The following is a 125,203-nucleotide window of genomic DNA, read 5'->3' on the forward strand; positions in this document are numbered from 1 at the left end:
ATTCATAGGGTCAAAATCCTCCCAAAATCCTCCCCACGTCCCATCTGCCCGGTCCCCATCTCAAACAAGTCACTCTTCTTCTTCCTTCTTTATAAATACACCTTAAAATTTACGGCTAAAAAGCCCACTAAAAAATGCATCCATCCGTCACTTCATTCCGATCCATCACCTCGTTCTCGTCATTCCCATAAAACTGTGCAATTCCTCTTCAAACAAATTATCAAAAAATTCACTTCGGACACGCTATTTCGCCTCGCCAACATTTTTTTTCACCAAGTATTCGGTTTATCCCGGAGTTTTGGGAGTGTACCTCTGCAGTAGGGGAATCCGTCCCGTGCTGGCTGGTTGGTGCAGTGCAGTGCGAATATTGGGCCCACCCTACACTACCCGGGTATTCTGGTACACCACGGATGGAGGATTGTGAATATACTTGTGTGTGTTTTTGTGTGCAAAAACCTACACACATATACGACGACGGAACGAGCTTTCTCTTCAAGTTTGGGTATAAAGCGGGCCAGAGTTTGTCACTATGGCCCAGTCTGTGCCTGCCACGGCGTGACATGGCTGCGAAAACCCTGCCTCCGACGAGACCTATTTTCACCTCGCGGATTCATAAAACCTTACCCCCCACAACGTGCAAATTTTCCCGCAATTTAGACCTACATATTTCCATTTAAGCGCCCCCTTAAAAAATTATGGGGACAGAAAACTCGTCACATTTTTGACAATCTCCTCATCGCGAGACTAATCATTCCACTTGAGTGACGAGGGAACCATTGAGGAGTCAAGTGAAGGAGTCATCCCGTAATCAGAGCCAATCTAGTCAAGCCAGGTGAGTGAAAGACTCATTTCGCATATCACACTGTTCATCCATCTCATCGGTTTGCGAATAAGTGCAAATCTCGAGATCATTTCTCTTCTCATGTGTCACACGTTATTATTTGCTCACTCACTCACTCACTTACTTGTCTACGTGGTTCTCTTCTCACTTTCTCCAGAACTTTGACAGGTAGTACACTTTCTCACAAGTTTTATTGTGTTATGTGCTGTCATGTAAAAAGTAGGTGTCTTTGTTTTCGACGGGATTTTCGAGAAGATTTTGTGACACATATTTTTGCATAATGTACATGTATAAATTTAACGAGATGGTATCAATTTGGGCTAAACGGTGTTTCATTTTGTGTGGATTTGCTGTAGTTTTTGCAGTGCAGAGAAAGAAATGCAAATTGTAAGAAACTTCAAGAAAGTGAAAGAAATGTGTCAAAATAGCTGCAAAAAGACCACTTTCTCCCCATAATTTCTTGCACGTGGTTACTTTCACCCGAAACACTGGTACTAAAAATATTCACACATTTTCGAAACTGTCATGTAAAAAGTTTGCTCGTTTTTTTGACGAGATTTTCACCCAGATTTTTGTTTCACATATATTTAACATATATTTACATACATATTATGTAAATTCAATAAAATGGAACATATCAATATGGACCCAAAATAATCCAGATTTCCGAAATTAATGAGATTGCAGAGCCACTTTTTGATAGATTCAAAGTGAAAGTGACACCACGATCCAATTTTTTTGTCCACATGTCATCTCTTCTTTTTCTTCTTTCTAAAAAAGAATTTCTCTAATTAGATTACTTCCGGATTTTATGTTCCTTTCAAATCGGGCCTGAATGAAATGAGGTCGCGAAATAATCTCCTCTTTCATAGGATCACCACCTCGCCCTCAATACCACGTCAAAAGAGAGACGAGGTAGATACACATAAATAAATAAAATAAGTCGGGATTTAGTTTCCTATAGGTACATACGAGATACGACTTTCCGTCACTTTTCAGGATGATGAGATATTTTTAGCAGTGTTTCGGGTGAAAGTAACTATATCCAAGGAATTATGGGAACAAAGTCGTTTTTTGCAGGTGTTTATTTTGACCTGCAAGAAATGCAAGGCGCAAAAAATGTTATAAAAATGTTATATTAAATGTCCGAGGTTATAGTTTATATACGAAGCGTGGGTGGATGGCGCTTATTTCTTGCACTTTCTCCCAGTTTCTTGCACCTCGCATTTTCTGCGTTGTTTGCTTTCCAGTGCAAGAAATGTAGCAAACCTGCAAGAAGCGAAACACTGGGTATTTTCTTCCTTCTGGTGAAAAGTTAATGATGGTGAGAGAGGAAAATCAGGTATTTAACTGTGGTCACATTTACTCTTGACGCTATAAAATTGGCGCAAGGTTGCTAAAAAGTGAAGTATGATAAATAAAAGCTACTTTCACCTTAAATCTGACCCAAAATATTAAGTAAATCGTATTAATTTTCTGCACCTATTCATTAAAATTTGTGGGGAGCTACTTTCACCTGGGCATAATTATCTGTAAGTACTTATACAAATTCCATCTATTATTGGAATCTGCGACTTTCCCTCACTGTAATATGATGAAGTAGGTTGGAAAAAGTTAATCAGGGTAAAAACCACGGAAAACCGTGTATTTAAGTTTGATCATATTAGGCACGACGTATGTATTTCCACGTTAAATATGACTCAAAGAATTAAACAAATCCTATTCAAATTTCTGCATGTATATTCATTCAAATTTCGGAGAAAAGTTAATCAGGCTGAGAATTACGCTATAAAATCGGGTATTTAATTGTGGTCATGTTCATTCATTCTTTGCTCTGAAACATTTCACCTTAAATATGAGTCAAAGTATTAAGTAAATCCTATTAATTTTCTGTACCTATTCATTAAAGTTTGCGGGTAGTTACCTGGGCAGAATCGTTTGCAAATACTTATGTCAACAATTCAATCTAGCTATTATTGGAATTCGAAGACTTTCACCGCCCACTTTCCCCGCTATAATCTGCATAATGAGGCTTGTCCTCCTATTGGGAAAGCAAAATCAGGGTAAAAAACAGGGAAAATCATGTATTTATGTTTGATCATATCCACTCTTTACGCCATAACTTGTGAAATATGAAGACAAGTAGTTTCCCCTTAAATATGAGTATTAAAGTATTAAATAAATCCTATTAATTTTCTGTCTCTCTATTCATTCAAATTATTTAGAATGATGAGATATTACCGTTCCGCGGAAAAGTTAATCAGGGTGGGAACCTTAGAAAATCTGTGGTCATATTAATCCTTTGCGCCATAACATTTCAGCTTAAATATGAGTCAAAGTATTAAATAAATCTTATTAATTTCTCTGCCTATTCATTAAAATTAGTGGGTACCTATGTAAACCACGGACAAAATCGTGTACTTAACTCCTCGATGAAGACAAACAATTGGTAATAACGAGTCAAATATTAAGGCAACTTAAACATGAGTCAAAGCATTAAATAAATCCTACCAATTTTGTGTTCCTATTCATTAAAATGCTTTGAGCAGAAATGACGAAATTATGAATCTGGGCAGAAATGACGGAATTATGTGTGTCCCAAATCCGATCTATTGTCCGGATTCGGAAACTGATTCAATGTGACAACAACAATTCGAGGAAATCGTAATCTCATATTGATAGATGAGGTATTTGTGGCGTGCATTCAAATTTGATAAGCTCCTTTCGTCGGGTTGTCTTGATAATAAGATGGAAACTCGATTTACTTAATTTTTGTCGTCTTTCCTGGAGGAGGAGACTTGCAGATTGGTCTGGGAGAGAGAGATGCCAGGGCCACTTAAATAAAATATGGTGTGGGTGACATTCCGTCCGCGTGTGTCATGATTTGCGTCTGTTTTCTTCTCTCCCTGAATAGCGTGGTTATTTAGGCAGACATAGGTGGGCGAGGGAGGAGACTGTGAGATGAAATTGGATTTCGACAGACATTTTTTTACGTGTGGAAATAATCTAGGCCGAAAAATCGATTATGATTTCAAACTACTCGATCATTCGAATCTTATAAGTTTTTCATATTTACAAAAATTTTCATATTTTCCGATTTGCACGACTTCCGAGCTTCTTCAAATTTACGACGTGTGACTCATGATGAAGCGATTTTGATCTCCGGAAACCTTAGATTTTAAATCAACTCCAGGGAAACAATCAATTCTGACTTCGAACTTCTTCACCTTCCAATTTCCTTATTCCGCAACTTCTCCATGTCCCTAAAATTTTAACTTCCGACTTTCTCTAAATCGTCCTTTACCTTAATTCGGAATTATTAACTCCCAATTTCTCGCCACATGTCCATCCAAAATCTAGACTTCCTTCGTCCCTTTTTCGATCGACTGCACACCCATGGCCGCCGCCGCAGCATTATAGATTTACTCGAAATGATGATGATGAAAGGACAAATTTCTCGTGGCAACGAAACCACGGACCAACCAACCAAGCTGATCACCTTACTTCTTCTTCTCGACTCATCATTTTCTTTCTCCGTCTCTTTCACTCTCTTCGCTATAAATAAATAGTGAGCACACAAATTTGCGCAATGTACAATTTGCACGTATTCACAAAAATAAAATAAGCAACTGGCCAAAAATCCATCCAATTTGAACAACGACGACATTGTGACATCGCATTTCGACATCGAGATCCACACCGCATTGTTCGGTCTCCTCCCAAATTTCTCCTTCGATGAATAAGAATGGGGAAATTAGAGTTGCGCAAATTTTCGCAAACTTTTTTTTTCTACACAACAAATTACATTACTTAACTCGAAAGGCAAAGAGTAGGATTGCAAATTAGAAAGTAAGATATTTCGTAATCTCATTTTAATGAATATCGAACAAACGTGGGGTAATAAGTTAGTTAACTTATTAAAGGTTGCTCATGTAAATTGGATTTCTAATTAATGTGCGATATGCATCTATGTATCTCCCCGAAAACCGATTTCGGGGAAATTCCAAAAATAAATGTAATTTCTCAAGGTCGTTTTTCAGTTTAATGATTATTTGTAAAAAGTTAGAAATAAAAAGATCACAGACAATGATTGGCTTGTTTAGAATTAAAAGATAAAAAATTTCGCAATATTCTTTCCTTATAATAAACATGTACAGTTTTGCAGATAGATATTCATATCGACAAATCGCAATTTGCAGAAAAGTAGGAAACTTTTGAAAGTTTTTATGTCTAAATCCTATATTAAAATTTCTGTGAAGTTGTATAGATTGCAAAATCTAAGAATGTAAGTGTAATAATTTTTTAACATATGTTTATTTTATTTTAATGAACATTTTATACAAACTTAGTAATAAAAGATGTATATTTCCTTCCGAAGTCGAATAAATTGTCACCAAATTTTGCAATATTTCTAACTTTTAAAAAAATGGATATGTAAGATTTTGCAGTACACTGGCAAATCTTAATTTGCACATTAAAGGCTAATTGCAGACAACCTTTCCTTCATTACTACTTCGATTTTTGCTTATCTGAGTAACTTGAAAAATTCTCGAAATCAAGGAATCATTTCTTAGCAGGTAATAAAGTAGTGTTATTATTCAATGCCACTTTTTACTTTTTAACGATATTTCATGTAGAAAAAGTTAGTTAAGATTGACTGAATCCTTTGCAAGATGTGATTGCAATTAATTATACATTAGATAGATATTTATGTATTTTAGGCATTTTTGTGTACTTTCTCAATTCGGATAAATCACAAAAATTTCAAAATTTGTCAATATTTCTGCTACTGTTCTCAAAACTGTAACTGAAGTGTAATCTTGATCTGTATTTTGTGGAATTTTAAAAGAAAAATTTGCACTCTAAAAATTTGAAGAATTTCCTAACCGAGAAAAATTTTGCAATAATATTTCAAATCCACTCTTTACAAATATTTCAAAATTAATGCTATTTATTAACCTCGTTTTCAATTTTAAACTGTTAAATTAAACGTAGTTGTTCAACGTCATTTTTAATTTTAATGAATATTTCATAACCAAAAGTAATAAAAGATATCACCAAATCCATTTGCAAAGGTGGGAAAGGTATTTGTTTTACAAACTAAAAAGCAGAAATTTCATATTTTTGTTGTAAAATAATTGGTTACACTTACACTCCCAAAATTGAGTCTTCTCAATATGTTCTTATCTTCAATTATATTTTCGACATAACAATAATAAGTCTTTATTGTCAAAAGGTAACAACGTGATAACATGCTGATTTCCAACCATTGACATTTAACTAAATACTTAATTAGTAGTATATTTAATTTCAAGCTTAAGATTAACATCTCCTTTTTAAAATATACGCCGTCAACTTGAATTTGTAGACATCAAGATTTTTTTCATCTTTAATTTCATTTGGTAGTTCATTCCAAAATTTTATTAACCTATATTTAACACTTTTTTCAAAGAGCACAGTTTTGTGTGGTGGAATAACGAAACAATTTGTGGACCTTGTTTCATGAACCGATCCATGAATAGTAACAAAATTTTGAAGTAATTTAGGAATATATATTTTATAATCATTTGTAAAACTTTTAGCAAAAAGGGAAAGATAGTAGTTTGGGTATTCATCTAACTTAAGTAAACTAAACATTTCATATAATACATTTATGTTAATAATACGTGGAGAAACCCAAGATCTGAGACAGTTATTTACGACTTTTTGGACGCGTGTTAAAGTGGTACTGGAAGATCCAGCCCATATTTGAATACCATATTCAAGACAAGACATTACAATTGCGTTGAAGATTAGATGAAACTTATCGGTAGGAATTTTCCTTTTGAGTTTCAGCAGATAATGAATACGAGGTGTAATTTTGTTAATAATTTTATCTGCATGCACGTCGAACCTTAACTCCTCATCTAACCAGACCCCTAAATATTTAAATTCAGAGACCCTGGTTATTTCAAAATTTACCGTTTTTATTGAATCCAAATGGGGTATTTTTTTCGTGCGACTATTTCTACAAATCATAAAATGGGACTTAGTCCAGTTTATTTTCATGCAGTTTAAGTTACACCATGCATGCAGGATTTCAATCCTTTCAATTGCTATTTTTTGAAGTGTGTCAAAGTTTTTATGGGACACTAATGACGAAATATCATCAGCAAATACATCCTTGTGACCTTCAAGTTGGTCAACGCCGTCGTTTACATATAAATTAAATAGAATTGGTCCAATTTTTGACCCTTGGGGGACAGATGCATATATAGGGAAAGAGTCAGATATAAAGTTCCCTAGTTTAATTTTAATGTGTCTGTTTTTCAGGTAATCCGAAATTATGACTATAAGGTATTCTGGGAAATGATAAATGTGACGCAATTTATCAATTAAAAGCTTGTGGGATATCGAATCAAAAGCACGAACCAAGTCAAAATATAAAACTAGTGTGTAATTGCGTTTTTCAAGTGTGTCATAAATTTTTTGAGTCAAATGAGTTAGTGCATGGAACGTAGAGTGCTTACTTCTGAACCCAAATTGTGATTCTGAAATAAGTTTTTTTTTTCGTGCATATTGTTGTGATTCTAAATGTTAATATGTGTTCATAAACCTTACTGAAAAACGGTAGAACTGATATCGGACGGTAACAGTTCGGATCCGTTTTTGTGCCCCCAACTTTAAAGAGTGGAGTGACTAAAGCTGTTTTCCATTGAGATGGAAACCTCCCCATGTGTAAACTATTATTAAATAGAACTGAAAGTATGGGAGAAAATTCATCAGGGAATTCCTTTATAATGCGGGTGGGGATGTCAGATATGCCAGGGACTTTTTTGGTTTCATTTTACGAATGGTTTTGTTTACTTCAAGTGGAAAAATGGGAGTAATTTCCTCAGACGAAGGTAACTGAGGGATGTCAAGGTTGTCCAAAGTCTCCGGTTTAATAATTACAGATTCGGCAATGGCTTTACAGATTTTTTTAGGACAATTAGTTAGTTCGTCGTCCACTTGTAATTGGTCAATTTTTGTGGACTTATAGTTTGTACTTGTGAGTTGCTTGTATGCAAACCATAAGTCTTTGGATTCGTTAGATTTGTTGAAAAGGTCGTGAAAATGTCGTTGCTTATTTTTCCTACACGCAATGTTTATTGCATTTCTCAGTGCCTGGTACTTTTTGAAAAGTACTGGGCATTTAGATTGGTTAAATTGTCTCTTTAAATTATCACGAGCACGCATTTGCTTTTTAACGTCCTCACTTAACCAAGCCGAGCGTTTGGCTCGAATAGTTTTTGTAACCGAAGGTGCATGACAATTTAAAATGGAAGAAAGTGAGGATTCAACAAAGTTTACTTGATCGTCAATTGTCTTTAGGGGAAAAAAGTTATGCCAAGGAAAAGTTCGGATGTCCTTGGAGAATGCTTCCCCATCGAATTGTTTAAAATTTCGGCTACGAATTGTTTTTACATGGTAGAATTGTCGTTGCCTTTTTCTAACTAAATAAATAATATCATGATTAGAGATACCAGAAGTGAAAACTCAACTGAGTTAGAGTAAATGTGATCAATGAGTGTATGTGAATTTTTAGTGTGATGGGTAGGTTCAGTTATTAGTTGACAATACCCATACTCTTGTAATCCCCCAATCAATTTTTGTCCAATTGAAGATTTAACTAAGAGATCAATGTTAAAATCCCCAAATATGTACGATTCCTTATATATTGACGAGTAGTCAGAGATTTTGGACAAAAAGAGATTCAATTCTGGGAAAAAGCATGCCAGATTTTTACTGTCTGGTCGTCTATATATACATGAGATAAGAAATGGACTTGAGAAAGGGAGTTTTAGAACTAGGGCTAGAGATTCTGTTTCGTATGTAAATGGTGGAGTGTCAAGTACGGTTATGGAGAGCTGTTCTTTATAGAATACAAGCAATCCTCCCCAAAATCTTTCCCTGTCTTGTCTTACAAACCGATATCCAGGAATATCAAGACCAGGGTAATCTTCGTCCAAATTTAAATGTGTCTCTGCTATTAAACAAATATCAGCTCCTAAGTCATTAAGCAAATATTGAAGTTGGTCAATTTTACTGTAAAGACCATTTACATTTAAGTGAATAATTTTAAGACCTTTTGGTAAGCTGGGAATATTATAGGGAATGGATAAACTAATATGGTCAGACAAACTATTTCCAGTGTAAAAGTCGTCCGGGTCATTGTCTTCAATTTGACTAATCGGAAAAATGCAAGACATACACTGCCAGCTTCCCCTTTTAATTTCTTTGACAGTAGTCGTATGATTTATAATACAAGCACGGTGGTATTGCTTTCCACAAAATATGCACGTGATTATTATCTTAGTTTTATGAGTTTTCAGACATGCATTACAGTCGTTTGAGATATGAAAACCACGAGATGAATGCGTAAAATCTAAAAATTTAGATGAGCTTCATTTCAATTCATCCGAGTCGATAAGGAATGAATATTCACTATGATTAATATTAATACAGACCTTATGATAATATAATCCGCATGAGCTACAGAATAAGCCTAATTTTCTACGGTCTGACTTTAAGCAAACAACACATAAGCTTTTGGATTTTTTGTTACTAACTGATTTTTTACATATAGCTTTCTACTGACTTTTTTTAATGACGTTGGAGCCATTTAAAATTAATAAAAATTAATTCTAACTTAAGTCTAATTTAGAAACTTAAAACCTTAAAAACTAAACCTGGTGCTGGTCCTGAATCCAAAGTAGATGACGATGATGAGGTGAGATGATGTTTGACACAACTTGGAAGGCCTAGGTTAGTTGAGGTCAGGGGACAGTGGGGTCCTAGGGGGTAACAATGTCGGGGAATCACGACAAAGTCTACAGTTGGTTGTTACACAACGTGACTTTTCAAAGGTAGCCAGGAACCTTCTTCAAGCAATTTACAAGACCGGAGAGAAGAGCGAGGAGAGATGCTCTTCCTCCGGGTGCTCGGACATTTAACTATCACACTTTGAAATGTTATCAAATCTCAAATTTCCTCATTTTGAGTTATTTTGCCCTTTCAAAGAGAAAATTAATTAACTAATTAATGCACACAACAAGCTGTGTCAATATTTTATACGTTGAAAAATTGACACCTCGGTAAAAACCAAGCCTTATGAATCTAGAAGATGTGTATCTTTCCTCCACTTGAAAAATGAGAAATATTCATCAAAATTAATAACAGCTTTAAGCAATTGCAATTATTCAGAAAACGCTCTGATTTTCAAATCAATCTGCAAAAAAGATGCTAAAATCGCATGATATCATTTATTATCTAATGCAAGTATTTCTTATTTCTCCAAAATTAAACACCATAAGTGAGATAGCACAAAATGCATTTTCAACGACGAATATTTGCTACACAAAAATTTGAGAAATGATTTCTGAGCAAAGTAGTTTCGCAATATTTCTCTTCCAAGTATCAACTTTCAACAAAAATATGTTGACAGATCCGAATGTCTAAAAACATACGAGAAAATATGCTTTCTTTTCATGTCCCAATGTTACCTTTTCACTCACTTTTTCAAAATTTCAGAACTAACGGAAACCTGAAATTTGAGTTACATTTATTGTTAGCATCATAGAAATACGCAACGATCTGATGTTACTTTTGTTTAATTATAGATGTATAATTATGCATAATTATGTATGCATATTCATATTAAAAAGTACTCAAGTGTGAAGTGCTGTTTGCCTGTACGTGTAATTATTCAACGCCAGTTTTTATTTTTGCAAGTATTTAAGTTTAAAAATTTACTCAAAGATGCTTTTCATTGACTGTATGTATGTATAAACACCTCTATATTTACCAAATGATTTTTACACAGCATAGAAACATTTACTTCATACTGATTTTTTGCTCATGCATACGTACACATAAACTGCCACATTTGCCAAATAATTTAGCAAATGAGAATAATTTTTGCAAAACATAGAAACGATCGTACTGACTAGACTTTCTCTCTTGCCAAATTCTTACCTATGTAATAAGGTTACGTCACAAATAAGCCTCATATGAAAAGTAAATACCATATTTTATGTAGACTAAAATATATCGTGTATTTTTTAGATAAAAAATCCACATTGATATGCAAAATATTTTCAAGTTTGTTTCCTAAATGAGCAATCCTCCCCGTTGTACAGGTTCCAAGATAATTTCCAGCATGTCATCAATTTTTCATAATTCCCCAAAATATTTACTAACTCTTGATTTTCCAAATATTTAAATTAGCAAAGGAGCATAATTTTTGCAATGAACAAAAATATCTGAACATTATCGGGCCGACTTTCTCTCCTTCTTTCTCTTTCGGCAAATTCGTATAGGTTGGAATGGAGAAATCGGCCTTATGAAAAGTATCGATCCCTTGGTCGTCGTCGTGTCGTGTCGTAATAATAACCAGTCTCGTCTGCTACTTACTACCATAGTTTCCTGCATATTTTTATACACGTACGTACGCTGGCACTATTTGTAAATACATGGCGTATGTATGTCCGTTAAGATTAGCCGGTTCACTTTTAATGCTGCAGAAAGTAAGGTTGTGTTGATATTGGGATATGAAATATATGTAGGATTAAAAGGGCGGAAAAAACCTGACCAGACATGTGTATGTAGCCCGAGCCAGACGTGGGATTTGGCACCATTACTTGTTTTTATTCGTAAGTAAATTCTTATGAGGTGTGTGAGTTGTAAATTCACGTTGGTTAATTTATGAGTGTGTGTATGTTAAGTGTAGCGCAACTTGAAATTAATGTGCACCAATTTCTTGGCATAAAGGTCTATGGTATTGTAAATAATTCCGTAGTTAACTTCAATTGGTTAATTTTATATTAATACTAACTGATTTATTTATGTTTCAATTAATAAGTACATACAGACTGTGTATGATACTATTTAATTATTAGTTGATTTGGGGTAATGTGATACAACTAGTTCTGATAGATAACTTGATACAACTACTTTGGTGGGTAATTTGATACAAGTAATTTGCAATCTCAATTTCCCATTTGGGGCAATCTAAGATTTGCGATTCACTCTTGTGCAGAACAACCCTCTGTTACAAAAAGATTAAATGGGCGTTACGCGGGCTTTGGTCCGTGGCTAGCTTTATACTGCAGAGCGGACGGAAAAGCACCCGTGTATGCTAAATCTCACAGTTCATTCCAGCTAAAATAAGTCTATTTCCGCATTATATACATAAACACAATAGTTTGTTCATCATTGGAACAAATGCATGCATACATTACATACTACCATTTCTACCTGTTTAGCAAACTACAAAGCTGGACAACTCAGTCTGCATAAGATGAGTTTGCACTCTGCATGCCATCACTGCCAGTGTTCTGTGTTGCAAAACATTGATTTGCATGCTTCGGTTTGCTTCTACTGCAAAACCAATGTAAATTGCGTTCAATCTGCATCTTAAATGCAAACTGAACACAAAATGCAAACTACACATTACAACTCCAATTGCATTCATATTCCTACATATTAGGAATCTGAACATTACTTATAATTAACCAACGCTTTTGCTTATTTCTGCATATGCAAAATTTCAAGGGACTCGGACGAGGTGCAAAATCAGTGGTAGTTTTGGTCCTTTTTATTTGCCAAATTATGTAACGAACGCTTTGCACATTTATTTTCATTTTAAGCCACATTTCTGCATGTGCAAAATTTCGGGGGACTCCTACTTGCTGAGGATGAGTTGCGAAACGAGTGGGAGTTTTAATCCTTATGCACGACTTAAAATTGTCACACATTATTTTAATAATGCTTATTTTCCATCGATTTTACTTTCTTCCTGACATTTCTTGCAAGTGAGTACTTGCATGCCAAAAAATGGCAAAATGCAAAATTAGAACGAAATATTGTCACTTTAGCACTCAAATTCGACATTATTCTGCATCTAGAATCGAAACTTCCGAGACACTGACGGACAGACAATTCTACAGTTTGATAAGGCCAAGTTAGTCACACTCGAGGTTGGGACGACGTAAAGAACGTCGGTGGGTCTTACACAACAGCGAACAGGAAGAGGCGACATGCCACCGGTGGCTTTCACCTTTCACAGAGCTACCTACGTAGGAAACAAAGAGTGCGAATTAATAAATCATGCTCCTTCGATTACTTACTTAAGTACTTTTATCAATATGAACAAACACAAAACCCAATCGAACCAGATTTTCTATACGCATTTCCCACACGAGAAAGTTTCCAGGTTTGATTTTCCAAACTTTTACGGCATTTTAAAAAAAGACACAATTCTTTAAAACAGTTTCTTCGGAAATTGAATATGTCACTCAGAAACTTTAAGGTTTCAATTCATTTCTAATATATTCAAATTTGCTTCCCAACTTTCTCCACCGCGTTTGACCTCGGAAATAGACACAATTCTTTAAAAGGATGATCAAAATTTTCAGAAATCATGTTACTCAGAAACTTTCCTTTCCCCTTAAAATTTTCTGCCCAACTATCTCCGCTGCAATTAGCTTAAAAAAGACACAAAATCCTTTAAAAGGGTGGCTAGAATTTTCATAAATAATTTATCACTCCACGTGCAATTTCCCCAGTCTATTTTTTCTTCCCTTCGATTACAAAACTTCATGTCGAAGATAATGCAGCCTCGATAAGAGCAGACTGGGCGGTTTTCTATAAATTATGGATGGATGGACATTTGCATACATATAAAAGTAAATTCCCCATAATCATGTCAACCTGGATTATTGCTTGACAGTAATTAATTGGTTTGAGTGGACTTTGCAAAATGCCCATGCTACACCTGGCCCACTCCACTTTTCGAGTACGTACGTGGGCTGGTGAAAGTAACCACTTTCACCACTCACCGCCTGCCCCGTTGAATTTAGTTCGCTCCAGGTGCATGTGGTTTTTTGGCTTTTGGTTTGCTCTTTCCTCACCTTATGAATTTTATTTACGAGGCAAATTTCTTCATTACCAGGAGACAACTTTTGGTTTGGCCTACACATAACTCAACTTACGAAATTTTGTATGTAAAATTCACTCAATGAGACAATTGTTTTATGTAAAGTGCACTTTTACCTGGGCTGGATGGACAATTCGTGGGTAAAAGCGACCCACCACTTTCACCCGTTGAATTTACAGGTGTATGTGGTTTGCTCTTTGGAATTTTAAGGGTCAAAAAATTCCTCATTACGGAGAGACAATTGCTCCATGTTTGTCCTAAACATAGCTCTAGTTACGAATTTTGCGGCGTAAAATACACCACTTTTTCATTACGAGGAGTCAATTGTTTTATGTAAAGTGCACTTTTACCTGAGCGGGACCATTAGTATTTAGCGGAGTAAATGGGAGATGGATTTTGGGGAAAATTTCAAAGTTGAGCCAAACCAGACCACACCCTGGAAAGCTGCTAATCAAATTATTTACACGGTTTAGCCAGCCAACCATTACGAATAACCAACCGCACAGACAACCTTTTCGGCTGGACGCGTGTTATTAAGTGTCAGAGTGAAAAATAGTGGTCAAGATGCATAATAAAGCTTAAAAGGTATATTTTTGAGGCGTAGTAGAATTTCTAGTAGTACGAATTGTGAAGGAATTTGCACCTTGAAAAAATATGGTTGAAAACTTGTAGGAAAGTTCCAATGTTTTACTTTTTTATAGAAATGTTAAAAATTTTGAAGTGTCGCACTTTGTAGTATCGCTAAACAATCTAGTATTAGTCAGGTATGTCTCACGTGCAAATTTATATTGCTAATTTATTGTCAGTTATTCCCTTAAAGCATATGCAATATTATTTTTTACAATTCCTTCAATAATTTAACTGAAAATTAATCGTAAATACGAGCAATTCTTTAAAACAAAAATACTTCTCTAATTGGTCAAAAAATATCATGAAGCAATCCAATTCACAAAAAAAAACTTCTCCATTTTCCATATAATCACCATCACACATTTGCTCCCACTCCAATTACACACACATGTCAACGGTACCGTATTTGCTCCGATGACCCGTCGACTCGTCCGCTGGTAATTGTCAACTTTGTTCGCATCAAATTGACGTGACGTGCCATGGCAGTGGATAAATACGAATGTACGTGTCTCGTCCAGCTCGAGGAGACCGAGGGGAATCGGGTATATCGGTAATTATACCATTTCTGACATGACATGACATGACACTACACGATATGCGACACACTGACCAATTTCCATGTATTCTACTCTACAAAAAAATATGCATGCATGCAACCCGCTCGCTTTCACCATGCATTTTCTACACATGATTATCATTAGTTTTTCTGAGCGAGGCTAAAATATAAAATGTGCAATAACCTGGCTAGATTGCTTGTTTTTGCTTAATAAATAAATTTAGTTTCTTTTTACAATGGTGAAATTCAGAAATGTGGGGAAAATGAGAATTGTTTGAGTAACACGTCGTTAGTCAATTATTGGATAAAAATTTAAAAGAGCAAGTAATTAGATCGTATTTTTCCATTTTGCCAACATCAAGTTCTAAAAGTAACTAATAATCTATTGGTTGTTGATTTTGTAAAAAAAACTGTATACGTTGTACGTACGAGTCACTTTTTTGCGTCTCTTTAACAAAAAAAACTCTAGCAGTCATTTTTCAACTCGCATCCATAAATCTGATATGCCCAATTTTTCTAACTAAATATCTATCCAAAATTTGATACTACCTTTCAACTCGATGAGATAAATCAGCTTGAAGCGAATAATCACAAGTACAAAGAGATGAACAGTGCTCCCAGAATTATAAACTTCCCCTTTAAAAATCATCACTCAACAGAAAACAAACTTTCTCACGCTACCGTTCTTTTTTTCACTGTAAATTAAATCAAGTCAAAAAGAATGCTCTGACACGAAAACAAAACAACTTTACACAAACATGATGTCCTACACAGAGAAATCTCAAGGAGGGTCCTGCATGCAGAATGCCATCAAGTTTTTATGCGGTCAAGACATCCCACGTGTCATCTGTCTCATCAATACCACGTGGCATGGTTCATACCACGTGTCAAGGGTCAAACTTCCCCCCTCAAAAAATCTACCCCCATCTTTTCTGTACGGTCCGATCCATCACTTTGTCTCCACGTGAAGCAACTTTCTCTTTTTTTCCCTTGGACACAAAGAGAAAGCGTCATCCGTCGTTTTCGTCCGCCCGCCCGGGGATGATGTTTCCATCATTTATTTATTTATTTCTCCTCTCCATTTTTTTATTGTCGCCGTGTATGTTTTGTCTTCTTCTCCTTTGATAAATCTGGACAAACATGTTGTCAGCGGGTGAAAAAACAACTTGTTGATCACGATTGTGCAACCACTTGTCATGATGTTTTTCCTCTTTTTTTAAAATCCAGGCTTGATGGAGATACAAGTGAAAGTGAGACGTACGACGTGACGTAGCATAAAATGAGGCAGATGAGTGAGTGAAATCAACCGATTGCTAATTATTAATGGGAATGAAAGAGATACTTTTTTTCTCTCTTTGATTTTTGATATCGCCTTGTTTTCCGTTAATAATTGTTGTAGCGACGTAGAAGGAATGGAAAGTGGGATGGGTGAGATTTTGTGAGGAGGTGGATGAGCTGAGGGTATAAAATTGAGGAGGATGAGTGCGATCGGGGCCAGAGTGAAAGTAGGCGCAGAATTCGTGTCATCATCGTTGTAAAATATGTTCCCGTAATTTGGGGGATTTTGCGACTTGTAAACTTGAGGTGTGCGTAGGCTTTTGTATTCTGGGGTGGGAAGAGATTAGGGAGAAAGTTAAAGGAGAAAGATAAGTAAGGAGTGAAAGCACTACTGCTGGTAATTATTTACAATTTTTGGAGGAAATTTGGGAAATTGTGTATTTTGAATTATTACAAATATGTTCCCGTAATTTTAGGGTGTTTTCTTCTCCGATTTCGAGTAAACTTGTAGTAGTGTGCGTAGTATTTAGATAAATTCTGGGGTGAGAAGAGATTAGGTTAAAAAATTAAAGCAGAGAGTAAGCATTGCTCAAATTTGTTTATGAGAGTTAAAAAAACTTCATAGAAATTTTAAAGTTTCGAGAATTAAAAAGATAGAAAATTGATTCCGTGAGTTTTTCACTCTAATTTCAGTAATTGAAGTAGTTAAGTTATTAGTAAAATGCAATGCAAGGACATTATAAGAGCAAAACCTAATTTTATGATTTTAGCATTTAGAACAATGCACAATTTTTTCGTTAAGGTGTCAAAATTTGCCAAAAGTTTAAAAATTTAGCTTTTCTTATCCATAGCTAAAATTTTTCTAGTTTTAGGAGTAAAAATTGTAGTCGTAGTTTTTTTGAATTTTTTCAGTCTCAAAATTTGAGTCACTTATAGAACTATTTATCAAAGAATTCAACGTATCAGGTAATTGAACCCACTTCATCTCATTGTACGAGTTGTCACTTGAAAATAACACAAAATTTTATAAAGGTGTCAAAATTTGGTCAAATTTCTGATTCTGAATTAAAATTTGAATCCTAATTTTTATTAAGGTTTCAAAATTTGCGTTATTTCAATATAAATCAAAAGCCTTTTCATGATTTTGACATACTATATACCACAATCTTTTGTTAAGGTGTCCAAATTTGGGGAAAAGTGTGAAAAATAGGATATTCTTGAAATTTCCGATTTTGAACTAATCTTTGAACCCTAGTGTTCTTCAAATTTCAAAATTTGTCTCATTTAAATAACCTGCTGTATCAAAAACTACATCCCCTTTAACCTGATTTTGACATACTCCGTTCACACTTTTTTTGTCACGGTGTCAAAAAGTTGCAAAAAAACGATTCGTTTTCACTTGTCATTATTTCAACCAAGTTGAAAACCTGTCAGTTGCAGGAAGTCGAAATTCTAGTGGAAACATTCCCCTGACTTTTTTTGGCACCGTTTGAGCCATTTATTTGTAAATAGGATCAAAAAGTTGAGGTTGAGGGGGAGAGAGAAAGTCGGAAAATTAGAGAAATTTGTCTACGGGGAGAGCGTCGTAGAGAGAAAACTTGGATTGCATTTGTGAAGGGAACGAGCTTTCCGTAATTTGTGCGGTTCACTCACCTGGTTTAACGACCACATTGAAATTTATTGCTTTTTCCAACCACACAGCCCACTTTTCTTAAAGAGAAAGTTTTCCGGATTTCTGAAATCCAATTGTTTCCCGCTACTTGGTTCTTGGCTTGTGGTCAGAAAATTAGGGGAAAAAAGAAAACCAGATAATTGAAGAAAGTAGAGATAAGGATGAGAGATGAAAATAAAAGAGATAGGTTTTGCGTTGGATTGTAAACTTGGATAAATCGGTTTTTACCAACTACCGACAACTACATTCGGATCTAGATTTAGATACCACAAATATTTTTGTAGAAATTTTCCACTTGGCGTTTTAATCACACAATTTATATTTTTCATAATTATTTGTACATGGCACAATTCAGATATTTTGCTCCTTCAAAACTTCGCGTTTTTAACTTGTGTTTATAAAATTAATAAAAAACAACAGAAAACTAAATAGCTAGAGAAAGTAGAGATATGCGAATGAAATAAAAATAAAAATAGACAATTTTTTTCGGGTTGAAATCGGGTTTGTAAAAATCCGCTATAAATAAATTAAACCTGTAATAAAATTGGACATAAGTTTTTATAAAAATATTCTATTTGGCGTTTTAATCTCAAATCTTATAAATTTTCTTACAAAATAATTTGTTCACTTTCCCTCCACGAGAAATTAACACTTTTTCAAAATTGTACCCAGTGGACGCTCGTATCTAACATTAAAGTATATTAAATTTTACGCACAAATTTTGTATTTGGCATTTTACCTCCATATTTTACAAATTTTTCCCCTTATTAAAGATTTCTTCGGAAACTTACTCAATTTCAGATTTCCCATCATGGACCCCCACCACCCCGACGATGATGACGACCCACCCCGCCCCTCGTCCGGCTCATCGCAACATCAACCCCCCGAAGGTGGTGCCCCTGTCCGAAAAAAGTCGCCGCGCCGACCCCGCACGCGCTCCCCCGTGCCCGCCTGGTCATCCGCCAATCGGCGCAAGAAAACGTTGAGCGGCGGCGACGGGTCAGAGTCGAGTCGCGAACCGTCCCCACTTCCGGTCCCGTCGTCATCGTCGTCTTTTCTGGGGAGGAGGAGCGCAAGTCCGCCGCGCCGCGAGAGCGGGGGCGCGAGCGCGTCTGGTCCAAGCGGTCCGAGCGGCGGTGGAATCGGAGGAGACGTTGGTATCATGAGCCAGCCAAATTCGCCCAGTTTGGGAGGACGCTTGTTGGGCCGCATGGCGAGTAAATTTGTCTCCAAGTCGGACGCGCATCTTTTTCAGTCCATCAAGGTTGGTTTTTTGGTATGCGAAATTTTTTGCACTATTTTTTACTCACTAATCCATCATTATTCCTAATATGTTAATTAGCCCGAATATCTCATTTGCTAATCATCTCCTACTTATCTTGCACCTTACCTTATTGTTAATTTGCACATTTACCATATTTTTTGCATGAATTGATGAATGATGCACATATGTATAAATAAAAATCTGATCTGAAATGTGCCACTTTTTTGCATCTTAAATTCTAAATTATTTCGCAAAGAAGTCCTTTTTATATCAAAATTATTTCGAACTGGTGAGAAATTGCAAAAAATTGACACAATTTTTTGCACGTTGTTCACAAATGACGAATTAATGAATGAAATTAATTTTATTTAATGTTGTATGACACCCAAAATTTGTATTGCATCCTAAATTTTGAAATTATTTTAGAGAAGTCACTCATTTTAGACAAATTTATACTTATAAAAACAGGCTTCAAAAATTGTGTGCGAAAATCGACACAAAATTCTCATTGTTTTTATTTTTTAACTTGCATGATTATTTTTTGCACATTATTTCGCAACTTTACCATTTCTGCATTCATTTTTTTCCGTGCCGGGTTGACAGTTGGGTTTGATTGATAACTAACCCAGTCTGGGCATGATGTCAGTGAGCAGTAAATTTTAATGTGCAATATAAATGCCACGACCACCTGCACGTGCAAATGTACATACGTAAAAATACGCGCCTAGTAAGTTGGACGCATTTATGTGACCTCAATTTGCATATAATTTCATGTCCTGGAGTCAATAGCGTCATAAAATTGTGTGTCTTTGTGTCTGAATAATTTTTGTGCACATGTTCGTTCACCTCTCAATTTTATTTACGTAAAGTTTTACCTTTGTTTGTATATTTTGTTATCGTAAAATTTCTCGTTTTTTTGGTAGTTTTTGAAGTATTTTTTCATATAAGTTATTCCCCAAAAATCCATAATGAAACTTGTGTCTCAAAAAGAGATATATAATTTGCAGGGAAACTTGGTAAAAAATGAGACTGACGTGGTAATAAAATTGTCACCGAAGAAATTTCCCAGCCGGAAACGACTTGTTAATGATTTTAATGCATTCCGAAATTTTTGCAGATCTTGAAATTTTCTATTTAAATAAGTAATATTTTTTTTGAGTCAAGTATGATTTTCTTATCCTGGGAAAAATTATGTAACTATTCAACGTCATATTTAATTTTTAGAAATATTTCATATTGCAAAAGTAGTTTGAGATCTTTCATTATTTCAAAGACGGCTACTTAAAATAATCACATTTTATGTTGACAAAAATCCCACATTTTGACACGTTTTCTTAAATATTTCGTCAAAATTTTCCACATATTTGTAGAAGATTGCTACACAATTCCTGTTTGTTATTTATAAAATAAATAAAAAATAAATAAATGCAATACTTCAACGCCACTTTTTGTTCTAAAGAATATTTGTACCATAATTTTCATTTCAATAATTATTTAATAATAATTAATTATTATTTAAATAATTTAATAAGTATTTCAAAAACTTTTAATTTAAACCTACGCCGATAGAAATTTATTTATTTTCTATTTTCTTTTCATGATCAAACTTTTAGCAATAACTAAAATTTCGAAATATACTATTCTATTTTTTAATGATTTGGACGAAAGAAAATTTGCACACCAAAAAATCTTGATTTTTAAACTCCGAATAACTAAATGTAATTATTCAATGTCGTTTTGTGCTTGTACGAATTTGTCATTTTTAAAAGTTGAAGAACATTGATGATTAAAGACGTAGAATTGTAAAAAAGACAAAAAACTTCACACTTTACACGTTTTTTCATGAGTACGACCCAATCGGCATGGTCACAATCAAACCAATACGACTAATCGGTGACAATTTTATTACCCCGAAAATAAGTTATTTAACTTTAGCTTCGCCTCCACCAATTTTGTTACGCGCCAGACACATTTTGTTTTTGATTTTGCACACAGTCGCGGTTATCGCGGAAACGGTTTGCGGAACGAGGGGGGAAGACGGAGGAGGAGGGAGCGTCGTCGTCGTCGCCCATTCACACGCCGTCCTTCACGCGAACGCCCACCCCGACGCCGCCGCCGTCGCGCGCGGACGCTCACCGGCCGAGAACGTTCTCCTCCTGCTGTCGAACCGAGGTTTCATTTGACACGGATTTAGAGGGGGATTATGCCCCCGAGGGGGACGGAGGAGGAGGAGGAGGTGGACGCAGCTACTCCAAAAACTCTGCCACTCCACCCACAACCAGTATCGCCAATGCCAATTCGTCCGGGAGGAGTGGAGATGGGGGTAAGTGACCCCAATTTTGTGGAAGTTAAAGAATTTGGACACATTTTCAGGCAAAATTTATCTAATTAGAATAATAAGTAATTGGGGAATTTTACTTTACGAAATGACAAAATTCCTCATTCCTAATTTGACGGGATTGTGCGAAATTTTGAGAATGCATTTGACTTCAAGAAGATTAAGGAATCCGTGCAAATTTGTATGCAGAATTATAAACGAATGGAATATCTTAAGGTTCGAATTGTTCGCAAATTTTGTGAGGATTCAATTTTTTTCAGTAATTTATGACCTTATCTAGTTTAAAAATTAGTTTTTATTCTCAAAATTGACTTATTTTAAATTTATGTCTTGTACAATAATTTACCTAAAAAATTTAAAAATTGGTAGCTTTCTGATTTTGAAAATTCGTATTAGTTTGAATTTGCAAAGTCATTAATTTGGCTGGAAAACTCTCTGCTGCACCAGTGACTCTGAATTGACTCGACCCAAAGATACACACACACACGGGTGCCTAATTACTTTGGAAAGAAAGTGTTTTCTTTCTTCCTTGGTCTCTGTCTTGGCGACCTGGTGAAAGTGGTAATGGGAGCACCGTCGGATATTTACAGCCTCCCTCCCGTCATGCATATTGTATGCACTCCTCCTCAGCCCCTCATGCATATGGATGAGGAGATTAACTCGGAAACACACACAAGTGCTTTCAGCCCCACAAACTTTCCACCAAACAGTCCAAATAAAAGCCGTGAAATGAAAGGCCCCCAAAGTTGTTTTGCCGTAAATTTAAAGTAAGGAAGACTGTTTCTCTTTAAGCCCACGTTTCATTATTTCCTGAATTTTGGAAAGTTGTCAAAATTCGAAAATCCGTTTTAATTAAAGGCCAAACTTGGAACAATAAGATGTTCGGTTTTTTTTTAATTTTTTTAAAATTAAGCGTTTACTACACATTTAACACAAATATCCGCGAAAATTAACATATTGTGAAATTTGGACCTTTATTAAAATTGTCGAAAAATTTACGCATCATGCAGAAAATATTCATTGAAATTCCAAATTTCGTTAACTAACTGTACTTCGTTTAAAATTAGAGGCGATAAAAATTCATTATCTTTTATTTACTAGTTATATATGAAATATTTATGGAAATAGAAAATGGCGTCAAAAACTTACATCGATTTTTCCTAAGTTTCGAGAAATCTTACAGATTCAGCAATTTTATTTTGCCAGTTTCCATTTCCAAGTTAAGAAATCATTCTTGATTTTTTAAATTTATTCAAGTTAATGCAAATCGAAATAAATAGTTTTGGGTCAAAGTTTCCTAGTTTTCAACAAATTTGTATTTTCTAAAAAAAAATCGAAAAATCATATTCATTTTGTTAGAAAGTTGATCCATTAGTAAAAGAAATATCTCCCAATTAATTATAACTTACCTTTCATTCACAAGATTAAAAAATTAATACTTTGGTAAAGCTAAAAAAACTTCAAAAAAAGTAAGTTATTACGCGTGATGAAAAAATTACCTTTCGATAAGCAACTTATATAAAATAGTCATGAAAAATAAAAACGACGTTAAATAATTACACTTATTTTTTCCCCTGATAAGAAATTTTACTATTAAATTAGTTGGACACGATGGATTGTTTTTCAACAAATTGAAATTTGCTTAAATACGTATTTGCGAAATTTTAAATATTTTGACTTTTGTAAAATATTTAATCATACATTGCTGAAAAGAATAATTTCAAAAACGACACGCAACTATTTAAGCGTGCCAAATAGCTAATCTTTCACCCCGCTTTTTGTAACGACATAACTAAAAACGGCATAAATATTACACTGATTTTTCCTTGAGTAACAAATTTCAAAAATTTTGCGTCATCCAAAGTAGAAAATAGCCCACAAATACGTATCTAAGCATACGTACCTACCTATCACAGGAACTTAAAACTTATCAATGACACAATAAACCCTGAAAAATAAATGGGACATTATTTTGTTACCACGTCGCAATAAAAGCAGGACATGGTTTCATTTTAGAACAAAACATCGTCCCAGATTTCATCCCGTCCGAATAAAAATAGGTTTCATTCCATTAAAAAGATGGAGTGAAAGTTGGCTTATGTATGTTCGTATTACGAGTATTTTCCTGGCTGGCTGGGCAGGAAAGGTAGGAGGGAGGAAGGAAGGAAGGACGAGAAATTGGGATCGCAGAATTTATTTCGTCCCGGATTTGTCCTCAACAACTCGTTCTAATAAGTATCTAGGGATTTCTTTTCAACTTTCACCCAGTGTTTCGTCCCTTGCGGGTTTGCTGCATTGCTTGCACTGCAAAGAAATGCGAGGTACCCGAAACTGCAAGAAATATGTAGCATCCAATATAGCGCCCAATATAGCGGCGGGGCGTATATAGTATAGTTCCTTGCGCCTTGCATTTCTTGCAGGTGTTTCTTTTCTTGCGGATTTGCAACATTTTTTGCACTGCGATGCAAGCAATGCAAGAAATGCGAGATGCAAGAAATTGCAAAAAAAGTGCAAGAAATATGCGCCGTTCAGCCAAGCGCCGTATGAAGTACAGCAGCGGGCGTAGTTTCTAGCGCCGTGCATTCCTTTCAGGTCAAAATACCAGCAAAAAAAACATTTTCTTCCCGTCATTTCTTGCACATGACCACTTCTTGCACCCGAAACCCTACTTTCACCGATGGCCACTATACACTCTTCAGGGGAGCGGTAGACTCAGGGGGGTCAGGCCAAACCCGCTTTTTCATTCAAGAGGAAACAATGGATTTCATAACTTTGGTTGAGACTTGGCCAAGGTCCAGCCCTTCAAAATAGCAGCATTTTAGTCATTTTTCATTGGCTTGGTGTACATAAATACCCTAGGGATTTATTAAAACATTGGCCTTATGAGGATATAAATTAAAGTTCAGGGTAAATAAGTACCTCTGTAAATCTGCAGTTGTGCAATGTCAATATCATAAAAATAAAAATGCAGGGAATCAATGTGCATGAAAATAAATGCATAGCTTCTCGACCATTTTGGCATAAATTTCCTACCAACTTATCGTAATATTGGCCTTAGTTATCCGAGCATCAATTTAAATTCCGGGCATGCTTTAGTGGACATTTCCACTCGTGCATCTCTACTTGGCTCGCATCCACTTCATTTTTATGCTACTGGATAAAATACGCTTCAAGTCTGGTTTACGAACAGATGTAGTTGCACACTTTTTTTTAAATGGGATGGAAATCCGGACGGAAATTGTGGATGAAGAGAGAAAGAACGGGAAGGATTTAGCTTTCCCTGAGAGAAAAAGGGCTCAAAGGTAGGATTTCCATTTATCCACACTCTTAGAAATCTGGTAGAGAAGGGCAGGTGTAGTGATTTCTTGGTGTTGAAGTTGCTACCGTTTGGTGATAAAAGTACGTATAAAAAATTTGCCACCATATGGTAAAACTTTAATACAGAGCTATTATTAAACATACGGTATTAAATACAACTCTGGGAGAGTCATATGCAGCTTGGCATTACTTCAACACTGGATTTCTAAGAGTGCAGCCATCCAAACAGATGACAAGATTTAACATAAAGTATTCACTAATTTGGCCAGTCTTTTATTTTAGAGTGGAATTGAGGTGTATGCACCTACTTATCTACAAGAAAAATTTCGCGTTCGGTGGGGTTTACAAGAAGTTTTTGCACATTTAAAGGAAACAAGTCTCTTCACGTGGGACTCGATGATTAATCGCCAAAATCAGCACATTTTTAATCATTCCTCGCCCATTGGAATTTATTTTGAAATTCTGAACGAGTCAGCAAGTTGATTAATGGAAAGACTGAGTTTTTTTAGGCCAGTTTCGATAAGTTCCAATTTTTCTGAGGGCTTCTTAAACTTGAGATCTCCTCCTTCAAAAAGTGTCAAAATCTGGAAATTTCTCGCAAGATCTTCATTCTAAATATTTCATAAATTATATCTTTTTCATTTAACAACTTCCCTCAATGTCCCTCCTTAAGTTCACATTTATTTATATACCGACCTGTTCCAATCTTAGCTGTCAATATTATTTCTTAAGTACCTACGGTTTCCACATTGGCGTCAAATCTTGACAAAATTTCAGTTTAAGATTGCACCAAATTTTATCTTGTACTTTCTTTCACTTCATAACTATCTATCTTCCCCAACTTCCTACTTTCTCTTCACAAGTTTAGGACTTATGAATGGCCGTCATATAACTAAATGTGTTTAAAATACATTTATTTATATGACGACCATTTACCCGATCCAAGGTGAAAGTTTGAACTCGTATCTATCGCTTCGTGCAGGCCGGTGCCCGTAACTACACTTAAAAATCTGGTAGAGTTACATATATACTCGGCACTGGTATTGATTTGGTAGTAACTTCTTACCGAATTGGTAGTAGGTTCTTTCTGGGTGGTAAATTTTTCATTACTAAACGATAATGCCCGTTATTACCAGTGTCGGTAGTCATGTGCACGTACTCCAGTGAGTAAGGATTTAATACCAGTTTTATAAAGGTGTATTTACTTCCTTGAGTTAGACAACATTTTTACAAAGCTCTATGATTTGACTGCGATTTCTTCATCTGACCAACGTTGGAAAAACCATATCTGACTTATCAATATAACTTTATGTGTTATGAGTACCTAATATTTCCAGATCGGCGTCAAATCTTGACAAATTTCAGCCTCAACATTGCAAAAAATTTTATAATATACTTTTTTCACTTAACAACTTTCTATCTCCCCCAATTTCCTGCTTTCTCTCTTCAAGTTTACATTTATTTATATAACAACCACTTCCCCAATCCAAGGTGAAAGTTGGTTGGAATTCCTTTCTTTCTCTAGAGTATCTACGTGCCGTAGAAATTCTGCCCAAAAAAAAGAAACACTTGGTCCCTTCCTGCATAAAATTTGAGTAGATATCATCCTGCAGTCTACGACTTTCCCCCCAAAACACGTACCTAGATATCTCTACCCATCCATTCATTCCACGGGCCAAAATTGTGCACAAGTTCGCTCCGCAGAGAGAGCATATGCGCAAACTATGTAACTTTTCGCCTCGACCTTCTCTCGACTTACTTTGTTGGCTTGGCTTTCTTCTCGGCTCTTCCTGGCTGCACATTTAGTTGGCCAACTCCACTGGGTCAGTTCACTCCTCGTTTTTCGCCTTCCCAGCCAAGCCACCAAAACTGTGTCGGTTTTAAGAGTGGAAAAAGCCGTAAAAGAGGCGCAGAGAGGAAGGAAACAAGGTTTACAGACTTTCTTTTTGGCGAGAGAAAGTCCTCGTCATGTTCTTGCAAAAAAAGCCAGGACAACATCCGGACGAAAAAAGGAGGGATCAAGTCTTCTAAAAGAAAAGATTTTCACGCGACAACGCCACTAATAATTGACAACTTTCTCTCTTCTTATAGATGATGATCTTTAAAAAAGAAAGTGGAACAGTTTGACTTTTCCCCAAAAACGTGTCAAGAATTGGGAAACAGGGGAAAAAAGAAAACTTTGAGCCGTGAAAAACAGTGTGAAATCAGAAATACTTTTTTTATATATAGAAAGAGGAGAAAGTTTAAAAAACTTTGATAAGGACAAAAGAAAAAACTATACAGACAAGAAATTTTAGTTTTTATTTCGTGTGTGAGTTCCAAGTGCTGAAATACTTTTGGAGTTCGAGAGGAGGAGAAAGTGCAGTAAATATTTTTGGGACGAGGAGAATGAAAGTTGTTTAATCGAAGGAGAATCAGAGGGAAAAGGTCGAGTCTCAACTTTCTCCACTGCAAATACGAGACGGAGGAGATAGAAGGATGATGTACTTTCTCGAGTAAGTTGGGTGTTTACAGGGTTTCTCTAATGTCGTCTCGTGTCCTTTTTGTCGTGTCGTGTCGCTTAGTGTTGCTATTTTATGGCTAATTTTCGTGCGAATTGCATACACAGAAAGTTATCTGTTACGGTTAAAACGTTATCCAGGTTAAGGGGTGCTATGCAAAGTAAAAATAAAGAAATATTGAGTTTTTGAAACCCTAAAAACCTAAACAACAAAAGGCATTATATTCCAGATTTTCTCCACTTTTATGTGTCTACGTACTTATGTGTACCGCTCCTGCTGCTGTTCGTCGTTGTGTTATTGTTGTCATAATTTTGGCATCTTCTTCGTAATAAAAGTTTATCCGTCTTCTTCTTCTTGCGTAATGTCAGCCTCCTCGCGTTACGAATCCATCAAGGCTGCTTTTTATTCGGGCGGAAAGGAATATGTGACCTTGTAAAAATTACGAGCCTTTTCTTCTTAATGGTGAAAGTGGATGAGGAGGCAGACACGAAACTCGACCAAGAGGAAGATTACCTCGTTAGCTAATTTTATTATACAAATTGTCTCATTCGTGTTAATTACCTACATGGCGCATACATTTTCGCTACTGCAGTGCGGTAATAAAATTTGGAATAATTACTACGTAGCAATTCGGGTGGGGTTTCATATTTGGGGAAAAGGGATCAAAAGATAGAGCGTTAGTTGGTCCATGGGTTGGTACGTGTTTCCACTGCCATATCAATTACTGTGCAGAAATGGTAATAAAAATTTGCAATAATTAGATTATGTTATCGCATAATTTAGGGAGAGGTAGATTGAAATTTTTGGAAAAACGGGCTAAACCATGGTGAGTAAGTTGATCCCGGTATTTCCACTGTTGAGATAAATTCCTCTGCAGAGCGGATAATGCAGCCATTTTCTTGTTGGCTAGTAAGTAATTCGGGGAGGGGTTGATAGAATTTAGTGTACAAAGGAATGGTCCATCGGTTGGCTGGTCTGTTGCTAATTATTATTCTGCAAAGTAAATACTACAAGTACAAGTAGTGATGAAGGCAGGGCAGGGTTTCGCTTCCAGCGGGTTTGCCACATTTTTTGCACTGCAAAGCAACCCACGCAAGAAATGCGAGGTGCAAAAAACGGCAAGAAAGTGCAAAAAAATTTGCGACATCCATCCAAGCGTCGTGTGCTTCTTTCAAAATAGCTGGAAGGAACCACTTTCTTCCCGTCATTTCTTGCACGTGGCAACTTGCCCCCGAAACCCTGAGGATTTTATTGGGACGTGTTTGGTTTTGCCATGATTAACGCGGAACGTAAGGTAACGAGGCGAAAGTGTGACGTGACGGGACGCAATATGGTTTTATTTACACAGTTGAGCAAGTAAATGGTTGGTTGGTTGGTGCATCTTTTTTTGCTCTTGTTTCATTATTTGTTCTCACTAATTCTCTCTCTGCTCTTCATTTGTTTTACTTTACTTCACCTTAAATTTATTTGCTTTTGGGCACGCGTTCTCCGCAATGATTGAAGGGCAAGGAAGGTGGTGGAGCGGATCGGGTTATCAGTATGTGCACATTTTTTTTATTAGAAACGTCTGCATTTTATGGAGCAATTTATGTATGTAACATAACATGTGCAAAATTTTGTGCAAAATTATGTGCAAAACTTGAACGGTTGTGATTTATGTAAAAGTACAAAAATTGTAGAGTTTGGCGTCTTAATAAATAATTTTTAGATTTTTAACTTTTATGGAGATATGGAGATATGGAGATCAATTGAGTCGAATTTATTTCTGAAGATTTCACGCTACTTGTCTTTTTGTAAAATTCCATTCTTCACAAAACAAATGTTCGCAGTCCTATTTCGAATTCATTTTTTTTAACTTCGACACCTCAACAACATTTCTGTCTTCTTACTTTAAGTAAATAAGCTGTAAGTGGAGGCTGTATCTCTTCCCATTTTTTATGAAATCTAGTTATTTATACATATATTTCTCTTTCGTGCATAGGGAGACCACTTTCTTTTCTTCTCCTTGACACAAGTAAGCCGTGTCCTCCTCGTGTAGATAACCCTTAAGCAAACAAAGTGAAGAAAGTGGTCGTGGTTCGTGGTGGTGGTGTCGGTCGTGTCGTTATCTTAACGACCAGCAAAAAGTGTGGCGTATTTTTCCCTGATTTTTTTTCAGGTTTATGTGTCTGGATTTTATATGCAGAGTGGATGGATGGGGAAAGGGTGGCTTAAAAGGCTGCATGCATAGGTCCAATTTCTGCTTTGTTTGCTTTTCCTTAAACCACACGGCTTATTAGACATGTAGACCAGAGAGTTGAGAGTGGATCAGGTATCCGTGCTGTTTTCTGGCTAGGCACGTACCAAAGTGCGCCATATTTCCGCTAAAATAATAATGCTGACAACTTTGAGATCTTGTAATATTCAATCTGCCACCGACAACCCTGCCAAATGAGGAACACTGAAAGATACGCGGTAGCAAAATTGGTAGCACGATTTGTTTGGGGACGGGCTGTGTCTACAAAATTCCAAGTTTTCGTCCGTTTAGGTAAAAAAAATTATTTTACTCTTGCAAAATTCGCTACTGAAGTCCAAATTCTGTAACCAATTTTTTCCAAAATTCGAAATTTCTTATACAAACTTCCGGTTAAAGAGTACGGTGGCTCCAGCTTTATCACCGTATTCGATCAGAATTGTGCAAAAATCCTTTACTGAATGGCAAATTTTAAATTGTGTAATAACTTTCTCCCCAAAATTGACATTTCTGTAGCATAATTTATTGTTATCTAGATACTGCCCGGTATAAAAAACGGGCATTTGTTCCCCACATTATTTAGCGTGCTACTCAAGTATGTACATATTCCATGTAAGTAATCTGCCTCTTACACACACTCCAAAAGATGAAACGGACTGAATTCAGCTCAGTCTGTTACTTACTTGCAAAATCGTTTCGTCGTGTCACTCGAAATGTGACTCGGACTCGACGTCTTTATAATTAATGGAACCCTTGCTCTTACTTAATTTGGGGTGAAAGTCTTTTTTTCCCTCTTTCACTTGATCCCCGCTGAAAATTTACTTTACTTTCCTCCCAAAAAATAGAGTGGTAAAAGAAGGATTTCGAAATGGACTCGCTTATGTACACAAAATGTGAGTGAATGTGATCCAATGGGTGTTTTCTGTAAGTGAGTGACTGAGTGAGTGGATATTGGAATCGATACGGAATTATTTTCTGGTCGGAGAGAGAGAGAGAGATCTTGTTTCTTGACGTGCATGGTTTCCGAGACCTTGTAGGAAAATTCAGTTCAGTTGATTTCATCTCATTTCGATTCCATCAGAGAAAAACATCAACAGCAAACATGGCGGAATTTGGATGTGATCATGGCAATCGTGATGATGATGAGATCCACGATGATCATCATCGTGGTCATGTATTTCATGGCCATCACCAGTCTAAGAGATGTAGTCTTGTTGGATGGGATCAAGTGCGGGATGAAAAAAATATTTGCGGTGAAAGCAATGAGGATTCCACCATTGAGGGTAACGAAAGGCCGCATTTTTTTTATCTTGGTGCAGAATTTTTTGTATGCTAGAACATTTTATTGCGTCAATTTGATCGTCCTGGTTCACATTGTGTTTTGGACTGCGGGCAGAGGGCGGATATGTATTTGCGAAAAATAGGTGAAATAAAAATGTGTTATATCTTTGCGAAAAAGCAGCGACGAAATATTTATGAAATATGTGCGAAGAAAATAAGAATTTTCACAAAATTTTCATTTTTTATTAAATATTTTTGTGGTCGAATTTGTTTGAACAAAATAATTTGGTCTCATATGGCTGAAATATTTACAAAATTTATGTATTTTTGAAAATATATATAAAATATTTACATATTTTTAAAATAATGGCGGAAATCTTGACATTAAAAACCTGGGAATATTTAACAATATCGCAAAAAATATTTCTAAATTTTTGTGATCTATGCGAGTTATACATCAACAAAGTTTTAGCGTCAGTCGTCATCAAATGAAGAAAAAAGTTGAAAATAAATGCATATCCGGCCTCTGTCTGTTAGTGATCCGTGTGGGTGGGTGATTTAATTCGTTTCTGAGTGGGTGGGGCTTGTTTTTTGGAGGATCTCTCCTCCATGGTCGGAAAATTAGATGGATGGATAGAAATGCCTTCTTGGCCGGAAAATTGAGCCTTTAAGTGATCCATCTGGATTTGTAAGAAATTGGAGAAAGTTGAGGTGTAGGAGGACAGATTATCTCAATTTAATACGTTTTTTGTTTGTTTCTATTGTTGAGTGGGTGAAAGTTCAAGGGTCGCGTGTGCTATAAATGCAACAACTTTCTCCTCAAAGTACGAATCACTTGAGTACATACGTTAACATTTTGTTGTTACCGAAATTTGTGTACTTACAAGACAACAGAGCATATTTTGTTTGAAAATCCACAGATTATCTCAATTTAATGTTGTTTTTGTAGTAGTTTCGATTATTTGGGTGGGTGAAAGTTTAAGCGTCGCTTGTGTCATAAATATGATAACTTTCTCCTCATCAAGAGAAATGCGTGCTTATTACTTGCATCAACTTTTCGTATCTCTAGATAAGAAAAAACGCAAACAGCTGTTTATTTATAATAGAACATAGCGTACTTTGTTAGACAATTGTTTTTTCCGGAAAGGAATTTTATGACTGAAAGAAAGAAAACGAACTAAAATTCGGGTTTCTCATCCGTAAATTTTCACAAAACCTGAAATGCATTTAAATTCAATGAGCTCTCCCCTTTTTATGCGGCATCTTAGTAACTATACAAATTTATAAAAGTGAAGGACTTTCTCTCCATTATTTGCAAAGAAAACGTATGCGTTTTACTGCTTTTATGTCCTTTCTCCTGGACACAAAAGGTGCTCCTCTTGTCTTTAATTACTTAAGGAGAACAAAGAAACGCACAAGAGGACGAATAATTAATCTCCGCTCCTCAATCTGTCCCAGTTTCCACATTCTGACGAAAAGCAGGCTTCTTCCTTTGGTTAATTACCAACTTCAAACTTTCTCTAAAAATTTCCCTTTGACGGCAAGGGCACGAGTTATGAGTGGATGGAGTCAAATTGACTGAATTTCACGTCCCATAAAATTCCCGGTGCAAAATTCCGTCTAAATTCATTACAAAGATAACTCTGTTTTATTTCAGAAAGGTAAACGAGACATAATTTCCCTTGAGACAGGAGGAGCAAAAACATGTTAATGGATCGTTTTATGTATCTGTTTGTTTCTTTATTTTTTATGAGCTCTATATTTTCATGGGAATTTTGCATACAAGTTTTTTCCATGCATTTTTGCAAAATTCGTATAGATTGGTATGTAACTTGGTAGGTAATGTTCATTACGACGGTGACCTTTTTTGATACATAGGAAAAATATAACTCAATATCTCCCTGAAATTTTTGCATACGGTTTTTTTTACAAATTGGAGATATTCTTGATTTACAGCTCATTTGACGTTACGTTCGAACATGTTTTTTCACATATTTTTGCAAGTTTGTTTGCAACGTGATCCTCATGAATACAATGAGCTTTTTGACGTAATCGGATTATGTAAGGAATCAAAGAGCTCACATTTTTCGAGGAGATGAAAGTGAGAATTAGGTAAACATGTAAGTGGTAAATATTTTTGGGTTACAGGATGACGAGTCTCCTAATGAAACGATATCAAAGAAAACATTTCGGTTACCTGAACCGAATATGTAAAGCTTCATTTTCAAAAACATAAGCTTTGCAAGTTCCAATATCGCATTCATTTCGAAAAAATGTGATATTAAAGAATATTTCTTTCCAATTTCGCAATAATAACGAATCGGAGCCAACTTTGCCAGACCAATCTGTTCCTACCGAAAATATAAAATATACTTACGCTAAATCTACAAACGACTTTTAGTAATTACACTGATTTTTTTCTACAGTTAAGAAGTTTGCACTCATTTTAAAGCGAAAATTCATATTTTGCAAATCAATTTTCTTCTGGAGAGGGTTTTAAAAAATCGTCCAATAGTAGTGTCGGAATGACAGATAGGCTCGACTAGAGCTAAATCAAGGCTTAATAATATCGGAAGTTGAAGTTATTAAGGTGATAGCCACTAGGAAATCAGTAACGGTAAAAACAATCACGTCGGATCTAATAAAAACTGTAAACTCGGTTTATTTTAATACGCTCAAGTACAGCCAAATGTGTGTCCATTAATATTCATGAAACCGTATAATCGCGAGTAAAAGTATGATAAAAGTGTGATTGAGCTTTCTTGAATTTTTTCAGTATTTTTAAGAAAATAAGCCAAAAAATTGAGTCTTACATAACAGGTGTAATACTCTAGAGTTTGCTGATAATATGAGAAAAAACGGAAGGCCAGCTACATATTTATGTAACTTTCAACCAAGTCAGAGTTACGTATGTTACACTCCAAAGTTTTATTACTTTGTTTTACTTCCAACTTTGCCTAATATACATCAGTGCAAATTTTGATCAGTTCGGTTCGGTCGTATCTGAAAGGACGGATAGACATGACGATTCCATAAGTCTTGACTTGGGCTATTTAGAAATACGCCAATATTTCAACAAACAAAAATGTGTTTAAAAATTTAACTACAAAAATAGTTATCGAACTCACTCATGAAACTTAGGAAAAATAAATGTAATTATTCCACGCCATTTGTCAGTTTTACGAATATTGCATACTCAAAAATTAGGTTAAGGTCTAAGGTGATGTTGAAGTTCCTGGAAATTTGGTACTTGAAGTTAAAAAGTAGCTAAATATATTTTTTATTTAACAATTCCTGGATTGTCATTTTTTTTAAAAATATTTCGTCCATATTTCTCTAACATTTGCATGATAAAAATTGTTAAAACATACATAAAATACAGTGTGAAAACAATCTTTTTTTCAAATTCTTAACACATTAGCCTGCCAAAAACACGCTATCAACTAAAAAATTATTTGGAAAAAATCCCCAAAAATTAAACCCTTTGTAACCATTAAATACAAATTTCCTCATTTTTTCATAAACACGTAACCGCCGCATGATTATAATCTTTCCCATTCAATCTCTCTCTCGATTGCCAAAATTATCCATCTTTCCGTTAAAACAATCCTTCTTTTTTCTAATTCTTAATACACAATCCTGCCAAAAACAGTACGTACATAGATGCACACGCCATCAAGCAAACATAATAGACCCGTTGTATCCTAATAGCTTACATACATAGAATTTTATTGTAATCGCGGTGGCAAAGAGTTAATTTACGTGTATCCACATTTATTTGTGGCTTAATGTGTGAACAGGCATGGCAAAAAACTTATCAGTCTATAGCCACATTACATTACATTACGTAATGGTTGGCTTTGTTCTGTTGGAACATATTCGTGCTCATGTTTTCGGATAAGAGTCGGTATGAGCCACCAGACCACTTGTTATTTTTTGCCATGGGTTAAAAACTTGTCTGACTTGTACACACTCTTCTTGGCTTGGAGTTCCATTGCTTGGCTGGATATCTGCGAAACACATGTGTTCACGTTGGGCTTAAAGAGACACTTTTTTTAACTCACTAACTAACTAACTAGTGTGCTTGTAGCTCGTAAAAGTTTTAGTGAGAAATTTGAAATTTCTCGTGTAAAGTTTGAGATTTCAACATCTAATTTTAATGATTTTGCAGTGTAAAAAGACAAAAATTTTATGTGCAGGGTTCGATTTAATCAAATAACAAAACTATTAAGGATCACGTGTAGGGTTTAAAGAGACTCTTTAAAGCTTTAGTGATAAATTTCTCGTAAAAAATATCGTGGGAATGAAAATCATAAAACTGAAGCATTTGATAAATCCCAGATCTAATTTAAAAGGGCTTGTTTAGTAAAAAGGTGACAATTTTATTTACGGAGTTCGACTTGATCAAATAAGTTTCTGAGGGATAAATAAATTTCTACATCAAACCAGCAAAACGGCGGACTTGCCCAGTTTCAGAAATATCTTTAGTCTAGTTTCCAGTGGGATATATAAAATTAAGAGGCACGGAATATTGGACAGGATCAAGAAATGTCGGAGGGGTAAATTCTGATTAGTTTCTTTTTTATTTTTTACTGACCGCTCTCACAAACAATTAATCTACTTTCACATTATATCTCATTTCTAAAAATTTTGATTAATCGGCGTCAAAATTTTTCACAAAAATTTGTAATTTCTTGAAATTACTAAATTTGTTCGTGTCTTGGTCTTGAAACATCCAAGTGCGAAATGTGGCATCGTATTTATAAGATCTGCAGTATGTACCTCGGGCCAAGGTTTCCAAATTTTAACCTATTCGAGATATTTATATAATTAACCCTGCAGAAATCCTTAAATCGACGTAAAATGTATACATAACTAAAAAAATTCCTGAAAAACATGCCACTCACAAAATTCTCAATTCATTTAAGTTGAAAAATTTCTCATTTTCCCCATTTTTTATCGTTTTCAGGAAGTTATGGGACTCTGTCTCTGGGCGAAAGTGGGAGCCTTCCTCTGGACTCGTTGAACGTGAGCAGTTCTTCTACTTCCTCCTCCTTCTCATCCCTCGCGGGGGGAGATGCTGTCCCCTTCATGAATTTTCCTTCTCCTTCTCAGGCCCCCGCCACCGCCACCTCGACCACCGCCACCACCACCACCACCACTCCCTCCTCTAAGGCCACACCCTCCAGTGCCGCCACCACCGCCGCCAACGCCACGACCACCACGACCGAGACCATGGCCCCTAGTCAGCACCACTTCCACACCCTCATGGTCCACCTGCACCACGGTCGCAGCCTCGTCGCCAGAGATGCCTGCGGTAATGACCTTCTTCTTACGTAATTATCCTCCTTAAGCGAAAGTTCGCCACCTCCTGGAGGGAAAAATGCACCCATTTCGCCACTTACTTTTTAGCCCGGGTAGTCAGGGCTTATGTACTCGTCGAGGTTGTCTGTCTGTCTGTCCATCGCTTCTGCTCGTAAAACTTGACTTTTACACACAAGGAGAACATACAAAATTAGGAACGTGAATGTTCGAAGATTAGCAAAATCTGTGGAAAAATCAAATAAACCAGAGCAAACTAAACGTAGGAATCGGGTGAAACAAGTAACACCCCCAAAATATGTGACCACATCCCCTGACCTCGAGGGGGGTGGTCCGATTGACGCTAAAAAAAATTGATAGAACCCTCCCCCTGGGGTCAGTCATCTTGCTGTCAGACAGACGGGGAAAGTCTTGGCTTAATAGAGTTTCATACACCTTATTACAAGTTGTAGTGATCATGTACCAAACTCACCTTAATAATTAATAGCAACCTGACTCGGGCTAAGGAAGGCCTGCACTCTGGGTTTTTAGAGACGGTGGAAGGAAAGCAATTGGTTAATGGGGAAGTTCTTAATGCACTTGTCGTGTCGGGTTCGTGTGGATCTTTGCTTTCATGTGATGCGCTCTTACGTAACAATAACACAAAGTTACGAGATTGATGACATGAATCGGTCCGTACATATAGTCACGTCCTCCACCACCGCACTTCCAGGAACCGCAGTGTGCAGTGTGATGGGTTTTGTTGATGGCAAAGATAGTGGGAGACGATAACAATAATAATCATAAAACTGGATCAAAGTTGGTGGAATTTAATGACGCGTGTCTCTCTTCGCAGCAGAATAAGAGTGCCTCGTTTGTTTCGCTACGAGGAGAATTGATGCAGATTGTGCTCGTAGAATTTTATGGTTTCATGACGGATTTCATGACATGTTTCTGGTTATAAGTGTTGCTCGTTTTGGGAGGAAAGTATATATGTAGATGCGTACATTAAGAACTATTTATTTCGCCTGTTTCATGACGGATTTCTGATTTTGGGTGATACAAATTGGCGAAATGTGGCAGATTTTGATACCTGGGAATTTTAATGGGAAATGAGAATATTTAGATGAATTTATGGGATTTTATGGTTTATGCTATGTTTCTGTGTTATTAATGTTGCTAGAAAATGAGCCGTGTATGAATTTATGCAGGATTTTAAAGGTGTTTTTGGTGGCACTTTGCAGGGAGCAGTGATCCGTACGTGAAAGTGAAAGTTGGGGATAAGCTGTTGTACAAGAGTAAAACGATAAATCGTGACCTCAACCCGACCTGGGATGAAATCTTCATCCTCCCCATCGTCGATATCAACCAGCACGTCATTTTCAAGGTAAATTCACCACCACACGTGTCAAATTACTCCCAAATTTCACACGTAAAATACATATCTCTGAAATTTCACACGCGTCAAACACCTCTCCAATTTGCACGTGTCAAATAACTTGGACACCTTGTCTGCCAGGTCTTCGACTACGACTGGGGCTTATCGGACGACTTTATGGGGATGACCTCCATCGACCCGGGCCGCCTCCCGCTCAACAAGCAGGCCGAATATTCCCTCATCCTCACAGAAACGAACACCCCCGGGACGGAGTACATGGGAGAAATCGTCATGAGTCTCACCCTCGTTCCTAGAACCCTAGAAGAAAAAGAGATTGTAAAATCCCAAATAAAAAATTCTCCAGAAAAAATGAAATTGTAAAATTTCCTTTTGTTTTTTTTTGTATAAAAACTAGTGGATGAGCGGCGACGGGCGATTTATCGATACGCAGAAACGTGCCAAATCTCAAGTCTGGTCTTCTGTGTTAACCGTCCTTATCATCGAGGCGAAAAACTTGTCCCCCGGTCCGGACAATTATGTGATGGATTCCTACGTCAAATTCCGGTAGGGACACTAATTGACCACTATTAATCTAGCTTTTTAATGTGTTCCCAGTTTAGGAAATATATCAGTTGAAATTTATCGATTAAAGAATCCACAAAAAAAAGTTAGGATTATTTCAAAAATAAAATGAACTCGTTAGCTCTGCCCGTTCAAAAGTTATTGAAGGGCAAAATTTGATTGAGCTGGTATAAAAAATTGGGATTATGAAGAATTTTGGCCTACAGTATTTTTTGAATGGCAGAGCTATACCGGATAAATTTTGAAATAATTCTAATTTTTTAGTGGATTTCTAACAAAAAAATCTGGACGAAAATATTTCACAAACTGAGAACACGTGTTAAAAAGCTTTTCGACATCCTGGCCACTCACTAACAATTAACAATTGTAAGTAATTAGATAATTCCTCTCGCATCCCCTTTTTTTGCAGGCTGGGCACGCAGAAATACAAAACGCGTACCGTTTCCCGTACCACGAATCCCAAGTGGTTGGAACAGTTTGACTTTTACTTGTACGAAGGCCAGCCTCAAATCCTGGACTTGCAGCTGTTTGACGAGGCCTTCAGCAAGGACTACATCGGCCGCGTGGCCATCGACATCGGCCTCCTCGAGAAGGAGAGGACGCACCAGAAGGAGCTCAAGTTGCAGGAGGGGAACGGTCAAGTCTTCCTCCTCCTCACCGTCTCGGGAACGCATGGGGTCGACTCCATCTCAGATCTCATCAACCACACGCCCTCCCCTGAGCAGGATGTCAAGTTGAGGGCCAAATATGTGAGCAAAATAATGATAACTCATTCAATAGCAGCAGAAATTTTCTAAAATGGGCAAAGAAATGTTTTCTGATTCATTACGAATTTTGGCACATTTATGGGAACATTTCGTTCAGAATTTGTAGAGAATTTTCTAGAAATGTCGCAAAATTCATAAAGAATTTGAAGACATGCCATTCTAAAATGTGCCAAAAAATGTCTCAAATTATGTAAAAAAATGTCTACGATTTCTGAATGAAGTGTCGTCAAATTCGTAGAAAATTCGGATTCTTAATGAATTTGGTGGCGCTTTCTTTACGAATTCTGAACGGGATATTCCCGAGCATGTACCCAAATCCGAAAATTCCGAGTTTCTGCTGATTTCACTATGTCCATTTTCATACCGAAATAACAATATCGCTTTTCTCACTCTGATTTGCTCCGTAGTCGTTGACCAACTCGCTCAACTCGTTCAGTGACGTGGGGACCTTGACCGTTAAAGTTTTTGAAGCCCAAGGCCTCGCTGCGTTGGACATTGGGGGCAAATCAGACCCATTCGTAGTCCTTGAGCTGGTCAATGCTCGCCTACAGGTAAGAAGGAATAAATATCAACTTTTAAATTTCTGGGAAACATTTCCTATGCATTTTTTTTCGAACCGTAAACGTCAAATCAAGTGCAAAATTTATATTTCTGACCAACTTTCTCTTCACTTTCCACTATTTCCAGACTCAAAATGAGTACAAAGATTTATATTTCTGACGATCTTTCTCTTAATTTTTCCGCACATATATTTCCAGGCTGAAAATGAGTTTGGAACCTACAAGATTTATATTTCCGAACAACTTTCTCTTAACTTTCCCCTCTTTTCAGACCCAAACTGAGTACCGAACCTTGAACCCGATCTGGAACAAGATTTTCACCTTCGCAGTGAAGGATTTCACCTCAATTTTGGACCTCACCGTGTTCGACGAGGACAAAAACCACAAGCAGGAATTCCTCGGCCGACTTTCCCTCCCACTCTGGGAAATCAAGAATGGCGAGAAAAAATGGCATTTGCTCAAAGATCGCAAACTTCTCAGACTAGCGGCTGGAAACTGCCCAAAGATTTTGCTCGAACTCAGCGTCCACTGGAATCCGGTAAGGCGGAAATTTTACTATAAATTTCCGAACCAATTTTGACTAAATGAATGAATGAATGAATAAATAACAGCTACGAGCCGCGGTTCGTGTCCTGGATCCACCCGAGGCCAAATTACTCGTTGCTAATCAAGGTTTCCGCAGGGAAACTTTCCTCCTCAATATTGATCGTCTTAAAAGAATTGGGATCGGGATTTATGACATTATCCAGTATTTAGAGTGAGACTGTTTTATCTCATTTACAAATTTCTCCTTTCAATTGTCAAATTTTCACACCCATTATCAAAATTTCGACCCTAATTAATTTTATCGCTAATTTTATTATAATCAAATTAAATAGCTAAATTTTCATGAAAAGTATAAAATTTCCCTTGAATCGTTAAAGTTGTACCTAAACCTTTACCAAAGTTATCAAAATTCCATTTAAAATATCAAAATTTTCCCCCAATCATCAAAATTTCACTCAATTTATCAAACCTTTGTTTAAATTATAAACACTTCAATTAAAATTGCAAAATGTTTCCCAAAGTTATCAAAATTTCACTTATCTTATCAAAATTCTGGCCTAACTCGCTTACTTTTGCTTACTTTTTAAAGGAGCTGTTTGGACTGGGAGTCGCCCGTGCGGAGCGTCATAGCCCTCGTGACGTACCAAGTGATCTGTTACACCTTCCAACCCTGCATGCTCCCCTTGTTCGTCCTCCTCTTCATGTTTCGACAGTGGTTTGTAAGTCATTTAAGTCATTTACTTTCAGAAATCTATCTCGAGATAAATTCCCGTGCTCAATAAAAATCCCCGTTTTCCCCCCAGCTCGGCTCCGTCCTCGGACGCCCCCTGCATGACGAAGATCTCGTCTCCGTCGACGAAAACATCCTCGACGACGATGACGACGACAAAGATGAGGACGACCAAGTCAAAAAGTTAAGCTTACGACAAAAACTGCAAGCCGTGCAGGAAGCGACGCAAACCTTGCAGAATGTCTTGGGCGATATTGCATCCACGTTTGAATCCGCGAAAAAGTAAGATGATAAGCATTAATTTGTGATCATTCTAGGGCTGGGAAAATTACTGTGTCGAAAATACAGTGTTTTGCTCACAGGGTTCAAAATAGTCTAAACTTTGGACAAAATGTTTTGCCCATCGCTTATCATTAATTTTCCCTTGCAGCACTTTTCGCATGAAAATCCCCTTCATCACGTGGCTCGTCGTGGTGGCGCTTATCCTGGGCACGGTGATCCTGTACTTCGTCCCGGTCCGGTATTTAGCCATGGCGTACGGATTCCACAAATTCTTTAAGCCAATCCTCCGGCCAAACGCGGTCCCAACGAATGAGCTGTACAACATTGTCCTTCGTGTCCCAGACAATTTGCAGTTGGTACGTGCATGCATACATCATTTGCATATTAATCTTCCATGCGGTGGATTCGTGGAGACTTTCTAACATTTGTAATTTAATAGTTGCGTTGAGATCATTTGCTTCAAATGAACCTAAAAATGAGGATTATCCAGCATTTAACAGGTTATCATCGGTTTGAGAAATGTATCCCCTGAGATTTGATTTAGTAAAAATCCACCCAAAAATTGGGATTATTTCAAAAATAAAATGAACTCGGTAGCTCTGCCCGTTCAGAAGTTATTGAAGGTCAAAATTTTATTGAGATGATAGAAAAACCTACAGTCTCAGTGCAGACTCTAATTAGCTCGAGGTTGATAATGGCTTATCATAGAAAAAAAATGAATTCAAGTTGGAAGAATTTTCATCTTGAGGGACCCCATGGGGTGATCAACCATACTGATTTTTCAAAATCATCCAATCGAGGTGAAATTTGGTGAAGAGGTAGCTTACGGTTGCTTAATGGAAGAATACGAAATGATAAAACACGGTCGTGGCGATAAGCGCAGTATACACACATGTCGATAACTCTAAGGAAGAGATTGTGTCCAAAAATTGTGAAAATCGGATAAGAAATATAAGTCATGGCGAAAAAAGGTTTGAGATTTGAGACAAGTTGTTGCGGTGCAGCAGTGAAATTTGGTTGCAACTTTGGACGAAAAGTGAGAATCTGCACGGCAATCGAACTCGTCAAATCGCTTCCCTCTCAAAATTTCCGTCTCAGAATTTTGAGATGGAAGCGATTTGACGAGGTCAATGGCCTTGCAGATTCTCACTTTTCGTCCAAAGTTGCAACCAAATTTCACTGCTGCACCGCAACAACTCTCAACTCTTATTTTCGCCATAACTTATCCATTTCTCGTCCGATTTTCACCATTTTGAACACAATCTTCTCCCTAGAGTTATCGACATGTTTTCATACTGCGCTTATCGCCACGACCGTGTTTTATCATTTCGTATTCTTGCATTATAAGGCCCACTAGCAATCTCTCTACGAAATTTCAGCTTTCTACGATAATTTTGAAGTTTTGGGGGCATAATTCTACATCCCCACCCACTCCGATGACCCCCACGGGTCAACCACTTGACCGGTTTCGCCCATCTTCGAACTCGTTTCCTAACTTTGCCCAATATGGGAAAAATTTCGAGTCAATCGGTTCAACCTTTTTTGGTTCTATCGTGCCGGACAGACGGACATAACGGTTCCATAAGCCCTGACTCGGGTTAAAATCGGGAAACTTTAACCTTTAAACGAGCAGAGCTACCGAGTTAATTAAGTTTTTGAAAAATAATCATAAGGTTTGGGGCTGATTTATAACCAAAAAATTTCTACGGACATACCAAACCAATGATAACACGCCTGTCTACGAAGCCACCGCAACATAGATAAGATTAAGGTCATCTCGATAAGCTGATATCCTTCGCAGATTTACTATCGTCCCCTCAACCCCGCGTCGACTTCGCCGAGCCGCTCAGCCAAACCGAGCTCGGCGGGAGAGCGGAGTAAAAGTCCTCCCGGCGCGACGGGGTCAGGGTCCAAGTCGACGTCGAAAAGCGTGATCCGCGGCGACAGTGGCGACGCCGGTGGAGGAAGTTCTTCCGGCTCCATTGGCAAAGAACCCAAGAAAAAGTTCAAGTTTTGGTAATGGATTTTCGAAATTATTCAAATTTTTATTCAGAAAATTTGATAAGCTTTCGAAAAATGAAATTATTAAACTTGAATGAAATCAATCAACCAAAGTGATGAAGAAATTATTAAAATTTAATCCAATTTCAATCAATAATTTAAATGTTTGATAAATTTTCGAAAAAAGTGTGGATAAGAAATTATTAAAATTTAAATAATCTAGTCAATATTTAAAACAATTATATGATAAAATTTTGAAAAATTACTAAGATATTCCGAAATTTCAATCATTAATTAATTACCTGTGTCAATCTCTAAATGTCTCATATTCCTGGAAATCTCTCGTAATTAATTAATTAATTAATTAAGTATTTAATGTATTTAACAAACATTGATTCAATTATCCGAGCCGAATAATTAATCAAGTATTACAATTAATTAAAATTGGTGGAAATTATCTTCAGGAAATGCTTATCGAATAAGACTTATTATTTAATTATGTGTGTAAATTATAGTCAGGTAATTCTACCACTCCAAAAATTTCATCTTTAAAATTAATTGGGTAACTTAATTTTTATAAATAAATTAATTAGGCATTAAACTATAGGAATTATTACAATTAATTATTATAAATGTAAATAAGTCAAGAGTATTTATTACCAGTCGTGATTTTATCAAAAAACAAAGTCTGAATTAAAATGTGTTATCTTTTAGAAAGATTAATTAATTAATTAATTAATTAAATCTAATTAAAACTGAGCAGATTGCATGCTAGTAGTTCGTTCGTACTATTACCTTTTAAGAAGCATTAGCAAATGTACATAAAATTGCTATGCATGCGCATTTACATATTTACATGTTGTTCGTCTCCTTATCAAAATGATAACTAGAGTTACCACGTATTCTTATCCAATTTTATGTGGTTATCAATTAATTAAATGAGTTACCCTTGAAATCAAGCATATCATTTTACACCGAGAAAAATGAATGTATAAAAAATATCAAATTTTTCAGCCATGCTTAAACATTTCCTCAATTTTTTTTGCGAATTGTTCAAATTTTACACATATTTTTCCTGAATAATTATTCAAATTTAATCCATATTTTTCCAATTTTTAAAAATTATTTATTAATTATGTATTTAAAAAACTTTACTCTTTTGCATATCCTGAAATTATACATACCAAGATAAAGCTAAATTCGTGGTAAAATAGGATAAGTGTGTAGTTTCACTCATTGTCCTTTCAATCTCAGATAAGCTTAAGATGCTAACCGTGTGTCTCACTAATTATTATTCCAAGTATTATGCACAAATTCTGTTAGTTAATCAGTTTTTCATTTCGACATTTCGACTTTCCATCTCAATCCGGTTAAAAATTTGTGATACTTAAAAGCCATTTGCGTTTCTTGTTTCATATTATTATTCCTATTTTATTTTCTTTCTGCAAAGTAAAATAGGAAAAAGTGCAACTTTTAAAAAATTTGTGTACCTGCTTTCTCTCGCTGTACTTACATAATTATAAAAATTAAGATAATTTATATTGAGAATTGTAACAATTAGATCTTACTGAACATGGAAATGATAATTAAATGTATGTAAAAAGTGTTATCGTAAATTAATTCAAAGTGAAGTCTTATCTCGTGTACAAAAAAAATTATGTACAACAAAACTACAGACAGAGAACTTTTTGAGATTTTTGCCACGTTCCAAAAAGAAATTACCAAGAAAATTATGCTTATCGTACCATAACCGCGACAATTATGCAATGACGACAATTATGTAATGGTGACAATTTGTTAAAGTGTGTATATGTAAATGGACCCTGCGTACAGAGTGTGATCGCTTTTCTTAAAATTTTGACCTCTGATAAGATACCACCAAAAAAACAATCACATCCTTGACGGAGGGTCCCTTTAAATATGTAAATCTGGAAACTTATGTTAACTTAACTTATTTATACTAAATATATTTCTAGAGAAAGCAAAGCTGAATGAATTTAATTGACAATTTAGATATGCATTATGTAAATTCATGCCGAGCACTGTTGTATTTTCGTATCAAAGTCTAAATGTTGACGTAATTAGTTAGATTATAAATGTTGTTAATTATTCACGAGAAGAGTTCACGTGGTTTTTAATCTTTGAGCTTTAATTAAAGTTCGTAAAAATGAATGTTTAACAAGTTATATATCGTCTTGTTTTGCATTTGTGTAACTATAAATTTTTTTATGGAAATGTTTCTCACTCATTTTACAGAAATTTATATACAAATTACAAATTACAAAATGATATTAACGAAACGACAGAAGTGGAAAGGAAAAGATTGGAAATTATTGTGATTTTAGTTTTTGTACTACAAAACAAAACTATAATTGTTATTGTTGTGTATTTAATAAGTGTTGAGCTGTTATTGGTTTGTTATCGGTGTGGAAAATAAATACATAAAAAATCGTGTGGAAAATCAAAGAAAAAGTGTTAGGAAATCTCCATTTCTTTTAAAAATCATATCGATATTTTACCACGAAAATAAGTTTCAATTTGTAATGAATTGATTTCTGTTGACACATGAATAAAGGATTAAAAACAACAACAGTTTTATTTTTGCATGATTTTTGCATGATCGATGCAAAATTTTGACATCTAAATGGTCTTTGAGTAATAAGTTATGATTAATTTTTCCGAATGAAATTATCACCTGGGTTCAAAATTCACATACACAAAAAACCACTCGTGTTGAAGCATTTTAAGTTTAGCATGTTTGTGTACTTATATTTTTGAAGAAATTTGAACACCAATAAGTTTCCTACTTTTCACTCAAACTAATCAATCAGTAATATAACAAAAGCTTTAATTTAGCCATGTTTAGCCATCGTTTCAAAATTTGCAGGGTCCCATTTCTCGCTTGCTGCAGGGACGCTGAATCTTGAGTTGAGTCATACGCGTATAAATCGTCACAGTGAGACCCTCCTAAAAAAATTGTACCAAAATTTGAACACTTTGCTACAACAAACTTTTCAAAATTCTATTTCAGCAAAAATTACAAAATTTTAGTTCTAAATTCTGTTTTAAATAAATTCTGTGCAAAAATCTTTGCCAAAATATCAAAAGTACATACTTTCAACGATGAACAAATCGTTATTATCATTCGGCCAGGACGCTTGAAATTGTGCACGCTTGGAATATCCCAGCCCAGCCACGGGGTCCGTGTTCCCGTTCAAATAGACCACGTGGCGTCGAAGGGTGGAATAACTCCCGAATTTTGCAGTATGCTGGTCCACCCGGAGACGAATGAATGCCTCGGTAAATCTGAAAATTATGTTTCTCTTTAAATTTCTGAAATTATTTTTATCGTAATTTTTTTGTAAACGTACAAACTTCCAAAAACACATTCACATTGAGCAACATAATGCGAGGCTGGAACGTATTGTCCGAACGGATGGCGTAGTCCGGATGAGGAGGCAAAAGTTGCTAAAAAATTCATAATAATATGCAAATTTATACCATCGATTAGCAAACGTATTCAAACTTTTAATTACATATTACCAAAATCACTGCAAACTTGCCTAAAATAAAAATTCATTTCCAAATTTTAAACTTCCAAATTATAAATTTCCAAAATATAAATATGAAATTGATATCCAAACTTGCCACATCCATTGTCGTGCTCCATACTTTGAGGCTTCATCCTCCGCCCCAGTTTGGGACATGAACGCACAGAAATTTTCCTGTAACGAATAAAAAAATCCAAATTGTTTGCCTTCTTGATAACAAATTTTGAAATTTTCTAGTTTTCATAAAACTATTCCTGACATTTTTTTAAAACTAGGTATGTAAAATTTCATATAAAATAATCATACACGACTACGACTAGGTACTCAATACGACTTTTTCACTGAAAAAAATGTTTCGAGGGCTTAAATTTGGTTTTAAAAATGTAAGAAAAAATGAATAATTTTGGTCAAAATTTGGACGTTTCGTTCTAAATTCGCTCACCACTTGTTGGTCGACACATGGCGAATTGTACAATCCGTGGGTCGCCGAGGTCATGATTTTTGCGAGGACTTCAAAGTCGCTTAAGCCCTCGATCTCCTTGTAGCTGAGGGTCGCATTGCACAGCGCGTCCAGATTGAAAGTTTCCGGAAGCGTGCTATTGTACTGGGCGATGTAGATAAAAAACTGCGTAATGTAGCTGTTCAGTTGGTAAATGTCCCCCGTTTTGTGCGCGTCCAGAGGGCTGCATAACCTTGGAGGGAAAAATTAGTAAGAAATTCCAATATTTTGTCATAATTGTAAAATTTTTCCGTCATAATTTGTCAAGCTGTCGTGCTGTTATTAATTTAAGATTTTCAAATTATTTCAAAACAATAATTTTTCATAATTTCAAAGCATACAAGTTAACAATTTTGTAACGTGATAAAAGAATTGAAATTTTTCAGCGAATAAGTGTTCGAGAAATATTCTACCATGAAAAATTCCAAATTTTCAAAATTTCATCTTTTTTAATTTTTTTCGATACTTGGACGCCTCTTATAAAATTTTTGTAAGAGGCGTATAACAATTTTATAATTTTGAAGATAAAGTTGTCGAGCACGCAATGATTTCTTCTAAAATGTATGAAAATTTCTATTCAAAATTGTATCCTTCTTTCACAGATGCTTTACCAATCCGTAGTTTATAAAGTTTGAAAAATATTTGTTCTCATAATTTCAACGCCAAATAAACGTCTCATTTCGCATCACAACCAATTTAGTAAAATTGTAGCCAAAAGTTTGCCATTTAAATAGCTCAAAAATTTGTCTAGTAAGAAGATTCGCAAAATATGATTTTACAAAGTCTGCTTTAATTTGGCTTCGACGAATTATTTGCAATTTTTAAAGAGAGGATGCGTTCCTGAAATAATCTTGTGAAATCAAAACATCCCCAGCTCCTGGGTAAATTTGCGAAACAACGAAACTTTTTCCAATAAAAGTTTTGTGGGATCTCTTAAATTTCGCAAGTTCTAATTTTGCGAGATATGCAAAGGTTAGCGAGCTTATTCTAATTATTTACAATTTTTTTCATAATTTCGACGCCGTATATGAAAAAACTTCAAAATTCGGATAAACTTTAAACTCCAAGATGACAAAAAAAATTTGGGGGGCGATAAGTAGTTGGAAAAAAAAGTATTAAAATTACGGAAATGTTCCCAATTCCACGTTGCATGGATTTGCGGGGTTTCCTCCGCCCGAAAGGGGGACGAATCCACACTGGTACGAGCTCTGCTGAATGATTCGATTCAGCGCCCGGACGCCGGACCCCAAAATATCCAAACACTTCGGATTCGTTACTTTTATCGAGGCTGCAGCCAGTTCGAGGTATTCTGGGCAAAAAGTTAATAATTTCAATTTTCTGAGCAAATCAACAATTTCAAAAAATACGACCATTTTCCGTTTTCCGATTTATGTACCTTTAAAATCGAAATGAAACCAAATCGGGGCTGATGACGCGACCCCGGCGGAAGCGAGTTGAGGGTAAAATTGGAGAAAATACGCGGCCAGAGAACCCGCATAGGATCCCCCGTAAACCACGACTTTGCTTTCCTACACATTTTCAGAAACTTATAAATACACATATAGTTACTTAAAAACATTTTAAAAATTTCAATATTTTCACAAGTTTTTTCAGAAGTTTCGGAAGCCCAGAATCTACTGATTGTTTTATTAATATTGTATTAAAAATATGAATTATTACTTTTTGACACTTGTTCAAAAGCATTTCTTCATGAAAGTCTACAAAATGTAAGCATTTTACTTAATATTTTCTCGAAACGTTTTCAGAGTTGTAATATGTTCGGAAACCTTTCATAAAATGGAAAAAGTGCTAAAAATCATGAATATTCTGCTCACCTCGAGATCGTACTTGGTCTTGATGTGTGTTACAAAATTGGCCAAGTCGTCCAATGCTTGCGGCATCGTGAGATATTGCAACGACGTCACAGTCGAGTCGCTAAAATTGTTACGAAAATCAAGTCATGCACAATTTCAGGATCAGCCAAGTGCAATTTTATGATAAGCTAGGACTCACTTTAAAGGCCAACTCTGTCCGTAAAAGCGATGCTCCAACGTGAAAGTGGCCGCTGCTTTAAGCGCTACGGCGTTCTCGGCCATTTCGCCATACGCCAAAAATCTCGGGTCTGCCTCCGCCTCGCCCCCGATGAAAATTAGGATCGGCCCGGATTCCGAGTACTTCGTAAAGTTGGTAAAGTAACGCTAAATTCAAGAGAAAATCAAGGATTAATCGGTGACCCAAATTAATTAATTATGCAAATGACTTCCGGTTATGAAGAGATCCGAGTGGTTAGCAAATTTGAGAAAGTAAGGCTAAATGTACACAAAAATAAGCAATGCACTTCCGGGTAGTATACACATTAATTATGCAAATGACTTCCGGTTATGAAAAGATCCAAGTTTTGTAAAGTAAGGCTGAATAAATACTAAAATCAGGGGATGCACCTTCGTGTATGCAAATTATTGACTTCTAATTACGCAAATATTTAAAATACCTGTGACCAGAGCGGAAATTTGGTCGGGTTTTGATGATCCACGGGCTGGAGGAGGTGCTCAATGGCCGCGTTTTTGGGCGCCTTCGTCCCCTCCCACGCCGTTTGGGTGGAGGCGTTCCTCTCACCGAATAATTTACCTCCGATGATCACAACCCTATTTCCGGAAGTGGAGGAAATGGTGAGGCTAATTGTTATCACCGAGATTAGCGCAATTTTGCAATGCATTGTGACACGAGTTCAAAAATATTTTCACAACGGGATATTTTAAAAGACTCTCAATGTTGACAAGTTGAGCTGTAAATGAGAAAAAAGGACACATAAATAATTGCACCTTTTTTGGGCGACCCTTTTTTACTGGGTTTATTTTTGGACGAAAAGGATTGAATAATCCCGTTATTTTTTAACCAAATTCGTGTAACGGGTAAAACATAAAAAGACGGTAAATTTGTGAGGGGACGACGCCGTTAGAAAAATTAGATAGCTTAATACTTTTAAATAATGGCGTCTCAGGTGTCTCTAAGTCAATGCAATTTATGAAAAATTAGAGGAACTATGTACCTACTTCATATTTACGAAAATTTAAATTTTCGAACATGGTTTGACTAAGTTATTACTTATCTTTAAGGTAAATACATATTTACAAAACAACGTGAATGTATGAAATTCCTGGCATTTTTCTATTAAAAAAATTTATCAATAAATATTCGCCAAATATTTATTTCAAATTATTTTGTTGTATTGATTTATATTTTGCATTCCAATTTTGCAACAAAAACACGTATATGAAATCAGTAAAAAATTTATGTATGAATTTTTCTCTAAAAAATGGTTGAAAAATAATTAACAGGTGAAAGGTTTCAAGTCACTTTTTTTTAAATTTACGTTAAACTTTTTACTTTGGTATTTCGCTTTCACTTCAATGCTTGCCAATTTTGCAATTTCGCAATTTCCATAATTTCGGTTTATTCTTTTTTCAAGTTTGAGGTGTACTAATTCTTTCCATTGATTTTTATTAAGATGCAAGTTTTTGAATTCCCGAAAACAATAAAACATACAAAGAAAAACTACTTTTTTGAACCTCGTCAAATTTTTGAATGCAATAAACGTCTAAAATTTTAATTTTATTTCAACATTTCCGAAAATTTAATCATCTAAAAACATTAAATCATAAGTATTATCATAATAAAATAAATTTCCTACAAGAAGAGTCGTCCCCCTCGGACGATGCTGACTTGTTCATCCGCAATCACAAACGGGGCCGCAGCATCGGTCGGTTCTACTTCCGGTCCGGTGAAGACCTCGAGCCCAAATTGGTACTGGACCACGTCGCCCCCGTTGCAGTAGAAGTTGACCCTTCTCTGAAGAATGTTGGTGGCTTGTTCCTCCAAAAATTTGGGGTATTCTGCAGTCACCTGGAACCAGTAATTCGTGCCCGATCGGAGCGCAGAGATGTACTTGTTATGCGCGTGGGACGACGCCGTCGTGTAGTTTACGTTGAACAGAGATCCTCTCCTAAAGACGACAAAATTTTAAATTAAAAAGGTAGGAAATTTTGGGAAAGTACGGCTTTGCAAAAATTCATAATTTTGAAAAATATATGTTTTTATGTATGAACATACCAAACTTCAGTGCTTGGGGGTAAAGTGGGGAGGAGGGGTTCAGCGAGGGTGACAGTGGTGTCAGAATCGATCCCAACGATGCCGCAAGGTTCTGTGGAGAAAGTTAGGGAAATCGTGGTTAAAAAAGTACAAAATTTTGCGAAAAAGTTGTAAAATTTGGCCAGGGTATGTTTTTAAATTCTAAAAATAATTATCAGGTAGGAATAAATGAAGATTTTGTAAAATAATGTGGGTACAATTTCTGGGTGAAAGTAAAGTGAAAGTTCTTGGGATATTCCTTCAACTACAATTTTTGAATGTGTAAAAAAAATCTGGAATGAAATTCAGCTTGTTGAAATTATGGACTGAAATTTTGGACTGAAATTCAGAAATTTTGTTACGAAATGAAATGCTAACAAGGTTTGTAACTTACGAGAAGGACCAACCGTTGTTGGTACTTCAGTAGTTGGTTCTTCGGTAGTTGGCTCCTCGGTAGTTGGTTCTTCCGTAGTTGGTTCTGGTTCTTCTGTCGTAGTAATTGGATCGTGGGTTGGCTCAACTTCCGGTATCTCTTCAGTAGTTGTCTCTGGTTCGGGTTCGGGCGTAGTAGTTGGTTCTTCAGTAGTTGGCTCCTCGGTAGTTGGTTCCTCTGTAGTTGGTTCCTCCGTAGTTGGCTCTTCAGTAGTTGGTTCTGGCTCGGCGGTAGTTGGTTCAGGTTCTGCAGTGGTTGGGGGATCCGTTTCTGGTTCGAGGGTGGTTGGAGGTTCACTGGGCTCAGGTTCCGGCGTGCCTGAAATATTTTAAAATTAAATGTCGATGTCCGAGATTTTAAAAAAATGGTCCGAAAGTTATCGTGAAGACAGACAGACGGACGGACAAATGGATGGGAAAAAGTACCTGGTGGGTGGACCGTAATGGTGGCGGTCGAGGTGGAAATGTGGGTCCCATCATCCGCGGTCAGAAGTGCGGTGTAGATTCCTTCTTCGAGGTTGTTGTCCACTAGAAACTCGACTTGGTAGCTGCATGAGGACAAAACAAGGTAATTTGAAAATCATCTTGAGGGGTGACTGATTTTTCAAAATTGTCATATCGAGCTGACATTTCGTAGAGAGGTTGCATATGGATCTTAATGCAAGAATACGAAATGATCAAACACCTGCGATAAGCGCAGTATGAAAACATGTCGACAACTCTAAGGAGAAGATTGTGTCAAAAATGGGGAAAATCGGATGAGAAATGGATAAGTTATGGCGAAAAAAGGTTTGAGATTTGAGGCAAGTTGTTGCGGTGCAGCAGTGAAATTTGGTTGCAACTTTGGACGAAAAGTGAGAATCTGCAAGGCCATTGACCTCGTCAAATCGCTTCCATCTCAAAATTCTGAGACGAAAATTTTGAGAGGGAAGCGATTTGACGAGTTCGATTGCCGTGCAGATTCTCACTTTTCACTGCTGCACCGCAACAACTTGTCTCAAATCTCAAACCTTTTTTCGCCATAACTTTGCCATTTCTCATCCGATTTACACCATTTTTGGACACAATCTCCTCCTTATAGTTGTCGACGTATTTGTATACTGCGCTTATCGCTACGATCGTGTTTGAATACAAATTGAACTAAGAATTATGAATTAGAATTATGGATTAGGCGAGATTATGACCTTGCGAATAATTGCGAACTCGATGACAAATGCTTATCGCACCCAGGCCACAAGATATATCCATTTTTATTTGCGCACTTTCGACCAAAATCTGAACTGTTTTTTACTTACTCGAACGACGCCGGACTTTCCAAAAGGGTCGAGCGGACAGTAAAATGTCGTGAACTTGAAGTAATGAAAACGTCAGCATTTGCAAATTCCACGTCCTTATCGGTAACCACGATGCCGGTCTTGACCACGGTGAAATCTCCGCTTGGGATCAGAGGAAGGAAGACAGAGACGTCATACTCGTCTTGGGAAAAGGCTGGCTGTACAAAAGAAATTCATTGTGCAAAAAAATTCGCAAAAACTGTACTATGCAAATCACTCACAGCATGATTATTCACGTCTGGAACTGGGATGACAAAAGTTACTCGAACATTTGTAGAATCGCTGCACGTCAAACTCACCGTCCTCCGGATTTCTTGGACTCTTTCGACAGTCACAAAACTCGAAAAGAGGTCCGTTACTGGAAAAAATCATGAAAAGAGATGTTTGCAAAAATATCAGGGAGAAATATTTTTGATAAAAAATTCAGAGAATTTTATTGCTACTATATCAATTATGAATTAATATGAACAAACCACTGAATCATACCAGCAAAAGTAGGTACTTGTTCAAATTTTCGTAAATAAAATTGCATAATATTATAAGAATCATTCATTAAACGGTTATGAAATGTACCAACTTGCAAAAATTTATAAAGATTGCTAAATTAATTGTCATAAATATTTAGGTAAGTAATACATTTAGCAAAATTGCCCTCTTACTTACCGTAGAGAACGTAGACGCCATTCGAGTACCGTAAGGCCCCCAAGTACTTGTTGAACGCATTGGACACCGTTGCCGTAGACGTCGTGTCGTAAAGTTGGAACGTACTAAAAAATAGATTGGCATACAATTTTTAAAAGTAATTACATTAATTCCGTACATTTGAACAATTGTGATAATTAATTATTAATTGTCCCTTCTTCACCCACCCAATTGTCTCATTGGTACCCGTACCCTCTGCCACGGGAGGTAGTTCAATCGTCGTAAGGCCAACGTGTCCCTCAAAACCACAATCTATTCATTAAAAATAAATTTTAAAATTCTGCAGCATTTGGAAAGTATTTCAAATCAATTTTCAAATTGTTCTTCCAAATTTTACTCACTTTGTCCAGCACTAACTCCGACCAGGAGTAGTACCAGGGACGCCACAGTTATGGAATTCATTTTTAATTTTCTTGGAGCTATCAAAATTTGCAAAAAATTGCCAATAATCAATAATCTCCTCGTCGCGACAAAAGTGAGCCCGACAGTGATCACGCACACCTAGTTATACAACAATTCCTTGACATTCATTCGTTTACATAATCCATCATATGGACATGACATGCAGATAACCTCTCACCGATCGGATAACCGAACGTCCCAATCAATTCAACAAAGCTCTCCACATTTGAATGACTATTATGCAAAAAAAATGCAATTTTTCATTCGCAAAATGGTCACTAAACTGATGACAATTAGATTGGACACACAAAATATTTTTCATGCAGAGCAAAACAAACTGCGATTGCGTCATGAATAAATTTGCATGCATTATTTGTTCCATTAAACCGTGTAAAGCTTGATCATTCGCATGTCACTCGGGTGGATAAGTTGTTATCTTAACCTGAACGATGAACCCATTAACTTGCATGGAACAATTCCATTTCTTTGTGCGTTTTTGCATGAATTTTGCCAAACCTCTGGTGGATGGGATTACCAAGTGTTAAACGTAAATTCGTCCGTCGTGACGCAAATCGTATCAATTACAGCGGCTGATAAATCAATCAATTAATACTCTCGTGAGCAATCAGTTATGCTCATCGTGTCAAAATTGACAGGAAGAATTTTAATTTTGACTGATTTATAATGGATTATGTATATTAATTGATAATGTATATTTTCTGTGAAATTTCGAGGAATTTTGAAGTCACAATTTGTATTTTTTGCAAGTAATAGTCGTTTGAAATTTTTTTTGTCATCAACTGGGAACATACTGAATTATATTGTTCAATTATGCGATGAAAATACTATGAACTATAAAGCATGATATGTTGTAGAAATGTATAAAGTCAGGTATTTCCCACTTGATGGGGTTTGATCTTATTCTGCTAAAAAAAATGTAATGGACTTCATGTTCCTGAGAAATTTGTGTGGTGAAAATTTTTCAAAATGATATCTAACGTGCCGCAAAAATTTATGATAGCATTTTAATTTTGATGCAAGTAATATAAAATTCATTTGTGCAAATGCATATAATAGTAAATCAACAACACTAAAATTAAAATGACCGTCCAAAAATGATAAAAATTATCACAAATCCAGGAACAAAATGAGAAAATCCATCTTAAAAAATTTCAAATAAAGTGTAAAACTACATAATTTCACTTTTCGATGTGTCAGCTACACAAATTCATTTTCTTCAAATTGTGACAAACTCTCAATTTTTCAATTGAGATTTCCCAGATTTCGATAGATTTTACCATTCAAGAAATACATAATTTTATAATTTTGTATGATTTTCACAAATTTTTAAAAAGTTTTCCATGAAATGTATACATACCTATGAAATATAGTTGGCACCTAAAGTATAATCTAATCCTTTCCTTCAAATTGAAACAAATGTACATAAATTATAGATACACAAATTCAGTTTCAATCTCATGAAAAAATTTAAAATTCCAATTTAATCAATTTACTAAACTCGTTGAATTTTCCTCATGAAATGTGATTTTCACTAATTTTCCATGAAATGTATTTTCATGCAATGTTATTTACGAGTAAACTATGACCAGTTTCTTCGGACAATTGTTCCATGAAATCGTAACAATTTTAATTGCAATTATTACTTGTATTACAATTTTTGGGACGCAATTCATGCATATTGCAAAAATTATGACTCTGAATTGAATGTCTCTACCATAAGGAGAAAACACCATCATTTTTTGCAAAGGAGAAACCTGATCCTCAGAAGAAAATATTATGAAATCTTATGAAATTTTTAAGACAAAATTTGTAAAATGATAACCCACGCAAGTTTTGTGAACAATTTTGAGAAAGTAATAGAAATCTATATTTGTAGTTACGAAAAGATATGCAAAATTCATGCAGATGCGTTCGTACGATTGACGATCGATGTCCGTGCATTAAAATCCTTCCACAAGATCATGAATTTGATCCCTCTAAGAATTTCTACATTGAAAATTCGATAACGTCACGTAAAACATGGTGACCTCGACCTTTTGATGCTAAAATTATCCTTATTTTCCAAGTCCTGCAACAGTTCGGGGTTTCCTATCGGTCGGCCCCACCCTCCAAAGAAGTTGGCCACATGGAAGGAGTATGTCGCGTCCCGAGAGACTGGCCTGTCGCACTGGTATTATCGCTATTTGCACCTTCTCGAGCGACCCGGACCCCCCAAATATCCCCCCGTTACCTTCATCAATGTCAGAACAAGGTGCGCTATAATAAAAACTATTCGAACATTTCTGATAATTTTCGATTCTATAAAATTTGCCAAAAATAAACTGAAATCTTGCCGAAACTCTACCAATCTACTGAAATTATGGTTTTAAGTAAATACTTATCCTACTAACTCGATTATGCAAATTACGTAGGAGTAATTAATTTTTAAAAGTATTACTGAAATAAGAGATTTGAAAACGTGATTATCTATTAAAATATTTCATGATTTTTTTGCCATTATCGACAATCAAGCAATGCAAAGTGCAATTAAAAAGCGTTGTTAATTCTGCAATTAATTTCGATTCTCATGAAACCTCTATCAATTAATTAGTTTTAAACTTTGCCATAAAATTACAAAAAAAAAATTGTGCTAAACAGGCTAAACTGCTAAATAAAATCAGAAAACGAAATTGGAATAATTTTCATAACAAATTTTATTGGTTGTCCCTTCCACGCCCGGAATACAAAGTGAAACGAGTTCTTATAACAATTATTATCAGGAAAGAATAAAAATATGTTTAGAACTGGATCATTTGTCCCTGAAAGAAAATAATAAAAACATATTTAGGAAACTTATGAATGGAGAAATTTCAACAAAAAATCGTGTCATTTTGTGTACAAATTTTACGCAAAAAGATTGACATTATAAAAACTTCTCCCAACATATGCTCTCAGATTGTGTCCATCAATCACAACTAATTTGCACACGATCTGCCAATGGTCAGGTTTGGCACAGATGCAAATACCTCCACCAAACTTGCGCATTGGGAGATCGTGCCTTTTGCAAATTCCATATTAATTAAGGTTCTGATCAGTTAACACTGGCTTGGTCAAAATCTGAGAGCATAGGATGAGAGCCTCCATTGTCCGTCGAATTGGAAATGACTTTCGGCAAAATTTAGACACATTATTATAATTTTATGTTGTTCGCTCACCTTGCGCTTCTTGTCTCCTCCCAACTCAAAATGTTTGCATCGCTTAAGGGGCATCTGCTGCCTATATTTGCATTCCGTACATTCCATACGGAGCACGATCTTCTTGGTAGTCTTAGCCTGTTATCAATCACAAAATAAGCACGATGAGCATCAAATAAGAACAAATAACTCGTCATTATCATGTAATCAAAGTTTTTAATTGCGTTTACCTTCTTTCTGAAGATAGGTTTAGTCTGACCTCCGTAGCCCTGTTGCTTTCGGTCGTAACGTCTCCTCCCTTGAGAGGCCGTCCTTTCCTTGGACTTCTTATATTGAGTTACCTTGTGCAACTTGTGGACCTTGCATTTTTTGCAGAAGGTCTTCCTCTGCTTAGGGATGTTAACCTGGATGACACAAATTATATCACATTATAGTTAAAATAAAGATAATTGCACTCAGAATATAATAGTACATCTTAAAATGTCAAATTTAAAGTATCAATCTTTCTGTTAGTCTCCAAGAACTAGAGCGACATTGCTAATTAATTTGCCACCCGTACCTTCCTACTTATCTGTCAAGTAATATGTGTGCAAATCTAATATTCATTCGCGATATAAAATAAACTACATCTCTAAAAAGTTTTACGTAATAATATATTTGCGAATTAAGGATTGCAAATTGTATCTTCAATTTTGTTGTCGTTTTTTCTGACTGGTAAAAACACTATCTAGCTAGACCTTATCATGAAGGAGGAAGTGGATAAAATAAAAATAAGATAAGCACTTACCATTTTTACAAAATAATTGGCAAAATCCGGAAAGTTATGAGAGAATGTCGACTCGAGTGAACTGCTGCGGCGTGCACGGCTCGGACTTCGACTTGAGCGAAACCGGTCGAGCGGGGTTGAATGAGATGAGACTTTGCTCACTGGGCAGTCTTTAGCCTCTCTCCCACACGAGCTGAGCAGAGAAAGTGCTTATCAAACACAAGTAAAAGTTTCTCCAGAGTTTCTCCAGGATGCCCCTGGAGAAATCTTATCTCATCTTATCTCATATTGTCTCATCTTATTCTTACGAGGACTTATCCTTGGACCTTATCCAATCAAGGATTGTGTAAACTTATGCGACAAATATGTGACAAAAATTCATACATTACAATTTGTATTCTTTGAAAAAAAAGTCTGCTCTTTAATTAATTAACATTTAAAATTAATTTAACAGTTTTAACAAATCGATAATACTTGAGTGGCGTTTCAAGTGATAAATTACTATTTTTTAATGTCAGTTCAATTGAAGAACCTCTGTTGAATTGAAGACGCAGCCGTGGAGGAGACTGCATACAGAGAAGACAGCAAATCTACTCCTCCTTCTCCGCCACTTGCAACAAATCCCCCCAAATTTTCGCCCTCCTGCATCAACTGAGGATAAGAGTTGTTGTTCGGGGTGGATGGATCAGCACGAATGTAGTCGTTCATATTCAGAGATCGGTTTCTTTGTGGGGATGGTTTCCTTATCGTGACCTGCGAAAATTCAAAGTATAATCAGTAAAATTAGACCAAAATCTTGACTTAGAATCCCCAAAAATTATGACAGTTTAATCAAAGCACAAAATTTGCAAATGGTGAACAAATAACCTGCTTCCTATTAGCATCCAATCCGCGCATGGGGAGTTTAATTTTCCAGGGTTTGCCGACATGGTACGAGTTGATGTGTTTGCGGAGATGATGAGCGCGGAGGAAGGCCATCTCGCAGTGGGGGCAGCCGTGCGGGCGAATGTTCTTGTGGCGCATCAAGTGCACTTTCAGCTGGCTTTTCAATGCGTACCTCTTCCCACACACGTCGCAGCTGAACGCCTTTTCCGCGGTGTGCGACAGCATGTGGCGCTAAAGAAAAGAAAGATTGCAAATTTTAGTCGAATTGATTGACAGAGTTTGTTAGCGTAGAACTCGATAACTCAATGTCAAAATTGTCAAATGGCCAAAATAAGCACATTTTTAATCATTGCTCGTCTCCGAGAATTTGGAAAATTCTCGACGAGAAATTTGAAGTCAGCAAGTAGTTCATTAATAGAATGGCCGATAGTTTTTCACCCATTTTCGATTATTCCAATTTTTATGAAAGCTTCTTAAACTTGAAGTCTCCCCTCCTTCAAAAACTGTCAAAATTTGCAGTGTATATTTTTTTAATTTACAACGAGAACGACAAGCTCTACAAATTTGGTGTCCAGAATTTTAAAATTTCTGAATTTCGGGGAAAGTTTTTCATGGGATTAATTTATACCTGGAGTCTGCAAGCCTCTGGGAACCGCTTGTCGCAGTGAGTGCAGGGAAACCTGTTCTGGAGTTGAGTGTGAGTTAGTTTTAGGTGTCGCCTCAGCGTTTCTTCCGAGCCTGGAATTGTGTACATAAGAAAAAATTATAACATACTCACAGGATTAAAATTAAGGTCAAACTTGTAATCAGAATAAAATTTCAATAATCTAAACTTTTATCTTAATCTTAATTTGATTTGAATTAAAAATTATCCTAAATCAATCTTAAATCTACGTATTAAAAACCTAATTGAACCTAGCACAATTTCAGAAATTTTTACGAATTACTGCTAAATTACATTACAAATTATCTGGGAAATAATTTGGAAAAACCTTAAAATTGGAATTGGAATAAATTCCATAAATCTAAACCTTCATATAAATTTAATATTTAAGATTAACCCAACAACTATTCAAAATCAGTTTCAAATCTAATCTAAACTCATAATGGAGATTGACAGAAATTCTCAAATTTTTAGTCATAAATTATTATACAAATTTTGACCAAATTAGAAAAAGCTCCTCACTGTAGGCTGATCCACAAATATGGCACGTAAACTTTGGCCTCTCATCCGGATGAAGGTGCGTCTCTTCATGTTTGTTCAAAGAAGTTTGCCCCTTGCACTGTTAACAATTAACAAAATACTTAATTAACAAATTAAAATTTGTAAGTTTTCAATTATTTCGCACCAATTTCCCACAGATTTGACACTGCAGAGTTGGAGGTTTGTTCGATTTTCGCTTCAATCCCGCAGCGAGGGCGGCTTTGACTTCGTCCTCGTTCTGGTGGCTCCAGCGGTGTCGCAACATCGCGGTGCGCGTGGTGAATGGTTTGTCGCAGATGTCGCAGGGAATATTGACGGCGCGCTCGTGAACGCTCAGAACGTGGGCAGCCAGGTTCTTCTCCGTCGCTAATTTCTTTGAGCAAATGTTACAGCGGAAGTCGGCTGGAAGTACAAATTAAATTAAAGTCTCCACAAAAAATTATGGCTGGAAAATTATGTGAAGAAAATCATTCCGGAAACGTAAAAGATTTAGGACAGATTTGTGTATGCAAATTGAGGAAATTACTGCACACAAAAATACAACTTGTAAGAAAATTCAAGTAGTGAAGACCTACTGAGATGGTAGTGGTTGATGTGTGTTTTTATGCGTCCCTTGTTCTTGGTTCCCTTGTCCCCGAGGGCTATGTGGAAGCAGATGCTGCACTGGAGGCCGGTTGGGTGTGGCGTCACCTCCACCCCGTCGTACCACATCCGCCCCGCCTTCTCGTCATACTTCCACTTGTTATAAGCCTCCGCCACGTGACCCTCCCTGATAAAAACGGGCCATGATAAGCACAAATTAATTAATCTAATCAACGTAGGAGTCGATGGTTCATAACCAAAATCGTGAAAATCAACATGTTTTTAAAAATTTCTCAGCTCTGGGAATTATTTTAAATGTCTGCAAGACAAATTTGTAGTCAGTAAGTTGATTAATGGAATAGTTGTGAGTTTGTAAGCCAATTTCGATGAGGTCTGATTTTTCGGAAGGCTTCCTAAACTTGAAATCTCATCTTTTACAAACTGCGAAAATCTGGAGTGTATATTCTTCCAAAAATTGACAATGACCTGCTCTACAAATTTGTCATCTAGAATTTTCATAGACATGTATACATACTTACTTAGAATTTTAGAATATAGGTATATATATATTAGATATATATATATATATTATATATATATATATATAGATTATAGATATATAGATTATATATATATATTATATATGTTATTTTAGAATATATATTTTAGAATATTTTAGAATTACTGAGAATTTTAGAATAAATTCCCAAAGCCGAGAAATGATTAGAAATGTGCTGATTTTAACCATTTTGGCCATAATAATAAGATAAAATAAAATAGTTCACATTTCAGAATCTGAATCAGATTCAATTTCCTGCTGAATTTCTTCTTCTTCGCCGTTCTTTTCCTCTGAGGCCTTCGTTTTTGCTCGGTTCGACTTTCTCTTCCATTTCGCCAACTTTTCTCGTTCTTGTCGAATGTCAAAGTCGGGATCTTTCCTGGAAGTACGAGGATTCGGGTCGTCGTCTTCTTCTGATGAAGATGACACAGACGAGTCACTCACAAAGGGACGCCTGGGAAGGCTCCTCATATAGGCGAGACGTTCCAAAGTATTGGGGCTTGCGGGACGACGTGGCGTTGTTTTCGCCGCAGGGACACTTGTCGACACTACCGTTTTTACTTCGCGGCAAACAGGAATAGATTTTCGGTTGCTTTTACGCACTGCATGTACAGCGGGGGTGGATTTGCGTGCCTTTTTCGAGGCAAGAGGTGGACGTGATGTCTTCACTTTGGGACCTTTTTTATTTTGAGGGACTTCTTGCAATAATTGCATCAAGGGATCGACTTCTTCCTTTAATTCAATGTCTAATTTCTGACTGGGGTCGAGACGTTCATCGTTCAGTGATGATAATGGATCGCTTGCTGGAAGGAGCAGGAATTCGGGGGGAAATTCGTTGTCGAAACCAAAGTCCTCCTGAAATTTTATTAATTGCTAATTGAATTTATGTGCATGTAAAATTAGTTGGATTTATTGACCGGAGACTGGTCAATCTCGGATTAAGATTATGCTTGGGGACTAATTAATCCCTATTCCCCAATCTCATACCAAAGATTTTAATATTTAATCGTTAATGCTTATCGCTAATCCGTCTCTCTGTTCATTGCTCACAAATAATTTACCTGCTTGATTATTACGTCCATCATATTATCATTATCCTGGTTATCATCATTCGGTGGCGAGAAGGAGACAAAATCCATGGATAAATTGTGCGACTTTTTCTTGGGCAATTTTGACGATTTTGTCGCCACCCTCTTCTTTTTCGTCTGGGGGGATAAAACATTACGAATTTCTGGTCGACGCCGTTTTCTCCCAGGTTTTACAGCCTTGCCGGACGATAAGACGTCTGTGGGGGAGACGGAGACTGAACTCTTTTCGAGGTTTTCATAGTTTGAGGCAAGAATTGAATCAAGGTTCGGTCGTCCTCGAAAAAGAATACTATTGTCGCATGAATCTAATTTCGATGTCGTCGGAAACACAAGTTTCCGGAAGTTAAGGATACGATCGTCACCCGATTGACCAGATGTCTTTGACTTGCCATCCACAACCGTAGAAATCAGCGTTTTTAATTCCACGATCCTTGCAGAATATTCAGTCTCGAGATTTTTCACTTGTTCCACAATCGTTCCTAAACGGTCTGCTATTCCGCTGCAGGTGCGACATAATGGTAGCATTTCCTATACAATCAGATAAGAGCATTAAATAAGTAAAACAAACATTCAACTTAATTAAACCAATTAGTAAAGACCTTCTCAAAATTCCAGCCCTGACATTTCGTCACTGTCAGTCTCAATGCGTCACAAAGATTTCGAAACCGTTGTGTGGATATCTTCTCGACGAGATTATTACGATAAGCGTCACCCAAAGTAAGTTCCGGACGGGGCAACTTTTCTCCGCAAGTTAGACAGCAATTTTGATTATCTCTGTGTTCTCCTCCTCCCTTGTCACAAATCCTGCTTTCTTCACTACTAACGTCCATATCGACAAGTGGAGATGATGACCCCTTTGCCGAGACTTCTTGCTTATCTTCTGTGATGATGGTAAGCCAGTAAGCCAACAAAATACCAAAAAAATTTCCCTAAAAAGCAACAACAATTTGTTGTCAACAAACAACTTTCTTCTCAAACACAGGATGAGATAACTCCGCATTTTTACCGCAATCCAAATGAAACCAAGATGCCCCAAAGTGCTCGAAAATCATGAATTAACGTAGGACTCGATGACTTGTCGCCAAAATGGTTAAAATCAGCACATTCTAAATCAATTCTCAGCTATGGGAATCTGGACGATGTAGAGCAGGTCGTTGCCAATTCTGTTAAGGACAGATTTTGACACTTTTTGAAGGAGATCTCAAGTTTGAGAAAAATTGGAACTCATCAAAATTGGCTTAAAAACCTTATCGCCATTCTATTTATCAATTTACTGACTACAAATTTTCGTCCAGAATGTTAGATAAATTTCCAGAGCCGAGAAATGATTAAAAAGGGGCTGATTTTGTCGATTTTACGTGATGAGTCCTTCGTTAATGCATTTCTTCATCGTTAATTAATCCACTGTGGATTATCCACATAAAAACTTTACTCATTCACGAAACTGTAAAGTGTACATAAAAAATTGGTAAAATTCGTATATGTGACTGACACTTAAATAAAGGTAAATTGAATTAAACTGTATAATTAATTAATCTACGGTAGTTGATGACCGTACGACGACGCGTATGAAAAAGGGTAACTTCCTCCGGCCCCATAACCAGAAAAGCTCATCCCAGAGGAACCGCTCGGCCCGTGCAGAGTCGTAATTATCCGTGGAACTGTGGTCGTCGTCGCGGCGTTGGACGACTCGCTCTCATTCGTGTCTTCATCCTCGTGATAAGTCGAGCTTTGATGAGGAGGGGTATTATTTTTTCGGATGTACCGCACCAACGCTTCCTGATGTGGAGGCGTCGTTGTGATGATGATGGGAAGACTCTGCGCCAAGGAGGAGGACGTCGTCATTGAAGTGACTGGTCGACGATCCCGTTTTTGTGGAGGCTGTGCAGAAAGTTGAAGTTAAAAAATTGGCAAACAATGTTGAATGTAGGTCTCCCAGCGTATGCCTTCCGATTTTGAGCAAATTGATGTCAATGGATCATAAATCTAATTATTATGGAATTTGCAAACGAACGATCTCCCAATGGTTTGGCAGAGATATTCACCTCCGAACAGGAGAAAACGCGGAAAGTAAATTTGGAAAGTGGAAAATTTGTCAGGGCACACTTTCTCCTCTTCGGATTAGTTCGGATGTAAATATCTCTGCTACACCTGAGAATTGGGAGATCGTTCGTTTGCAAATTCCATATTAATTAGATTTGTGATCCATTGACATTAATTTGCTCAAAATCGAATCGGAAGGCATATGCTGGGAGACCTCCATTTTAAGAAATTTTTAGTAGAAAAAATAGCACCTTTCTCGTTCCGTTTTCACTGCGGTAGGGTTGCTTTCTCTTGGGTGGGTTGGGATTGTCGTGATACGTGGCGACATGCCGGGCCAAATGATACCTGCGATAAAACTTCATTTCGCAATGGCTGCAGGGGTGGGGCCGGAAATTCTTGTGCTTGTAGATGTGCACTTTCAGCAGATTTCCGTTGATGAAGGTCGCTCCACATTCGGAACATTGGTAAGGCTTCTCTCCCGTATGGACCCGCATATGTTTCTGGATCAAACGGAGACAAAAATTTCAAAATTTTCTAAAAAAAATTTGGAATAATTTTGTGTGAAGGGGTACCTCGAGTAGACCAGATTGTGGATATTTCTTATCGCAGTAGGGACACCGCAACCACTGCAGTTTTGAATTGTTTTCGTGACGTAATCGAATATGTTGGCGAAGTGTTTCGGCTGCACCTGCGATTTAAAATTTTACAAATTGTTAATTTCTGGTAAAAATTCAGGGTCAAACTTTTCAAAATTCAGTCAAAAACTGCGGACTTACTGTAAATTGCTCCGCAAACTTGACACATGTGTTTTTTCCGCTCCTTCTCGTCGAGATGAATTTCCTCATGTTTCCTCAAATTGTAGGTTCCACGACACTTCAGAAACATAATATTTTGAGTCGTGCAAATTTTTAATTTCCCAATTTTACAAAATTTACCATTTTCCCACAAATTCCGCACTGCAAAGGTTCCAACTTATCGGACCCGTTGGAGTATCGTTTCCTCCCCGCAGCAACGGCGGCTTGCTTTTCTTCTTCATTCATGTGACTCCAACCGTGTCGTCGCTTAGCGTTTATGGAGGTGAATGGCTTCCCGCAAACGTCGCAGGGGTGATTCTCCGTCCTCTCGTGGACCGTCCGAACGTGAAGGTCCACACTTTTCTGGGTCGATAACTTCTTGGAGCAGACCGGACAGTGGAAATCGGCTGGAAATAGAAATTAATAATGTAGGAGGACTAGATGATGGTCAGAATTGGCATATTTGTAATTATCTCTCGGCTTTGGGAATTTATTTTAAAATTTTGAATGACACATTTGAAGAGCAGGTCGTTGTCAGTGTACAAAAATATACACTTAAGATTTTGAAATTTTTGCAGGAGGAGATCTCTTAAGTTGAAGAAGTGTTCAGAAAAATTGAAACTCGTCGAAACTGGTTTAAAAACCCACGGCAAAATTTTGAAAATATTTACTGAGGTGTTTGGTGTTGATGTGGGTTTTCATCCAAGACCGGTTTCTCTCCCCTTTGTCTCCTTCTGCGATATGGGGACAAAGGCTGCACTGTAATCCAGTCGGGATGAGAATCACTTCCACTGCGTTGTACCACATCCGCCCAGCTTTCTTGTCAATCTTCCACCGTCGTTTAGCCCCCTTCGCGACTTGACCTTCGCTCCTGCAATAATGGGGAAAATTATACAAATTTATAGAGATGCAATTAAAATTGTGTCCAAATTCAGATTTTTTAATTACCTGAATTCATCATCACTGGAGCTACGACTCCTTTTGGATTTCGAACGACGGGAACTTTTCTTTCGTCCCGAACCACCACTTTTTCGATTGACGGACGATACGTTTTCTTCAGCCACGTTGAAATCTGAGTCGTCGTCACTGGTCACCCCGTCATCTGCGGAGGAGGGGGGATCATAGTCGTCGTCGTACTCGTCATCTTCCTTAATAATTGCGGGTGATGATTTTTTTGCTACGTACTTACTCGATGGTTTACTAATTTTAGGGGGAGGAGGAGGAGGAGGGGATGGCGAAGAATCGCGAAGATGTGACCGCTTCGTGACCTGCCTTCTTGGACGGGTTGACACTCGTCCATCGTCGTCGTTGTCTTCACGTTTGTCTACGGATAGGAATTGTTCAAACTCTGTGAATGGGTCAATTTCCTGTTTTACTTGGACTTCTAATTTTTGACTGATGTCGATATCGCCGGTAATTTCGGGTGGGAGAATGGCCCGATGTGACTCGTCGCGATCTGAACAACTGAAATTCGCTTCCTGAAAATTCAAAATTTAAACAAAAATTATTAAAAATCATAGACGAGGGCAAATACTTTGTCATAATACATTATTTTGATTTCCGTTCGTCCCAGAGTTTCTGGGGCTATTGCCCCACGAAAAAAAAACGTGAATCTACGTGGAGACAGCAGTCATACGAAAATACAGGTTTTGCGAAGAAATCAACTTTCCATCGCTGTCAAAATACTTTATTCTTAAAAAGGTCACGAAAATCATAAATTTCGACAGCGATAAAAAGATAATTTCTTCACAAAACCTATAATTTCGTATGTCTTCTCCACGTAGATTGACGTCTTTTTGTGGGTGTAACAGCCCAGGAATTCCAATTCCCTGGGAGGAACGGAGATCAAATTCCTGTATTTTGAACATCAAGCATTTTGTCTATAAATCATTATAAACAAATTAAAACAAAAAATCACCTCTTTGACAAAGAAGGAATGTTTCGAAGTCTTTTCATCATCATCATCCTCACTGTCCAACCAACCTTTGAAATTGACTGAAAATTCATCCCCCGATTCTTTACCAGATTTCCGTTTATTCATACGACGAGGTTTGGATACTGAATTTTTGACCACTTTATTTTTTGACTTGGTGTTGAGACCTTGTTTTTGTTGGCGTCGTCGTTGAGGTTTTAGGTCTGGCACGGTTGCGTCGATATTTCTACGATTTGTGACCAGTACAGAATTCAGATTGGGTTTTGAGAAGAGTTTTGAGATGGGGAGGTCTTGTTTTCTGGGGCGACCGCGTTTCTTCTCGTGGGAGGAATTTTTGGTGGCTATAAGTTTCCGGAAATTAGTTATACGATCGTCTCCTCCTTGTCGTGGAGCAGAAGAAATTTGAGTCTTTAACGCTACTGTCATTGCAGAATATTCAGTCTCAAGATTTTTCACTTGTTCTACAATTGATCCTAAACGATCGGATATTTCGCCACAGGTGTGACACAGCGGGAGGGCTTCCTGTATAACCAAAATAGAGCAGTGAGTGAGTAACCAATTAATTAATTACCAATTACAATTACACAAACCTTTTCAAAATTCCACCCTTGACATTTCGTCACCGTCAGTCTCAATGCGTCGCAAAGATTTTGAAACCGTTGTGTGGATGTCGTCTTGACATGATTATTGTCTGCATCACCGGAACTGACTTGCTGAACAAGGGGCAACTTTTCTCCACAAATTAGACAAACCGAACAAAAAGTTTGTTCGTTATCTTCCACAATCGGATCAATTCCTAATTCTTCGTCTTCTTCCACAATCGAGGTGCCCGTGTCGACAGGGGGAGGAGATTGAGGAGGCGGAGGAGGAGATGTCACCTTCGCCCCTATCGAAACTTCTTCCTCCATCACCGATAAGCTGTCAGTTGATAAGGTATAAAACTTTTAAAAGTGGAAAGTCAAGCGAAACTCATCGTATAAACTTGAAACAGATAACAACAAATAAATACAAAAGTTAGTTATCGATTTTCGTAATTATTAAGCAGAGAACTGGTTCCTAAAAATTATGAACAAAAAACTTTAACACTTTTGAAGCTTGATCTATTTAAATTCAGAAAATTGCAAAAGTATTTTCGCAAGAAATATTAAATTAATTATGAATTCTTTTTCTCCCAATTTTCACATATGGCAAGAGATTCCAAGGCTTTAGGGACATTTTGAGATTTCACCAGTGCATTGTTATTTGCGACTTGTTTTTCATGAATGTTTCATGAATTTTATCCATGAAAGCTGTAAAAAGTATTAAAAATTATGCTAAAATTTCACTAATTATAAAATTTCAAGATAAGTTCTTCATAAATTAGATAAGACACACATTTGTCTTAGTATTTTGTAGTTCATTTTTATTTACACAAATTTTGAACGTCTCGAAAATGTTACATTTTTAAAAATATTTGTTAACCTTTTAAAAACGGATTCCACCAATAAGGTGGAGGGCGATTTCGATCTCTTGGCGACGGACTACACCAATAAGGTGTAGGCCAAATTTTTCGCCTTAGCGACGGACTACACCAATAAGGTGTAGGCCAACTTTTTCTCGTTGGCGACGGATTCCACCAATAAGGTGTATGGTTACAGAATTCCGTTGAGACCGGGCTACATCAATAAGGTGTAGGAAAAAATAAAAATAAAATGACCGAGAAAATTTTCTCAGTTCCATTCTTTCCTCCTTATTTGTCGTTGGTTTTTCTTCAAGCCTGAACTAATTTTTTTAGAGTTTAGAGTTGTAGTTGTAGTGGGGGGAGGAACTCGGAGGAAGTGCATCAGAGGTCACGCCGCGCCCCCGAAAAATTATCCAACATTGGCGCCGCTAATAAATTGGTCGGCGTTGACCTCTGACCTGTATCATGTTGTAAATATGATACAGTTCATATTTTTTTTAAATTATCACAACGTTCTCTTTAGCTAATATATTCGCAATAGTGTCACCACCGATCGGAACAAGTCACAGAACACTGAAGGACAAAATTATAGCTAATAACTTGTTTAAAATATAAAATGCATCCCAAAATCAGTGTCATCAAATTGATGACATGAATGATGACGATTTATTCGTTTAGTTTATTTTTGTAGTACTATCAAAATCAAATCCGATCTTTTTATCAAAATTAATATCGTGTGTTCATTTGGTTCAGTTGCAATTTCATGTTAAAAATGTATTATGTTCTAATTTTTGTTGTCGAATCAGTTCCAGGTCTCTAATAAATCATAACTGCATCAGTAGAATATTCAAAATCGGTTTGCATTAATTCAGTCCCCAACTGATTTTATCACCGCCCCACAAGTCGGTCTCAATGGTATTCTGCCCCCCAGTAAATCCGCCCCCAAATGCAATAGAAACCATTTTTAATTCCGTTTTTAAATGGTATCCAGGTCAAAATTAATTAGTTTTTATAAGGTTAATTTTTACAATTTTTAATTGGAAAATCAAATTATTTTTCGACGCCTCATTAGATTTAATACTCCATGAATTTCATACTTGATCAGCAAGATAAGCACCGGCCTTCAAATTTTAAAACTGTTTTGTGTCCAGAAATCGTTACCGTCGCGAAAATATTTCATTTGTTTTTTTCCTCTTTGATTTTTAATTACCACAAATTATTAGTGGGCATTTACGATTACAAAATGTGTACATTAGTTGAATTTCTCATGAATCAGGAAACATTTGCTGAATTATAAAGACAATTTTTAAAATGCATTTCATTTGCCCTCAAATAAATTTTATTTTTACGAAAGATTTAGAAATTTGCGAGAATATCGTCGCCGTAGATCCATAAGATACCAGGACGAAAACCAGTTGGGACCATAAAATACCAGGATGAAAACTAGTTGGGACCATAAAATACCAGGATGAAAACTAGTTGGGACCATAAAATACCAGGATGAAAACTAGTTGGGACCATAAGATACCAGGACGAAAACTAGTTGGGACCATAAGATACCAGGACGAAAACCAGTTGGGACCATAAAATACCAGGATGAAAACTAGTTGGGACCATAAAATACCAGGATGAAAACTAGTTGGGACCATAAAATACCAGGTTAAAAACCAGTTGGGACCATAACGTACCAAGTTTGTTTTTTTTGATTTTTCAGGACAGCGTGAAAACTCGAACCACATGATTGCTGGTTGAAGGAATATATCCACGTATTCAAGTATTGCTTTTTCCACTGTTTAATGTTCCGTGTAAATTTAAATTGCATCCAACAAATTTGAAATTTGGCATGAACATGTATGAATACATTGTTAATCATAATATGAGATCAATTCCCATTCCGATCGCTATGAATTTTTCAGGAAAAATCAAAAACCACATTTTTTTAAGTCTTTGATTTTTCCTGAAAAATTCATAGTGATCGGAACGGGAATTGATGTCATATTATGATTAACAAAATATTCATACATGTTTATGCCAAATTTCAAATTTTTTGGATGCAATTTAAATTTAAATTTAAATTAAATAGTGCCCAGATCGCATGGATTGGCAATCTTGCCACGATTTTTCCCGAGTGAGAGAAAGCAAAATCCTCCACATTTGACCACTTTTTGAATTTTAATACCTCTAAAAATACTTGGTCAATTAAAATTTTGTAAAAGCTACTTTGTGCGCAATTGAAACTCTCGGACGTAAAACAGCCTTCGCGACAATTTTTTGTAACATTCAACCTAGTTACATTTAAATATCGTTTTTGAAGAATTTTTAGTCCGAATCAAGGCTTATGGAACCGTCATGTCCGTCCGTCTGTCTGTCTGTCCGGCACGATAGAGCCAAAACGGCTGAACCGATTGACTTGAAATTTTTACCGTATGCATAATGGGAAAAGTTAGGAAACGAATTCGGATATGGGCGAAATCGGTCAAGTGGTTCACCAGTGGAGGTCAAAATTTTTATCTGGAGCGACCCGATGGGGTGACCCATACCGATTTTTAGAAATTGTTTAAAAAGATGAAATCCGGCACAATGATACTTAATGGCTTCTCATTAAAGAATATGAAGTTAAAAGTGAGCAAAGTGCCACCAGAGTGATTCATACTGATTTTTCAAAATAAGCCTGACTCGGGCTAAAATTTAAATTAAATTATTTTTACAAAGCGGTATTTAAATGTAACTAGGTTGAATTTTTTTTAATTGTCGCGAAGGCTGTTTTACATCCGAGCGTTTCAATTAACAAACCAATTTTTAGCAATTAAAATCTCAGTACGCCCCAAAACAGTCTTGGTATGTTATGGTTCCAACTGGTTTTCATACTGGTATTTTATGGTCCCAACTGGTTTTCGTCCTGGTACTTTATGGATCTACGGCGACGATATGTAAGTAGCACGCATTTCAAGTGTGGATTGATAAATGCATCTCCAGTTTTCCTACAATTTGATTAAATCTAACGGATTTCAATAAAATTTAGCATTTTCTTCTGTCTCAATTTGTGACTCACAATTCGCAAATCTTAATCGTCACGAAAATATGACATTTTTTTAATTAGTAAATAACTAAGACAAAAGTGTTGTACAGATTTTTTTGGAATTTGCATGACCGCACCCAACAGGACATGAATCTCAAATCCGTGTCGTTAATATCTTATTAAAAATTGAATTACGTTCATTTTTGCATCTTCTTCTCGATGAAGTATGTATGTATGCATAACGTGCTTAATGATGTTATTTAATTGCAAATATCGCATTTTTCATCATCATCTCACGTCAATCATCATCTTCTTGCATTTTATCTTATCTACTAACTAACTCTGCGTAGGAGAATTGTACAATGGCGAGGACACCAAAATTAATACCCAGCATTTTGGACATGAAAATAAATACCTGGCATTTTGGACATGAAAATATGTAAATGCCAGATATTTTGAGCAGGGGAATTAATGCCTTACATTTTAAGCATGACATTAATTTTAAATATTGGGATGGCATAAATTTTAATGCTTGGCAAAAATGGCAAGATGACTTGAGCATCACAAGTACAACTCTGCAGTCTCTTACAAAAAAGTCTTCATTTTACAGCCTTTTGTACATACAAAAGTACAATTGTCACAGCAAAGTCTTGACGCATTAACCGTGATTGATATTCGACGAGCCAATAGGAAAAGGTGTGGTCAAATCTGTGATCAGATTCTTTTCGTGACAAAAATTCCATCCACTCGATTTATGTATGTACATATATCGCTCGGCATGGTTTCATCGTCATTTTTGATCGTATGCATGCACTCATGGATGAGATGAGATTTTGATTTTTAAAGGAGCTGCATCCAGCAATTCATCATAAACAAATAAAAGAAGTGGACTTAACACATTCTATTTTTTTGTGTGCCAAAAGATGCAATTTTTATCGATTGAAGTTTTATGTAGTGAAGAAGACCTTGAAATTAGTCTCTGATCTAGTAAATATCTAAATGAATAGTTGTAGTCAAGAATTTTTGTGGTGAGTTGACAATTGGTGGATGGATACCTAAAAATGACAATTGTGGTTTTGTTGTGTACAGTGGCAGCAAGATAACCTTACCCCGCCGAATCTCAAGGCCATGCGCGCACAACGACAGGCTCGATCCCGGACAAATCGCCTAAAAAACAGGGTCTCGTTTTTACTCTAGTGACCTTAATATTTGACCTTTCGAGGTCAAACTTGGCACACACACTCACAACCATATTCCCCAGGGTGGTTTTCAAGGATTTTGACCTAGGTCACCTACGTGACCTTCCAGAAATTACCAAACTTTTTGCATAATATTTGGTTTTTACACTATAGTGACCGCAATAGTTGACCTTTTGAGGTCAAACTTGGCACACACACTCACAACCATATTCCCCAGGGTGGTTTTCAAGGATATTGACCTAGGTCACCTACGTGACCTTCCAGAAATTACCAAACTTTTTGCATAATATTTGGTTTTTACACTCTAGTGACGGTACTTTTTGACCTTTCGAGGTCATACTTGGCACACATATTGCCAAGCACATTCCCCAGGGTGGTTTTCAAGGATATTGGCCTAGGTTTTCAAGGAGGGACTACTAATCAGAAACGCTAGAAATAAATTAAATCGAGACTCAGGTATGGAAATAAACCCGATTTGGACATCACTACTCCTGCCCCTAGCACCAACGCTCATACGCCCAACTGCAATCCCGGTTACCCAGCGACCCCAATGATGTCAACAACTTGTCATCTCGTCTTATTTTGAAAATATTATCTTTCATGAAATTATTCCTATAATTTGCATGTACAATTTTACACCTGAAGAAGGGGGCAGTTGAACCCCGAAAGCTAGTGAATAAATCACTTCAAAAATGTCATCCATACGATCTGTTAATTCTACCACAAATATAAACTGCTAATATAATCAGCTGTTCTATTTTCATAAATCTTAAGTGTTTAAAAATTCGTAGGGTTTTTAAATGTGCAAATTTATTGAATTTATTTTTTTAAACTACTGTATAGTAATTGAAGGAGAAAATATTTATTTTTAACTGTAACAATGGATCCAATTTCAGTTTCAGTTTGCATTTAATCACACAAATTACTTTATTTACATACATATGTACATATGTATGTAATTATGTAGTTTATGATATTAGTATAAGTTTATTAATGATTTCGTTTGGATGCTTAACACTTTAAGTCAACTTTAATTTTTCTGGATGTTATTTTGGTTTCTATAATTATTTAATGTGCATTTACTTAAACCAGAATGCATGTCCAGTCCATAAGCTGACTCGGCTTATTGAGTCAAAACAAGCCGGCTTATTGAGTTGTGAGTCGAAGCAAGCCGAGTAAGAACCAAGCCGGCTTGCTTCGACTCACAACTCAATAAGCCGGCTTGCTGGCATCTCTAATATTTGGTTTTTACAATCTAGTAACCGTACTTTTTGACTTCTTGAGGTCATATTTGGCACACGGACTCGCAACCATATTCCCCAGGGTGGTTTTCAAGGATTTTGAGCTAGGTAGCTTCAGTGACCCCACAGAGGTCATTCACGTTTTACTTCCTCTGCGGGGTCACTGAAGTGACCTAGGTCAAAGTTCTTGAGAACCACCCTGGGGAATATGATAACTAGTGTGTGTGCCGAGTTTGAGATCAAAAGGTGAAGTATTACGGTCACTAGAGTGTAAAAACCAAATATCATGCAACAAGTTTGGTGATTTCTGGAAGGTCACGTAGGTGACCTAGGTCAAAATCCTTGAAAACTACCCTGGGGAATATGGTTGTGAGTGTGTGTGCCAAGTTTGACCTCAAAAGGTCAACTATTACAGTCAATAGAGTGTAAAAACCAAATATCATTCAACAAGTTTGGTAATTTCTGGAAGGTCACTCAAGGGACCTAGGTCAAAATCCTTGAAAACCACCCTGTAGAATATGGTTGTGAGTGTGTGTGCCAAGTTTGACCTCAAAAGGTCAAATATTAAGGTCACTTGAGTGTAAAAACCAAATATCATGCAAAAAGTTTGGTAATTTCTGGAAGGTCACTCAAGGGACCTTGGTCAAAATCCTTGAGAACCACCCTGGAGAATATGGTTGTGAGTGTGTGTGCCAAGTTTGACCTCAAAAGGTCAAATATTAAGGTCACTAGAGTGTAAAAACCAAATATCATGCAACAAGTTTGGTGATTTCTGGAAGGTCACTGAAGTGACCTAGGTCAAAATCCTTGAAAACCACTTTGGGGAATATGATCAGCAATGTGTGTGCCAAGTTTGACCTCAAAAGGTCAAATATTAAGGTCACTAGAGTGAAAACGAGACCCTGTTTTTTAGGCGATTTGTGCGGGATCGAGCCTGTCGTTGTGCGCGCATGGCCTTGAGATTCAGCGGGGTAAGGTTATCTTGCTGCCACTGTAAGAGTGACGCGTCTTGAGTGAGGCGACAATTGACCGCTGGGTGACAATTTGTAGGTTCTCATGTTTATCTATGAATAAATTAGTACCTGTTTCTGTAGAGTGGAAAAATGAGGTTAAATGTGATAAGCTATTTAATTGATCTGGATAATTTGTTACATAATATATTAGTTTAAGTGGTTTGTTTATTCTTGGAGAAAAATGTCGAAATTATAACAAATATTCAATTTAAAAGAAAAAATGCGAATTATGCCAAACTATTTAAATTATACTTTCGTTATACATTTTTGCTACACAAGTATGTAAAGAGCTGTATGAAACTCTTTTTCATGTAGAGTCTTCCTACGGAAGACCATGGGTTTCATGGTTAATTTTTAATCATAGACATAGACATAATTAATTTAAGTGCATGCAAATTTATAATCATTATTCTTTAAGTTTAGAACCCCATTTTTTGTCAAACTAAACTACGTTTTCACTACATTTTTACTACTCATTTTTGTATTTGTATGAAATTACTCTCTCTTTCATGTCGAGTCTTCCCACTGATGTTCATGGGTTTAATGATTAATTAATAGCTTTGAATGCTGATTTGATGATTTTTAGTTAATGTTCAAAATGCAAATTTTTCGCAAATTGATTATGTTATCGCTACAAGTATTTATGTATCTGTATGAAAATGCTCTACTTTACACGTGCACACTGAATGAATATTGGATGAAAAATGGACTGAAAATGAATAACAATGATGGGTTGAACCGACCCTGTCAATTTAAATAAGTGACTTGTTATCTAATTCTTCCCTCTACTTGCATATTCTACAAATGCCGACTTTTTCTCTCGAAATCAAATCTACAATCTAATAAATCGATCTCGTTATCGAATTCATTGTTTGACTGCCCCTTGTCTTTGTGTAACTGCATCTCCGCCAAAAAAAATGAATAGGTCACAAATTCACACAAATTCTTGCTAACTGTACATTCACATGTAACAAAATGATTGATTGTCCTGTTGGGTCTGAATAAGTTACGTATGTACCATCAGCAGAGGACGGATATATATTTACAAAAATCGTTGACATATATGTATTATAAATTGTTTAATATTTATGAAAAACACTAAAATATTACCGAAATATGTACAAAAACAAGAATTTTCAAAAAAATTGCATTTATTTTTTTAATTGGATCATCTGGATTTTTTGCAGTTGAATTTGTTTAAAAAAAATTTTCGTCTCACACCCACATCGACGAAATATTTACAACGTGCATGTGTTTTTGAAAAAAACATCTAACTATTTAAGTATTTTTCGAATAATACCGGAAATATTTACATGATTGAAAACCTCGAAATATGCAACACTATGTAAAAATATTTTGAAATTTTTGTACTCTATGCGAGTTATGGAACGCACCCACAAAGTTTGAGCGTCGGTCATCATCACGTGAAAAATAGAAGATAAGTACATATCCGTCCTCTGAGCATGATTAGGAAGACGAAAATCCAGTCTGTATGCCTAAATAGTTGTCAATACTAATTACCTGCGTATTTACTACGACTTACATACACACATGCCTTACCTGTCTTCGTAGGAGGTATGTAAGGCAAGGCCACACCTAAACTTGTCTTATACAATTTTATGTCACCTGGACATGTAACACCCAACAAATCACGGATACACAAACTCTTTCTTACCAAACGTGGCTTAATTTCCGGCTTAAATGACATGAATTGCTGAATTAATGAGCATGAAGGGGTACATACTCATAATTAGTGAAACAATCTATGCTGCATAAATACGATACTGATACATAATCAATAATTTATGCATTCTTGACTTGTCATCTGTGTAATATGTAAATCGTCATTTGGATTGAGGCGAGCGAGGAGAGACGACTTGGTGGTCAAAAATGCGAAGAAGAAGCAGGCCTGATTATTAATGGATATTAATCTCGATCATCTTGATCCACCCCTGCGAGAAATAGGTGGACGTCGACGCTAATGGGGTCTCATATCTGGATGGAATTTATATCGTCGTCCACGTCCACCTCTCAGGCAGGATCAGCAAAAATGATGTCCAGCAAAAAAAGCGTCTGACTCCACATAAACTTCGTACTTTTGGCACATGTCCCCTGCTTTGTTTTTGTTGTTGTCTTGCGTGATTCATTCATTCGAGTGATGATGCGTAGGTAAAGTAAAACTTGGATGAATTTGGCGTGGCGTGGCGTGTGGTGAGAGGTTTGCATGGAATGTAAAAGTGCTTATTATTATTATCATTTTTTCTTTGCTGTACTTCTTTCTTGCTGATCCAGTTTGGAAGATGTAAATCCTAGGCAGATGATGAAATGTTTTGAATTGCAGATGAGATGTAATTGGGGCAGGATTCTTGGAAGGGTTGAGATCGAATCGAGGTGGTGGGTACCTCTGGACTGGACATTTATATAAAAGACTTCTCCACTCGAGAGAATCAAATCAGTTCCAATTCGTCATCCAGTTTAAGCAAAGATTTAAACGGTAGAAATTTTCAGTCAAGATGAAAGTTTTGGTAAGGAAGGATTTTGAAAAAAAACAATAATTTTGGTCATAATTTTTGGCTGATTTTAAGAATCTGCTGTTTGAACGTAGATTCTTCTCGCCTTGGTCGGCGTTTCGATCGCGAAACCCGTGACGCTCTATAATTCGTGGCCGTTCGGGGGATACACGGCGTACAATGTTCCAACCAACGTGGTGTACAATTCCCCTGCCGTGACGTACAGTGCAGTTCCTGCTCCTGCCACGGTGACCTACACGACCCCTGCCTTGACCTATGCCCCCTTCGCCACCAAGACGCAGTACCATGCTCAAGATGAACTCGGTAAAATACAATTTTATCCAACTACATTCCCTCCAGGTCGAGACAACCACCACAAATCGTGTTAATGGTGGATAAGCGAGTGCAGACTTATCCCCCCACTATGCATCACTCCCAGAAGTTAATATTTTCATTTTCAGTCTCAATTTGACGCCCAAGTTGCACAATTTTGTAACTTGTAAATACTTAAGAAATGTTAAGTCGTGGGGGTGGTGACACGATTCCCAACTCGCATATCTACTTCCCAAGAGGTTGACACGAGTGGTGGTGGTTGGCTCAACTCGAGTACGATGACCACGGAAGCCGTGGGGACATAAGCATTATAGGGAGAGGTTTATATATACAGCATGGGCAGATGATGGGGGCATCGAATAACCTGTGGGGACATTGTTCCCTGTCCCCACGGCCACATATTTGTAATAACAATTGTTCTTTAATAATAACGATGGCTTCTTCTTAGGCCAAGCCTCGTTCGGTTATTCGCACCCCGGTCACGCCCGCGCTGAAGTGAGAGACGCTGCCGGAGGGGTTCGAGGGTCATACGCCTACATCGGAGCGGACGGGAAGGAAGTCAGAGTCAACTATGTGGCCGATTCCGTTAAGGGATTTCGAGTCGAGAGCAACGCACTTCCGGTAAGTGAAAATTTGATTGAATTGATTATCCATTGAGTATTGATTAATTGAGTGGATTATCTGCATTCAGGTCGGCCCAGCCGTTCCAGAAGTCCCAGTCCTCGTTGGTCCTGCTCCAGTTCAAGACACACCCGAAGTTGCGGAGGCTAAGGTAAAACAAATTCTAAAAAAGGCTGAAATTTCTATAAAATCCATTTTCATGCAACTGCAAACTGATTTGTACGCAAATTAATTCGCACTTGAGAATTGCAATAATTGTCAATTATTCTCGTCTGCTATTGTGCACGACAAATTGTGCAGTGAGTGTGGTACTTAAGCACATTGCATTAAAACGGGACATTGACGAGTTGGCAAACCTGACTATATTTGCACAAAAAGTAAATAGAAAATTACACTCGCTCTTATCCAAATTAAATCGGTTCGAAATATTCTTAAGAAATTTTCAAAGACTAATTTTTTAACGGGTGTCCAATTTATGACCGTCTTTTCATCCAATTTATTCCCGATTTGTATTAATTTTACGGCAGGCTCAACACGCCAAACTAGTGGAGGAAGCGATCGCCCGAAATGCCGAGGCTGACAAGAAGGACGCCGCCGAAGCTCCGAAAGAAGCCGAGAAAGTCGAGGAGGACGCCGCCACGGAGAAGAAGGGCGAGGAGGAGGTCAAGTCCAGAAGGAAACGTGGCGCCGTCTATTTGGCCAGCCCACAAGTTTACGCCGCCCCCGCAGTGACCTATGCCGCCGCCCCCGCCGTGACCTACGCAGCCGCTCCCGTCGTGACCCACCACGTGCCAACCTTGACATACGCTGCCGCCCCAGCCCTGACCTACTCGGCAATTGCTGCTCCTGCCGTGCGTGCCGCCACGTTGACCAAAGTCGTCAACACGCCCGGACACGCCGTCTCCTACAGAGTCGACTAAACCGGAAATGAAGATGCCTTTTTTATAGTTTTAGCCCGTTTTCTACTTTCACTTTGACCTTCTCTCTTTCATCTTGGTTCAAATTGTATCAACTTTCTCTCGACCTATATTTATCTCGTTTTTGTACTGTTCTACACTTTCTGTGACCTTTGACCTTTATTTTTTCTCTATTCTAAATCTTGTCTTGTTTCTCCTACGTTTAATTTCATTCGTCATTTTGGTGTAGCGAAGACTTTGAATTTTTCATGATTTCCATTCCACATTGAATTTGTGGTTCATGTTCTTATCTTATCGTACTATGCTTGATATTCAATAAAAATGGTTTTCCAAGTTTTGCTAATTTTTTTGAAATCATTGCCATTTATTCCACTTTCATTTTTTGGCCCATTGCATCAAAAGCCTGCAAAAGTGCAAATTCCACCACAATTAATACGCATAAATAAAATATTCGGGCATCCACGGTTTAAATTTATGCCTTTGTCTTCCAGTTACTTTATTTCAGAGCTGTCGGTAAAACAAGGAAGATGTTTTTTTGACATGGCTAAAACTTATTTGAATGTATCCACTCTAATAAAGCGTTAGTGTTAAGTCGCTGACTGAGTCCCTGTGGCTCTCAATGCAAGTTGCCCCGTAGAGGAGACAAAGAGGGAAGCGCATGCATAAATTTTCATACTGCATGAGTCTCACTTCGCCTGCACGTGACTTTCACGTACGTTCACTTGCCATCAAGCTCAAATTAAATGTTTTAATATATAAACACAGTGTGCAAGTAAATTGAGTGTGCAGTATACATACATACCATACATACATCACATCACTCATCAATAGTGGTTATCATGATAATGGATCTTAATAAACACTATTAATTAATTATTTTAGTTTGAGAAACTCCACCCACAGCGAGTGGCATATCAATTCGAATGTATTTTTGACGCTGAATCCAACGCCGTCAATAGTTTTGACCTGCGAGGCCCTCGTGACCTTGCCGTGACCGTGGGGGCTAAATATGGCTTATTCGTGATGTCGCATATCAATTCGAATGTATTTTTGACGCTGAATCCGAATCCGTCAATAGCTTGGCGTTAATTGTAGAAGTTAACGGGGTTTATGGAACTTAACGGGAGCGTGAAGCGGGGGAATTTAAATAGTTAGCTATGCAGTTACTCCCACGCGACGGGAATTTAAGTAATTAGCCATTCAACTACTCCCACAGGGGGAAATCAAATTGTACTGTGACCAGATTAATTAAAATGCAGTTGACCTGGGCAAACCCTCACTCTGATGTGTGTATTTGGTATGACAAAGTCTCCACTGGGAATTATTTAAAGTATAGTATGACGGATTTTTCGCTTTGGGCACACCCCCCACTGGAACCCTAGAACCCGGCCTTGGCCGGGCTAAACGCTAGTGTATTACATAAAGTGGAAGCCTTTCCACAACAAAACATGCATTGATAGTTATGATAATTATAATTGATAAGCACATTATGTTAAACGCTTTTATTAAAATAGCCTTAATATGTCACTCATAGATATCTTCCCAACTTGCATGTTGACTGGTATCATTTACTAGCCTAGTAGCCTGAACACAAAGTTACACATTGTAAATTACAATTTGTAATCGCTACTACGATGGTTTTAAATAGTTTTCAAATATAATGACAAAGAAAGAAATTGCATGATTTCATTTATCGCATAGTTTTGCACAAAATCAAATAGAATGAATATTGGATGGAATATTTTACATGCATTAAATCGTCCACATAGATTTTCCATGAAAAGCGTCTCAACCTAAGAAAATCCCTACGAAAATCCCAATTTGCATACTTATTTAGTTGATATGATTTTGACTTAATAAAAAAAGGTAGCAATTTTAATGACTGTCAATTGTCACACTCTTATAGTTTCAAGTCGGAAAATTTGAGCGAAATTAAAAAATTACATTCTTTGGTATTTTGTGCATACCAGTTTAGTTTTATAATAAACTGCGCAATATGGACGCCAAAATAAAATAAATACATCATCAGTATTATTTTAACATGGGATTTCCTTTTCCAGCAACTTTTCCATGAATAAAAATTATTTGATTGTAAAGCCTATCTAAAATTATGAAATTAAATTCAATGGATTTATAGAATTTTGCAAAACTATCAAATCTTTTGACCTGACTAAATCTTTGTGAATGTATGTATTACAAAAACATGATAACTGGTAAGTACGTTATATTAATTACTTCGACCCACCCGAATAAGTTTCAGAATCTCAAATTCCCCAAAATTAAAAATTAAAAACTTTATCAAAAAGTGCATTTGCAAATCTATACACAGAAAATGTAAAACAACTCTAACTGCTAACGTCCAGATTAAATTAGTTCCAAATATTTTTAACAATTTTAAAGTCAAATTACAAATTTATTTACTCATCTCAACTTTTATACAAATATTCTTCCATCCAATAATTGCTTTCCAATTTATTTATGGCTTGTACTAATTCTTCATAAAAAACAGGAAACTTGACATATTTACATTTCTCAATTTTAGTCATCATCCATTAGTAAAATTTTATCCTTTCTCAGAATTATAAAAAATTTTGGTTTCTTTTATTTCTCGAATTTTCTCAATCGGCAAGATCTAACGACCGGTTATTTATATGCTCGTCTCATCGGTTTGTAATATTCATTTTCATAAAAAGCAGGAAACTTTGCTCATTTATAGAAATTTCTGCAAAATTTTATATTTCTGAAAGGAATAGATTTCCTTCTCGAATCGTCGTTATACATATATCAATGTCTATATATGAGCAATGTCTATATGGATTTATTTATAGACCCAGACCCACGCCAACCACCACCACCACCACCGCTGGCTGACGAATTAGAAAATTGCTTAACGGTCACTTTCTGGCAAGCGAGCACGCAGTTCTTCCTCCGCAATCACGCAAAAGAAGGTTCTCGAAGCGTGGTCTGCTGCCTTCTTGCTGCCTGCTCGCTCGCCTCTCCTTCACTCTCTTCCCATCCTCCCTCTCGTGCGGATCGTCAGCCACATTTCTCCCGACTTCAAAGTTTCCGAAAAGTTGACCAATAGTTTCTAAACTTATATTTCCAATCCACCAAGTCTCCACCCCACACAGAATTCTACTGAACAAGGTGAGGGATGGTATTTCTTCACTTTTTGATGAAAAAAAGAGAAGAAAAGGTGAGTTAATTTCTAAAGGTCAGACCAAGGTGAGTTTTTTTCAAACGTTATTTTTGAGACTGATTGTGGAACAGAGAGATTTATGGGTTTGGTTCTTAGTTCTTAGATTCAATTCTAGTTTTAACTCTTATTATCTACTAGAGGAGGAAGGGATTGGTTGATTTTTGAAAGAAATCTCATTTTTTTGTAGACTGGTTGGTTGATTGGAAGAGAGAGAGGGATTTAATTGTTTTTTTTGTGGGTGTGGTTTTCAGATGGCTGACAGAGTGAAAGAACTCACGAAGCAGATGGACGACGTGAGGATGTCGTCGCCAGTGAAAAAGCGGCCACACCTCCCGCTCACTGAAGCCCGACCACTCCGCGTCAAAGGCGAGCCTCGACTCGACGTTAAAAAGATTTCAATCGTGGTGAATCACTATCCCGTAAGTTTGAATTAGTTGCTACTTTAATTAATCTAATTGGCTTATTAATTAATTTACTTGTAATATTGAGATATTTTCCTTTTCCCTTGTATTCCAGGTCACCTTCGAACGAAACTTTCCACAAACGCTGTATCATTACGACGCAGTAATTGAGAACGTTGAAATCATATCATCCGACCCGACAGCCGCTGCCGCCGCGAAGAAGCGGAAAGATGCTCAGGTGTTGAAGGCGGCGAAAGAAGGGCGCGAGATGGCTGGGCTCCCCGACCGGATGCTGCCCATCATTTGGAAAGAATTCGAGACGCAGTGCCAGGCCACCCTTAGGGCCACGACTCCCTTCGATGGGAAGAAGAACGTCTACACAGCCAGACGTCTGGAACTTCCGAACGGGGACGCCTTCACGGCCACCTTCGACATGGACGATCCTGACGACCCTGACAAAAGGAGGCGTTTTCGAGTCACGATTAAACGTAAGTAAAAAAAGCATGTCTAGCAAATTAAAACTTGAACACCCAACGTTTTTGAAATTCTAATTCATTCATCGATTTGTGTGCTAATGTAAAAGTAATTTCCTCCCTTCATTAATTCCTTAGTGGTCGCGACAGTTGCCACCAACTCTGTGATCGAGTTTCTTGGATCAGGGCTGGAGAGGGGCAAGCAGGTTGTCCAGCCTCAGGATGTGATCCAGGGCCTCGACGTAGCTCTCCGACATCCTCCGTCCATGCACTTCATCAGCTGCAACCGCAGCTTCTTCAATCCTTTCCCACAGAACAGACATCCGCTGGATTCAATGTTGGAGTTGCTGCACGGCCACTACCAGTCGTTGTGCCTCGGATCCGAAAATACTGCTACTCTCAATATTGATTGTAAGAACGATCCACTTAATTAATTTCGACTGCTTGATATGGAACTCTTGTTTATTTTGCAGTGGCGACCAAGGCGTTCTATAAACAAACGCCACTTGCAGACTTTGCTCGCAGTGTTTTAAAGTTGCACAAGGATGACTCGCTCGACCTTGTTTGTTGGGACGACCGAACGATTGATGTGGTCTCGGAAGCTTTGAGAGGTAAGGGTGCATTACACTCCCTAATAATTGCAGAACGTAGTCTTACAGTGGATTATTTTTGTGTGCAAGGCAAACTCATCAAATATGGAACAGGACGTTGCAATCAGAAAGGTGTCTACGAGAAGTACCACCAATTCACGGCAAATGGGCTGATCTTGCGGTCCGCGGAAAATTACGAGTTCAACATGACAGACGAAAAGGGTATCACAAGGTCAATCAACATTGTCCAATACATGCAAAAATTCAAGAACACGACCATTCGCTTCCCCAAATGGCCCGTGGTGCATATTGGGAATAAGAACATGACGAACTACGTGCCACTGGAGCTGTGCATGATCATCACGCAGCCGTATCGCGGAAAAATGGAACCCAAGCTCACGAGCGCTATGATCAAAGGCGCTGCCATCGAGCCAGTGGCTCGTTTCAAGGCAATCGATCAAGCGGTAAGAAATCCTCGATTTTTTAGTTAAAATTTGAGCTCGTATAAAATTGATAGTTAAAAAGTTAAGATATTTATTATTTTGCCCTGTATTTGCAGAGAAAAGGGAGCAAGTTCGAAACGTCTGCAGTCATGTCAGAATTTGGGATGAGCATTGGGCAGACTCCTATCGTGATCAGGGATGCGTCCGTTATTCCACCGCCTACGGTGAAAACATTGGCTTCCAATGGTGCTGTAAGTAATTTACAATTTCTTTAGCTAATTTTTTTTTGTCGAGTTAAATAAGATGAAAGGGTTTAATTATTTTGTGCAGGAAGTGAATGCCAGAATGACCTTCAAAGAGGGCAAGTGGAATTTTAAGGACTCGGGAAGTGAACCGTCCAAAAAATTTCTCAAGGCTGCCACTCTTCCGAAGTGGATGATCTTCGATTGCGACGGCGTTTTGAACGACGAAATCATCGCTGAGTAAGTTTCGATCATATTTTCATTTTTATCTAATATATAAATTTACAACTCTTTGTAAATTTTCTTCCTTTTGATTTCTTATCCTTCTTGTTTATTTTTCAGAAATTTCATCAAGAAACTAATTGAATTAGGGGAGAGTCTTGGAATGAAGGGGTTCCGAATCCCGGGAAAACCGAAACCGACAATTAAATGTTACACTGAAGCAACTGTAAGAAAATGATCATTTTGATTCTTGAACTTATTCAAACTAGTTAATTTGCCTCATTTTTATTTATTAGTTTCATCCGGGGAAGATAGTGGGAACCGACAACAAATTAAAACGGATCAACAGAGCGTTCGATATTATTAAGAAGATGCATTACGAATTGGTCATCGTGGTGTTGCCCTCGGACGGGAAGGATTATGCCTTCATCAAGGCGGAGGCGGAAGTAGTGGTAAGTTGGTAGATTTTATTTATATTCATAGTTTGAAGAGCAATTGATTTGTCTCAATTTTGGTTCAAAATTCATTTGTGTTTTGTTTTTTTCTCTAAAGTTCGGCATACTAACGGCTTGCATCAAATCAAGCAATGTGCGGGACATGAATAATCAAAAGATTGGAAATTACCTGCTCAAACTGAATTCCAAGCTGTCCGGGACGAACTTTTCGATACAGCAACTAAATGAACTCTACTTCAAGGAAAGGACTATGATCCTCGGAGCCGACGTGACGCATCCAAGTCCAAACTCAATGGTGAAATTTGGAAATTTTAATTATATTTACAATTTTCTTCATTACTAATTTTGTTGTATGGTATCCTTCAGGCTCCGAGCATTGCCGCGGTGACGGCCTCTTTCAATATGAGTTGCATGGGTTATTCTATGCACATTCAACCACAGAAGAGCCGGCAAGAACTGATCAAAAATATGGGAGATATCCTTGAAAAACAATTGACAAAGTTCTTCGAAACGAACCGAGCTTACCCGACGCGCATCTTGATGTTCCGCGATGGAGTCTCCGAAGGGTACTTTGATGAGGTGAGAACTTTAAAATAATTTAGAGTTAATTAGTGGTTAACTGGCGACTAATTTTTTTGAATAGGTCAAAGCCGAAGAATATGCGCAAATGAGGGATGTTTGTGAATTCACTTCTGAGAAATTCGGAATCCCAAAGATCAAAATTACGTTCGTGATTGTAAGTTCATCATAGTTATTTAATTATTACTACTTATTATTCAAATTATTGCTGTTGCTAAATTAATTATTTAACAGGTCAAGAAGCGTCACCACACCCGCTTCCAACCCACCAATGCGACAGATGGAGTTGGGAAGGTGAGAAATTTTGAATTGATTTATCACCAGAATTAAAATCACTAGATGAAATGTTTTTGTCGCAGTTTTACAACATTCCGCCTGGAACCGTGGTGGACACCAAGATCGTCCATCCGTCTGAAAGAGAATTCTTCCTCAACAGCCACGTTGGGATTCAGGTGAGTATCGTCATAACCAAAGAAATAGTGCATCTTTATAATTGATGTAACGAATTGGTTAATATTTTGCGACAGGGAACGTCAAAGCCAACCCGATATCATGTGATCCACGATGACACCAACTTCACGATGGGCGATCTGCAGAAGATCACCTATTATCTCTGCTATGCGTTCGTTCGGTGCACTCAGCCCGTCTCCTACCCCGCGGTTGGTTTTTTGTTAATATATTAATTATTCATGTCGACTTGTTTATAATCAATTACTTTGTAGGCGACTTACTACGCTCATTTGGCGGCTTACCGAGCTCGACATCTTCTCGAGAGAGAGGGGTGAGTAAAAGCTTCGAATGCTTCATAGTCGAAGTTTGTTCTGCATGTTTTTATTTAGTTGCAAATTTGAACGAAATTTTTGTATTTATTTGCAGTGAGAACGCTGACTTGGTCGATCTCGCAGAGAAGTTGACAATTCATCCTGACTTGGCCAAACGCTATCCGATGTTCTTCGTATAAAGTATGGATCTTAAACTACATGATAATTGGATTGATAAAGTCGATTTTCTATTATTCTTCTATTGTTGTTAATCTTTTTTATTTACTTATTTTGTTAAAGTCTTATTGACTGTTTTGGATATATTTGATTTAAGAAGATTCTTTTACTGTTGTTTATATTGCTTTCATGGCAGTGTAAATTTTAACTCATTTTGAAGTTTAGAATAATTTAGTGTTGTTACAAACATGTTTTACTGTTTAAAAATATGCAATTAAATATGGGCATTTTTTGGAAAATTTCTCAGGTATGTAACTGATTTCTTTATTTTTCTCGAAACACCATAAATTATAAAAACATATCAATTCATTTTGTGGAATCCAAATTGCCCACAATTCTTACTTGCATTAGCCTCAATTCAAGTCTGGTATAAAGTTGGGAATATTTTTTATTTCTGGATTATTTGCAGCAATTTGGATCACGTTTTGTTTCTTGTTCGTAGTAAAAATTCACATTTCTTCCCCTTTTCATACTGAGAGGCTCGGCGCTTGTTAATCTCGAGCAGTAATAAAAATTAACACAAAATTATAATATGCGATAAAGATTTAAAGAGCGAATCGTATTTTAAGAAGCACTAAGGACTCTCATTCTTCAACGAAAACTAAACTCACAACATGCAAATTTACTAAATTCGCAAGTACTGAAATCATGCAATGACAAAATATAATTTATATGTACTTATATAATAATTTATATAATAATTTATATAGTATATGATATAAAAGTGCTCTTAATTTTTATATTTATACAAACTTTACGAAACATTACATAACACTAGACACGTTCAACCTATAGTACGAACACAAATTTTTACTCGTTTTTTCATAAAACAACTTTTGACGCTTAAATTATACTACAAATTTTAAAATAATTCCAGCAACTCCTTTTTTCCTATCGTACTTATTGATACACCAATAATTATTTCAATCCTTTATGCACATTTCTACTCGGTATGCAAGTATTTTTTCTACAGAATCTTGTAAATGCAAGGTCCATGCATAAATTCATTGCGTCCTTTTCACCTTTATGTACCTATTAGTAACCACGTTGTCCTTTTCGAAGGCAATTTTGTTCTCATTTTGTGAACAAAAAGACGAGATGACAAAAGTTTTCCCAACTTTTCGAATAGAATGCACGTCTCAAAATTTTCACAAACTTTCTTTGTTTGCAAATGGATCGAGGTGCACAAGTTTGTGCAAAGTTGACATTTCTTTGATGCCCGGAGGGATCAAAAACTACCCGTTTTAATTAATTATGTATATAGCTCAGCCATCTATGTAGTTAGCTGTGACCTTCTCCCTCCACCGGCCCACAACTTACTACGGCCAACTACGACGACGAAAAAGTTTGCGACGTAGAAAGTTGTAAAATTTCGGACAAATTTGACACATCCCGAAAGACGTTATTAAAAGTGGGCAAAGCTACATTAAGTAATTAATTATTGAATTTAGTGAAAACTTTGTAGGTAACCTCAATTTCCCCTCAAAAGTTTATCGTTCGTTGACGAATTCACCTTTTTTGCGTCATGTTTCAATATTTCTGTATTTTACACTTTTTCACGCCCCCATTCTCCTGAATGTTTTGTGGCAGAGGAAATTGCTCCCAATTTAGTCATGAAAATGGAAATCTGTTTACTTTTTTTGTTTTTGCGTGGGGTATGAAAACCTGCGGAAACTTTCTCCTCTTTAAGAAGGGGACAAGTTTCTCAGAAATGTACGTTTATTATTGACATGTTTACATTAATTTTGTATTGTACACGTCATAATGAGTGATTTGTAACGGGCGACCTTTTTCTTGCCACACAATGAGCTAATTCTTTCCCAGGTGAAAGTTTCCTACGCCCTCACTAACTTTCTCTTCTTCTTCTTCTTTTTTGTCGATCAACTTTCTCCCCCTTTGTTTCACGATTACTTAAAAATATGTCCGTGCTTATCAAGACTTTTGTTACGTAAAAAAGCTGATATTTATTGTGGGCAGCGACATGTCTATTGATAAGTTTGTACGTCACGTCACGTCGCGTCACGTCAGTCATTCTTTACTCTCTTCATTCTCCTGCGTGGATAAATAAATAATGCTGTTAACCATTTCACCGAGCGAGCGAATGAGACGGTATTTAACGGTGGAAAGGACATTCTCATTCTTCTGAGAGGGCGACATTTCGTGTGGATTTTCCTTCCATACATAGCTAATTTGGTTAATTGCGATTAATTATGTAAATTCGATGGGTTTGGGTGAAAGCGTCACAAGAGACGTTAATGAAGACGCCGCACAATATGACGAAATGAGGGCACGTGTTAATGAAAATATTGACATTTTGTAATCGGAAATTGGTTAAATACTAGGGAAATTATGTTGTTTTAACCTAGTTGAAAAAATTGTATAATTACATATTGTGGTAATTTTGGTGCGAACATAATGAAAATATTGACCTTTTTAATAGAAATTATATAAAGGATTTGACACAATTAAAAAAATTATGATAATTATTTTCGTAATTTAGTGTAGGCTTTAATTTCAGAGAGATTTGTGCGTGGTATTGTAATTTATTTTCGACAAAAAAGGTCAATCCTGGTAATTATTCTCTTAATTTTGTACGCGACCAAGTAGAGATTGAAGCTAGTATTTCATTTATCCCCACAAAAATAAGTACCTAAATAACTCATAATTAGCGTAATTGTTCCCCAGGATAATTACTCATTTGCGTATTTTCACTTAAACATATTTAATTATTCGTCTTCTCTCTCCTTATATTTCCTGGTTTTCTGGGGAGGATATTTAATTTTTGACATTTGCGAGTTACTTTCACCTCGTGGAGTGGTACTTTTTGTTTACATTTTTGTTTAAGATAATGGATAGTGTACATGAAGGAGCGGAGAAAGGAGAGAAAGTTGAGTGAGGAGAAAGTACATACATAAATTGCTTCGTAAATATTTGATTTAGAGTATCGGGTCGATACGTCTGACTGCTGAGCCTTCTTGCTCTTTCACTCCTCCTCGACAGAAATATTAAGCAAACTGGGAATAAAAACTGGGTGTAACAAAGTGTCGGAAGGTATGTAAATCAGATGAATGAAATTAGTTTCATTGAAATATTTTTATGTTATGTACAACGCTCGATAAAGCTTAACATACCTACAAAAGTAATTTAATACTCATTTTTTCCTAGAAATAACTTTCGACGTAGATATTACGCCATTTTATTAATTGTAAAATTGGCTTTCTGTGGGAGATAAGTGCGTTTAAATTTAAGGAAAATAAGTACAAATCTAGTAAGCATGGATCTTAGATACATTATAAATTCGGTTGGTGAAAGTTCAAAATTTTATAAAATTCATATTCGGATCGCAAACTGCATGTGCTCTTTTAATTTTATATTTAATTATCATTAGCGAGATATTTTCCAGAAAGGTGAGAAAATTAAATTGCTATTTAAATTTATTAATATTTTGACCCCTGACCTTGAAGGTCATGACCAGCGAGATGCATTACTCGATTTTATTTTCCACTTCTGTTCCCCATATCTATCGTCGACACACCTTTAAAATATTGTCGATGACCTACATTCATCGAGGGAAGGACAGACATTAAGACTCATAAAGCAGCCACCCCTACCTATTTATTTAATAAAGGAGGAGAAGGAATTAGCCCAGTGTCGACTTTTACCATTTACCAAGACCCCGAGTAAACAGTGACCAAGACGAGGAGAGATTATGATTATTCAAATTACCATCTTAATATTGCACCCACGCGGAAAATGTGTACCCAACCTGAACACTAACCCCTGGCATTAAGAAATACATGAAATTGTGTAATTTTAAAGGGGGAATGATGACTCTAATCTGGATTCATGAGCCTCTCTCTCTCTCTCTTACACAAAGAACGGTATAAATTTTTCAATTTTACCAACTTTCTTTCTCTCCACCACTGACTACTCTACGAGTCGTGCATGGCGAGTAATAAAAAAACGCCAACAATAAAACTCCAAGTCGAGACATGCGGCTGGTTGAACTTTGGACGAATTTATGTACTTAAAGAAATGAGTGTACTTTTTTGCAAAAAGCAATTGCACGAGGAAAATATGAGGAGCATTTAAATTAGTAATGTCCTTGCTGTGTGTGTGTGTGGTATGGCAAAATGCGTTCTTTGTACAATTTACTTACTGTATTATGGATTAGATTAGACTTACTGAAGGAAAGGAAGAGATGCATTAGTGGTGATGGTGATCGGGTGCATGTGAATAATGGGACAATGCATTGTGTGGGTTGGGTGGGTGGAGAAAAGTGCGTGGGTGTGGATCAGATCGCATTAACCATTTCTTTAATTGCCCACCTAGTATCGTTGGCATAATAAATGTGGAAATCATCAAAATTGATTAAATATTGAAGAAATCTACGTTTTACGAGGTTTGTGGCGAATTTTGAGACAATTTTTTCTGAACGTTGCACTATGAGGAGATTGAACGCGTTCCAAAACTTTTCAGCAACAAAATCAGCAACATTTTCCCTAATTGGTGTAAAGAAATTTGTCCCAGTTCTGCCCAATTTTTCAGAACAAAAACTGTACTTTCTCTCGCTTAAAAGGTGTGGGGAAGTTGAGAATCAGGTTGATTTTTCGACCCACAAGGCCGACGAGATTAGAGAGACGCCGTGATGTATGAGATGTCAAACTGTTTGGAATTCCTCGAGTAAATTATTCTCCTCCTCCTCCTCATCCCATCACTTACTTCCTCCTGGTATCGGAGGATAGTGGATAATCAAAGGAAAATGTCTCTGATTTCTCCCCACGAAATTTCTCAGTAATCAAAAACAGCAAAGTATTCACTTTTTTCTCTCTCTCTCTCTTTAGAAAATCTGGCTTTCTCTCAAATTGCACCACCTTTTCTTGGTCTGCCAGATACCTGACTCGTGAACTCAATCCCGTTCCGATTAATGGATTGGATGCCTTGCTTGTCGGATTTATGTGCGATTCGAAATTCCAAGGTTTTTTGAAACAAGTCAAGAAATCGGGCCAACGGACTGTGTGGGCAGGTGAAAAAGTATGTATGTAAAAGTGGGAGAAAAAAAAACGTGTAAAACTTTGTTATCCGACACGGCTCGTTTAATCCTGTTGCTTTCGTTTTATGTTATTATTTTACTGTATTGTGATATCGTCGTCTTCTTATCCGCTTATGATTACTGTGTACTTATTCTTCTACCCACCCACCCACGCACCCACTAATTTCTGCCCCCACGACGAAGAAAAATCCCGGCTTAAATAAATACGCTTTCTTTCTTCATCTCTATAATCTCTCTGGAGGGGACAACCTTTCCCTTAACGGGGGACTCGATGACTCATCACCAAAAGCTGCACATTTTTAATAATTTCTCGGCTCTGGGAATTTATTTTAAAATTCTGGACGACAAATTTGTTATAGTCAGTGAGTTGATTAATGTCTTTTAAGCCAATTTCGAAGAATCCAATTTTTCTGAAGGCTTCTCAAACTTGAGGTTTCCTCTTTCAAAAACTGTCAAAATCTTACATGTATATTTTCAAAAAAATGGAAACGACCTTCTCTACAAATATATCGTCCAGAATTTTAAAATAAATTCCCAGACACGAAAAATGAATAAAGACGTGCTGATTTTGGCGATGAATCATCGCGTCCTACGTTAAAAAAAATAGCCAGGTCCTACATTAATTCTCCGTCGATTTCCAACTCACGCAGGACACGAATTCACCTCATTCTCCACTTTTACATGTAACTTTCTTCTCCTGCGTCTCACCTTGCCTTCCTTCCATCCATCAGGTAAAAATCCAGGTAAGACACCAGGTCTCTCTCTTCCCATAAGAAGCTGCCCCACTCCGGATGCCAGCCTCAGTGTCGAATTGACCACCACGGGAGAAAGTTCAGGCCAGGATTTCTTTGCAACTTTCTTAATTTGCCCACCTCGAACCATGAAAAGCTTCTCGTTTCCCAGCAGCTCCATGTCCTTCCTTCTCCTTCTGTGGGGCACGCTCCTCTTCGTCAACAATTTGTCCGTCGCAGTCTCCTCCACGGACGGGAATATTAATAACAATAATTTCGTGGGTCTCGGCCCATCGGACAAATTATGGAAGTCGCCATCACCAGTCAATACGCCATTCGCCAATGGGAAGTCGGACAAAGAGGACGGGAACGCGATGGAGAACGAGATTGTGAAATTACTCCCGGAGGAAAACCAGCCCGTCGTGAACCTCGTGGAGCCGGACTACTTCGACGACGAGATTGACATCGACTACGAGGACATTTGCCAGGCCGGATTCTGGTGGCACTTGCGAGGTCATCGATGCGTCCCGGTCAAATGTTTGGGCGGAAATAAGCTGAGGGATCCCGCGACGGGGGAATGCATTCGGAAATCTAGACGCAAGTTTAATAAGTCTCCGAGGAACTATTTTTCGTAAGGGAAATTTATGAAAGATTTTTTTTGAAAATTTACAAAATTTGTTTTTTTTTGTGTGTAGGAGAATGTCATCGCATAGGAGATTTGTCCCCAATTTGAAGCAGTTTGGAGGGAGGATTTTCAGGAAATAAATTTTTGTGGGGAGGATTTTGCTTGAATTTTGATTGATAACCTTTGAAAAAGCTGACTCAGGAAATGGGACAGGACCGGACCGGACCATAAAAGTTATAGTTATGAAAAATTTACTGAAATTATTCAGCAATTATTATGTGTTTATTTAGGACAGAATTATATGTTTGTGAATGCATGCATAATTAACGGGTTGGACAAAATTAAGTGACGTATTTATTTATTTTAATGAAAGTTATCTTGTGTCAAATGTGTTTATGCAAATATGTACCTACCTTGGCTAAAATTGGAGAGAATGTTTATGAAAGGAGAAACATCCTGAAATTGATCGAGTATTATCTAATTGTGGAAAAAATGAGCATTTATGTATTTATAAGAGTCATAAGTAATGTTAAGAAATATTTAATAAAAGAAAGTCAAAAGAATTATGGAACTTGTTACTTGTAACTTGTGTTATTTTTTCTGTGTGGGAGTTATTTTTGGTACGAAATGAGCGATGTTTAATGAGGAGAAAGATGACTTTGACAAGTTCTGCTGACGATCCTGAATAGAAACTTGGGTTAAGTAAAGAAATGAACTTTTGTAGGAGAGGAAATCTTTCACTAATGAAGGAGAGAAAGTGGTTAAATTTCATGGAATTAATTGCTCAAAAGTTTTACATAGATAATAGGATTCGATTTCTTAATCAGTTTGGTATTTAAAGCAGAATTAAAGATTTTACTTTTCCTTTATTAAGATTTTATGGAGGAGTAATTTTCTCTGGGTAACAATTTTGAAAGAAAACTGTTCATAATTTTTGGTAAGTTCTGATAATAGATAAGTTGTAAAGACAGTAAATTAGAATATAATTTATTCTGGCATTTCATTTTAAGGACACATGACACAAAATTTAGCAAAAATGCAAATAAACCGATTAGAAACGGTAATATTTCAATTTCCGGTTCCGCTGGTTCCATTTCCTGTGGCAGGAGCCAGACTTTTGACATTAAACAGTTGTGTTGCTTATGTGTATATGCCTCAGAGATATTAAGATCCGGCTAGAAAATTCTTTTTTCAAAGTTAATATGATATTGATGAGAAAAGGGGAAAATCGTTTCATGAGACACTAGTTGACAATCTCATAGTCCCCTCGGAAATGACCATTCTTGTATCCACATTACTAAGGATAAGCATGGAATATCTTTGCGAATTTTGGTGTCTGGTCGTTATACATATATCGTTCCTTAAATCAAATCATACTCCGCATCCTGAGTTGTTGCATGGAAAAATCTGTATCCTGAAGTGTCACACGTACATACCTACATATGTAGATAGATACCCAAAGCTTTAAAATTTCTTAATCTACTTGCTTACCTCTTATGACAAATATTTGCTCTGGTTGCCTCTGAATTTTAATTATGGGACAACCCAACATACGTCATTATGCTCTTTTTCCCTCAATTAAATTATGCAGTTAGCAAATCTACATTAAAATTGCAAAATTTCCGCGACTCTTTGGTTGGCTCAAAATTTCCGGAGTCGATCTCGAAGTGAATTCTCAACATTTTTCATATTTTCTCCCGAAATTTTGATCTAACTCAAGAGATATGGAGAGGAAAGTTACTGAAATTTTGTAAACGTACATGGGTTTGATAAGTGTCTCTTAAAATTCTCTCGTGTTCGACCTGGTTTGAAAAGTAGTTTGGTTTTGTTCTACTGACAAAAAACAACACGCACATTTACGTAACTTTCTTAAAAAGTTTACAGATTGAGAAAGCGATTCAATTATATTTGACCTATTTCATTTCATTTACCGTGTAATTTGTGCAGTTTATCAAGTTCAGCAAAGTAAAACTTATTTAACTACTGATTAAGTGAAACTTTTAATAATACTTTCTTCGAGTAGATTTAATCGTAAGACGAGACAAGATAGTGCAGAAGGAGAAAGGCATAGGACGATCGTGCAAGACTTGAACAAATAAAGTTAGTTTGTATCATCGCAATAAGTTTTTATTATCAGAACAAATACGAAAATAAAGACGTGGACATTTAGTATTTTCCAAAAAATAAGAAATATGTAATTGCACACCAAACGAAAAATAAATGTGAAAGTTAAATAATTATCCCCGAAAAAAAAAACTCCCTAAATTTTTTTCCGTAGGACTCGATAATGCGTCTTCAAACTCCGCATTTCTTAATAATTTCTGAGCTTTGGGAATTTATTTTAAAATTCTGGCCGACAAATTTGTAAGTGATTAATACAGGAATGGCTGAGTTTCGCAAGCCAGTTTCAATTTTTCTGAAGACTTCTTAAACTTGAAATCTCCTTCAAAAACTGTCAAAATCTGGAGTGTGCATCTTTGAAAAATTGGCAACTCCCTATACTTTATAAATTTTAAAATGAATTCCCAGAGCCGAGAAATGATTTAAACTGTGCTAATTTTGGCGATTTTAGTGATAGGTCACCGAGCCCTACGTTAAAACCTGGAATATAAATATACACCGAGCAAAAACATGTACATTTAAATGCAAAATTTCTGAAAACCTTCCCCAAACTTTCCCCCTTTCTTTCCTTATTTAATCCCTGGATAGAACACGACAGCAATATCGAGATATTTATGTATCAACTTTTTCATCTCGAGGAGCAAGTCGACGGTGGGCTTCCTCATCAGCGCCATCCTCCTCACCAAATGATACTCCACGTCCACCACGGCGAAATGGTTCGGGTGACAAATCTTGCCTCGATATTTCCCCAACAATTTCGCCAAACCCGCAACGACGGCCAAATTGTTCCCGGAACATTGCTCCAGCACGGACTTCATTTCCGCTTGCATCCCTCGCACCACGTTCCGCTCGAAGTGGGAAGGTTTCGTGGCGTGGCAGGAGGCGCAGGTCCAGGGCGACTTGTAGTGGAGGGGATAGTCCGGGAGGAGGTTCCCCTCGAAGCACGTGGGGCACTTGAGCGTGGAAAAGTGCGTGCCCAACTCGGTCCGATCGGAACAGCGGGGACAGGAGCAGTCAAAGTAGAACTGGTCACGGAGCAAGCGTCTCCTTTCCGGCGTCCCTTTCATCAGGTCCACGTACTTTGGAAATTTAAATTATGAAATTTAGTATGTAAATTACAATAAATTATTAAATTTATTGATTATTGATTTACGGGATGGGTGAGCAAACTGAGAGCGGGAGTGTCCTCCGTGACGTACATTTCTAACGTTCCAGATGGCAGAGTTTCCCAGCGGACGGTGCGACGACAACCGTGCGCGGCCATGGAGCCTTTGGGGTAGAGGAAGGTGGCGTTCCTGTACACAAAAAAAGGTTGCTGATTTTCTGGGGGGGGGGAATGGGTTAAGTACTAGCTATTTAATAGTAAGAATAATTAAATTATGATGGAAATTTCGACAATTTTTGGACATTTTTATCGGATGTGAATTAATTTCCAGACGTTTGACGCCATTTTAATAATATTATGTAGGAAGTTAATTTAAAAGCCACCTACAGATACATTGTACCCCCTGAGTGACTGATATGTAGCTTCGCTATATAGCTATTCAATGGTTGTGCCCATACTACGGCATGGTTGAGGTTAATTAAAACATCATAAATTATCGAGACTGATGATAATCTTAAAATTAATTATTTCAAATAATCAGTTTGAAATTTTTCAATCTTTCACATCTTTTTTAAATTATTTTGAAAATTTCTGAAAATATTTTGATTAGAAACTTATAAATTTACTTGTCCACATCCTTATTCGCCTTGACGGCTTCCATCCTTAATGGGTTATTGGGATGGAGCGTGTGTCGGAAGGCGTTGACGTCGATGATTCCCAGGATGAGATCAATCTGCTCTTCGGGCACGTCCCCCACGTGGCACGCCCCCCGAATGAAGTTCTTGGTCAGGGTGGACATGAACCTGACCTTGGGGATGGCCTCCCGCTGCTTCATGTGCGACTCCAGCTTGGTCATGGCGCCCCACGTCGCGGCGTCCTCGGCCGTGCGACCCTTGCTGATCAGAACGGCCCTCAGAACTTTGATGAGTTCGGCAGGGTGGATGAAGTCGTAGGGTGGCTGCAGCGGTGGGGTTATTCCGGCCGAGGAAAATACGGCACACTCGTTCCGAGAGTGGAATGGAATCTGGGAGGAATTACGCAAATTTGAGGAAATTAAATAATTCATTTTGAAAAATACATTATTCATATTAAAATGTTTAAATCGCAGTTACATTAATTTTTGCATCCATCCATTTCAAATGCTCTAAAACCATGTAAAGACTGTGGGGTGACCCACACTGGCTTTTCAAAATTGTCATATCGAGCTTTAATTTGGTAGAGAGGTTGCATATGGATCTTAATGGAAGAAAATAAAATGATCAAACACGGTTGTGGCGATAAGCGCAGTATGAAAACATGTCGACAACGCAATGGAGGAGATCGTGTCCAAAAATGGTGCAAATCGGATAAGAAATGGATAAGTAATGGCGAAAAAAAGAGTTGAGATTTGTTGAGAGTTGTTGCGGTGCAGCAGTGAAATTTGGTTGGAAATGTGGCTGCAAGCTGAGAATCTGCACGGCCATTGACCTCGTCAAATCGCTTCCATCTCAAAATTCTGAGACGAAAATTTTGAGATGGAAGCGATTTGACGAGTTCGATTGCCTTGCAGATTCTCACTTTTCGGGCAAAATTTCCACTGTCAGTTCTCACGTTCTCAACTCACCACTGCAACCTGTCTCAAATCGTTTTTTCTCCATAACTTTGCCATTTCTCATCCGATTTGCACCATTTTTCGACACAATCTTTTCCTTACCCTAAGGGGTGACCCATATCAACTTCGAAGAGTTTATATATTCCGCTGAAATTTAGTATGGGAGCGGTAATTAACTTATGATTAAAATTTAGGAGGGTTGAATTTCGAATGTTTTTTATAGAAAATTCTGACATGAGTTTGCAAAACATTCCTAGTTCGGGGGCTAAGCAAACCTGTACTGATAGGTTTTTCAACTTTTCTCTAACAATTCGAAACTTTACGACGTCACAAATACTTATAGAAATAAGCCCCACATAAAAATCCCAAAAATTCCAATCTTAACACTAAAAAAAACATGCAAAAATCACACATATTTGTCTCTACCTGTTCGCACTCCTTCCCACAAACAGGCCAACCACAAGTGGAACATGGTCTTGGATTTTTAGCCTTTAAACAACACCCGAAACAAGTATTGTCCCCCGAATTTGGCGACACGAAGATGGGATCTTCTCTCAAAATGAGCTCCCCAGCTTTCAAGTCACGCCGAGCAACCAGATACCGGCCAAGCGTCGGATTATTCGCTATTTTCACAGGAAACGAGGAATATTCGTCATCTTCATCGTCACAAGATGACAAATTGTCCCCCGTGGTCAGCTTAATGGGACAATTCGAAATCAAATCCACCCTTTTCTTCTCCATTTTAATCTCTGGGTCTAAATCCGCCGTCAAATTAAGATCACTTCTCTCTCTTAACCCTTGGTAATTATTCGTTTCCATTATTTCCCCTCAGACGACTCCTTATCTTTCCGCCTTATCGACTGCCCGGACTAAACACACTCCGTCGTCTCTTCATCGTCTCACATTTATATGCACATACACACGTAGGTTCTTCTGATTATGCAAATTCCTCCTGCTTTAAAATGCAGGAAACTTCTTTAAATAAACCCATCTCTTTTTAACGACATGCTTATTATTGTTTGAAAATGAGATGTGGGGCGAATTCTGTGATGATAACTTTGTCTATTGTCCCCCACACGAAAGTTGGCAGTCTTCTCGATGCCGTGCCATGTGCTAAACTAAAACTTTAATCGTGTAAACTTCTGCATCTGCTGTGGCGGCTGACAGGAGAGCAGATTTCATTTCATTTCTACCAGTTAAACTTTACGAGGAGGACGATCGCGATGTGTTGCTTTTAATAGTGACGACGAAGAGAAAAGGATGGGACGCATGCATGGAAACTTTTTTAGACCAAGTTTATGCTAATGTTTACATTCCACATTCGCACATTTATAATGTGTCAAAAGACGACATGTATTAAACAACGGGACGATCAAGGAAGTAAAAGGGACTCTGTTTCCTAAAGAAAATAGAGAGTACAAATTCGAATAAATGGGTACAAAATGGGTGAAATTTTGTGTATTTGTGTTTGGAAAATGTACAGAAAATGGATAAAATTTATGCATCTTTACCTACAAATTTTTAGGATAAAACCGGGTACACAACATTTTTTGGTAAATGTCCAAAAACTCAGAAAAATTTCTATTTTGCCAATTTTTGGACCGAATTTTCCAGTTTGGTAATAAAAATTGTGTAAAGATTCCCATAAAAGCGTTCGACATATGTGCATATAATTCTGAGTATTTTTGTTTTGTAAATGTGCAAAAAATTCGTATTTTGGGCATGATCTTTGGACCGAATTTGCTTCTGATAAGACCGAATCTGCATAGAATTCCGGCATTATCATGCGCCGCTAATTTCAGTCGCGTCGCCGTCGTCATCGTTAGGAAATTATGCTAATAACGTCTTGGGCCTGCTTGCATGACTTGTTAGCACGGTGCATGGCGTTGCGATACGTTCGCAGTAATAATACACGTTATTTATGGGGAGCAGGATGTGACGGCAATTAAGGTCCGTGCCAATATTCCACTCCTCGCCTTCTTCCCTCTCTCCAACCTTTCCATTTTCAAATGAAATGATTTTTTACTACCCATCCAGACACATGGCAAAATATGAACAAATCACCTCCCAACTTTTTTACAAAAATTCCCAGCATTTTGACTCGAAATTGATGCAATTCTAACATTTAGATTCGTCACTTTAAAGAGACAATTACCCCACAAAATTCACGTACAACTTGAAAAAATCAACTTTTGAAATGGACCGAGTTGAAAAAAATATGAACAAATCGCCTCCCTATCTTTTGTACAAGAATTTCGAACATGTTGCCCCGAAATTGATACAGATCTAACATTTTGATTCGTCAAATCTCCATTTTAAGGAGAGGAATTCTTTCAAAAAAGTTTAACCCCTTGAAAAATTCCTGTCATAAATTGGATCAGATTTTATTTCTTATCTCATAAACTCAGCGGACCTGACCGTGCGTCAAGGGAATTATGTGAAAAAGATGCTACAGAATTTTGATGCGTTTCTTGGATGGAATTTGGTCTGGTGGAGGATGGATTTGAGTGGACTGCGAGGAGACGAGAGAGTCAGAGATTAAGTTATATATGTCCAAAAATAACTAAAACTCTGACAAAATGGAACACATGCCGTCTTTTTTGCCTACATAACTTTTGTCCTTCTCGCCTTTTGATACAGTACACTTTTCCGTGACATGTGGATGAATAGATGTCGACGACGACGACGAGGAAGATGAAAGCAAGAAGAAAAACAAAGAAAGAAATTTATTCCTGCAAAATACGACGTACATATTTTTTTCTATAACTATTTGTAGGACAAAAGATCCCATTGTGTTATGTATTATACATAATGTATACTCAGAGGGTGGATATGTATTTATGAAAAGTCGCTGAAATATTTACGCAAAAAACGCCAATACATTTACGAAATATGTATGAAAAATGAAAATGCAAAATTTGTAAATGTGAATGAATATAATGCTTTGGATTTTTTGTAGTCCAATTTCTTTGAGCAAAAAAATTCGCTGAAATATTTACGAAATGTATCGTATGTATTTTTGAAAAACATATGTAAAATATTTACATGTTTTTCAAATAACAGCCGAAATGTGTATGCATGTATATGTCTGAAAACCTCGAAATATGTACCAAAATGTAAAAATATTCTGAAGCTTCAATTATCTATGCAAGTTAGGGAACACACCCACAAAGCTTGACCGTCGGTCGTTATCAACTTAAGAGGTTGGAAATGAATCCATAGCCGCCCTCTGATCACGTCAGAAAGTTATTATTCGGAGTGGTGGTTTGGTCCATGAATGAGATGATGGATGAAAGAAGGGGATTTTTTTTAGGTTATGGGGACGAGGTGTGTGTGTGGGGGGGGGGGCAGGAGTAGAAAAAATATGTTAATGCAAATGGGACTGGATGCTGCTGATGAGATTGGAAGTGATTCAAGTATGTAGAGACATAAACACATATTGGTTTTCGGGATGAAAGATGAGACGTTTTGATTTCATGTGTCGTGTCGTCTCGCAAATATTCTTGCATCGTTAGCGTCGTCGGGAAATGATAGATGTTGGTTTTTTGAGGGACGCAGCATTTTTCAGGTATTTTTAGGATATTTATTTTTGCTCGTGTATCGCAAATGTAAATATGACGGATTGGAGTGAAAGGTGAAATGTGCCGGGGAGAGATCAATTGACGTGTGTGTTTGTATAGAATTGCTTGGTTGACTGTGAAAACAAGTTGTGAGTTTTTTTTAGACAGGACTTATGTATGGAAATCGTTCAATGTCCGTCATTCTGCCTGTTCAGAGGACGCATTTTTGTGAATATGAAGTGAACTTTTAGAAATTTTGTGTCTAAATTGGTGGCAAAAGGATTGACGTCAGGATGTATGTACGCGAAAATTTGGGCATACCATTTATTTTATAAGATAAGATATTCGGTGTCGAAATTCTGATTGTTCACACCTTTTTAAAATATGTAAAATTATATAAATACCAGACAAAATCGACTATTCTGGGATATGCCAAAACTGCATTACAAATTAAAAAAAATTAGCTTTGTAAAATTCGTAGGCTTTGTAAAACGATTTTACAAACCTTAACAAAATAAAAAGACGCCATTAATCTGACTATGAGTAAGTTTATAAAAACTTGTAAGCTAATTTTCCTTACAAATATATATTTATAAAATTGTGTAAAAGCTTGTAAGTTTTCGGATTACACAAAGTTACCCAGGCCTGCGTGAATTGCATGGGTAGTTTTTCTCGGGGAGAGAAAGTCCTTCGGGAGAAAGTGTGTACTCCAGAATTTATGCGGCTTTCACTATGGCGAAGCAAAATTGCCATGTCAAAATGTCATAATAAAACTTTCACTTACATGACAAAATTCGTACCTTATTTTACAAACATGAGCAAAAACATTGTTCGAAATTTTGAAAATACAAATTCCTTTGAGACCGGACCCCAGTAAAATTATGGCGTCCTTCTTCCGTGCATCCTGTGCCGTGTATTGGCTCGTTTGGGTAAAGAAATACCATTTTCAGAAATCTTTCGAATTAAAAAAATCTGGTGTTTCGTTCCTTGCTGGCTTGCTACATTTCTTGCACTGGGTAGCAAGCAGCGCAAGAAATACGAGGTGCAAGAAACTGGGAGAAAGTGCAAGAAATGTATGAAGTACAGCGGCGTGGCGAAGTTTCTTGCGCCTTGCATTTCTTGCAGGTCAAAATATCCGAAGAAACCACTTTTTTCCCGTTATTTCTTGCACGTGGTTACTTTCACCCGAAACACTGAAAATCTATTTATTTTCAGTTGGTCGTGCTCTCGTACGCGATCGGGATTTCGATTTACGAGGACGAATATGTCATCGAGAAGAATGACGAGTACAGGAAAACGACGGCGTTGGTCAAGACGCTGTGCTTCGTTTGCGCCGCGTACTCATTTTTGGGCTGCATTTTCGTCAAGTGTGACATATCTCATTTGGGTTGTTTCCTACTGGTAAGTGAGGTCATAGGTCAAACAGTAACCTCTCTGATTCATATTCTTTCCTCATGCAGTACGTGGTTCCGCTCCTCTTCATCATCCCCGGCTTGAGCATTTACGGGATCGTGACCAACTTTCCGAACAAGAAAGACAACGGCTCCTTCTTCGTAAATTCGACCGTTTTGCTCGAAAATGTGAAAAATGCTTGGCGAATTAAAAGCAAAAGTCCGGGATGGTTGACGAGAACGGAGGTCAACAAGGTGAGTGTGTAAATTGTGGTCCAAAATCACTTCCGTTTGGACAAAGTGCTGATTTTCGTCTCCAGTGAAGTTAAACTTTAGTTAAAAAATCATTTAATAATTTTTCGCAAATTATGACGTTGAATTTTGGTCTAAAACTGCAAATTTACTTATTTTTCTTCCCCTGTGAGGTTAAATGGTAAAAAAAATCAATTAATTATCCTCCCCATTTTTAAAATCAAAAGCTTCCTTATTTTTATTCCTATAAATACGCCAAATATTGGTCTCAAATTTACTGCTTACTTTCCTCCAGGAGTGTTGCGGCATTTACTCGTACAAGGACTACCAGCTTCTCTTTTACCCCCTGAAGCACACGACCCCCGTGATGATCAACTCCACTTCGGGGGACGGTCGAGTTCTGAAAGAGTTTCCCATCTCCTGCTGCAGTTGGTACCATGGGAAAGAAGTGGGAAACGATGGCGTCCCTGGCGCCGCGACCAAGAAGAAGCTGGACAGCGCCCAGACGCACTGCATCATCGAACTGGGACGCATCTCCACCACGCGCGCCGCAGCCAACTTGTCCGCCACGTACGTCGAGTATGACTGGGAGACCAAGGTGTACAACAACTCGGGCGTGGAAGGCCCCAATTTCCCCATCTTCTTCAATGAGGACAAGCGCCCCATGGTCCATACCAATGTGGGTAAAAAGTGGAAATTTAGCCGATTCCGAGCTAATTTCGAGCTATTAATTCCCATCTTTATTGACATTTTGCGACCGTAAATGACCTATTTTTGAGCGAAAATTGCGATGATTTTGAGCTGATTTCCATATTTACTTACACCTTGCGACCTTTAGTATCCTATTTCTATTTCTGAGCCAAAATTGTTCCATCTTTGAGCTAATTTCGAGCTATTAACTTTTGACCATTTGTGACCCCCCAATTATCTATTTTTGAACCAAAAGTGATCGTATTTTTGCAATGAAAACGAAAATTGGATCGATTTATTAATAATTTTGAATTATTTCCGATTTATTCCCCTTTTTCATGGCCTTTTATGACCCAGGGTTGCCTGACCGTGATCGTGCAGCAGCACTTGAGTGCGGTCGAAGCGCACGAGAGCTTCTTCGTGATCCTCATCATCGCCAGCGTGTTCATGTTGATGGTGTACGTGAAGAGTTGGTGTGACGGGCGGCACTTCAGCGGAAGCGGATCCGAACACTCGCTCGACGTGGAGAACATGTCCGTCATCGATATCCCTCGCTTATCTCAGGGGAATTCTGGAGGGGGTGGAGACAGGCCGAGCAGCGGCGTCGTGGCCAGCGGCGTACGGCGCATGTCCGCCGAGGCGAGGAGGATGTCGGACGGGTTGGTGGAAAACTTGTGAAAGATGCAGATTTTTTGGAGAAATTTCTAAATTTCTAATTTCCAGACTCACCACTGGCATCGTTGGGATCACGCGGAACAGTTTCAGTCACGGTTCAGGAAATCCTGGATCACGTGGCATCGGTGGATCCGTTATGGTCCCTCCAACCGGTGAGATGCATACATATTTACATAAATCTAATTACATGAATTTTCATGAATTTTGCATATTTTTTTCAAAATCCCATCTCAAGCCGGCTTGAAGAAGGGTTTGCTACGAAAGTGAATCTGGAACAACTTTCCCTTTTAAATTTTAAATTATATTTCAATTATGTAAATGTGTCAAAATAAAATAAATTTTCATTCCGTACATGCATCTCGAAGGAAATAATGATCAGTTTTATTTTCAGAGTGAGCAAGAACCAAATCAAATCATGACACCAAAAGTAACGCCGCATCGACTAAAATAAGTTAAAATTGTAGCAAAGTGCGACATTTACGACACCGTTTGTTTGAAACACCGGAAATATAATTTGCATAGGATGAAATCGTGTAACAAAAATAGTTCATAAGAACACAGGACAAGAATTTGTGTGTATTTTTAGCTCATTAAGTTCAGGGGAGGGTGGAGAGAAACGTTTAGTCGACTCTGTAAGAGACGGCGTGTCCGGGCGTGTTGACGACCTTGGTCAACGTGGCGGCACGCACGGCGGGAGCGGCGGCAACGACCGTGGCGGCTGGAGCAATGGCGGCGGAGTAGGTCAAAGCTGGAGCAGCGGCGGCATAGGTGACGGCGGCTGGGGCGTGGTGCGCGGTGGTGTAGGTCACGGCGGGGGCAGCAGCGGCATAAGTGACAGCTGGAGCAGCAGCATAAGTGACGGCGGGGGCGGCAGCATAAGTGACGGCAGGGGCAGCGTAGCTAACGTGGGCTGGAGCCACGGCGGTGTATCCGTATCCGAAGGTGGCTGGGGATCGGAAGACAGCGGGCGATGAGATGAGTGGGGTTCCAACGACACCTCGCTTCGTTCGGGAACGGGCAGCGGCGTGAGCAGCGGCGTGTTGGATCTTTATTACGATTTTCGAACAATTTTTAGTACAAGGTTCATAAATTTGAGGTAGGACTCGATCACCAAAATTATCAAATTTTTAACCATTTCTCTGGGAATATATCTTAAAATTCAAGACGACAAAGCTGTAGAGCAGGTCGGGGCTTTTTTAATGTGCACCCCAGATTTTGAAAATTTTTGAAGGTGGTTCAAGAACCCTTCAGAAAAATTGGAACTCATCGAAACTGGCTAAAAAAACTCAACGCCATGCTACGAATCACCGCGCGGAGTACACATTTGTCGCCCAGAGTTTTGAAATAAATTCCCAGAGGTGATTACAAATGTGTTTCGTGAAGCGTCATCGTTAAAAAAATAAATTGACAATAGTACCTTGGCAGCGGAAACTTCGGGGGTGTCGACTGGTCCGGCGATGGAGACAGCGGGAGCAACTGGGAGAGCGTTGGAGGCGACTCGGTACCCATTGTGGTCAGCGGTGTAGTGTGTCGTGAATGGGATTCCTTCGGGGGAGATGTACGAGAAGCTGGGGGGAAAATACGGGATTATTTTTTACACATTATTTCCACAAATTTCTATTCAGTCTTACGTTCCTCGAACCCCACCGGCAGCGTCTCGGACGGCAGAGTGGGCCTGGGTTGGTTCAGAGTGTCCGAAAGAGGCTAATCAGCGTAAACAATTAAGGTTAATTAAGGCCAGTTATTAAACTAAGCTATTAAATTCAGCCCACCTTGTCCGAGCTCATCCTGAGCGTGGTACTGGGTCTTGGTGGCAACGGCTGGAACATGGTGGACGGCTGGGGCGGCGGCGTAAGTCAATCCGTTGTATCCGAGGGTGTTGTAGGCAAGTCCGTTGTATCCCAAAGCAGAGTACCCGAGACCGAGACCCGCACCGTTGTACAAGATCTGGGCGGAACTGACTGCCAAAACGGCAGCGAAAACGGCCTAGAGAAAAGGACAAGATTTCTTAAAAATATGCAAATTATTCCGGGGGTGAAATTAATTTTAATGCCCCACTTACAATGACCTTCATATTTTTGGTTGGAGGTTGTCGAGTAGTTGCTCTCGGTCGAAAAGTGGCGTGAATGGAGGAATGGTTGAGGGCAAAAATGCTTTTATACTGGAAGAAGGTCCCCACCCAGTGCACGCTGCCCAGGATGAGTGAGTACCACATTCTGCGTGGCTTGGCTTGGCTTGGCCACCATTCATGCCTTTTTTTCTGGACAACCACGATGCCCTGCCCCACAAAGAGTGCAAGCATTCCAGGCAAAAAATCACCACACCACCACCACGATGGTAATTAATTGCTACCATTATTATTATCAGAGAGAGGTCCTTTGTGGTGGTGGTGGTGGTATGGAATTTTCAGCCCAGTCCAGGCCATGCGGACACGATTTACATATGTGTTACGAGACCACTGAAGACTTGATGACCAAATAATTGCTATGCATTGACCACGTTGCTTGTTAGTTTTCATGTGATGATAAATGGTGACGCTGATGAAGGAGGAGGATGTGAGAGCGAAACCTGCGTCAACTAATCCTAAGAGTGAGTGATGTGATGATCTCTTCTCCTAAAGAAATGCAATCAATGCCCTTGATTCTTGATATTATGGAAGCACATTTATTTATGGGACGCCGTATGTATGCCTACTATCTAATAAGGCATCTAATAAGACAAGAACTATGCAAGTGGTGGTTGGTTTGGTAGGTAGCCATTCATTTATGCAGAAGTCATCAATCTCAATTAAATGCTAAATGATATTTAGGTTTGGTTCTTTACTTTTGTATAGAAATACCTTTAATTTCCTGACATATGTAACATGTACTTAGCATACCTGATAATTTCATGGGTTGAGTAAAGTGAATCTTCAAATAATAAGGAGGGGAGGGTGACGTGACGTGATGATAGCATGAAATAAATTAGTTCATTGATTATTCGCGATGATTTTTTGCGTCGAAAAAAATTGTCATGTGTATCTCCCAAAAAACCAAGGGGTAAGGGAAGTCAGTCAGTTATCGATATTAAGGCATGATAAAGATGATTTTGATAAGCTGAATAAAAATACAAGACTCACTTTTACAGCTTGGCTGCTACATTTATCCTATCTAATTTAATACGACACAATTTATTTTCATTTTTGCATTTCATTTTTGTCGTGGAGTACAACAAGTGAAGGAAGCCCAGTAAACATTTCTCTAAGGTTCGGTCAACGAATTCTCTACGATCTTGTTCGAAATCTAACCGATCTCGAATTCTTCAGTGACTCTTAGTGATTTTTGTATAAGATTCTCACAGAATTCGCTACAATCATTCGGTAACAAATTGTGAACGATTTTTTCTACAAATTCTGTGAGATTTCGTAGAGAAATTGAGGCAAATATTGGACTTGCCAAAATCACTACAAATTTTCACCGAATTCGTTGAGTCCTAGAGATACTAAAGCCTGCGCCTTGTGCTAAATTTAAGAGAGCAACGAGGTGATTGAAATCACGCCAGTTAGTCCACAACCACAGCCATGAGCAGGCTGGGTGTCTTTTTCCTCTCGAATCGACAGAAAAGAAGACTTACTAAAAATCTTGGTGACGACAAAATTTTTACAGACAATTCAAGTAAATTATTAAAAGTAGTAGAAGGAGTAAGTTCATCATCAGCCAACATTTCATCAGCCGCTGGAAGTTCATCTCAAATTATTAGTGACACAGTAACCGTAAGTGAACTTTGTGATGTCACACCCCCAACTTTTCCCCTTGAATTTGAAAGCAACAATGTGATAGATTGTGATTTGGCAGATAGTCTATGTGATTTTGATTATGAACTAGATGACAACGTAGGATCGTATAAATTAGACTCATCGGAGTCTGATCAAGAATATTTTAATTCTTCAGATTTCGAAATTGACTTTAAGTATAAATTGCAAAAGTGGAGTTTAGATAATAATATTAGTCACTCAGCGACGTCAGACCTGTTAAAATTACTTAAAACTCATTCATGTCTATCGTACCTTCCATCTGACGCTAGGACGTTACTTCATACCCCTACCAAAACTGTATTGCGAGAAGTGCTACCCGGTAATTATTGCCATTTTGGACTAGAAGTCGGAATTCAGAGGATTTTAGTGAGGAGAAAATGGGAAGGGAAAGTATGTGTGCAAATAAATATTGATGGACTCCCAATTTCCACAAGCGATAAGAAAGAGTGGTGGCCAATTCTTGCTCATATTAGGGGAACGTCGACATCGAACATTATTGTGGTTGGAATATACGAAGGGAAATCTAAGCCTATAAATTTAAATAATTATATTGGTGAATTTGTAGAAGAAGCTTTACGTTTATATAGGGATGGTGTTGATTTAAATACTGTGAAATTTCCGTTTGAAATAGAAGCGTTTGTTTGTGATGCGCCGGCCAGGGCATTTGTGTGTCAAATAAAAAATCATACGGGCTACTATGGATGTGGAAAGTGCACCTTAAAGGGAAAGTATGTAGAAAATAGAGTTGTGTTTATCAAAACCGACGCGAGTGTAAGAACAGATCAAAGTTTTAGAGATAAATTACAGCCAAAACATCATAATGGTGATAGTGCAGTGGAGAAATTGCCAATCGACATCATCAAATCATTTCCTTATGAGTATATGCATCTTGTGTGTCTGGGAGTTACTAAAAAACTGATTAAATTGTGGGCAGTTGGAAAAATTAGGGTGTTTAGGCTGGCTCCCCGAGTAGCTGCAAAGATTTCTAAAAAATTAGTCAAATTAGGTTCTTGTTTACCATTGGAATTTAACCGAAAGCAACGGCCACTTGGAGAAATAGATCGCTGGAAGGCTACGGAACTCAGAACATTCCTACTATACACTGGTTCAATTGCACTGAAGAAATATTTGCCAGAAAATCACTATCAACTATTTATGAGCCTCTCGGTAGCAATTAATATATTAGTAAATCCTAAAATTCAAGACGAGTTGTTATCATATGCTGACTCCCTACTGCGGTATTTTGTGGACCAGTTTAAAAAAATTTATGGACGAGTTAACATGTCATATAATATTCATAGTTTAATTCATCTCGCGGATGATGTGAGAGCATTTGGATCATTAGACAAATTCAGTGCCTTCAAGTTTGAGAACAAATTGGGTCAGATAAAAAAATTAATTCGGAAACCATCTTCGTCACTAGTGCAGGTTCATCACCGCTTGGCTGAACAAAATTTGTTAGACTTTGACGATGAAAAGTTAAAAAATCACGAATACCCGGTTTTTTCCCGATCCGCAGCTGACGGGAGTTACAAACTTGCAGAATTTGAAACCTACTCTCTTAAGTGCGATATAAAAGACGGCATAGTATTTTTGAATTCTCTACAAATTGCTATCATAACTTCTATTTGTTCGGACAAGAAATCTTTTATATGTAGGAAGTTTGGTTCAATTAGAAAAAATTTTACTTATCCATGTGATTCAACACTTCTCTCGGTTTACGAAGTTAATTTGGAGTCTTTACAAGAAGCGACAACCCTTTCATTTACTGAAATAAAACACAAGTGTGTTTGTTTATCTGAAACTGAATTAAAATTTGTCATCTTTCCATTACTTCACACCAGGTGAGAGATGGACGAGTTTTGTGTTGTGAAGTTTCCGGATGAAAGTGATGCTGTGGCGGTAGTCTGGAAGGGATGGATTCTTGGTGACAAGTGCTATTGGCCAAAATTTTCGAAACACATTACGAAGTTGGTAAAAAATAAAACTGAGGTGGATGTCGAATCTTGGGAGCCTTGTAAAGTAAAGTTAATACATTCGTTTCGTAAGTCAAATAATATTTCTTTTCAAACATATCTTAACTTCACACTCTGTTATTAATAATAAATATTTGTGTCTCTAATATCTGCATACTTCTTTCAGCAACGTATAAGGAGGCTCGAGCTCATCTTAAGCGTGCCGAGTATACATCAGATATTGGTGGAGGCGACAAATCCGAAACACTGGGAAGGTCCGGACAGGAGGCAGTCGTCCCTCCCACTCTACCACCCTTCCCGATCATGCCTGACAGCCAGCGAGCAGATGAAGAAGCATATTCTTCGTCAACCAATTTAAGTGCTGCACAAGTAGTTCCTGACCAGATTTCCTCTATTGGCTTGCCGACTGACGACATTGTTGAAGTGTTTTTCATCGAGAAAGAAGATAAAGCGATTCAAACTGATTCTTACGAATTAACAAACAGTAAGTACTGTCAAATTTAAGTTTTGAAGTACAAATTTTATTCGTAGTTCGTTAAACAATTGGTATTGTTTCACCTTCAGTTATGAGACTTTTGCATTCCATTAAATTGGAACTTCAAGGACACGGACAGGCGCTACGCACCATTCTGGGAAGGGAGTTGTCCAACGGGAGCCCTGCTGTAGTCGCTACGTTATCAGACGAGCTCAACGACTTGGGTTTCCCATTAACGAGAATGGAAGACATAATTGATTTGGATGATCGTGTCAAGAAGTCAAAAGTAGCGAAATCGGACTTGGTATGTAAAAATACATTTGAAAATGAGAATTTAATTCTGTCTACCAATATTAACCGGGTTGAACAATTTTAGGCCATTATTATGGCAACTTGTAAGGGAACGGACGTCAACACCGTGGTATTACAAATCATGTCGAAGCTTATTGCAGATGATCTCATGGCACAGTTCAGCTTAAAAGGAAAGCGCAAGAAGCGATCTAGATAGCTTATCTAGATAAGCTTTTTCTAAAGCTGAATTTTGCATAAGATGTTCTTGGGCGTGGTTTAACATCGAGGGCAACTTCCCAGCATCTAATTCAATCTTTATGTAAATAATTTTACTTTCTTATTTCATTTTTGTCGCGAAAGTGCACCGAATGAATTGAAACCGGATTCGATTGATGTGATCGATCTGGCTGGAGATAATTAAGGAGACATGACATGAATAATTATAAATTCTGGACAACCATAAAATGTGGTGTGGTCTGGGCTGGCTGATCATGCAGGCCAACGCCTAAACCAAAATGACCGGATTATGTAATACTTCAGGGTGCATTTATTTAGGGAATCGTAGTCAAAAAACTCAATAGATTTGGCTACGATTAGCTTTAACTGCGAGTAAATAATTTGTCCAAAGTCAAAGTCAAGTAAAAATGTGGCTAAAATTATCTATAAATATTTAACTAATTACATACTTTGCCCGACGAGTTAAAATTATCTCAAAATTAAATTGGACCAAGTTTTCTTAATATTTTGGCATTTGTCGTGACACATCCGTGTCCGGGATGTCTACTTTTTAAGATAAGACAAACTGACTGACTGGCTTATCTTGGTTTAAATTAATTATCATGACACACACACATGTACTACAAACATTTACGCATTATGTGTCAATCATTAGCGCGATTGAGATCTGCAACCAGTGCCAAAACTCATTTCGTGAGAACAACTGCAAAAAAACGTGACGCAAAAAAGATGCAAGCACATAAAGTTCAGTCTCGCAGCTTGGGTTTAGCATTTGCATTGCGACGATTAAAAGAGTTGTGATGCAATTTAAACAACTGAGGGAATAAAATGTTGCCCAAATATTTGAGGAATTTGTGGTTGAACATTTGGGCGATTTTTTTGCGAAATTCTACACCTATTTAACGACAGACTAAAGAATGATTTACAAAAAAGAGGTCCTATTCGATGAAGATTTAGTTATTTAGACACGAATTTCTCGCATATTTTGGTCCTCCAAATATTTGTGTGTGTGAGAGTTTCACTTACATATTCGCAAAAATTCGCACACATACCAAACTCAACCCCACCCAATTTCTCAAGGATACCGACTTTATACTCTCCGTTATCAGCTAATACAACAGGATCGAGAGATGAGATGAGCAAAAAAAGATGACAAGATCGAGTATTTGTCTACGCTAAACCATTATCCCTACATATCATGATGATTGGCGAAAGTATTTATACTACAATTTACATGCAATTTTGCCATATTTTTGCATAAACTTTAGTTCTTTACGTAAAATGTTATTTTCTCAAGTTTGTTTTAATTCCATATTACTAACAAAGAAACCACTCTGGCGAGCTCTATAACATACTAAAAGTATACCCATATATTACAAACTCTGAAATGGAATTAAGTACTAATTTAAGTATAAATTGGAAAACACTTGTGTACTAGTAAACTAAAAATTACTGGTAAATCCATAACTGTAAAACTAAAGTGAACTGTAAAATTAATTCTAAACTAAAAACATGACAAAAAAAGAAAGAAAAAAATAAGAAGCATCCGAAACAAATGTATATCAAATTGCACAAATATATTACAATTAAACCAAGACACAAATGGGAGAGAAACGTTGAAATATATAGAAATTCTTTGTAAATTGGAAAAACATTAAGTTAATTTTAATTTAATGATTTGAATGGAAGATGAGTATTTAGGACAAGTTTAACGTTTGCCGAATGCTTTCAGCTTCCTCTTTACCTCCCTCACGACACATCCTCTTCTGCAAAGCGGTCAATTCCGCGTTGATCTTGGCCAATTGCATGCGCGTATCTTCATCCTGATTGCCTTGGAGTTCGGACGATTCCTATTCACAAAGTCAATATCATTGTAAATTATAAGTCAGACTTACATTACATACTTAATTCGATACATATTTAAGTAACTTACATTATCAAACTCCTTGATAATTTCCTTCAACCCAGTAACACAACTATTCAGCGATTCCTTCATCGAGTCGAAGTGCGTTTTCACAGCAAGCATCATCTTGGTCAGCTTGTCCTCCTGTGATAAAAAAATTATTGTAATTTGTGACATATTTATCACATTTTGTGTTCAAATTACATACCATTTCCTTCTGTGCTTCGAAAATTTCTTGGACCCTGGCAGCAATCTCGCTGGACCTTTGTTGGAACCTCTGAACGACTTTCCCCCTATCTAATGAATGGTTTTGCAGCGTTTCCAATATTGCGTTTGGCGACTCTTTGACAGCTAAAAAAATAAATTTGCATAAATTGCATACAGTTGCATATAATCAGCATAATATGTTACACTAAATCTGTTAAATTACATTGAAAGCAATCCTGAATTCTCCTCTTTTTTGCTTTGATCCGACTCCTGAGTTCGGATCCCAACCGGTTCAACATTTCAGAAATTTGTATCCCCGTCCCGTCACTCTCGTCGTCCGTTAAGCAATCCATGTCACTTGGATAACCGCCACCATTTCTCTGGACGCTATTGTTGAACTGGACCTCCTCCTCCTCCTCCTCGTCCGAATCAGGAATAGTAATACGATGGACTTGTGGTTTCTGCTGCTGTCTTTTCTTGGGAGCAGCTCCACTAGCTCCACTTGGAGGCAGACCAGGTCCGGAGGGTCGATGCACCCCAACGGATGAGCTCGAAGATGACTTCGGCAAAGGAGGAGGTTCACTTCCTTCTCGTCCTCCTCGACCTGCAGCAGGTGGACGGCCAACCGGGCGTGACGAAAGAGTTTCCTTCTTCCCCCCCACGACGATTTGCCTGTTCCTCCCTTTTGGTGGGAGAGTAGCCAGTTCTTCGGTGACCCTTTTACTCTTTGGGGCTGGTTTCCGCTGCTGTCCCAGCTCCATTTCGGGGCTGTAGTCTTCGTCAGAGTCGGCCATTTTGGGCATGGAGACAAAAACTGTGTGCAAGTAAAAACAAAATAATTATTAACTACAATTAATATTAACTGGATTACGCGGAAGTTTTATTTGCAAAACGAGGAAGAGTTTACTTATTTGTCAATTTCTCGAATGCTATCTGACTAATTCTATCTAACTAATAGGTGTGGTCCATTCGACTTACCTTTAATTAATTAATGAATTACTTTAATTATTTGTAAAATTATAAATAATTGAGAAGAACGAACCGACCGACCGGAGAAGCGAATGAAAATTGTGAAAGTGGTGAAGGAGCTGGACAAGTGGGCTGCTGGAGAAGACGCGTAGAGAATTTTGACCCCTCTGTTGTCTCGAGAAAATTCTCTCTGACTTTTATAGTTCGTTGACCCCCCAATTTCTCAAGTGCACAAGTTAACTTGCAATTTGCAAAATTAAATGTATTTAAATTATTTATGCAAATAAGATTTCCGCACACTTTATCAAATTCTTGTTCATGATTTATTACTTTTTTCTTCCATGTACTTTTTATTGACTGACTTAAAACAGCGTAAAATTAACTTGATCAAAGTCAGCTTTTCACGTTTTTAGCAAATTATTCGCAACCAGTGGCAAGCACCCCAAATAAATATCATGCTAAAAACTAACCATATCATTTTAAGAGACGAATAATAAGTAAAGTACTCAAATGCTTGGGTTACGTCATGTTTTTGCAAATGCGAATTCTACACTTTTGCTTGCGGAGAAAGTTAACAAGAAAAAACAAAACTACAAAAATTTGACCTTTCAACAGTTAACAATTTGTCCAGAAACTAAATCACATAACTAATTACACTCTACTAAAATAAATATTAATTAAATCACATGCTCATGAAATTGACAATTGAGCAGAAATTAACTAACAATTAGTACCTCCCTCCCACCCCACGCCCACCCAGACCAAAAATATCATATTATTGACGACAGACAATGACAAGAAGTTGCGTGTTCTGTTAAATATCTGGCTTAAAAAATCAGCTCATTAAATTTCTCATTTTGTAATCATTTAAAAATTATAACAACTTAATTAGTAGCAACTAGAATTTGGTAAAATTTCCTCACTCAGTCGAGTAAAATATTTAAATTAAATGGCAGGCGTACACACTGTCAATCAAAATCCCCTTACGTTCCAAACAGTTGACTTTGGCACAAAAAAAAACTTTGTAAATAATCAAACCGCTGCTGTTGCCGTTGTACCCGAATTATTATTACTTGACCATTTTTTCCGAAATTTCAAAACCACTACGCACCCGACCAAACAAACCTTTGTATTATTATCGTAGGGAATTTTGTCCTTAGAAAAGTGACAATTTTTACAAAAAACTATTACATAAGTCATCACCTATAATTACATAAATTGTTGTTGCTAGATTTATTTTACGTTTGAAATTTAAAATGGAATCCGCCTTGATTGAATTGATGGAAATGTGCGAATGGATTGAAGCCCTGACCACCCCCACCATTTTGCTGTTCTGGATCCAAGGGATCCTCGCCTTGGTCGAATTTCGCCCTCTTTTCTGGATCGGTGAGAACTTCTTTCGCTGCTGCAATATCGATAAATTTCTTTTCCGCGATCTTCTTATCATCGCCGTCTGGGTAATTGTCAGGATGCCATTTTTGCGCAGCTTTTCGGTACGCTTTGACTATTTCTGGTTTCGTCGCGGATCTTTTAATCCCCAAGATTTTGTAGTAATCTCGCTTCGATGCTTGTTTCTGGAGTTTTTGAGTACGTTGCATCCCTTCCTTGGCGCGACGGTTGTCCTCGTCGAATTCCAAGGCGCGACGGTAGTCTTCAAGGGCTATGATTACGAAATTTTATAAGTTTTTTTCTAAATTTTAGTAGTTAATTGGATTAGTAGATTAATTACCTTCAGAAAAGAGATCATTTAACAGATAAGCTTCCGCCCGATCACACAAAATTTCAAGGTCCTCTCGAATTTCGAGTGCTTTCGAGCAATGGTCGACTGCTAGTGAGCCTTCATTATTTTTTAAGTGACACCAACACAGCTTATGCCGCAATTTGAGGTCGACGAGTTGTGGAAGTTTGGAATCTACTTTGAACGCCTGCATAGAAACATGGGATCATTAAGTTATGTTCACATTTTATAAGAATTTATCCTTTTCAGCCTCACTTTTTTAATGTCATCTACACACTCCCCAAATTCCTGCTTCTCCCCCGCACTTTCCGCCTCTTGTAAGAGCTTATCCAACTTTTTCAACTTCTTATACAACGGGAAGCAATACTGATGTTCGGGATCGAGTTTTAAACATTCTCTAATTTCCTTGAGGGAATTGTCCACCTCGCCGAGTTGATAGAGGATCGACGAGAGCCTGTAGAGACCGTCGGTGTCATCATTGTTCAGTTTGGTGGTGAACCTGAGGTCCATTATTGCATGGGTGGCATCACCCAAGTCCATGTAACAGTTGGATCGCATCATCCTCAACTCTGCGTCCCATGGAGCAATGTCAATTATGCGCGACAGAATCTCCACCGCGGATCCGCAGTCGTTCATTTCCACAAAATAGCGAGCGTCAATGACGGCGCGGCGCATCTCATCGGCAGAAGAGTAACCTTGCGACGCCTCGTAGTTGTCGGGGTCACGAGTTAGCTGGAAAGGGAGACAGTTGTTTATTTATTATTAATGTTGATTATTAATTGTTATCAATTTTAAACAGACTTACGACACGTTCATAGTCGACATGGGCATCCTCCAGTTTTCCTTGTTTTAAGAGAAGATTTGCCCGTTGGAGGATGGCCGTTGTGAAGTCGAATTTTAGGTCGATAACTTTATCTAAATCTTTCAGCGCTTGGTTGTATTTTCCTAGCGCCATGAAGACGAGAGCGCGGCGGTAGTAGGTCTGATAATTTTCTGGGTCACCTTCCACGGCGGCGTGATAGTGAGTCAGGGCGTCGGCGAATTGACGGTTTTCCAAATGGATTCTTCCCATTTCGAGGTGCTTATTGACATCTTCCGGAGATCCAGAGTTAACCCCTAATAAGAACATTAATTCAATTTTTGATTATGAAAGATAAATGCAAATGTGATGGATAAACCGACCTGGATAACCCATCAATGTTAAGCACCAAACCAGAATTGCGAAAATATCCATCTTTACGAATGGAATTTCTAGCTGCATTCTTCCGGCAGATAACTTGTTATCAATTTGAGTAGAAATGAAAATCTCTTTAAATTGTCTTAGCAAAGTTGCATATTAAATTTTATTACTCTTCAATTCTTCATATTTCAAGTTTTTGTATTACATCCACTTTAATTTATTTAATTAATTAGGTAAGAAAACTATTTTTAAAATTGTGTAAATTGATTAAGAAACAAATTTGTCACAAACTTTTTAATTTATTATCTAACTTAAAAACTTGACGCAATTTTCTTCTTGGAGGTCAACACTTAACTAAAATCAAGCCGTTAGTTAGTAGTTAGTTAAACTTAATTGTGATTTTGTTGACCTGACAAAACTAAAATAGTGACGAGTAGTAGGCAAGAGTTGAAATTCGTACTTGGAACTGATGTGGTGCTGCCTCATTCGTCCACCAGCCAGAAAAAGGAGGTGCTTCCAAAGACACGATTTTATACACGTTTTACTACCAAAAACCATAACATAAGATTATCATGATGGATACGATAAGGTAAATAATTTCGATAAGGTAAATGTTCCAACAGTAAAATAGGGTACGGTACAGATAAGACAAATGCAAGAGAATCGGCTGAATGTGGGAATTGGGGTAGGATGAGATTTATCTCAATTTTCTCGTCTCAAGTTTGTCTCAATTTTATCACAATTTTTTACTCTATTTTGTCTCAATTTTTCCTTCTCCATTTTGTCACAATTTTTCTGAAATTTTTGTCGCAATTTTTCTCAAATTTTTGTCTCAATTTTTGTCACAATTCTCTCAATTTTATCTCAATTTTCTCGTCTCACTTTTGTCTCAATTTTCCCGTCTCAAATTCCTGCCATGACCCCTCTCACGATACACCGTTGAATCACGACATCCTCCAAAACGTTCAGGGCGGCCTCAACCACGGCGAAATCTGGGCCACGACCGTTATCATTTGCAGGGGGGTTGTCGTTGAGGATGAAAATATTGGCGATGAAGAGGACGGCATAGCTGCCGACGAGGAGGAGCAGGTCGTGCAAGTAGAAGACGAAAAGGACCAACGTCATGGCGAAGATGACACCCCAAATGACCAACATCACCGACACGATGAGGTGGATGGCAAACGTGGGCAGGATGGCGAATATAATGGCGAAAATTATGATGTAAGTTATCACGATATCCGTCGTTAAGTGGCCGACGACGTACCACTCCCACATATTTTGGGGTTAATTAATTAATCAGTTAATTGAATGTGATTACTGGAAAAGTAAAATATGTTTGAGCAGTGGAGTCGGACACAGGGCTGGATTTCCTTTTCAGGTAAATAAAAATGTATGAGAAAGGGTTAAAAATATGTTTCTGGAGAAATCATATTCTTGGAATTTGTGCTTTAAAAATATCCAGTGCGCTGAGAAGAATAGCGGCCAAAAATGCGACCCAACCCTACCATCACCGTGATCGAATCGAAGACTCTCAGTTCCTTGTGTAAGATAAAATAAATTGAAATATAACATTGGAAATATTTACCGTATGAAATTAATGCCTTTATTTTGACAAATTTGAAAAAATGGGGTAATTTTTTACACAAATAATTTAATATTTTACAAATATATGTTAATTACTTTTGTCATTTTATGTCTTTTATGTGTATCTTTCAGACTGAAATTGAAAATTCGAGATATTTTAAATAAAGTATACATATTTTTCATAAAATTAGCCTAAAACGGGGTTGGTTTTTGAAAAAAATATTAATTTATCAACAGTTTTACAAATTTAATCATAATTGTAAAAATGAAATGAATTATCACGTAGGTATCACGTAGAGCTTGTCATTTATATAACTTTACAATTAATTAAGTAAATATTTCTGTTTTGAAATTGAAAATCCTATAAATTTTGAATAAAGCATAAGCATTTTTCATTAAATGAAGAAAAAAACGGGACAAATTGTTATAAAGATTCATTGTCGTCGATATTTTTATTTATTTTTAACGCCTGATTTCGGCGTGGTGACCTATTTCCAAAGGGAGGAAGCCCACGAGATTTCTTGGCTGGGTGGTCATCGTGGTCGTGATTTTGGCCTGTCCAGTCCGCCCGTGACGGTAATTCGGTGGATGAGCTTGCTGCTGCTGCTCCTGCTGGACAGTGGCGTTGAGGGGAATTGGTGCCCGGATGGCGTGGGGATGAAGTTCTTGTGGTTTTCGTGCTGATAAGAAGACCGCTTATCAGCATTGCGACTACGTGGAGATGACCAGGACAGACATTCTGGAGCTTTGAGGAGAGTCGCGCCACTGTAAGCAGATTGAGGGATATCCGACGCTTGTTGGAATTGTTGGGTCAAAACCGTCCTATAAAAAATATTTAAAATGAGGATAAGATTTCACGCTTAGAGAATCGTTAATTAATTAATTAATTAATATCGTTTTATAAGTCTGAGAAAAATGCCACAGATTTTGTAATTTTGTCGCATTTATAACTAAAGTGTTCATCTTGATCGCTCGATCGTGAAAATACGAAACATTTATCAAAATTTAAGAACCAAAATCTACCCCTTATCGCATAAAAATGAACGCTTATCGCTTATCGAACCTCTTTTCCTTGTGGTCTGCAGTATCCGTTGTCGTTTCCGAAAAGATTCTCGTCATTTGCAACCTTTCATACTCGTTTCTCCACTTGAAGGCAAACTTATCCCGTAGAATGGCCATGTCCCTTTGGAAGTTGGGTTGGTGGTTGGTGGGTGAGGGGAGGTAGACCTGGTAGTAGACCTGGATGCACGTGGGGGCCACGTGCTCCCACACAGCGGCCGGGTCGACATCCGCCCCCAAACGGACGCCATATCTGGTCAGAACTCGAACCGCTTTGAAGTACATGAAGAGCAAGACGGCAAACCAAAGGGATGAAATTATCCCCAGTGTTAGTAAAAGGTTCGCCATGGCGTTCAACTCTTGGAGAAAGACAATTACGCGGTGGAGGGTCATGATGGCACTTTAGTAAATTTATAAAAACAAGGTGGGAAAATTTGGGGAAAATTGTGTTCCAAATTTTGAACTTGGGGTAAGAATTCGACTTGGTTTAAGAAATGCAACGTAAAATTTGGGCAATTTAAGGATAAATTATGTCCCAAAATGACTCGATTTGAGGGGAGGAATGGACCGACTGAAAATAAATCCTGGATGATTTGACAAGTTTCAGTGGAATTAGATATCATTCATCGTCTAGTCAATAATAGTGTGGATAATAATGCCTCTCATCCGGACACACAAAGTTAAACAGAATGGAAGGCAAGTTTGAGATAAAGTGAGGATGAGGAAGCCAATCTGCATATTTTGCATACCTGAACTGAATCAGGATCAAAGATAAGATTCTTAAGAAATTTGATAACAAAAAAGATAAAGCCAAGAAAGAGCTCTGTAGCAGAAGCAGCAGCAGAAATAATAATCATGAAACGAAATGCATAGTATTGGTATGACATGTGATCTAGCCCCGTGACCTTTTGACCAATAATTAGGTCAGGTAACGAACTATCTCTTACTTTAAAAGTTATATGTTTATGCCTTAAAACAAGACTTAAAACAGTTGAATCGTTCAAGAGTTATCATACTGACAGATGTAAATCGATCATTCACGTTTGATAAGCATTCAAATTCTCAAATATTCAAATCCCTTCCTTATCCAAGGGTTACCAAAAACAATGACTGGATTGCATTTCAACCAAAAATGTATCACAATTAAAAAACTTGTACATGGATTATTGTAGACAATTTTTTTCCGTAAATATTTTGTCCAGGACGAAATGAGTCCAATCGACTACGACTACCCTAGACGTCCTGCCGTTGGGGGAGGAGGAGGTGGTGGGGACGGGGATAATCCCCCCAACTTCTGGGCCTTCTTCAGGACATTCGTCATCGTGGGGATGATCGCGGTGGCGTACTACATCCTCGCCCAAATCATCGAAAGCATCTTCCGCGTACCCCAAAGGATCCGCGTGGGCAAAAAACCACATAAATCTATCATTTGGTAATGCAGGAAATTTTATTTCCAACAAATTTTTTTTCCAACAAAATGGAAAATTATTTATTAACATAAACATTGATAAAGTATGAAATACACTTAGTTGGCTTGGGGAGTAGAGGAAAAACCCGATGTTGGTGGGTTGGGAAAACCTTTACTTGATCCGGGTAGGCGTCCGAGATCCAGCATGTCTAAGTGTGTGAGAGAGATAAGAGGGGGCAAAAGTGTCTGTACATGTAAAGTCCCATATTAGTGAGCGTCCCTGTTTGTAAGGTATTAGTGTTAGACCATCCGGTCTTTTTCCATCTGTCCTACAACACCCTAATGGTTCCCTAATGCTTGGTATGTCTGCAGAAATTAAGGCTCTCTTTATTATGTCGTTACATTGTGTATGTCGAGAGTGCCTGCCAGCACTTTTTTTTACATGAAAATAATAATTTCCAACAAATAATTTCGAAATTCTAAAGTTTTCCAATATTTCATTCAGGAAACGCTGGCCTTAATAAACAATTCGAAAGTTTTCGCATACTTCAACGCCGATACAAATTAATTGAGTAAATTCACAAATGCAAAAGAAAATGGAAATAGATGTAAACATTTGATTTATCTCAGGAAATTTCAGGAAATCAAATACCGTAAAAACTCAAATAGTAGCCGGGGGCTACTATTTATAAAATGGGTGGCCGGGACCCGGCTACTATTTGAGCAAGGCTACTATTTGGGCAAGGTCACTATTTCTAAAATTATGAAGATGGACACGGCTACTATTTGAATACGACTATGATTTTCATTTCCTAAATCAAGCTCAAACTAAATTTAAGACCAACGCCAATTTTGTCCTTAGAGTCGTAGTCCATTAGAATATTCTTCTGCTCGACCTGCTCTTCAATGATTCCTTCGATGAGCTAAATTCGTATTTTACCATCGACTCATCCCTTCGATTGTGTGTAACTGCGATTATATTGAATTATAATTTAATTATCTTAATTAACTGTTAAGAAGTGTAGTAGTATGGAGATTTAGACGCGTCTATTCGAATAAGGCTACTATTTGGGCAGGGCCACTATTTGGGCAAGGCTACTATTTGAGCACGGTCACTATTTACAAAATTTTGAAAATAGGCACGGTTACTATTTGAGCAACGGCTACTATTTGAGTTTTTACGGTATGCAGAAATACATTTCTAGCCTTTTTTCTAAATTCTAAAAATTGTACGTACATACAATACTTTATTTTTATTTTTTGTAAAATTCAGTTAAAAAAATATGTACAAAATTTTAACCAACATAAGGTAATAAATAGTAGTGTTTTTTTTTGTACAAGGAAAAATAAGCTACAAATTAAAACAGTTCATTCAAAAATTGGAAACTCTCAGTCTCAACATTTCCTCAGAATATTCCGTTTGTTGAAATTATTAGCAGTCATAAATATCCAATTTACTTAATTATACATATAATTATGTATAATTATACATAAATTATAAGAATCTTTTCTAAGCAATTCCTTAAACTCTGACATTGGGATAGAAGAACTGAAAGGCATTGGAAACTCTCAGTCTCAACATTTCCTCAGAATATTCCGTTTGTTGAAATTATTAGCAGTCATAAATATCCAATTTACTTAATTATACATATAATTATGTATAATTATACATAAATTATAAGAATCTTTTCTAAGCAATTCCTTAAACTCTGACATTGGGATAGAAGAACTGAAAGGCAGGAATGGAGACGATTCTGGAATAATAGTAGCGAATCGGGATGGGTCGAACGAGGCTGTTTTGCTGCTGCTGTGATCCCGATGACCTCAGTAGGGGCGGCCCGTACTCGTAATTAGTCCTAATTTTCACCATGCGTCGACAATACCCGCGCGCATCTCGGCGCTGGCCTTGCGGACAGGATCGTTCCGGAACTAAAATCATGGTGCGATCTTGCGAGATTTTCGTCTCGTCGATGAGGTCATCTCCTGGTCCTCCGTGGTGACCCATTCCATCCAGCGATTGGTGGTCCCCTCCCCGTCCTCCCCGTCGTGATGACCTGCAAATTATGCCTCGTCCAGGTCAAGTAAATTTGCACGTTTATAATTCAACGTAGCACTCGATATCGTCAAAATCAGCAAATTTTTAATAATTTCTTGGCTCTGGGAGTTTAGTTCAAAATTCTGTAAGTCGAATTTTCAGAGCTGGTCGTCTCAAATTTTTTAAAACCGTACACTCCAGATTTTTACCGTTTTTGAAGGAGGAGATCTCAAGTTTAAGATGCATTCAGAAAAATTGAAAATCATCGAAACTTGTTTGAAAACTCAATGCCATTCAATTAATCTACTTAACTACTTACTCACTACACATTTGTCGCCCAGAATTTAAAATAAATTCCCAGAGCCGAGATAAAAATTTGCTGATTTTGATGGTTTTGAGTCCTAAATTAAATTACCTTCCGCCTCCGCGACGTTGGCCATGTCCACTTCACCGGAAGTATTAATCTGCTCGTCATCCAGGTCGTGCTGCTGGTGGCGACGTGCTTGCTGTTGCTGCGGATACGCGCTTTTGTCCCCCATCATCATCATCATCATGCCGCCGTGACCTTGACTTCCACCTCTTTGCTGCTTCTCTCGATGTCGTTTAGTCCAGTGCGGAGCTTGTAGTTTTCTGAGAAGGGGGATATCAAGTTTGGGGGGTAGTTGTTGTGCGGGGGGAAGTCGGAGGGCGCGGAGGGGTCGCCTGACTCTGCGAGGACCAGGGCGAACGAGGAGAGTGGAATTTGTATCACTAAATATCCAAACAGCAAATATTTTAGAAGTTTGACGAGTTCTGGAGAGTCTTCCATGATGGATAAGTAGCACTAAACAGAGATCCGTGATTAATTAATCGTGATTAACGGATTAAGGATTGGGATTAAGGATTAATAATCCTTAATGCTTAATCCCGACAAAAAATTGTATGCAATTAATCCTTAATCATTAATCCCGACGAAATATTTCCACGCCATTAATCCTTAATCCTTAATCCCGACAAAGCGTATCCAAATTATTAATTCTTAATCACGATTAGGATTAAGTCTCGCAAGAGAATAATCACTGAGAATGGAGTGAAGTAACACTAACATTACATATTCTCAAACATACGATATTTTTCCACTCTTTCTACTGTCCTCTCCCGAAATTAAGATGTGTGGAATTCTTTAACTTTAAATTGTTGCTTCCGTAAAAATACTGATTCAGTCGTTAATCATGGTTAACAGTGATCTAACTGAGCTGAAAAATTTGCCGTTCATCTTCACCGGCAGATTGTTTGATGTCGAACAAATTGACAAATTCAGCGGCTCTTTATAGGCCAGGCGCATAGCTTTTGCACCAATGTGTGCCATAATTGGTGTTAATATTAGGCCAACATCAAATTTTACTTCACATTTGACATGCAAAAGTCCTATACATTGTCTGTTTTGTATGTATTTGATGTTTCAATATTCCTATGTGCTACAATAAACAATTAAACTGCATTAAATGGAGTAATATAATAATAATATTAATCCTTAATCAAGAATTAATCAGGATTAATTAATCT

At 37.4% G+C, this 125,203-nt stretch overlaps 16 protein-coding genes across 25 annotated transcripts; 6 read left to right on the forward strand and 10 right to left on the reverse strand.

Annotated features, from left to right (window-relative positions):
• The first annotated feature begins 535 nt into the window (after window positions 1–535).
• LOC110862300 (multiple C2 and transmembrane domain-containing protein) lies at window positions 536–45,473 on the forward strand. 6 transcript variants are annotated; one of them, XM_035845433.1, is made up of 16 exons: window positions 536–832; window positions 18,737–19,211; window positions 21,195–21,522; window positions 35,840–35,898; window positions 35,986–36,187; window positions 37,416–37,558; window positions 37,691–37,885; window positions 37,965–38,113; window positions 38,541–38,880; window positions 39,306–39,449; window positions 39,730–39,996; window positions 40,070–40,215; window positions 40,594–40,723; window positions 40,808–41,016; window positions 41,165–41,372; window positions 42,818–45,473. In XM_035845433.1, the coding sequence occupies exons 2-16, from the start codon at window positions 18,747–18,749 to the stop codon at window positions 43,034–43,036; spliced, it is 3,204 nt and encodes a 1,067-aa protein (XP_035701326.1). In that variant the 5' UTR covers window positions 536–832; window positions 18,737–18,746; the 3' UTR covers window positions 43,037–45,473. The 6 variants fall into 6 exon arrangements, with proteins under 6 accessions (XP_035701326.1, XP_035701324.1, XP_035701327.1 ...); XM_035845431.1 differs by having other exon boundaries at window positions 35,840–36,187; XM_035845434.1 differs by lacking the exon at window positions 35,840–35,898 and having other exon boundaries at window positions 21,195–21,371.
• A 121-nt stretch (window positions 45,474–45,594) lies between these two features.
• LOC110862301 (putative serine protease K12H4.7) lies at window positions 45,595–49,846 on the reverse strand. Its single transcript, XM_022111482.2, has 11 exons — window positions 49,559–49,846; window positions 49,081–49,265; window positions 48,903–49,002; window positions 48,464–48,596; window positions 48,193–48,376; window positions 47,011–47,260; window positions 46,666–46,742; window positions 46,561–46,580; window positions 46,389–46,485; window positions 46,133–46,323; window positions 45,595–45,984 (listed from the first exon to the last, which is right to left on the reverse strand). Exons 1-11 carry the CDS (start codon window positions 49,781–49,783, stop codon window positions 45,845–45,847), a joined length of 1,602 nt encoding a protein of 533 aa, XP_021967174.1. The 5' UTR covers window positions 49,784–49,846; the 3' UTR covers window positions 45,595–45,844.
• A 799-nt stretch (window positions 49,847–50,645) lies between these two features.
• On the reverse strand, window positions 50,646–54,166 carry LOC110862292 (location of vulva defective 1). The gene is made up of 9 exons (XM_022111470.2): window positions 54,005–54,166; window positions 53,831–53,915; window positions 53,625–53,728; window positions 53,183–53,319; window positions 52,923–53,119; window positions 52,054–52,175; window positions 51,590–51,946; window positions 51,178–51,268; window positions 50,646–51,070 (listed from the first exon to the last, which is right to left on the reverse strand). The coding sequence occupies exons 1-9, from the start codon at window positions 54,063–54,065 to the stop codon at window positions 50,755–50,757; spliced, it is 1,470 nt and encodes a 489-aa protein (XP_021967162.1). The 5' UTR covers window positions 54,066–54,166; the 3' UTR covers window positions 50,646–50,754.
• A 2,595-nt stretch (window positions 54,167–56,761) lies between these two features.
• Window positions 56,762–58,200, reverse strand: LOC110862293 (60S ribosomal protein L44). Its single transcript, XM_022111472.2, has 4 exons — window positions 58,047–58,200; window positions 57,490–57,663; window positions 57,281–57,397; window positions 56,762–56,884 (listed from the first exon to the last, which is right to left on the reverse strand). The coding sequence occupies exons 1-4, from the start codon at window positions 58,047–58,049 to the stop codon at window positions 56,864–56,866; spliced, it is 315 nt and encodes a 104-aa protein (XP_021967164.1). The 5' UTR covers window positions 58,050–58,200; the 3' UTR covers window positions 56,762–56,863.
• A 210-nt stretch (window positions 58,201–58,410) lies between these two features.
• LOC110862313 (zinc finger protein 560) lies at window positions 58,411–63,618 on the reverse strand. 2 transcript variants are annotated; one of them, XM_035845437.1, is made up of 10 exons: window positions 63,350–63,618; window positions 62,943–63,272; window positions 62,317–62,871; window positions 61,482–62,110; window positions 60,690–60,883; window positions 60,260–60,516; window positions 60,097–60,193; window positions 59,539–59,648; window positions 58,893–59,141; window positions 58,411–58,778 (listed from the first exon to the last, which is right to left on the reverse strand). In XM_035845437.1, exons 2-10 carry the CDS (start codon window positions 63,171–63,173, stop codon window positions 58,545–58,547), a joined length of 2,556 nt encoding a protein of 851 aa, XP_035701330.1. In that variant the 5' UTR covers window positions 63,174–63,272; window positions 63,350–63,618; the 3' UTR covers window positions 58,411–58,544. The 2 variants fall into 2 exon arrangements, with proteins under 2 accessions (XP_035701330.1, XP_021967185.1); XM_022111493.2 differs by lacking the exon at window positions 63,350–63,618 and having other exon boundaries at window positions 62,943–63,340.
• Window positions 63,619–63,739: 121 nt separating this feature from the next.
• LOC110862338 lies at window positions 63,740–68,300 on the reverse strand. 2 transcript variants are annotated; one of them, XM_022111529.2, is made up of 10 exons: window positions 67,704–68,300; window positions 67,099–67,635; window positions 66,370–66,658; window positions 66,129–66,282; window positions 65,852–66,051; window positions 65,322–65,587; window positions 65,163–65,259; window positions 64,959–65,074; window positions 64,638–64,886; window positions 63,740–64,224 (listed from the first exon to the last, which is right to left on the reverse strand). In XM_022111529.2, the coding sequence occupies exons 1-10, from the start codon at window positions 68,019–68,021 to the stop codon at window positions 63,880–63,882; spliced, it is 2,571 nt and encodes an 856-aa protein (XP_021967221.1). In that variant the 5' UTR covers window positions 68,022–68,300; the 3' UTR covers window positions 63,740–63,879. The 2 variants fall into 2 exon arrangements, with proteins under 2 accessions (XP_021967221.1, XP_021967220.1); XM_022111528.2 differs by having other exon boundaries at window positions 66,129–66,658.
• Window positions 68,301–77,405: 9,105 nt separating this feature from the next.
• LOC110862317 (cuticle protein) lies at window positions 77,406–79,751 on the forward strand. Its single transcript, XM_022111499.2, has 5 exons — window positions 77,406–77,551; window positions 77,632–77,860; window positions 78,318–78,490; window positions 78,561–78,641; window positions 79,018–79,751. The coding sequence occupies exons 1-5, from the start codon at window positions 77,540–77,542 to the stop codon at window positions 79,408–79,410; spliced, it is 888 nt and encodes a 295-aa protein (XP_021967191.1). The 5' UTR covers window positions 77,406–77,539; the 3' UTR covers window positions 79,411–79,751.
• A 2,585-nt stretch (window positions 79,752–82,336) lies between these two features.
• Window positions 82,337–87,243, forward strand: LOC110862310 (protein argonaute-2). Its single transcript, XM_022111489.2, has 18 exons — window positions 82,337–82,554; window positions 82,858–83,025; window positions 83,123–83,495; window positions 83,619–83,891; window positions 83,954–84,091; window positions 84,161–84,534; window positions 84,630–84,764; window positions 84,844–84,995; window positions 85,098–85,203; window positions 85,274–85,429; window positions 85,530–85,727; window positions 85,799–86,011; window positions 86,076–86,168; window positions 86,246–86,305; window positions 86,371–86,463; window positions 86,539–86,670; window positions 86,734–86,792; window positions 86,888–87,243. The coding sequence occupies exons 2-18, from the start codon at window positions 82,858–82,860 to the stop codon at window positions 86,970–86,972; spliced, it is 2,808 nt and encodes a 935-aa protein (XP_021967181.1). The 5' UTR covers window positions 82,337–82,554; the 3' UTR covers window positions 86,973–87,243.
• Window positions 87,244–92,828: 5,585 nt separating this feature from the next.
• On the forward strand, window positions 92,829–93,982 carry LOC110862339. Its single transcript, XM_022111530.2, has 2 exons — window positions 92,829–93,424; window positions 93,489–93,982. The coding sequence occupies exons 1-2, from the start codon at window positions 92,943–92,945 to the stop codon at window positions 93,556–93,558; spliced, it is 552 nt and encodes a 183-aa protein (XP_021967222.1). The 5' UTR covers window positions 92,829–92,942; the 3' UTR covers window positions 93,559–93,982.
• Window positions 93,983–94,373: 391 nt separating this feature from the next.
• On the reverse strand, window positions 94,374–99,338 carry LOC110862336 (SET domain-containing protein SmydA-8). Of its 2 annotated transcripts, XM_035845425.1 has the most exons (6): window positions 98,662–98,739; window positions 98,338–98,382; window positions 97,757–97,880; window positions 97,271–97,668; window positions 96,693–96,834; window positions 94,374–96,618 (listed from the first exon to the last, which is right to left on the reverse strand). In XM_035845425.1, the coding sequence occupies exons 2-6, from the start codon at window positions 98,352–98,354 to the stop codon at window positions 96,109–96,111; spliced, it is 1,191 nt and encodes a 396-aa protein (XP_035701318.1). In that variant the 5' UTR covers window positions 98,355–98,382; window positions 98,662–98,739; the 3' UTR covers window positions 94,374–96,108. The 2 variants fall into 2 exon arrangements, with proteins under 2 accessions (XP_035701318.1, XP_021967219.2); XM_022111527.2 differs by lacking the exons at window positions 97,757–97,880; window positions 98,338–98,382 and having other exon boundaries at window positions 98,662–99,338.
• Window positions 99,339–102,721: 3,383 nt separating this feature from the next.
• LOC118433480 lies at window positions 102,722–105,433 on the forward strand. Its single transcript, XM_035845427.1, has 6 exons — window positions 102,722–103,196; window positions 103,256–103,441; window positions 103,734–104,117; window positions 104,486–104,787; window positions 104,852–104,955; window positions 105,039–105,433. The coding sequence occupies exons 3-6, from the start codon at window positions 103,806–103,808 to the stop codon at window positions 105,068–105,070; spliced, it is 750 nt and encodes a 249-aa protein (XP_035701320.1). The 5' UTR covers window positions 102,722–103,196; window positions 103,256–103,441; window positions 103,734–103,805; the 3' UTR covers window positions 105,071–105,433.
• Window positions 105,163–107,033, reverse strand: LOC110862319 (cuticle protein). Its single transcript, XM_022111501.1, has 5 exons — window positions 106,866–107,033; window positions 106,576–106,789; window positions 106,435–106,507; window positions 106,221–106,371; window positions 105,163–105,849 (listed from the first exon to the last, which is right to left on the reverse strand). Exons 1-5 carry the CDS (start codon window positions 107,016–107,018, stop codon window positions 105,424–105,426), a joined length of 1,017 nt encoding a protein of 338 aa, XP_021967193.1. The 5' UTR covers window positions 107,019–107,033; the 3' UTR covers window positions 105,163–105,423.
• Window positions 107,034–107,999: 966 nt separating this feature from the next.
• On the forward strand, window positions 108,000–112,798 carry LOC118433478. 2 transcript variants are annotated; one of them, XM_035845422.1, is made up of 5 exons: window positions 108,000–108,554; window positions 110,441–110,640; window positions 110,739–111,056; window positions 111,137–111,351; window positions 111,424–112,798. In XM_035845422.1, exons 2-5 carry the CDS (start codon window positions 110,448–110,450, stop codon window positions 111,553–111,555), a joined length of 858 nt encoding a protein of 285 aa, XP_035701315.1. In that variant the 5' UTR covers window positions 108,000–108,554; window positions 110,441–110,447; the 3' UTR covers window positions 111,556–112,798. The 2 variants fall into 2 exon arrangements, 1 of the variants encoding a protein (XP_035701315.1); XR_004833403.1 differs by lacking the exon at window positions 108,000–108,554 and having other exon boundaries at window positions 108,570–110,640.
• A 335-nt stretch (window positions 112,799–113,133) lies between these two features.
• On the reverse strand, window positions 113,134–114,932 carry LOC110862302. The gene is made up of 5 exons (XM_022111483.2): window positions 114,664–114,932; window positions 113,909–114,499; window positions 113,687–113,829; window positions 113,509–113,622; window positions 113,134–113,425 (listed from the first exon to the last, which is right to left on the reverse strand). The coding sequence occupies exons 2-5, from the start codon at window positions 114,486–114,488 to the stop codon at window positions 113,273–113,275; spliced, it is 990 nt and encodes a 329-aa protein (XP_021967175.2). The 5' UTR covers window positions 114,489–114,499; window positions 114,664–114,932; the 3' UTR covers window positions 113,134–113,272.
• Window positions 114,933–114,963: 31 nt separating this feature from the next.
• Window positions 114,964–117,969, reverse strand: LOC110862330 (dnaJ homolog subfamily C member 3). Its single transcript, XM_022111519.2, has 5 exons — window positions 117,575–117,969; window positions 117,198–117,508; window positions 116,648–117,124; window positions 116,384–116,579; window positions 114,964–116,314 (listed from the first exon to the last, which is right to left on the reverse strand). The coding sequence occupies exons 1-5, from the start codon at window positions 117,651–117,653 to the stop codon at window positions 115,893–115,895; spliced, it is 1,485 nt and encodes a 494-aa protein (XP_021967211.1). The 5' UTR covers window positions 117,654–117,969; the 3' UTR covers window positions 114,964–115,892.
• Window positions 117,970–119,319: 1,350 nt separating this feature from the next.
• On the reverse strand, window positions 119,320–120,821 carry LOC110862332. The gene is made up of 2 exons (XM_022111521.2): window positions 120,220–120,821; window positions 119,320–119,978 (listed from the first exon to the last, which is right to left on the reverse strand). Exons 1-2 carry the CDS (start codon window positions 120,606–120,608, stop codon window positions 119,690–119,692), a joined length of 678 nt encoding a protein of 225 aa, XP_021967213.1. The 5' UTR covers window positions 120,609–120,821; the 3' UTR covers window positions 119,320–119,689.
• Between the last annotated feature and the right edge of the window lie 4,382 nt (window positions 120,822–125,203).

This window comes from Folsomia candida, unplaced genomic scaffold, assembly GCF_002217175.1.
Source record: "Folsomia candida strain VU population unplaced genomic scaffold, ASM221717v1 Fcan01_Sc054, whole genome shotgun sequence".
Taxonomy (NCBI): Eukaryota; Metazoa; Arthropoda; class Collembola; order Entomobryomorpha; family Isotomidae; genus Folsomia; species Folsomia candida.

Bases quoted from the DNA above. Each gene is read 5' to 3' on its own strand.
- LOC110862338 (XM_022111528.2), bottom strand. From the start codon at position 68,021: ATGGAGGAAGAAGTTTCGATAGGGGCGAAGGTGACATCTCCTCCTCCG. The intron at 65,075-65,162 runs GTAAGTCCGCAG...TTTAAATCGCAG, and splicing joins AGTTTGCGGAGCAATTTACA to GTGCAGCCGAAACACTTCGC. The intron at 64,887-64,958 runs GTACCCCTTCAC...CGTTTGATCCAG, and splicing joins CACAATCTGGTCTACTCGAG to AAACATATGCGGGTCCATAC.
- LOC110862319 (XM_022111501.1), bottom strand. From the start codon at position 107,018: ATGTGGTACTCACTCATCCTGGGCAGCGTGCACTGGGTGGGGACCTTC. The intron at 106,790-106,865 runs GTAAGTGGGGCA...CCTTTTCTCTAG, and splicing joins CCAAAAATATGAAGGTCATT to GCCGTTTTCGCTGCCGTTTT. The intron at 106,372-106,434 runs GTAAGACTGAAT...TTTTCCCCCCAG, and splicing joins GCCGGTGGGGTTCGAGGAAC to CTTCTCGTACATCTCCCCCG.
- LOC110862310 (XM_022111489.2), top strand. From the start codon at position 82,858: ATGGCTGACAGAGTGAAAGAACTCACGAAGCAGATGGACGACGTGAGG. The intron at 83,496-83,618 runs GTAAGTAAAAAA...TTAATTCCTTAG, and splicing joins TTTTCGAGTCACGATTAAAC to TGGTCGCGACAGTTGCCACC. The intron at 86,464-86,538 runs GTGAGTATCGTC...ATTTTGCGACAG, and splicing joins ACAGCCACGTTGGGATTCAG to GGAACGTCAAAGCCAACCCG.
- LOC110862332 (XM_022111521.2), bottom strand. From the start codon at position 120,608: ATGACCCTCCACCGCGTAATTGTCTTTCTCCAAGAGTTGAACGCCATG. The intron at 119,979-120,219 runs GTTCGATAAGCG...TATTTTTTATAG, and splicing joins GCAGACCACAAGGAAAAGAG to GACGGTTTTGACCCAACAAT.
- LOC110862317 (XM_022111499.2), top strand. The intron at 77,861-78,317 runs GTAAAATACAAT...GCTTCTTCTTAG, and splicing joins CCATGCTCAAGATGAACTCG to GCCAAGCCTCGTTCGGTTAT. The intron at 78,642-79,017 runs GTAAAACAAATT...ATTTTACGGCAG, and splicing joins CCGAAGTTGCGGAGGCTAAG to GCTCAACACGCCAAACTAGT.
- LOC110862330 (XM_022111519.2), bottom strand. From the start codon at position 117,653: ATGCAGCTAGAAATTCCATTCGTAAAGATGGATATTTTCGCAATTCTG. The intron at 117,509-117,574 runs GTCGGTTTATCC...TGTTCTTATTAG, and splicing joins AACATTGATGGGTTATCCAG to GGGTTAACTCTGGATCTCCG. The intron at 116,580-116,647 runs GTGAGGCTGAAA...GTTTCTATGCAG, and splicing joins GTGTAGATGACATTAAAAAA to GCGTTCAAAGTAGATTCCAA.
- LOC110862300 (XM_035845431.1), top strand. From the start codon at position 18,747: ATGGACCCCCACCACCCCGACGATGATGACGACCCACCCCGCCCCTCG. The intron at 38,114-38,540 runs GTAGGGACACTA...CTTTTTTTGCAG, and splicing joins GATTCCTACGTCAAATTCCG to GCTGGGCACGCAGAAATACA. The intron at 41,373-42,817 runs GTACGTGCATGC...TATCCTTCGCAG, and splicing joins TCCCAGACAATTTGCAGTTG to ATTTACTATCGTCCCCTCAA.
- LOC110862339 (XM_022111530.2), top strand. From the start codon at position 92,943: ATGAAAAGCTTCTCGTTTCCCAGCAGCTCCATGTCCTTCCTTCTCCTT. The intron at 93,425-93,488 runs GTAAGGGAAATT...TTTTGTGTGTAG, and splicing joins TCTCCGAGGAACTATTTTTC to GAGAATGTCATCGCATAGGA.
- LOC110862292 (XM_022111470.2), bottom strand. From the start codon at position 54,065: ATGAATTCCATAACTGTGGCGTCCCTGGTACTACTCCTGGTCGGAGTT. The intron at 53,729-53,830 runs GTGGGTGAAGAA...TCTATTTTTTAG, and splicing joins GGTACCAATGAGACAATTGG to TACGTTCCAACTTTACGACA. The intron at 52,176-52,922 runs GTAAGTAAAAAA...GTCCTCATGCAG, and splicing joins GAAAGTCCGGCGTCGTTCGA to CTACCAAGTCGAGTTTCTAG.
- LOC110862336 (XM_022111527.2), bottom strand. From the start codon at position 99,054: ATGGAAACGAATAATTACCAAGGGTTAAGAGAGAGAAGTGATCTTAAT. The intron at 97,669-98,661 runs GTAGAGACAAAT...AATTCCTCCCAG, and splicing joins GTGGGAAGGAGTGCGAACAG to ATTCCATTCCACTCTCGGAA. The intron at 96,835-97,270 runs GTAAATTTATAA...TTTTGTGTACAG, and splicing joins GCGAATAAGGATGTGGACAA to GAACGCCACCTTCCTCTACC.
- LOC110862302 (XM_022111483.2), bottom strand. From the start codon at position 114,488: ATGCCCAAAATGGCCGACTCTGACGAAGACTACAGCCCCGAAATGGAG. The intron at 113,830-113,908 runs GTAATTTAACAG...TTATTTTTTTAG, and splicing joins AATTCAGGATTGCTTTCAAT to CTGTCAAAGAGTCGCCAAAC. The intron at 113,623-113,686 runs GTATGTAATTTG...TTTTTATCACAG, and splicing joins TCGAAGCACAGAAGGAAATG to GAGGACAAGCTGACCAAGAT.
- LOC110862313 (XM_035845437.1), bottom strand. From the start codon at position 63,173: ATGGACGTTAGTAGTGAAGAAAGCAGGATTTGTGACAAGGGAGGAGGA. The intron at 60,194-60,259 runs GTGCGAAATAAT...AATTGTTAACAG, and splicing joins GTCAAATCTGTGGGAAATTG to TGCAAGGGGCAAACTTCTTT. The intron at 59,142-59,538 runs GTATAAATTAAT...TCTTTTCTTTAG, and splicing joins CAGAGGCTTGCAGACTCCAG to CGCCACATGCTGTCGCACAC.
- LOC110862301 (XM_022111482.2), bottom strand. From the start codon at position 49,783: ATGCATTGCAAAATTGCGCTAATCTCGGTGATAACAATTAGCCTCACC. The intron at 46,581-46,665 runs GCAAGTTTGGAT...TTTTTATTTTAG, and splicing joins GGAGCACGACAATGGATGTG to GCAAGTTTGCAGTGATTTTG. The intron at 46,486-46,560 runs GTAATATGTAAT...TGAATTTTTTAG, and splicing joins GCAAGTTTGCAGTGATTTTG to CAACTTTTGCCTCCTCATCC.
- LOC118433480 (XM_035845427.1), top strand. From the start codon at position 103,806: ATGATCAACTCCACTTCGGGGGACGGTCGAGTTCTGAAAGAGTTTCCC. The intron at 104,118-104,485 runs GTGGGTAAAAAG...TTTATGACCCAG, and splicing joins GCCCCATGGTCCATACCAAT to GGTTGCCTGACCGTGATCGT. The intron at 104,956-105,038 runs GTGAGATGCATA...TCCCATCTCAAG, and splicing joins CGTTATGGTCCCTCCAACCG to CCGGCTTGAAGAAGGGTTTG.
- LOC118433478 (XM_035845422.1), top strand. From the start codon at position 110,448: ATGGACGAGTTTTGTGTTGTGAAGTTTCCGGATGAAAGTGATGCTGTG. The intron at 111,057-111,136 runs GTAAGTACTGTC...TTTCACCTTCAG, and splicing joins TTCTTACGAATTAACAAACA to TTATGAGACTTTTGCATTCC. The intron at 111,352-111,423 runs GTATGTAAAAAT...GAACAATTTTAG, and splicing joins AAGTAGCGAAATCGGACTTG to GCCATTATTATGGCAACTTG.
- LOC110862293 (XM_022111472.2), bottom strand. The intron at 57,398-57,489 runs GTAAACGCAATT...GATTGATAACAG, and splicing joins AACCTATCTTCAGAAAGAAG to GCTAAGACTACCAAGAAGAT. The intron at 56,885-57,280 runs GTGAGCGAACAA...ATTTTCTTTCAG, and splicing joins GAGGAGACAAGAAGCGCAAG to GGACAAATGATCCAGTTCTA.